General features: G+C 36.8%; 1 protein-coding gene across 6 annotated transcripts; it reads left to right on the top strand.

Annotated features, from left to right (window-relative positions):
* Positions 1-45,649: 45,649 nt before the first annotated feature.
* Positions 45,650-141,241, top strand: LRCH2 (leucine rich repeats and calponin homology domain containing 2; the record flags this gene model as incomplete). Of its 6 annotated transcripts, XM_079728240.1 has the most annotated exons (22): positions 45,650-46,079; positions 77,936-78,080; positions 81,923-82,049; positions 85,768-85,873; positions 85,957-86,093; positions 91,117-91,250; positions 95,354-95,441; positions 95,748-95,859; positions 96,063-96,160; positions 96,257-96,315; positions 98,289-98,396; positions 102,159-102,236; positions 104,297-104,362; positions 112,823-112,871; positions 112,950-113,066; positions 122,154-122,198; positions 125,243-125,293; positions 127,548-127,605; positions 128,369-128,481; positions 128,663-128,800; positions 128,955-129,032; positions 141,122-141,241. In XM_079728240.1, the coding sequence occupies 22 exons, from the start codon at positions 45,650-45,652 to the stop codon at positions 141,239-141,241; spliced, it is 2,457 nt and encodes an 818-aa protein (XP_079584366.1). The 6 variants fall into 6 exon arrangements, with proteins under 6 accessions (XP_079584366.1, XP_079584368.1, XP_079584367.1 ...); XM_079728242.1 differs by lacking the exon at positions 102,159-102,236 and having other exon boundaries at positions 45,725-46,079; XM_079728241.1 differs by lacking the exon at positions 125,243-125,293 and having other exon boundaries at positions 45,725-46,079.
* Positions 141,242-144,179: the final 2,938 nt, after the last annotated feature.

Raw genomic sequence — 144,179 nt, 5'->3', positions numbered from 1 at the left:
CCTGGCAGAGTATGATAACAAATTACCTTGATTTAAAGGTTAAATTCTTTAGGGAAAGAACTCTGTTATACTGTTCTTAGCAGGTACTTTTAGGAATACAGTCATTCTAATTCTAGGTTATATCTTTTTTAACATGAGCATAATTTATTGTTTGGTTGGTAATTAGTTGATCCTTGAGTAACCAAATATATGCCCCAGCAATATTTAAAGCAAGCTCCTATTTCTTCCTTTAAAAAAAAAAAAGTTATTTATTTATTTAATTTCTTTGGCTGCTCCAGGTCTTAGTTGCTGCACGCAGCATCTTCGTTGCAGCATGCAGGATCTTTAGTTGTGGCAAGTGGGATCTTTTTTTTTTTTCAGTTGGGGCATGCAGGCTCTTAGTTGCGGCATGCAGGATCTAGTTTTCTGACCAGGGATCAAACCTGGGCTCCCTGCACTGGGAGCGTGGAGTCTTTTTTTTTTTTAATATATTATTTTTTTAAATTAATTTATTTTATTTATTTTTGGCTGCGTTGGGTCTTTGTTGCAGCACGCAGGCTTTTCTAGTTGCTGCGAGAGGGGGCTACTCTTCGTTGTGGTGTGCAGGCTTCTACTTGTGGTGGCTTCTCTTGTTGTGGAGCACAGGCTCTAGGTGCATGGGCTCTAGGTGCACAGGCTTCAGTAGTTGTGGCACACAGGCTCAGTAGTTGTGGCACATGGGCTTAGTTGCTCCACGGCATGTGGGATCTTCCCGGGCCAGGGCTCAAACACATGTCCCCTGCACTGGCAGGCAGATTCTTAACCACTGCGCAACCAGGGAAGCCCAAACATGGAGTCTTAACCACTGGACCACCAGGGAAGTCCCTCTTATTTCTTCCTTTAAAAAAAAACAAACAAACAACTTTTAAAATTGTACATTTAAATTATTGATTTCATTCATATATGTGTAGGTAATTTGGAAAACAGAAAAAGTAAGTTGAAAAGAAAAGAAAAATAACTAAATATTCAAAGTTAACTCTAAACATTTTGTATATTTCCTTCTAGCTATACTTTCACATAAAAGATTTTTGTGTAGGTAAAACTTACATAGTAAAAGACCATATATATACACATGGCGGAGAGCAGTTCAGGGTAAGGGAGCCCAGGAGAACTGCTCTGCCACGTGGCTTGAATTCTCAGGTTTTATGGTAATGGAGTTAGTTTCCGGATTGTCTCTGGCCAATTATCTTGCTTGGCCCATATTTGGTCTAACTCAGGGTGCTTCCTGGTGGCACGTGCATCTCTCAGCCAAGATGGATTCCATCATGAGGGGCTCTGGGAGGTTGGCAGGACATATCATGTCTCTCCTCCTTTTGGTCCCTCCTGAATTCTCTGGGTAGTTTTTGGTTAGTTTTTGGCAGCAGCACCACATTCTTTATCGGGACCTCCTGTTGTGAGACAACTCAGTCAAGCAGTTTTCATTGTGCCTGGCCAAGGCAGGTAGTCAACAGTTCCCTAACACACACACGCACATATAAAGTTATTCCTTGCTTTCCCCCAAGGTTGATAAGGGTTTGCTTATGTAACTAAAAAAAATCTTTACATGCATAGTTTTAAATGCCTGCCTAATGTTGTTGCTACTTAACTTCAGGGACACAGACTTAATTTTGTGATTATCACTACAGCCCTAGTAGTTAATATTCTCTTGGGGTAATTTTACCCATATTTTTAAAAACCATTTTATGGGAGGTTTTTGCTGATCATCTACTGATATGATCATGTGATTTTTTTTCTGTAGCCTGTTTGATGTGGTGGATTACATTAATTAATTTTTATTTTATTTATTTATTTTTGGCCACGCCACGCAACATGTGGGATCTTAGTTTCCCGACCAGGGATTGAACTGGCACCCCCTGTAGTGGAAGCGCAGAGTCTTAACCACTGGACTGCCAGGGAAGTCCTTCATTAATTGATTTTTTTTTTTTTTTTGCGGTATGCGGGCCTCTCACTGTTGTGGCCTCTCCCGTTGCGGAGTACAGGCTCCGGCCGCGCAGGCTCAGCGGCCACGGCTCACGGGCCCAGCCGCTCCACGGCATGTGGGTTCCTCCCAGACCGGGGCACGAACCCGTGTCCCCTGCATCGGCAGGCGGACTCTCAACCACTGTGCCACCAGGGAAGCCCCATTAATTGATTTTTAAATCATGTGCTTTAATAGAACACAATTCAAATGTTACTGAACATAAGTTTGTGTGCCTGAGGTACAGTGAGGCCAAACAAACTGAAATGACAGAGTTTGGAGCAGAGAAAGGTTTATTGAAGGGCCATGCAAGGAGAATGTGTGGATCGTGCTCAAAAAATCCGAACTCCCTGATGGTTTTTGGGAAGTTTTTATAGGCAAAATTTGGAGTGAGGGCTTCAGGGTGTGTGACTTTCATCTCATTGGCTGGTGGTCAGGTAACAGGGTGGTGCTCCAGGAGTCTTACCCTCATCCTGCAGTTGCCATCCTCCACCTGTATGGGGGCCTTAGTTCCTGCAGAAGAACTTAAAGATATTGTTATGCATACTCCTTAGGAGGAACCAGGACTGTACCCTAAGGCTGCACTATTGTTTCCTGATTTCTCCTCCCTTGTTTCTGCATCCCCCTTCCTTCCCTGATTAGCAACTGTTTGAATCTGCCCTTCGGAACTCAGGGAAGGTCAAGGAGGCTGAATGAAGCTTATCTCCTACAAATAAGAAATGGGGGACATGGAAAGGATTTGTACCAGGGAGGGCTCCACAGGGTCCTGCTCAGTTTCACAAACATCTTGCTTTGTTGGAATGATTTCTTTGAACTTAGTTGCTGAATTTTCTGCAAGAAAAAATACAGGTTATAATCTTGTACAAATTATGTTTTGTACATGTTGCTAAAATCTTGGCTCTCTGTGTCCCAATGCCAAACAGAAATACAGAGACAGAGTTATGGAGGAGAAACAAAGAGTGGCTTTATTTCTTTGCTAGGCAAAGGGGGGACACAGTAGGCTAGCGCCTCAAGAACTGTGCCCCGCTCCCTGGAGAATAGGGAGAGGTCTTATAGTCAGGGCTATAAGGGGTATGCTATAAGGATCAAAGCAGTAACAGTCTTGCATTCTTCTTTCTTCTGCAACAGTTTCAAAACGGTAGGGTTACTGACAAGATTAGGGTGTGTGCAGGGTCTCAGGTAGTCTCTTAATCTTGATGAGCTTCTCTGGTCCCTTTAATCTTGCCTCAGGTGGTTTCGTGGCTGCTCCTCCCTTGAATAGCAACTGTTCGAATCTGCCTTTTGGAACTCAGGGAAGGTCATGGAGTTTGGAGCCTTGCCTACAAAAAATGGGGGACAAAAATGCCTCTGTGCCCAGGAGCCCCACAGGGCCTTGCTCGGCATCATAGATAGGTTTCAAACAGAAGGTTTCTGAGGAGACTTTCATTTAAAGGCTAATATTTCTAACAATTACTAATTATACAGTTAGATTTTTTAAAAAACGTTTTTTCATAACTACTCTTTTTTTGATACATATTAGGTAGCCTAGCAGGTTTTCAAATATTTAGGTATCTGAGTATACAATCGTAGAAGGAGAGGATTACTTAACTTTTTTTTTTTTTTTTTGCGGTACGCGGGCCTCTCACTGTGTGGCCTCTCCCGTTGAGGAGCACAGGCTCCGGACGCGCAGGCTCAGCGGCCATGGCTCACGGGCCCAGCCGCTCCACGGCATGTGGGATCTTCCCGGACCGGGGCATGAACCCGTGTCCCCTGCATCGGCAGGCGGACTCTCAACCACTGCGCCACCAGGGAAGCCCAATTACTTAACTTTTAAAGAAAATAATACAATTTTTACAGTAAACTCTTTGAACTTTTATCAAAGTTCATGTTCACAGTTTTCAAAATTGCACAATGAGTGTTTTCCTAGAAAGTAAATCATTTGTTATTTCCTGTTATGTTGCAATTCTAGGTTACAAGACTGGCTAACGATAGATAGCAAATAGAATAGAAATAAATCGGGCAAACATTTATTACTCTTATAGGGTTTTTTTTCTGTTCCAGTTTCTAACTTCTGACATTTCACTGGGGGCATTAGTGGTGGGGGAACTTAAACTCTGAAAAACAAGAGAAATGAAATAATTTATGTAAATATATACAAGTAGAAGTTACAAAAGAATAGAACTCAACATTTACAGTTATACTTTTTCCCACACAATTGAATTGCATATAACATATACTGAAATGTATAAAGAAATTTGAAGGGGGGAATTTTAGCCAAATTCAATTTGACATTTTCAAGTGTCAGTTGCACTTTTTGGAGTTGCATTTGAGAATGTTGAGTATCACTACCTTTAACTCAAAATGCTAAGCACAGCAAGAATATCTTTGAGGCTAAATACAAAACAAGGGGATTAGTTCATTCATTTATTCATTTAACATTTATTGACTGCTTATTATCTCTCTTGTACTTTACTAAATTCTACCATGCAGATAGTGGAGACACAGTACGGAGAGAGACGAGTATAAAAATCATAAAAATGACAGTGAATTGTGAAAAGTGATATAACACACCAATGAACAATGTGCTGTAGAATCACAGAGGTTGGAATAACAACTCTCTCTTAGGGTATGAAGGTGTAGAGAAACAATTACAAACACATATGCACCTAGCAACAGAGCCCCCAAATACATGAAACAAAAACTGACAGAACTGAAGTGAGAAATAGACAATTTGACAATAATAGTTGGAAATTTCAATACCACACTTTCAATAATCAATATAACATACACTTTAAGTGGGTGAATTTTATGGTATGTGAATTATGTCTCAACATATTCTTCTTTTAAGGTGTAGAAAGGCTTTGGTAGGGAAGACTTCATAGGGCAAATGTGCATCTAAAAATAACTCAGTTTTTCTGATTTTGTAAAGGAACATTATCACATACATTTTATTTTTAAGTTTTTTTAAATTTATTTTTTATTGAAGTATAGTTGAATTACCATGTTGTGTTAGTTTTAGGTGTACAGCAAAGTGATTCAGATATATATATATATATATATATATATATATATATATATATATTTCTTTTTCAGATTCTTTTCCCAATAGGTTATTACAAAATATTGAGTACAGTTCCCTGTGCTATACAGTTGGTCCTTGTTGTTTATCTACTTTATATATAGAAGTGTGTATGTGTTACTCCCAAATTCCTAATTTGTTCCCCCATCACGTACATTTAAAAAATGATAAAAGTAATAAGTAATATATATTTATATGAGAAAGTGTATTACATATAATTTTAAAAACCATCTGTTCTACCACCTAGTGGTATCTACTTTTTTAGACACTTGTTGACATTTAATATTCTTGTGTTTTTCGACGCATGTATTTTTGTTTTAAAATAGGTAGTATTGGGCTTCCCTGGTGGCGCAGTGTTGAGAGTCCGCCTGCCGATGCAGGGGACACGGGTTCGTGCCCTGGTCCAGGAAGATCCCACATGCCACGGAGTGGCTGGGCCCGTGAGCCATGGTCGCTGAGCCTGCGCGTCCGGAGCCTGTGCTCCGCAACGGGAGAGGCCACAGCAGTGAGAGGCCCACGTACCGCAAAAAAAAAAAAAAAGGTAGTATTTTAGGGACTTCCCTGGTGGCACAGTCATTGGGAATCTGCATGCCAATGCAGGGGACATGGGTTCGATCCCTGGTCGGGGAAGATCCCACATGCCACGAGCAACTAAGCTCATGCGCCACAACTACTGAACCTGTGCTCTAGAGGCCACAAGCCACAACTACTGAGCCCACATACCACAACTACTGAAGCCTGTGTGACTAGAGCCTGTGCTCTGCAACAAGAGAAGCCACTGCAATGAGAAGCCTACGTGCAGCAACGAAGACCCAATGCAGCCATAAATAAATAAATAAATAAAAATTAATTAAAAAATAAAATAGGTAGTAAAGTAGCATAAAATACAGTACAGTTTATCTCGTTTCTAAATCTAAACACCTTGATAATTTCTTAAGCCATTAAATATTCTTTTAAAGCTGTATAGTATTTCATTGCATATGTGTATCAGAATTTATTTAACCATTCCCCTTTGGTTGGTCACTTAGCTTCATTCCAATTTTATGCTGCACAAGGCATAATGCTTTGATAAACAGAGGCATACAAAATTTTTGTGCATGTCTCTATTTATTTCACTAAAATAAATCCCCCAACTAGGACAACTAGGTTGAAGGATATCCAATATTGTTAATGTCCTTCAGAATATTTTCACCAAAATATACTTAAAAGTATGAATTTTACAGGACTTCCCTGGTTGTCCAGTGGTTAAGACTTTGCCTTCCAATGCAGGGGGTGCAGGTTCGATCCTTGGTCAGGGAGCTGGGATCCCACATGCCTTGAAGCCAAAAAACCAAGACATAAAACAGAAGCAATATTGTAACAAATTCAATAAAGACTTTAAAAATGGTCCACATCAAAAAAAAATCTTTTAAAAAAAAGTATGAATTTTACAACAAATTTCTGTCAACATGACAAAGATAAGGCCATATTTGCATAAAAATTCTTTTTTTTTATTGCTCTTGAGGCTGACTTTTTTTTTTTTTTTTTTTTTGCGGTATGCGGGCCTCTCACTGTTGTGGCCACTTCCGCTGCAGAACACAGGCTCCAGACGCGCAGGCTCCGGACGCGCAGGCTCCGGGCACGCATGCTCCGGACGCGCAAGCTCAGCGGCCATGGCTTACGGGCCCAGCCGCTCCGCGGCATGTGGGATCTTCCCAGACCAAGGCACGAACCCATGTCCCCTACATCGGGAGGCGGATTCTCAACCACTGCACCACCAGGGAAGCCCGAGGCTGACTTTTTATTTCATGTCTATTGGCTATTTGGTACTTCTCCTTTTGCAAAGTATGTTTATGTACCATACCTGTTTTTCGACTGGGATATTTATATTTTTTTGACTTTAGGAGCTCTCTAAAGGTTATGGATATTAACATTTGATCTATCACATTACTGGGAGTCCTTTTATTTTCATTTAATTGTCTACAGAATGATGGAGACTAATACATTATGTTCTCCATTCCTTAATTGTCACTTTCTTACATGAACACCACTTATCTGAGAAGAGGTGAGAAGATTATGATGGGTAGTCCGTGATCTTTCCGATACACATTAGAAACTATTTGGATTTGAATTAATCTTCACCTTTATTACATAGACTTTATACAACATCCAAATTGAAAATCACAACTATCTTCCTATCAGATCACCAGAACTTTATCACTTTCAACTAGTTTGCTTCCTAAAAGGACAGCATTAGTTTGTTTCCATGTTTTTAGGAGGATATATTCATCAATTTAAATATGCAATGCTTTTTTATCTTAGCTAGGATAATTGTTTAAAGATTGACATAATGGCATATCCTTTTTTTTTTCTTAATTGAAGTACAGTTGATTTACTGACATATACTTTACATGGAAGAGCAAAAATAAGATTTTAGAGATTATTCTATGTTTCATTCTGTTTAATAAAACAGATTATAAAAACATTTAGAAATGTAAACTGTTTAATTAATTATTATTATTATAGTAAAAATATTTAACATAAAATTTACCATCTTAAGCATTTTTCAGTACATAGCTCAATAGTGTTAAATGTATTCACATTGTTATTTTTTTCATCCTGCAAATCCGAAACACTATGCCCATCAAACAACTCCCCTTTTCCCTTTCTCCCCATCCCTGGTTATCACCTTTCTACTTTCTGTCTCTATGAATTTGACTACTCTAGGTACCTCACATAAGTGGAGTCATACAGTACTTGTCTTTGTGTGACTGGTTTATTTCCCTTAGATAATGTCCTCAAGGGTCATCCACGTTGCAGCATGTGACAGGATTTCCTTCCTTTTTAAGACAGAATGATAAGCCATTTTATGTATATACCATGGTTGTATTTTGTTTATCCATTTATCTGTTGATAGACATTTGGGTTGCTCCCACCTCTTAGCTCTTAGGAAAAGTGCTGCGATGGATGGATGTGCAAATATTTCTTTGAAGCTCTGCTTTTAATTCTTTTAGATATATACCTAAAAGTAGGATTGCTGGATCATATGGTAGTTTTATTTTTAATTTTTTTGGGAAACTCTGTACAGTTTTCCATAGCAGATGCACCATTTTACAATCCTGCCAACAGTGCATAAGGGTTCCAATTTCTCCACAACCTCACCAACACTTGTTATTTTTTGCTCGTTTTTGATAGCAGCATCCTACTGAGTGTGAGGTGATATCTCACTGTAGTTTTGATTTGCATTCCCCTGATGATGAGTGATGCTGAGCACCTCCTGTGCCTTTTGGCCATTTGTAAATAAGCTCCTTTATTTTTTAACTCACCATTTTCCAACTCAATAGAATTATTTTAAATTAATGTCTTTGATAATACATTAATTAATGTCTTTGATGACATTGTTTTTCTCCTGGTATGCAGTAAAACCACAAAGTTTTTTTCTACTAGTATGCAGTAATGCAGATTTCTGTAGTTAATTTGCAGATGGAATGTTTTTTGCATACCTAGTTTTAAAATTTATTTTGTTTAAAATTTTTATTGTACATGATATAACCCCTTTGCAAGTAAACCATCTTTCACATTAGAAAATATATGTAAAATATACGGTGCAGTGCCTAGCATATAAAGAAATACAATAAATATTATTTTCCTATTAATTAGTACTTAACAATTTTATTTATTCTTGAGGATTTTTACAAAATATACCTAATTTTCCACATGAATATTTCCTATGCTTGAATGTTCAAAATAGGGTTAGAAAAAGAAAGACTCTTGTCACAAATAAATATATAGTAATTATATATTGAAGAAAATAAAGTTACGTAGGGCAGAAGAAAGTTTTCCATGGCCTTCTTAGGATCCGTGGCTGGGTCTGAAAGTTAAACTGACAAAGACAAAAACAGAAGTAAAAAATACCAATTTATTTAATATAAGTTTTACATGACACAGGAGCTTTCATAAGGAAATAAAGACCTAAATGCAGAGTTAGACCTGAGTATTTTATGCTAGGTTTAATGAAGAGTGGACAGTCATGGAGGAATATGATAGGTTAGGGAGTATGAGGTGTTAAAAGATAAACTGAGGTATATTAAACATTTTAAGAGTTTTCTGAGCATGTATCCATTCAAATCTGGCAACGCTGAACCTGAAGTGGTTAGGGGAACTCCACCAACAGGAGCTAGGGAAAAGATTTATAGAGAGAATCAAAAAACAGGAAATTATTTCATTTGCTATAGCTTAAAACCTGGTTGGCTATTTGTGATTTGTTGTTCTTAGCATTTTGATTTTGTAACCTTGAGGCATTTACAGGCTTAGATTTTGGTTTGCTTATGTAGGATGCCATGGCATTAGAGCCACCTCAATATAATGGCCTCTCTTTTTAATCAATTTAACAGTAGATAATTGTAGTAAAATGAGTAAATGATAAATGTAGTAAAACCCAATTGCATATTAACACATGTATGTGGATTCTAGAAAAATTGTCCTATTTGCAGGGCAGGAATAGAGATGCAGACATGGATGTGCTGACACGGGGGGGGAAGGGGAGGGTGGGACGAATTGGGAGATTAGGTTTGACATAAATACACTACCATTTTAAAAATAGATAGCTAGTGGGAACCTGCTGTATAGCACAGGGAGCTCAGCTCAGTGCTCTGTGATGACCTAGATGGGTGGGATGGGGTGGGGAGCGAGGTCCAACAAGGAGGGGATGTATGTATACATATGACTGATTCACTTCTTTGTACAGCAGAAACTAACACAAGATTGTAAAGCAATTATACTCCAATAAAAAAAAATTCAATATGCTAAGGTGCCATATTTAGGGTAGTGTGTCCTGAATCCCACTGGTTACAAATATTCAAACAAACTTACAAAATGGCCTCTTTGTAAATTAGTTCTAACATTGAGGTGTAACATATTTAAGACCTGTTTCTTGGCATTACCCATTTTCTTTTTTTTTTTTTTTTTTTTTTTTTTTTTTTTCCAGAGTCCCTGAAGCGGCTGCTCCTTTACCCCCGTCCCTACCCATTTTCATGATGGCAAAGAAGCATTTTTTTAAACCCTGGAATTCAAGTCACAAAAAGCATCAACTTTTCTTTAGATGTCATAATGCTTTTTATACCAAAATACCAGAAAAATATATCCCATGGTGATAACTAAATATCACAAGTGAAGAGTATGGAAGTTTCATCTCATGTGTGACTTTGAAAATGCCCTATTGCTAGGAACATGGGAAAGCAATTCTGCCTCAAATGGTGCTACTGATAAATATCATATTGGCCATTTAAGCGTTTTTAGCAATGCTTTGTACTTGTAAAAGAAGTGACCTTTTAGTAAAAGATTTAAAATTAATCTTCTTCAAAATGGAGGCATTTTGAATATTATTAATTGCATTACAAAATAATGTAATTATATGCTATGAAGTAAACAGAAGTTCAAGAAATTATATATCTCTTATGGGCATTTATGTGTATTTGGATAATTCAAGCCTACAGTTTTTTTTCCTTGCCTAAATTGATTTTGGTTATCTAACTCATTTTCTTCCAGTCTCTCTTTTGTTCTGTACCAAGTAGGCGCAGCTTAAAAATAGGAATAATAATTTTTATTTTTTTTAATTTTTTTTTAATATGTGGTCTTATTTATTTTTTATTTTATTTTATTTTTTTTTGGCTGTGTTGGGTCTTTGTTTCTGTGCGAGGGCTTTCTCTAGTTGTGGCAAGTGGGGGCCACTCTTCATCACGGTGCGCGGGCCTCACTATCGCGGCCTCTCTTGTTGCGGAGTACAGGCTCCAGACGCGCAGGCTCAGTAGTTGTGGCTCACAGGCCTAGTTGCTCTGCGGCATGTGGGGTCTTCCCAGACCAGGGCTCGAACCCGTGTCCCCTGCATTGGCAGGCAGATTCTCAACCACTGCACCACCAGGGAAGCCCAGGAATAATAATTTTTAAAAGGTAAAGAATTTTAAAATGGAAAAAGAGGGAATTCCCTGGAAGTCTAGTGGTTAGGACTTGGCACTTTCACTGCCGAAGGCCTGGGTTCAATCACTGGTTGGGGAACTAAGATCCCACAAGCTGCATGGTGTGGCCAACAACAGCAACAAAAAAAAAAAAAAAAAGGAAAAAGAGCCCTGCAGATGGTCCAGTCCAACCCTGTCGTTTTAAAGACAAACAAATCTAGCTCCAGAGAGGTTAGCTCTTTGTCTCACAACACACAGCTAGGAAGGAACTGGCAGAATAAGACTAGAGAACTAGTTTCCTGAGTCACATTACACTGCCTATCAAGGTAACCTTTTGAGAGTGTTACTGAGTCCAAGCTCTCTCTGCTCGTGGCACAACAGGCCAATAAATTGGAGACAAGGTGTTGAGGCAAGGAATAACGACTTTATTTGGAAACCTGGGCGTCTGAGAAGATGGCGGACTAGAGTCCTAAAATATCATCTTATCAGGGTCTGGATGCTAGTTTCTTTTATAGAACAGAGAGGGGGAGGAGGTGAGGAAGTAAAGTAAAAAGGCCATAAGTCTTGCAAAATATCTCCTGGTTTTGGCCAGCTTTGGGGAGGGGATGTGTTAATTTCTTCTTTTCTGAAGCCATTCACAGGTGGGCAAGGTCGAGGTGTTTCCCTGTGAGCTGAACAAAGGCACTTTAGTTTAACATTCAGGCAGAGGGGCAGGGTTCCCCGAGGCAGGCCCTTATGTATGTCTATAGCTATAGACAGAACAAAAGTAATGGAAAGCAAAGGTCAAAGTAAAAGAAACAGATCCAACATGGAGTCAGGTTTTGTTCTTCCCTGTTACAAGAGGAAGGTGATGGGATATTTTATTTTTCTTTTTTAATTGTCAAAACATACCTAGAGCATCTTAAAACTTAGAAAAGTTAGCCAAGTCGTTTAAATTTAGTTTGATAATTTTGCTACCATTTTGAAATACCTACCCTCAAATAAATGGGAGGTGAAAATAAATGCATCCAAAAAATGAAATTGGGTAAAGAATCAGTTAAGCTTATTCCTTTTCTTATCCCTTGTATTTTATTCTGTGGCATTAAAAATATCCATTTCAGGGCTTCCCTGGTGGTGCAGTGGTTAAGAATCCGCCTGCCAATTCAGGGGACACGGGTTTGAGCCCTGGTCCAGAAAGACCCCAGACGCTGTGGAGCAACTAAGCCTGTGTGCCACAACTACTGAGTGCGAGTGCCACAACTACTGAAGCCTGTGGGCCTAGAGCCCATGCTCTGCAACCAGAGAAGCCACCGCAATGAGAAACCCATGCATCGCAATAAGAGTAGCCCCTGCTCGCTGCAACTAGAGGAAGCCCACGTGCAGCAGTGAAGGCCCAACCCAGCCATAAATAAATAAATAAATAAAATTAAAAACAAAACCAAAAAAATATCCATTTCATAATTATATTTGCTAGATTAACTCACAAATCTTCACAAAGTAGTGGTAAGGTTTTTCATGAGCAACATGCTTCACATGTTCTCATCTGTTTAAAGCTATTGTCTTCACTTCTTTTCTCTTTCCACTACAGTGGACACGGTATCTCTTCCCCCACCCCTAGCCTTTTTTTCTCATTAAGATTGCAGGTTCATGAGTTCCATTATTTAAGCACAGACAAAGAAAAGATGTAATTGAGATCCTTCCTAAAGAGTAGAGCTCAGAAAAATATGCATTTCTTTTCTTTCTTTCTTTCTTTTTTTGTTTTGGTCTCTCATCTTTTCCATGTGATGAATAGGAATAGTTTGTGGCAGATCCCCCTGTGCTCACACTCTGATACACAGCTGGTGAATTGTTTAGCACTCGGCATGTGGCCTGACCTGCACCAACACCCAGAGCTGGGGCCAGGGCACATAGCTTCTGTCATAGCTGCATGCAGAAAAAACACAAAGCTGAATTTGGAAAGTGAGAGAAAGGATAAAAATATCTAAGTATCAAATATTCAAATTTCTTTCTATCAACCTGCTTTCTTTTTATATGGGAAATCTTACATTAACTATCTAACTACAATTTCCAATTGATTAAGCAGGTTATTTTGCATTTTCATAAAAAAATGAAACATCACAATAAATCTCCTGTCTGAGGGTTTTTTTTTCCTATTTTTTGAAAATAGGAAAACACAAGTAAACACAAATTCACCTTCTATATCTAGACTACTGGAGAGTGATTATTTTTCAAAATGACAATCTGAAAATGTACCACATGTTCAAGCATAGAAAAATAGCTTGTTTTGGTTTTCATTAATCTAATACAATTGAATTTGGTTTTATTAATATTCTTTAGAGTATTCTTTATTCAACAAAAATTTGAACAAAAATGAATTTAGCTACATTTCATAAGAAAATCAGTTTGGTGAAGACATCCTTATTCCCTGAGCATTTGGCTCAGGTTTCATAATTTACTATCTATCCCTGAAGCCATCTTTCAGACATGGCATTTTTAAAGTTTCATTCCTATAAAATTCAAAGAAACATTTTTTAAATAGGAAAACTATTTTTCAGTTCTGTCATATTTTCAACTGTGATATCAAATAGCTTATGTTTTGGGGGTAAAAGAATGTATTCAGTGAGAGATCTACACCCCTCATTAATGTGACTGTTTCATTTTCTGGACTGTATCCTGCCTGTTGCTCTCCTGCATTCAGATATTCAGATAAATTATCTATTTTCACAAGCTCAGTGAAGAATTATTAGTTGTATATTTAGGCATATTCAGCAACTCTGAAATATCCTTAGGCATATATGAGCTCTTTGTTAAGAACCTTCTGCAGATGAATAGGGGGGAACATTTTTTGGTTTCTCTACTATCGTACAAAATACCACATAATAATAATCACAATTATCAATTATCTCCTTTTTTCATTAAACATTTCACTGAAAATATATTCGTGATCAAGTACTTTTGTTAAGTAGCATTGACCATTTGTTCTGATTTTTAATTCAAAAAGGGTTTGCCATAATTGCTGCCTTATATACCAAACTGATGTTTTAAAATAGATGTAGCATCTTCCGGTTTTCATTTTTCAGAACACAGAAACAAGTAAGAAATAAAGGAACTGCAACACCTTCAAAGGATATTAAATTAGTACATTCACATTTAGCTTTTGAATTTAGCTATAAGGGCCCTTGGGCTTATTCTTTGGTTTCGATAAGAGCCAATGTTTGCTTTCCAGATGTTGCTATTGCTTTACTTTCATGACTCATAATTCTGCAGTAACATGTGTAATGCTATTTGTGCACATACTTTGGTGATAGTACTACCTAACTAGTAAATGGGGATACTGTCACTAGGACACAGCAAACTACTACTAACTCCTCTCACCTGCAAAGATTTCCTACAGGCTTCCCTTTCCCCTAAAAACTAGTGGTTTACAGCTACTGTAGGGGAGGAAAAAATAATTTTCCCTCTACCCTTCCAAGTTCTTAGATGAGACCGTCCCCCACGTAATAAAAGACAGATTAACAAAAGAAGAACAAATAGAACTTTATTAACATGTATACTTCATGTATACATGGGAGATACCCAGGAAAACTGAGTAACTCCCCAAGACGGCCAAGTCATCACCTTCAATAAATACCATCTTCAGTTAAAGACAAAAGAAGGATGTTGGGTGTGGGGTGAACCAGTTATGGGAGGTGACCAGGAAAAGCACAGTAAACAAGGGTAAGGTTTGTTATGCAGATTTAAGTAGGCACCTTTTCCATTGATAAGATCCTGTTGTGATTTAGTCTTTCTTCCCTTCTTGGTACAGAAAGGGAGACACTTACAAGTGATTTACTCTATAAATGTAAATTTCCCTTACAAAAGAGTAACTTCTCTGTTTTCAGAGAATCTCCTGTGTCTGCTGTTTGTCAAAATAATTAGCTCAAAATAATTTATATGCCAAAGAGGCATATTTTGGGGTGGCATGTTCTGCTACACTTCACTACCTTAGTTCCTGTGGGAGAATTCGGAGTCTATTTAACTCTACATGTAGAATTTGACTAGTCTCTGAACTGAATACTCAATTTAAAATATGTTACAAAAGGTTCAAATGAAAAGCCTGTGTACACATACGCAATCACTATATGTATACCAGGTTTTTCAGTGATAAAAGAAAAAGATTAGTGATAGAACTGCACCTCATGAACAGAAATTCAGCTCTCAGACCGCTCCATTGCTCCTTATTGGGAAGTAACAGAGAGCAGGTTCTCTGGGTGTATACACTTAGGAATAAGAACGAATCATTGGCACAGATTCCTCTCTATGGCACACTTGTAAAGCTACTGTTGACTTAAAAAAATGCACAGTGTGAGAGCTGTGAGTTAAGTTTTATTTGGGGCAAAGTGAGGACTGCAGCCCAGGACACAGCATCCGAGATAGCTCTGAGAAACGGATCCAAAGAAGCAGTGGGAAGGTCAGTATATATGTGATTTTGGTGAAGGGGGAGTACATGCAATTGAGCGGATATTTTTTTGCAGAAGATTTCTGCTAGTCACCAAGAGCAGTCATCACCATGAATGATTTTCGTGTTTTTCTGGATATGAGGAGATACAAGAATTGGGCTCCTAAAATCGGCTCCTAAAAACATCTAACTATCTGAAAACCTGTTCTGCCAGTTTTTCCCAGAGCACAGAGTGCCTCATTTCTGCTCTCCCCCCTGAACTCCTTTCAGGGGTTGTTGAAAATCAGCATCTGCAGCAGCACCTGATTTAATCCTTGTAGAGGTAGATGGCAAGTGCCAATGGCGAGTGCCAATTTGTAGTTGACACTACAATTGCACATTTATTTAATTTGTTACTATTAATATAGGAAGGCAAGATATAGGACCACGTAGTTCTGTAAAGACAGAAGTCAGCACTTTGGATTACCATCAGAAGCAAGTATGTGAACTGAGTTCATTATAGTTCAGTTGTTAGATGCTCCCATGGTTAATGCCTAAAAGCAATCAAGTTGCTGTGTCTGGTGTTATTGGAAACTTTTAGACACTTTTCAGGAATATGCTTAAGAATAACGCCTAGTGGTAGAGGGAAAGAACAACCCAGAGAATATTTCCATATTAACATATGTGGAAAGGAGTGCTCCTAGTCAGAAGCATCATCTCATGTGCTTCATTCATTCATTAATTTATTCAATAAACACATACTGAGCCAGATACTGTTCTAGGTTGTGTGAATACAGCAGTGAATAAAGAACACAAAAATCCCTGCCCTCATGGAGCTTACATTCTAGTGAGGGAAGATGGACCATAAACAAAATAAGTAAGTAAAATAAATAGTATAAGTGATAAGTGCTATGGAGAAAAAATATATGAAGGGGGATAAGAAGTTGTGTTTATGGAGGTTGTAATATTAAATAAGATGGTCAGGAAATGCCTTTATGAGAAGTGACATTTGAGCAAAGGCATGAAGGGGATGAGGGCATCAGCTATGGAGAAAGCTGGTGGAACAGTGTCATAGGGAGAGAAAACCAAATACAACGGCCTTGAGGTTGGGAGAGTGGCTGGTGCCTTAGTGAACAGGAGGCCAGAGTATTAAAGGTTGGGGGTGGGGAGGTGGGAAAATTGTGCATGGCTAGGAAGGAGCTATCATTAAATTTTTGGCTTTTTATGTGACTAAGATGGGAACCCATTTGTAGGGTTATGAACAGAGGAGTGAAGTGGTGATTTGACTTATTTTATTTTTTTGGCTGCGTCAGGTCTTAGTTGCAGCACGCAGGATCTTTCATTGAGGCATGAGGGATCTTTTATTCATTGCAGTGTGTGGGCTTTTTGTTGCAGCACTCGGGCTTCTTTCTAGTTGTGGTGTGCGGGTCTTCTCTCTCTAGTTGTGGCGCATGGGCTCCAGGGCGCTGGGCTCTGTAGTTTGCGGCTCGCAGGCTCTCTTGTTGAGGTGAGTGATCTCAGTAGTTGTGGTGCATGGGCTTAGTTGCCCCGCAGCATGTGGGATCTTAGTTCCTGGACCAGGGATTGAACCCGCGTCCCCTGCATTGGAAGGCAGATGCTTAACCAGTGGACCACCGGGGAAGACCCTGACTTATGTTTTAAATATGAATCACTCTGGTTGCTGTTTTCAGAAAAGACAGTAGAGGGCAAGAGTGGAAGCAGGAAATAGGGAGACCCGTTATGCTGGTGATAGATGATGGTTGTTTGGAACAGTATAGTGTAAAGTTGTAAAGTGGTTGGATTTGGAGTATATATTGAAGGAGCAAAACTGGAGGTGGAGTGTGAGAGAAATGGAAATATCAAAATCGTCAAATGTTCTACATAGTTCTTAAGTTATTCCTCACTTTAAGTGTTAGAAACATTTCTAAAAAGTTGCATATATAACTGATTCACATTTGAAATCTATCAGAGCAATTTATTATTTACAATAAACACATAATGAATATATAAGAAAAAGACTTTTAAAATAATTTATTGATTCCCTAATTTCTGTTTTTGGTGTCATTGTTTATATATATTATTGATTTTTCATACATAAAATGTAAGATCCATTTATTTAATTTTTCTAGCTTTATTGAAGTATGATTGACAAATAAAAATTGTATATATTTATTTTGTACAATGTGATTTTTTTAAAAGATGTACAACATGATGATTTAATATACATATACATTGTGAAACAATTACCAAAATGACATTAATTAACACATCCATCCCCTCACTTAAGATCTACTGTCTTAGCAAATTTCTGGTAATACAGTATAGTACTATTAACTATAACCATCATACTGTACATTAAATCTCTAGAAATTATTCATCTTATAACTGGAAGTTTGTACCCTTTGACCAACATCTACCCATATCCCGCACTCCCTAGCCTTTGGCAACCACTGTTCTACTCTCTTGTTCTATGAGTTCAACTTTTTTAGATTCTACATATAAGTGTCATCATACAGTATTTGTCTTTCTGTGTCTGGCTTATTCACTTAGCATAACGTCCTCCAGGTCCATCCATGTTGTCATAAGTGGCAGAATTTCCTTCTTTTTTATGAATAATGTTCCACTGTATATATATATATCACATTTTTTTAATCCATTCATCTGTTGACAGGCACTTAGGTTGTTTCCATATCTTGGCTATTGTGAATAATACTTCAGTGAACATGGGTGCGTAGATACCTTTTGGAGATAGATAGTGATTTCATTTCCTTTGGATATATACCCAGAAGGGGGGGTTGTTGCTGGATCATATGGTGTTTCTATTTTTAAATTTTTTTTTTTTTTTGAGGTATGCGGGCCTCTCACTGTTGTGGCCTCTCCCGTTGCAGAGCACAGGCTCCGGACGTGCAGGCTCAGCAGCCATGGCTCACAGGCCTAGCTCCGCGGCATGTGGGATCTTCCCGGATCGGGGCACGAACCCGTGTACCCTGCATTGGCAGGCGGACTCTCAACCACTGCGCCACCAGGGAAGCCCTATTTTTAAATTTTTGAGGAACTTCCTTATTGTTTTCATAATAGCTGTACCAATGTAAGATACTTTTAATTTCTTTAATACCTTTTGAAAATAAGGACTATCTTTCTTGAGTGGAGTTATAGAAGTCTATTCTCAATGGCAGAGCAACAATTCAAGTATATCTATGTTTTATGTAAGATGGCACAGAAAGAGGCTAGCTGGCTGCTAAGGCTATATCTTACAGGATGTCTATACATGGTATACATGGTAGGGGGTGGAGAGTCTTAGTGCATACAGAGTCTTCTTATCAGGGACTTGAGAGGCAATGTTCACAATGAAAAATATGCTAGACAAAAGTCTCCTTTGGGGGACTTCCCTGGTGGCACAGTGGTTAAGAATCCGCCTGCCACTGCAGGGGACACAGGTTCGAGCCCTGATCCAGGAAGATCTCACATGCCAAGGAGCAACTAAGCCCCTGTGCTGCAACTACTGAAGCCCATGTGCCTACAGCTGGTGCTCCATAACAAGAGAAGCCCGCGTACTGCAACGAAGAGTAGCCCCTGCTCGCCACAACTAGAGAAAGCCTGTGTGCAGCAGCCAAATAAGTAAGTAAATAAATTTATACATATTAAAAAAGTCTCCTTTCTTATAAAGGAAGCATGAAAGATTGAATTATCTTAATGGGCTAGTGTAATCCAATTATAATAATTAGACGCATCCATTGCTTCTACAGGGATGGAGCTGTCAAGAAGAATGGAATCCTCCTTCAATCCTCTCAATCGCATGGCACTGGGGAAATGGACAAATTGCTATACTCCAAGTACCTTACTTTAATATATCTCCTTATCAGTCATCAAGACTTTTCTTCCATTTCAAATTTCCTCATGAAAGAAAAGTTTAAATGGCCTTGATTATAGTTCATTGTTATATTTTAAATCGACAACTTGTTTTATTTATTTATTTTTTTAATTTTTGGCTGCGTTTGGTGTTCGTTGCAGTGTGCAGGCCTCTCATTGCAGTGGCTTCTCTTGTTGCGGAGCAGGGACTCTAGGCACGCGGGCCTCAGCAGTTGTGGCACATGGGCTCAGTAGTTGTGGCTCGCGGGCTCTAGAGCGCAGGCTCAGTAGTTGTGGCACACGGACCTAGTTGCTCTGCAGCATGTGGGATCTTCCCGGACCAGGGCTCGAACCCATGTCCCCTGCCTTGGCAGGTGATTCTTAACCACTTCACCACCGGGGAAGTCCTGACACCTTCTTTTAAAGGGGTTGCTTCTGACTTAGGGAACTCCTAGTCCAATGTCAACATGCTCAGAAGTCATTTCTTACATGGGCATTTTCCTGAGACTATTTTCCCAGGTGATTAATCTTATCCATTTGGTTTCAATTATTTTAATTTTCCCATCAGACCACAACATTCCTGACCTCATCTAAAAACGTTGGGGGTATATTGTATTTGGAGCCTATAGTTCTTTTGACTGAGTACAGTTCCCATGGAGACATTTATTTTTTTTTATGTATATAATGCATTTCAAACCACTAAAGGATTAAGACTTTCACATTCTTAGTTTTAGTTAAATACATCCTGAGTTTCTGCCAGGTCTTACCCACACTAAGGTATATTCAAAAGCTGTTCCTCTGGGATTAGTCACATCTCACTGACTTCACTTACTGATTAACAGGCTGAGTAAAGGTCAGTTGCTTTCGAGCAGGCCAATGAAGTATTTCCATGCAATTAACCAATTTCTCAAATTGTAATATGAAACCTGCCTAAGAAAGATTATATGTGGGAACCAAGACTGATTTCTTTAGTTTCAATTCGCTACATTAAATCCTGTCTTGTCTCAATTTAGTTAGCTTTTTAGTGCTGAAAGGATAACCAAAATGTTAGAAGTTTTGAAGTTAAAAATACAACCACTTTATATTCCTCTAAAATAAAGAACACAAAACAAAATGGCCATTTGAGGACATCAATAGAAGTACTTTCCCATATTTCTTTATTAACGTTTCTAAGATTACAGCTTATATATACCACTTATATTTTGTGAGACTATTTTAGATTTCCAAATGCTCTCATATTTTTATCTTTTCTGTACTATAACCACCAGCTATATTTTGTAGTACTTGAAAAATTATACTATTGTTGTGGATTTTAAAAACTGGGTAGTTTTTATATATAGATTCCTCTGATAATATGTTCCTAAAGGTATAGAATGATTTAAACTTGTTTTGAAGTTCAGAAACTGAACATTGCCTAAGTACTATGGCTGATCCATTGTATTTTAATGTGTAAGCCTTTTAATGATGAATTTCCAAACCACTCTATGGGAGTTACCATGGACACTAAGAGGCACTCCACTGCCAAATCAGATAGATAGAAAAACGGTTCTTTTAATATATTTCAGGTATCTGCAGCCTTCCAGAACTGGTTCTGTCACAAATAAATCGGACTTAGCCTTAATTTATCAGAGATTTTCTGACAGCATTTCAGCTACACATATTTGTTTCATTCTCTTCTGCATTCTGCCTCAGTTCGTATTTTATCTTTGTGAGAGGCATTACAGTAAAGACGCATGATAATTTCCTAAATGTTAGTTAGCTGAGACAATAAGGCCTGTTTTCAGCATTGGACTGGCAGATAAGGAAAGGAGAGATTTGTTTAGTGTGTCTCCTCCACAAGGAGATCTATTGAATCTTGGAGAGAAAGAATTATTTCTGCCTATACCCTTTCATTTGGTAAGTGTAATCCTGCATGTGTTCTTCTTGTTGTAATTTTGTGGTTGTTGCTATATATACTCCAAAATCATGAATTTAAAATCTATTCATATTCTTCACAGGGTCTTCTTTGATAGGGATTCATTATGTAATCCAGTTGATAGACTTATGAAGCCTATTCTTCCCTGAAGAAGTTTGATATATTGAGGGGATATCATTGTTATTATTTTTACCATAACATGTATTTTGCTTTCTAAAAATCTTTTAATTAAATGTAATGGAATAAATTAGGACAAAATAGGGTTGGCTCTCTACTTGTTATACAATAGTTAGATATTTTCATATATTATCAAATATTTCTCAAATATTTAAATAAATTTATATTCATGTATTACAATTTTGCTTCTATAATAGTGTTCTAAAGCTGATCTATGATGTTGAGTTAATCAAGGTACTGACAAAAATTTATGTCTTTTCCTCAGTCTAGTCATTTAATTATTTTTATCTTTAGACAAACTAAAATTTTTATTACTATTAGGCCTACACAAATTTAAATCCCATCTCTATGAACCACTCTATGTCTCTTTTAGAGATTAAGACCTTAAACATACATAATTCAGCAAAGTGTTATGTAGCATTATTCTTTGCCTTACCATATCAATTATCTTTATTTAGGCCACTTGTTCAGAATTTCACCTATATTGGCAAGACTATTGCTTGTTTTCATCTCTTCGGCATTACTGTACCAACAGATATGTTAGGAAGATAGGCAGACAGCTGGTGAACAGACTCATTCCCTGCCTTGGGGCTTACAAAGCAATTCACCAAATTTATCTTTCCCTAGTTCGTTTCACATCATCACTGTTTCCAAATTGCCTGCTTTTGCCTTCTAAGGATTTGAGGATGTCTAATATATAAAAGCAGCTGAAAGCAAACTTGTACTTCATCAGTTTTGATATTAGTTGACAGGGTTTTCTTTTACGAAATTCTGTACTATGCTTCCTTGTTTTTGATTGACTAATCTTCCTTTAGTTTTAATTATATCATACAACTCTAATTTCAAAGATTATTATTATGAAGGTTGTAAACAATATATTTCCTAATACTCTGAATTATACATTTTCAGCATTAATCTCAATACAACATTAGAATTTTTTAAATGGCCTTTTAATTAATCTTTTTGGTTTGTGTGAAATCAGAATCACAGTTACAGAAATAGAGAGAATGTTGAAATCATTACCAAGTGTTGAGGCAACTGGCAATGTCATGCAAAGGAGGAGAAAAGCCAGGGTCAGTGGTATCGAGCCACAATTGTAAATTACATTAGAGTAGGGAGATAAGGTGATGCTCTAGAGCCAAGAGCAACAAAGCCTCATGATAATAATGACAGCCACTATTTGTGGACCCTCACTATGTTCCAGGTATTATACTCATTATATAGTTATCCCTTTTAGCACTAACAGTGGGGTAGGTATGTGCCAGAGTCCCCATTTTGTGGATTCATTGTTCAGTCAACAAATATTCACTGAGTAATAAAGATGTGCCAGGTTCTAGTGAACGAGACTTTTGTCCTCATGGAGCTTATGATCTAGTGGTGATGAACCACTTACTGAGTCTTAGGTTGTATAACTAGCTTAAGATCAGTCTGTGTGGATCCACATCCACATATTGTATTTACCTTCTATCAATAGTTTATATTATGGTGGCTATGAGGTAGTAATCAGAAACCAGGTGGTAGTAACACGAAACTTTGTGCCAGAGATCAAAGCCAGTTGGACACTGGATAAGCAGGTAAGTTTCCAGAACATTGCTGTTGAAAGTCAGCAAAAGACCGTTCTGTGTACTAAGGAATGGTTTTTTGTATACTGAATATTTGATCATATTATTTCCTGTATTAGAACCCTTCAGTGGTTCCACGTTGCCTTTGGGGTAAAAGCCAACTTTTAATAATAATCTATGTGGCTCAGAGAGGTTGGAAACTGTATACCATTTCAGTCCATTTTGTATCTCCTGGCACTTCTGCTCTAGCCATTCTGAACTACCTTCATTTCCTTCAATGGGCGTGCTGTCTCTTGCCCCCTGCCATTTGCACAAGCTCTTCCCTCCCTTGCCTTGCTAACTCCTGCTAATTATTGAGTTCTCAGCTTAGAGAGTATCTCTTCCAGAAAGCTTTCCCTGACTCCCAAGTCCAATTAGGTACCCTTTCTCTATGTTCCCTTAGCATGTTATATTCCTCCACCACAGCACTTACCACTCTATAACTGTTGCAGGAAGGGGGACCCCTTCCAGGGCCCAAGAGTGGGCTTTTGTCTAACACTCGGAAATGAATTGCCTGAGGAGACACATGTGCTGACAAAGCAAGAGAATTTATTCAGAAGGGGCACCCAGGTGGAGAGCAGGAGGGTAAGGGAACCTAGGAGGACTGCTATGCCACGTGGCTCACAGTCTTGGGTTTTATGGTGATGGGATTAGTTTCTGGGTTGTCTCTGGCCAATTACTCTGACTCAGGGTCCTTCCTGGTGGTATGCGCATCACTCAGCAAAGATGGATTCCAGCAAGAAGGATTCTAGGATGTTGGTAGGACGTATGGACTCGTGTCTTCTCTGTCCTTTTTACCTTTCCTGAGTTCTTCTGGTTGTTGGTGGTTGTTAGTTCCACATTCCTTACCAGGACCTCCTGTTGCAAGGTAACTCATGCAAATGGTTACTGTGGTGCCTGGCCAGGGTGGGTGGTTTCAGTCAGTGGTTCCCCTAACAACTCCCCCCTGAGAGACTTCATACTCAAGATACTTCTTGGGAATTGGGGCAGAGGTCTCTTTCTTCTGTAACTACTTCCTGCTGAGAGTGGGTGTAGTCCTGCCTAGTAGAGTAGAAGTCTCTTTCCACCTGATCTAAATTGAGGTATTCTGTTCCTGAAACTGGCTTTCACCCTCATAGTAACAACAATTTAGCCTGAAAATGTTGGACTCTGTCAGAGATGAACCTTGTAAGCAGTTGAAACAGACAAAGGCCAAACAGGAGGCTAACAGGATGGTCATCACTGGGCCCAGAAAAGGAAGGCAAAATTTGGGGTGAGGGCTGCAGGGCGTGTGACTTTTTTCTGATTGGTTGGTAGTGAGGTAATAGGGTGGTGCTCCAGGAATCTTGCCCTCAGCCTGAAGTTACAATCCTCCACCTGGGTGGGGGCCTTAGTTCCTGCAAAAGAACTCAAAGATACTGTTATACATACTCCTTGAGGAGAAAGCAGCACCCTGCCTCAAGGCTGTACCCCCACTTGACTGCTCCTCCCCCGTTTCTGTATCTCCTCCCTTCGCTGATTAGCAACTATTTGAATCTGACCTTTGGAACTCAAGGAAGGTCAAGGAGGCTGAATGAAGTCTATATCCTACAAACAAGAAACAGGGGACACAGAAAGTATTTGAACTCCAGAGCCCCACAGACTCCTGTTCAGTTTCAATTCAGGGAACTGGGAAATGACGGCTCTGGCCACTTCCTGTTAAAATGGGGCATGATCCTCCCTCAAATTGGAAAATTGACACTGAATTGGAAATATTTCCAAGTTCCAAGTCCTGGATCTGAGTCTTGTATGATTAAAACCTCAGTCCCTTGGTCTGCCATTTTGGTGTAACAGACCCAATTAGAAGTAGTTGGAGGAGTGACAACTGGAATTTTAATAGGCAAAATAAACCTCATTTCTTTTCAGGAGAATAAGCCTGAAACCCAGTCCGGACCTGGCACTGTGGGGAGACTTTTACCTAGTTGTCTAGTTTTATCTAAGTAGGTTTTAACTTTTAATGTGGTATTAACACATAGATAACAGGTGCTATTGGTTATCATACATGTCTCTTCTTTTGGTTAATGTACGATTTAAACCAACTTCATCGTCTAAAAATGTAATAGTTACAAGAGGAGACATTTAAAAAGTAAGGTTGCAGTTACCAGCTGCCAGCAGGCATTGTTTTGAGAATGGCTGGTGGCATCCAAGTCTGACAGAGCTCAGAAAACTCAAGTTGTTAGCACTACAAGGACTTGTCCAAAATCTCACCCATAGTGTCACCTAGTTATTTCCTTGGATGTCTGAACCATAGCTACTCCATTTTGACTTTCAATTGCATTTCTCTTCTTAATGGCCAAAGCAGATATCACCAATAATGATTTTAGTGATTTTCTGGATATAAGAAGATACAAGAATTTGGGCACATAAAATCTTCTGAAAATATTTAACTATCTAAAGGCCTGTTCTGCCAGTTTTTCTCAGAGCACAGAGTACCTCATTCCTGATCTCCACCCTGAACTCCTTTCAGGGGGTGCTGAAGGTCAGTGGCCACAATGGTCATTGACTTAATCTTTGCAGAGGCAGATGACAAGTGCCAATTTTCGGTTCTCAGGGCCCATTCAGGGTCTTAAATTCAACCACAGTTTGGGAGGCATTTCATGACCATTTCATACCATGGTGCTAGGAATGTTCATTCCCGGGTCTGGAAAGGATTCTGCTGATAGGTCACTCAATGTGCTATTATTGGACTAGGCCTTTTTAACAGTGCCAAAAGTCTCTGGACCACCTGTCTTACTAGTCTCTTATGGTCCAGGAGAATTGTCCCTCTTGTTGCTTCTTCCCAAATCTAGAGTTAAACTATTACAATCATTGATCTCATATGGAACTATATATCATCATTTTATCAGAGGCTCAGTCACACATTTGGTAATGCAAAAAACAACAATTCTGTAAAACAGGCAATATAAAAATGTAATACAGCTAGCAGTATTAGTAAGGTCATGAGTAAGAATTTAAGTCAAGAATTTCCAGTAAGGGACTTCCCCAGTGGTGCAGTGGTTAAGAATCTGCCTGCCAATGCAGGAGACATGGGTTCGAGTCCTGGTCCAGGAAGATCCCACATGCTGCGGAGCAACTAAGCCCATGCGCCACAACTACTGAGCCTGCACTCTGGAGCCTGCGAACCACAACTACTGAGCCCATGTGCCACAACTACTGAAGCCCATGTGCCTACAGCCTGTGCTCCGCAACAAGAGAAGCCAGCACAATGAGAAGCCTGCACACCACATCAAAGAGTAGCCTCCACTCGCCACAACTAGAGAAAGCCCGCGCACAGCAATGAAGACCCAACACAGCCAAAAATAAATAAATTAAATAAATAAATATTAAAAAAAAGGAAGAAAGAAAACCAAAGCTTAGAAGCATAACATTTGAAAACAAAAAAACTTCCATTAGGTGCAGCCCAGTATATCCCAGGTCATCTCACTCCATCTATTTTGTACCAATCCTTATCTTTAAGGGAAATTATATATTGGCACTGTCCATAAGGCACCCAGCCTGGTTTCCTAGTGTTACTAGACTGATTATCTTTAGTATGATTTAATTGTTCCTAACATAGAGGAGCCTTTAAACTTAAATTACCATAGCCTGTTGCTATCTACATAAATCCATCCCATAATTTTGGGAGATTTTATTCCTTGGCTGAAACTTTGCTTGTTGCTCTGATTGGGCTTGAGTAATAGAAGAAAACTCATATTTATGGCCAGGGTCAGAGCAGGCATTATTAATTGGCCAGGTGAGGAGATTCCATCTAGTAATATCAATAGCGACCTAAACATGACTATAATTTTTCTTTCAAAGTAAATTTCTCAGGGCCAACCAATTAGAGCCTTGGCGTGGAGAAATTCCCCAAGGTAACCAAGAAGTACTGGTAACTAGTAGTTACCAATTCCCTTCAGTTTCAGTGTGCATAAACTAGTTAAGAGTACCTGATAAGGGTTCTTCCGTCCAGGTTGGAGATAGTCCTTTAAATTATGTCTTTTCCAGTATGCATAGTCCCCTGGTTGCAAGTCGTGGGGCATCTGATCTTCATCCAAAGATATATTACTGAGATAAGCTTCAGAAACAAACTTAGAGTGTCCTTTTAATAATTCGATTAAACTTTACAACAATATAACATAACATCAAGGAACTATCTGAGAAGTGAGTCTTAATGAATACAGACCTCAGTAAACAGAATTAGATTTTGACGTCCATTGAAACATCTCTTTCTCTCTAAAATTACCCTCATTTTTTTTGTTGTTGTTGTTTTTTTTTTTTTTTTTGCGGTACGCGGGCCTCTCACTGTTGTGGCCTCTCCCGTTGCGGAGCACAGGCTCCGGACGCCCAGGCTCAGCGGCCATGGCTCACGGGCCCAGCCGCTCCGCGGCATGTGGGGTCCTCCCAGACCGGGGCACGAACCCGTGTCCCCTGCATCAGCAGGCGGACTCTCAACCCCTGCGCCACCAGGGAAGCCCCTCATTTTTATCAAATATAGTCAAATCAAGATTAATTTTCCCACAAATTAAGTCTGATTAATTGATAAAAGGCCTCCCTGGGCCAGAAAAGCCAGGCCACAGGCTTGTCACAGATTTCAACTTATAAATTTAGGTGAATTCCTCCTTTTTCAAGGTCCTGAAAATACCTTGAGATTTCTGTACCTGTTAGTGAGGTAGCCCTCCTAATTTATCTGATAAAGCTGCTGGGAACCTAAGAGTTTCCAGTCTCTGGAGGGAGCAGATAGAGAGAAAAGATAAATGTTTCAATTCTGCTTACAACGGTATAATTTATCAAATTACTGTAAGTCATAATTAGTTTGAGGGGAAATTTTTCCTTGCACCTGGAAAACACAGATTTAAACCAGTAATATTTTAGATAGAAACCATAAAAATTATAACCATATTCACCAGTTCACTCAGTCCTATGTAACTAATACTTTTTGTTAACAGCTTTATGAAGCCATCAGTTTTCCCATTAGAATTCTTCAATTTCTTACCTAGTTCAGCACTATGGTCTGAAAGTCAGAAACCTGTATTTATTCAAAAGTCCTTTCTTTAAATCTTACAAAAGACTTAAGAAGGCATGTTTAAAATTGATTACAATGCAATTGACAAAGAAACTTGGTTACTGCTGTGACATACAACACTCGAAGATAATAACTAGAATTATGGCTGATAACATTTCAAAAAGGGTTTAGAACACTCAGTCAGATAGGATCATAGGTCACTGTGAAACAATAGCTATTCACTTACCCAAAGTAACAATAAAAGATTTCAAAGACAAATGCAGAACAGATCACTTAAAATGTAAAGAAACTTAAAATCTCTTATCAAAGGCAGTTCAACATTTTAAGAAAACTTGTCCTCTTAACAGAGAGAAAAGCCAAATTCAAGTTTTGTACCAGCTTACTTTTAAAATTCATTTACTCAAACTTATTTTAAACTTAGTCCTGACCATGCATGAAACTCTTTTCTCCGGGTCTACTTTCCACAAGCCTTCTATCACTTAACTTATTTTAGCACAATTCTAATTTTCAAGTTGTCAAATATCTGGGGAGATTATTTTTAGGTAGACATTCCTAAAATATAATTATTTTGAAAAGTTCAACCAAAGCTCTTATCTCATTTACATTCCTTTCCTTAAAAGTTTCTTCACTTCACGATGCTTTCCTTGCTGACAAATTTGTAACAGATATAACAAGGTTTTATTTAGCTTATATTAAACCTAGGCACAATATAGCTATTACACTTAATGTTGATGACTCTAATGACATGTCTATATTAATTAGATTAACAAACTTAAACTAAATTTAATACCAGATATTAATTTAATACTGAATATTTCCCAGTTCAAATGAAACTGAAATTAATTCTGGCCAGTTATATTCTATATTTTTCAGAATTTATATAAGCACTTAACTTCCTCTAAGCCAATTAAGTAGAGCTCATTGACAAATTTTGATAATACCATCCAAATGTAAGGACATATATATAATGCACACAGACATATAGACAAACACAACCAGAGATCTCATAGCTTAACAGAACCAGAATTTCCCATTTCACAAGGCAGAATGGCCATCACAAATCACAACACAGAACACAAAGTATAACACACAGGTCTGGCTGTCCTAATCAGACACTCCCTTAAATACAAGATTTCAGTCTCTCAGAAAGCCTTCTACAGAGACACAGAACTTCAGATCTGAGTACTAACAGAGTAACTGGAAATATCTTGGGTCTTCAAAGATTTCAAAGGGAGGAAAGGAGGCCAGGTTGAAGGAAGTGGGGAAGGAGGGGGGACAAAAGGGGTGGCGTTATGGACGTCTCCTGCCACTTGCAGATGCCCAGGTGTTATGGGACTTTTCCCTGGGCTTCCAGGAAGGGAGGACGGGAACTAGGCCCTACCAGAAACCAGAGACCAGATAACAGACCAGAACCAGAATTCAAGTTCTTTGCCCACTGGAGGTGATCAGGCTCCGACACTCAGATCAGGCTGAGGCCCTTCAACGAGACTCCTGCATTCAGGACCAGGACAGAAGAAAAAAGAGTAGGATAAGAGGGGTTGAAAAGAGGAAAGAGAGAGGGAAGGCGAAAGAGGTCAATAAAGTTCCCTACCCGGTTGGGGAACCCTGGCCAGTCGTCCACATCAGAAGGAGACCAGGGATAAAAGGGTCCCAGTTGTGGCCACTGGGTCTGGTCTGTAGGTGGGAGAGCTTGTCCCCGAGTACTCCGAGTGGTGAGAATGTCAGTCATAGTGAAGAAGAGGCCCCACCAGAGTTGCCATTTGTTGCAGGAAGGGGGACCCCTTTCAGAGCCCCAGAGTGGGCTCTTGTCTAACACTCGGAGATGAATTGTCCGAGGAGACACACGTGCTGACCAAGCAAGAGACTTTATTGTGGAGGGGCACCTGGGTGGAGAGCAGCAGGGTAAGGGAATCCAGGAGAACTGCTCTGCCACGTGACTCGCAGTCTCAGGTTTTATGGTAGTGGGGTTAGTTTCCAGGTTGTCTCTGGCCAATCACTCTGATTCAGGGTCCTTCCTGGTGGCATGCACGTCACTCAGCCAAGATGGATTCCAGCAAGAAGGATTCTGGGAGGTCAGTAGGACATATGGACTGGTGTCTCCTTTGTCCTTTTTACCTTTCCCGAATTCTTCTGGTTGGTGGTGGCTTGTTAGTTCCACGTTCCTTACCAGCACCTCCTGTCACAAGATAACTCATGCAAATGGTTACTGTGGTACCTGGCCAGGGTGGGCGGTTTCAGTCAGTGGTTCCCCTAACGTAACTGTACTTTTACCATTTACTCATGACACTATAAATTCCATGAAGACAGGGACACTGCTTCCTGTTGACCATTGGATCTCTACAACCTAGCACAGTGTTCAGCACATAGTAGTTGCTTATAAATGAATGCTAAATGAAGGAAATATCAAAGAGACCAGGAATATCAACTTTGGAGGCCATGACATAATTTTAATGATTTGAAGTGTTTTGTATAAATTCATCAAACATATGAGCTAGAAGAGACTCAAGAGGTCACTTTGCTCAACTTCCTACTCAATGTAAGAATTCCTACTACATCATCCCTTAAAGAGAACTCTCTATCCTCTATATATCAACACTTCCAGGGGTAAAAATTCACTATTTTGCAAGACAGTTACTACTTCTATTGATGGCTATATCTAATTGCTTTAAAAATAACTTCCTAAAAAAAAATAATAATAATAAAAATAACTTCCTTATATTTGGACTTTCCTACTATAGCTTTCATCCATAGTTTAAATTCTTCCTTCTTGAACATCACAAAACTAATCTTTTCCTTTCTTGAGCAACTCAAATTTAATCTTTTCCTTTTCCTAGAAGAACCCTTACAAATAGTTGAAAGCCATTATTATGTACTTTGTAAATCACTAGTTCTCAAGCTTTAATATGCAAAATAATTGCCTAGGGAGCATGTTAAAAATCTATATCACCTAGTCCTATCCCTAGAGACTCTGATTCAATAGGTCTGGGATGGATCTTAGGAATCTGAAAATTTAACAAGCATCCCATATAATTTTGATGCAGATAGTCTATAGACTACTTACTCATCAAGAAACACTGTCCAGGAAAATATATTTAAAACTTTTCCCAATAAATGGTGTTTGTAACAGTCGATTTTCAAACTCACTGGATATTTCTGTTTATTCTCTTCAAGTGTAGCTCTCATGCTGGAACCAAATATTCAGTTGTATTTTGATTAACAAGAAGTAAAGTGAAGATATTATCTCCTTTAACCTGATTCATGTACTTCTATTGAAATAGTACACAATTGTGTCACCACTTTTCAGTAGATGTGTCATATTATTGACTGTGACTCTGTTGTTAACTAAAACCTGCTAGGGCAGGAACGAATTACAAGGAAAGGATGACCCAAAGTCACAGAAAAGAAAGAAAGAGGGAATGGGATAAGATGACAGTAGACGAAGGCATATCCTGAAGAGGGGTAGCAATATATAGTATTTCCACCAAAGGTGGCACACTGACTCCTCAAAAACTCCAGTCTCCCTGTCCGACAGCACATGAGATTTCCTACTGCCAGCCATGTATAAGAGCTGGTGCTCACTGTCACCTACTGATACTCTCTCTGAAGTCAGCAGATAAGCAGTCTGTTTTGCTCCTTATTAGAAAGCTGGTAGACCTGCTTAGCCTACAATAAGAATCAGCATTCTGGGGGCTTCCCTGGTGGCGCAGTGGTTGAGAGTCTGCCTGCTGATGCAGGGGACATGGGTTTGTGCCCCCGTCCGGGAGGATCCCACATGCCGCCGAGTGGCTGGGCCCGTGAGCCATGGCCGCTGAGCCTGCGCATCCGGAGCCTGTGCTCTGCAATGGGAGAGGCCACGGCAGTGAGAGGCCCGTGTAGCGCAAAAAAAAAAAAAAAAAAAAAGAATCAGCATTCTGTAATCAGAAGGCGTTGGACCTTGGCACACTTCTTTGGAAACATTTTTGATCTCTAACAGACTACTGAGGGTACCTTGGCATATTTGTTGAAGATGATCTAAAATTCTAAAAATAGCTATGAGCACAAGTCTCCCACATGCATACAATTTGAATAGGTCTGGCAAGATGCTTTTAACCTCATAAAAGTGTCATATAATGTTATGAATTGGATTTACATGCTTCAGTACACCCGGTGTACAGATTAGCACTTTCTGTTATGACACCCAGGCTCTGTGCCCTCTACTCCAAACAGCAGGAAAAATTTATGAGCCAGAAAACCTTTCTGGGATTCGGCCTTAGGGCAGTAAGCAGTGGAATTTAGTTGCTCACAAGGCTGGAGTCTGAGAAGGTACCCAGGACTGAAAATAACAAATCGTTGAAACATGGCAACTTTGTGTTAAATGCAAGGAGAGCCGATCCCAACTATGATGTGGAAAGAGGCGAGTTTAGAACATGATTCTGAGAAAAAAAGGATCATTCTATTACAGATATTAAGATTAAATGATTTCAATTCTCATACACATATGTGTGTGCCTCAAAAGGGGTTGGGATCACACTCTTTTAAGTGGTACCCAGGAGCCAAATATAAGGCGTTTATCCTAAGACTTATATGGTAGTCATCTTTGCATTTCTCTATTCTGGAATAAATATTTTTGAGTATCTACTATGTGCCAGAACACACATATGAATTTGACACAGTCCCTGCCTTTTAGGAGTTCACATCTGAGTGAAAGGAAGCAAGACAAAAAGGTGATAATGTGTAATAATGAATATGATAGAGATAAGCACAGAGTGCTTTGAGAACACAGTGAACTGGAGGGAAGGCAACAGATGAGAAGTTGAAGAAGAGCTTTTTGGAAAAGTGATGCCTAAACTGAATCCTGAAGGATGAGAAGAGTTACTCGAAGGAAAGAGTTTGGGGAGGTCATTTATGTCAAGAGGAGCAGCATGGTGTGTGGCAGGAAATGTAAATGATTTAGAATGGCTAGACTAGAGCATAAAGTAGAAAGCAAGTGAGTGGTGAGAGATGAGACTGGAGAAATAGGCAGGAACCAAATCATGAACGGCCCTATATGCCATACTAAGGGAGCTGGACTTTCTTCTGTAGGCAGCAGGGAAGCTGGTGACCATTTTTTAAAAAATAAATTTATTTTATTTATTTATTTTTGGCTGCGTTGGGTCTTCGTTGCTGCGCATGGCCTTTCTCTAGTTGTGGCAATCGAGGGCTACTCATTGTGGTGCGCGGGCTTCTCATTGTGGTGGTGTTGCGGAGCTTGGGCTCTAGGTGCGTAGGCTTCAGTAGTTGTGGCACGTGGGCTCAGTAGTTGTGGCTCGTGGGCTCTAGAGCACAGGCTCAGTAGTTGTGGTGCATGGGCTTAGTTGCTCCGCAGCCTGTGGGATCTTCCTGGACCAGGGCTTGAACCCGTGTCCCCTGCATTGACAGGCGGATTCTTAACCACTGCGCCACCAGGGAAGCCCGTAAGTGACCATTTTTGATCAGTCACTCTGGCAGCAGTGTGGAAAATAGAAAGGACCAGAGGCAAGACCAGAAGCAGGGAGACTAGTTAGGAAGCTGTTGTAACAGTCCAAGAGAGAGATGACTAGGGTCTGAACAAAGGGGATGCATCGGGGATTGCAGGAAAGAGATGGGCTTGAGTTTGAGACTGTCGAAGAAGAGTTTTGTTGTTGTTCTTGTTTTGTTTTGATCCAAGACTGAGTTTGACCTTGAGGTCAAAGTGGTTGATGTGGTGGTAGTAGAAAGAGGGTAATGGGATGGTGTGATGCAGCATCATTAAAGTTTATTTCAGATATTTGTTGAAAATTTCTTCTGAAAGTGTTATTTTAAAAAAATACTCTTTTCTGCTCAACTTCCAAGGTACCTATTTGCTGGAGATTGGATGCTTAGCCTGTTGGGGGTTAATAACTCATATGGTTTATCCTGCTCTAGGCTAAATTGTGCAGTGGGAATAAAGAAAGTTAGGGTCAGAATGAGGGAGAGAGGCTCTGCCAGCTGTCTCTTTTTCCTCTCTCCCAAAGCACAAATACCCTCTAAGCAATCTCACCAAAAAAGAAGCTTTCTGTGCCAGAAATGTTTATTTTGCAAAGGAAGAGTCCAGAAGACCATATGGAATGCAACTGATGATAATATTCAGTTTGGAAATGTACAAGGACAGTAAGAAGAAATAACTAGAATAAATAGTAAATTATTAGTACATAATGCTGAATCACAGAGAATTAAGTTTAAAATACTAAACAAACCTTTTAAAGATAAGGATTGATATATCCATTTAAAAATGAATCTTGTGTACAAAGAAAATCAGAATAAACTGTGTATCAGATTATGAAACAAGGTTATGATAGAACACAATTATACATCAATGAAAGTGAACTCAGAATTATTAATACTGAATAAATTAATCCGGAAGAATTAGATGATATATTATGCTTGAATAAGAACAGAAAAGATCCCAGGCTTAGATTACATAAATGTGACTATGTAATTATTCTTGAATATAGATGTGAAAGGAGATTTAAATGTTAAAGTAACTCTAGATATCAATCAAATGTCAAGGAATAGAACTAGTGATGTGAGGGAATAAAGGTCTAATTTGTCTCCAAGTCCTGTTGAGTCCTCCTATAAAATCTCTCTTAAATTTGTCTCCTAAACATTTCTTTTTTTTTCCCTAAACATTTCTAATACCTCTACTTTAGTCTAACTTAACAGTTAATCTCCCTCACTCCAGTTGCCCTCTGCTTAAACTCATGGAATATAATGATGCCAGATCCTCTTTGAGAAATTTATCTAATGAATCCAATCTAATCACCTCTTTCTGACTTCAAGACCAACCATAACCCAGTTCCATCTTACCTATGCAAGCTTATTTTCTATTCTCCCCAACATGCCCCCTTTGCTCTGGTCAGACCATGCTGAATACTGTTCCTAAAACACCATGTGCTCATTTCTGTGTTTGTCCCTTCCTGAGATGTCTTATCCCTCTGCTCTGTCTAGGCCATCATTCTTCAAGTCTCAGATCAAGTTCCAACCCCTCCATAAAGATTTCCTTAACTCTATTCTCTGATTTCCCCGTACAAGTATAAATGGGATCATATGTTCTCTAATTTAATTATTATTTAACTATTTATTATATGCAAGTCTTTCTTCTACAACTACATTGCAAACTCATCGAGGGGATATAATTCACAATTACCTCAATTATCATTGGGGCTAGGCCATTTTTATTCTAACATTTTGGGCCATTTTGATACAGTAGATATTTGGACTCTAAGGACATGTTGATTTCCTAATTATGTACAAATTTTTTTTTATAAACTAGTTCTTCCACAAGATGGACTATAATGCAGCCTTTTATTAATTAATTTATTTATTTTTGCTGTGTTGGGTCTTCGCTTCTGTGCGAGAGCTCTCCCCAGTTGTGGCAAGCGGGGGCCACTCTTCATCGCGATGCGCGGACCTCTCACTATCGGGGCCTGTCTTGTTGCGGAGCACAGGCTCCAGACGTGCAGGCTCAGAAGCTGTGGCTCATGGGCCTAGTTGCTCTGCGGCATGTGGGATCCTCCCAGCCTAGGGCCCAAACCCGTGTCCCCTGCATTAGCAGGCAGATTCTCAACCACTGTGCCACCAGGGAAGCCCTGTACAAATATTTGATTCAGAATTACATTCCACTGTTTTTGTCAAGAAAGCATATTAAGAGTAAACTCAGCTCATCCAATTTACTTCTTTGATCAATTTATATTAACTGTTATCAAAACCTTTAAATATTTTTTGTATTAATTTTTATTTTACTGAAATTTTAATCTTAAAAAATCTTTTCCATGTTCATTTTACAATGAATAATTTGTCAATTTTAACATTTTTATAGAGGTATAATTGACATACAAAAAACTGCACATATGGAAAGTGTCAATTTGATAAATTTTGGCATATATATATACCCATGCAACCATCACCACGATTAAGATAGTGAATACACCTATCACCCCCAAGAGTTTTCTTGTGCCCCTTTGTGATTTCTCTCCCCATGCTCCCAACCTCTACATGCCCCCAGGAAACCACTAATCTGGTATCCATCCATATAGATTAGTTTGCATTTTTTGAGTTTTATTTAAATGGAATCATACATTATGTACTTTTTTTCTGGCTTTTTTCATTCAGCATATTTATTCTGAGATTCAACCACATTGTTAGGTTGTATCAATAGTTCATTCTGTTTATAACTAAAAGGTATTCCATTGTATGGACATAATCCAATTTGTTTGTCCATTCTCCTATTGACGGACATTTGGGTTGTTTTCAGTTTTTGGCTACTCCAAATTAATATTCTATTAATACTCATGTGTAAGTCTTTGTACGTATATGAGCTTTCTTTTCTCTTGAGTAAATACCTAGGAGTGGAATAGCTGAATCATACGGCAGGTGTATGTTGAACATTTTAAGAAATTGCCATAGTTTCCAAAGTGGTTTTACCATTTTACATTTCCAACAGCAGAGTATGAGGGTTCCAGGTTTTCCACATCCTTGTCAACACTTGGTATGGTTAATTTTTTTTTAATATTAACAATTCTAATAGATGTGTAGTAGTGTCTCATAGTTTTATTTTTCATTCAGTAATGACTAATGATGTTGAACATCTTTTCATGTGCTTGTCTGCCATCCAGATATTTTCTTTGGTGAAGTGTTCAAATCTTTCACTCATTTTTTTTTGGATGTTTGCTTTCTTTTTATTACTTATGACTCTTATTACTCTGGAGAGTTATATACATAGTGTAAATGCAAGTCTTTATCTTACATATGGTTTGCAAATATTTTCTCTCATTCTGTGGTTTGTCTTTTCATTCCATTAACAGTGTCTTTCAAAGAGCAGAGGTTTATAATTTTGATGAAGTCTAACTTATCAATTTTTTCTTTTATGGATTGTGCTATTGGTGTCATATTTGAGAAATCTTTGTCTAAATCAAAGCCAGAAATATCTCCTCCTATGTTTTAAGTTTCAGGCTTTGCATAAGTCTATGATGTACTACTGGTAAATTTTTATATGTGATGTGAGGTATGGATCCAACTTTGTATTTTTGCATATGGATATTCAATTGTGCTAGCAGTATTTGTTGAAGCTTTTTTCCACTGACTTGTCTTTACACCTTTGTCAAAAGTCATTTGTCCATAAGTAGGAGTTTATTTCTGGACTTTCTATTCTGTGCTATTGATCTATTTCTCTATCTTCACACCATTACCACACTGTCTTGATTAGTGTAGCTTTGTAGTAACTCTTGAGTTTTCATAGTCTTAGTCTTACAAATTTGTTTTCTTTTTTCCAACTTTTTTCCACTATTCTAGATTTTTTGCATTTTCATATGCAAAAAAAAAATTTAGCTTGTCAATTTCTCCAAACAAGGCCTGCTGAGGCTTTGGGGAAAACTGGCATCATAACGATATTGTCTTCCAGCCCATGAAGATGATGTATCTCTCCATTTATGTCTTATTTAATTTCTTTTAGCAATGGTCTGTAGTTTTCAGTGTACAGGCCTTCACATCTTTATCAGATTTTCTATCCTGCAACTTTGCCAAACTCACTTATTTGTTCTTGTAGTGTTATTATAGATTCCATTTATTTTCTACATAGATGATCATATCTGTGAATAAAGACTCCTTTCCAATCTGGATGCTTGCCTGCCTGCCTGCTTCCCTTCCTTCCTTCCTTCCCCACTTCCCTCTCACCCTCCTACCTCCCCCTTCCCTCTTTTCTCTCCTTTCTCTCTCTTTCTTCTTTCTTTTCTTCCTTCCTTCCTTCCTCCCTCCCTCCCTCCCTCTCTCTCTCTCTCTTTCTTTCTTTCTTTCTTTCCCTCTTGCCTTCTTATTTTGTCTGGAAACTTTAGTAAAATGTTCAATGAATTAGTGAGAGTGGACACCCTTGTCTTGTTCCTGATCTTAGAGAGAAAGCATTCAGTCCTCCACCATCAGGATTATTGTTAGCTGTAGGTGTTTCATAGATCCTCTTTTTTCCAGCTGAAGAAGTTTCTGGAAACTCTCTCAAAGCACTAAGATTGGGCATTTGCAGGTCTTACTTCTTTTGTGTCTCATACCCCAGTTATTACTGTTCTTATTGACTGATATTCAGTGTTTTGAAAGCCATAGTTCTATACACATTGTCCAAATTTTTGGTTGTTTCAGGTGGGAGGGTAAATCTGGTTCCTTCAGGCCATGTTGGCCTAAAGCAGAAGAACCAACATTCTCTTTTGTGTCATATATAATATAGTAATGATATTTAAAAACTGAACATTCTTAATACTGGCAAAAATATTCTTACTTAAGTAATTCCCTGGTGATCCAGTGATTAGGACTCTGTGCTTTCACTGCTGAGGGTGCGGGTTCAATCCCTGGTCTGGGAACTAAGATTCCACAAGCTTTGTGGTGCAGCCAAAAAAAAAATTCTTACTTATATTACTACTGACAATGTAAATGAGTACAAATGTTTTGGGAAGCAATTGGCAATGTTTATTAAGAGAATTAAGATATTTCTACCCTATGATTGAATACATGAACTTCTTGGAATTTAATATAAGGAAATAATAAATAAGAAAAATGCTTTATTAATAATAATATTAATAGAAAGCTTATGTATAATAAAGGAATATTGGTAAGAAACTAATTATCCCATAACAGATGTACATATCAAGTAGTATGTGGTTATATAATATAGAATACTATATAATATATAGTATACAGTTATAATATCTGTAAAGAGTATGTAATGATAAAAATGCTTATATGATTTTATGAAATAAATAAATGTTATAAATATTTATAAATGAAATAAATAATGAATAAAATAAAAATTTGTGCTAGTAGGAAAGCCTGGAAACAAATATGTAAAAATCTTATCACTAAATACATCCCTTTGGCTGTCTTTGTGAATTGGGACTATGGGTAGATTTTCATAATGAGAAAAAAACCTTTAAAAATGCCATTGTAATAATTTGGGTTTACAGTATTTTGAAAAAGAAGCCAGCAAGGGCTTCCCTGGTGGCGCAGTGGTTGAGAGTCCACCTGCCGATGCCGGGGACATGGGTTCGTGCCCTGGTCCGGGGGGATTCCACATGCCGTGGAGCGGCTGGGCCCATGAGCCATGGCCGCTGAGCCTGCACGTCCAGAGCCTGTGCTCCACAGTGGGAGAGGCCACAACAGTGAGAGGCCCACGTACCGCAAAAAAAAAAAGAAGCCAGTAAATATAAGTCCATATAAGAAAATAGGCCATCATCAAAAAGTCTACAAATAATAAATGCTGGAGAGGGTGTGGAGAAAAGGGAACCCTCCTACACTGTTGGTAGGAATGTAAATTGGTGCAGTCACTATAGAAAACAGTACGGATGTTCCTCAGGAAACCAAAAATAGAGTTACCATACGATAGACCAATCCCACTCCTGGGCATATATCTGGATAAAACTATAATTGGAAAAGATACATACACCCCAATGTTCACAGAAGCACTACTTACAATAGCCAAAACATGGAAGCAGTGTAAATGTCTATCGACAGATGAATAAAGAAGATGTGGTATATATATATATATATATATGATGGAATATTACTCCGCCCTAAAAAAGAATGAAATAATGACATTTGCACCAACATGGATGACCTTAGAAATTATCATACTAAGTGAAGTAAGTCAGAGAAAGACAAATATGATATATCACTTGTATGTGGAATCTAAAAAAATGATACAAATGAAGTTATTTACTAAACAGAAATAGACTCACAGGCATAGAAAACAACTTTATGGTTACCAAAGGGGAAAGGGAAGGGGGAGGGATAAATTAGGAGTTTGGAATTAACAGATACACACTAGTATATACAAAATAGTTAAACCGTAAGGACCTACTGTATAGCACAGGGAACTATATTCAATATCTTGTAAAATGGAAAAGAGTCTGAAAAAGAATATATATATACATATGTATGTATATGTATAAAACTCAATCACTTTGCTGTACACCTGAAACATTGTAAATCAACTATACTCCAATTAAAAAAAAAGTAGGTGACTTTTTGGTGACTGCCTCACCAAAGCAAAACACATCTAAAATATCCTGCAATATTTGATCACACTCTCTTGTTTAGGGAACAGAGTTTTGACCCTTCCTTCTGACAACTCACAAATAGGCTAACTGGGGTCATGATCATGACCATGGTTAAGAAGAAATAGTCTTGTTGCCACACAGAGAGAAGCATTGGATTTTAGGGTCACATGTGATCCAGTTATCACTTGAGAGCTTCAGGTTTACAGATTCAGTCTTTAAAAGAAATTTCATCATCAATCAAAAAAAAAAAAACCTTATAATCTGGGTACACTGCCACCAGGCTCAGAGTCATTTCAATCACAGTCCCACAGAGATTTATATCATACGTTTATTTGATTGAGAGAAACAAAAACCCATAAACCTGTTACAACCACACTTTGCCATATATAGTGATGAAGATTTGAAGCAAAATTTAAGCAAAAATTAAGGAAAACAAATATAGACTTTGGTAGATGTCCAACTTGATTCTTTATCATTTCATTCCAACCTTCGTTTTAGACACAGATTTTGGTCCAAATGTTTCTATTTCATTCTGTTTAAGGAAATACAGAATCTAAGCCGTTTTGGGATTTATCTTTTCTCCTGGGGTTTTAATCTATCTTGATACTGTAATTCCTTTAACAGGCTTTACTGAAATACCATTAACATTGTTTTTTTTTTTTTTTTCTCTCACAGGTATAGCCTGCTTAGAGGTAACGCAATAGTTGCCTAGGTTTTCCTTTTAGGAATTTGGCTTTTGCTTGAAAAGGCCCTATTTCATCATTTTCTCTCACATACTGCAAGAAGAGGAAAATAATTATTGTAAGACAAGCTTGCCCAAAAGGCATATGGCATGTTTCCATGTTTACCTATAAAGAGGAGACTTTCCAGTGTAATACTAAAGAAGACTAAAAACTCTTCCTCAACCTTATATTTTCTAACTGGATGTAACAGGTTTAATAATTTTATGTGATATTTTATTTACTTTCCTTTGGCCAAGGTAAACTAAGCAAAATTCAGCAATCTGTATCTTTTACATACTACTCTAATAAAAACTCTTCAGGACTTTTAACAGACCTGTGTTGCATACACAAAGCAAAACATCTAAGATATATTTTTTAAGAAGGATTTGGAATAGATATTTAAATGGATTTCATGATATCAGGTAAACATACTAGAAACACAGGTCAAAATCTCGGATTGCATTAGAGACAGTAAGCAAGAATTGGAATCAAGTTACTGGATCATATAGTGAAAACACAAGAGTTAGGAGAGGCAGAAACGTGGGGTGAGTCAATAAGGATGTAACTTCAAGAGCAGCACAGAGGAAAATGTCTATTAGTTCTGGTAGCACAATAGTACAGAGGAAGTTAAGAACTGCTATGCTGATAATTCATGGTTCACTCAGCTCAGTGTTCTATTGGTAAAGTGAACCTAGAAAAAACAAACTGTTGTAATATACTACATGTTTTATGTAAATATCTCACATAATCCTCACTACAATCTTATGAGATAGCTAATGATGTCATGATCCCTTGTTTATAGATGAGAAATCTGAGAGTTTGAGAGCTTAAACGACTTGTCTGTCTTGCATCTTGTAAGTATCATAGCAGGGATTCTAACCAAGATAGAACATAATAGTGCTTATTGTCATCAACATTGAAGATTAGGTATGTAATAGCTTCTTTTAAGTAATAGTTATCATTCATACATTTGTCCAAATCCCTCTTGAGTTAATAAATATTAACTTTGGGATTAATGAGTTTGTTAGGATTGGTTAAAGCAATGCAAAGGGGGAATTCCCTGGTGGTCCAATAGTTAGGACTCCATGCTTCCACTGCCAGGGCCTGGGTTTGATCACTGGGTGTGGCCTAAAAAAAGAAAAAAGAAAAAAAAGACAGGGGAAGGAGGATCAGGGATGTCATATATAGTGTGCTATAAATTATGCTAAAATAAGTTAATATATACTACTCTGAAGATTCCATGCCAGAACAGGGATTTTGGAAGGGACTGAAGATCAAGTTACCAGAGAGATGAAGGCCAAGTAAATTTCTCCTTCCATCATTTCTCTAATCATTTTAGGTGTACTTCTTAGGGCTTTCTCTAATTCAGGACTTGTGCTGAGAGTGGAGTGAGCAGAACTTCACATCACATTCCAGCAGCAGCTGTGGAATAGTTCAGTAAGATGTAAATTAATATTTTTCAGGGTTTCTGGTATATGTCTTGATGATACTCAACATTTCATTGTCCCCACCCCCCCACCCCCGAGGTTAGTATTTAACTGATGTGAAATACTGATGTTTTCAGGAAACAAACTGCAGAGACTCCCATGGCTTTTTTCCTGGATCCTGATCAGGATTTAAAAAAAATTCATATTATAGTTTGATCTAGTTAATCCCCAAGTTCGTTGCCTTGTTCTAGATCCTGAGATAAAACATATCTCACTTTTGATTTATTTATAGGCTGGCAAGAACATCCTGTAGTCTATCCCAATAATCTTGATCTCTAATAGAAGAATTTAGAGCTTTGGACTGTGACTTTTCTTCTCTATATTATTTAAAAATGTTGAGTAGGGGCTTCCCTCGTGGCGCAGTGGTTGAGAGTCTGCCTGCCGATGCAGGGGACACGGGTTCGTGCCCCGGTCCGGGAAGATCCCACATGCAGCGGAGCGGCTGGGCCCGTGAGCCATGGCCTCTGAGGCTGTGTGTCCAGAGCCTGTGCTCCTCAACGGGAGAGGCCACAACAGTGAGAGGCCTGCGTACCACACACACACACACAAAAAAAAAAAAAAAAAAAAGTTGAGTAACTACCAATTTGCTTGGGATAGCGCTGACTATAACCTGACCTGGAATTTCAGAAGTCCCTGAATACAAATCATGTTTGTAGTTGGCCAGTGCTTTATTTAATAGAGGCTGCATATTTTGTTCAAAACCCCTTGTTTTCCTTCTGTAATCTTTGATACATGTCATCTAGTCCTGGTGATTTGTCAACATTCAATTTGTAAGTTTGGCTTGGATAAATCTGAGTATTGCCTGTAATTTAACCAATTACCAACGTGTTCACATCGAGAATAACATCAAAGTGGTAATCACTGTAAAAATATCCTCTCGTATAGACTGAAACAAAAAATTTATGCAATATGTCAAATATCTTTTTGCCCACAATTATCAAGGAATTAACTGATTTCTTCCTTGGCTTTCTCCATTTTGTATATTTTTTATTATTTTATTTTCTTTCATGAGAGATTCACGGGTGTAGTAGAGAAATAAACATTAGTTGAGCACCTAATTCTATACTATTACTTGCACAGAGAATAGTTCCTTGCACAGAGTAATCACTCAATAAATGTTTACTAAATGAATGAATGAATGAATGCCAGGTATTGCAGTGTCACTTTATGTATGTGATCTTATTTATTCTTACAACAATCCTATGTGAGGTATATGCTATTTTTCTTCATCCATAAAATGGAAGAATAATAGTACCTATTTTACAGGATTGTTATGAAGATTGAATGACTTTATATATAAAGCAATTAGAACAGTTCCTGGTAAATAGTAAGCACTATTTATGTATTATTATTATTATTATAAGTATGATTGTCATTTTCTAGTGTTCCCTATGAGGAAACTGAAGTACAGAGATTTTAGGTCATTTTTCTGAGTATTACATTGGCAGTTAAAGGTTTGGAACAAATTTCTAAATTTCATGCTCTTTCTTCTAAACCTTTTACCTCCTGCTAAATTAGTTAAACAAGAAGACCATTAGACTGAGGTGGCTCTAATGCCACGGTGGCCTACATAAGCAAACCAGAATCTAAGCCTATAAAAGCCTCAAGGTTAGGAAATCAAAATTCTAAGGACAACCAATCACAAACAGCCAACTAGGCTTTAAGCTACAGCCAATCAAATAATTTCTTTTTTTTGCTTCCTCACTTTCTCTATGTAAGTCTTTCCCTTGGCTCCTGTTGGTGAGTACTCTTAATCGCTTCCTGTTTGGTACTGCCCAATTCCAATAGATAAATGCTCAAACTCTTAAAATTTTAATATGCCTCAGTTTATCTTCTAACACTCCTTATGGCCTTGGTGTTCTTGTCAAAGAGCTCTAGAATGTGTTATTTTGTCAGATTTTCATGTATATCTAGCCTATTTTGTAGGCTTCCTATTTTTCCTACTTAGTTTATCTTTTAAATTCTTTGAAAGATTACTTTCCTTCTTAAATTTGGTTGTACATGGCCTTTTTCACTTGACAGGTATCCTGATCCAGAGGACATACTTTTCCTGGAGTCCAATACGTTGTTTTAAATAATTGCTAAATTTTTTACTGGCTAGTTATTAAACATTCTTTTCCTAATCTTTTCTCTACCTAATGAATTAGTTTCCCTTTCCATCCCTCTTGATTCTGGAAGTTCTCAATTAATACCTGATTTGATTTGCGATGTAAGAAAGATGAGATATAAGGTACAACTTTCTCTTCTGACACCAGTGGGTTTAAATAATTTGATTTCACTTGCTAATTCATTGTGGAGGTCTGATTCTCAGTTCTGTTCCTTCTGTGGGTCATGCATCTGGCAAATGTAATTTCTTGCAACATAATTATCTTAGTTAACCTATATGGCCACAAAGCATTTTAGACAAGTTGTAATTCTTTCCCGTATTTTTTTTCCAAAGTAGAAATTTTTGTGGAGCTTTCTCCAAGAAAATGAGACTGTTGACAGATTGCTTAAACTGAAATGGATGTAAAAAGAGATGCGCAGGATATTCAAATTAATGATAACTGAATATGACCAAGTATTCTGATAGTTTTCTTGTGTAACTTTTCTCTTAGTGAAAAAGATTTGAATAACTCTGAGTGGGAGTGGAGGGATGGCAGTGGCCTGTGTGGTTGGGTTCATGTTCTAAGAATGAACTCCTAAAATCCAAGATTGATTAGCTTCATATCCACAGTGTTAAATCTCAGAATTCTCAGAAAACCAAAACCTGTATTTCAAAAATAAACTTTAAGGTTGTTTGATGATCAAAGAGTTTTCCATCAGCCATGCTGACATGATGAGAAGAAACTCGAGATATTTTGGAGATCTTGGCACAACTTCAAAGACTTAGAGGACAGAATGCCGAGAACTTTTCCAAGTTTTGGAAGGCAGCAGTTTGGCTGAGACCCACACGCACTGAAACGAGAGGCTTCCTTGAAAACATTTTAAAAGTCTTTTCCTATTTTGGAATCCCAAATTATGGCAAAATTCATATAGGCTTAAAACTCAATTCTGCACCCATTTTCCTCCCCAAAGTTTCTCTCCGTGTTAACACTGCTAAAGGATTCCTGAGGCATTTGCCGTAAGTATTTCAGTCAGGTCCCTGATAGTCCTTCTAAACGCTGTTTCAAAATATTCTGAAACGAATCCCTTTCATCTCTATCTAATATATTTGCCTTTGTTTTGCAGACGCAAAAGGTGAAGCAACACGGAGATTTGGGGGCATATCGCCAAATGACTTACAGTCAAGCTGGTGTCGCTTCGCAAGATTTTGGTACCCAAAGCAGCGGAACCGGGATTCAGCATCCTTCCTCTGATCACACGTTTCTTAAAGCAAGCATTCTGCGCGTTTGAACATCGCCTCTTCATCCCCAACACCTCCTCCCAGCCCGCCCCCTAGTTCCTTCCCACCCTCTACCTCGCCCCCCCGCCCCCCAGCCTGCGCATGCGTTCTAAGAACCCCCTACACTCGCGGCACAAGCTGAGAGTATTGTCGGGGGCTATTCTCTCTCCCAGGAACATGGCGGCGAGTCAGGGAGGTGGTGGTAACAGTGGGGGCGGCGGTTGTGGTGGAGGTGGAAGTAGCGGTGGCTGTGGCGCGGCCGGAGGGGGAGGTGGCGGAGCCGGAGTGGGAGGCGGCGGCGGCGGCGGCGGCGGGACCCTGGTGGTGCCCATCCCGGTACCGACTCTTTTCGGTCAGCCGTTCCCCAACGGGCCGCAGTGGAACCCGGGGAGCCTACAGCCTCAACACACCGTGAGGAGCCTGGACCGGGCCCTGGAGGAGGCGGGCAACTCCGGCATCCTGAGCCTCAGTGGTAGGAAACTCCGAGACTTCCCGGGCAGCGGCTACGACCTGACGGACACCACCCAAGCAGGTGACAGGACGGGGAGGGGGAGGGGAAGCTGGGCTGAGAGGAGGAGGTGGGGGGAGTGGGTGGCTGCGTGGCTGCGTTGTTGGACTCTGCTGGTCTGGGCGGGTGCGCGGGGGCGGCGAGACTGACAAAGTCAGAGCAGCCAGTTCTGAATGTGAGGGGAAGAGCAGGGAAAGGTGGGGGGGCGGGAATGCTGACTGAAGGGTGTATGGAAATCGGGTGGGATGTGAGGGGTGAAAGAGCATTATTGTTAAAGCGAGTTTCCCCAGTAAGGGGTGGGGAGGGAGGTATTGACACCTTCCTGAATGCACTGCTAACTCTCGTGGATGTTCCCATCTTTCCCGGAGGAAAAAAAGGCAATACATAACATCATAATCTATACATATTCTTTAAAGCCATACGTGCCTGCAAGAATGGTGTATCCCTTTTCCTAGTACAGCAGCAGTATTGCCACGGTTTTTCTGTGTTTTTATTTTGTGTGTGTTTTAATCATCCTGGAATATTCTTGCCTTCTTGTCACATATGCCTTTAAAGACTGAGATTTGTCATTTTCCTGGTGTTGAGATAGTGGTGGTTAAATTAGTATTTGCTGCAGTGGAAAATTAAATCATCAATCACTTATGTGTCTGGTTTACTAGGGGAAAGAGTCCTTGTTTTGAGTTATGTTGGAGTCTTAATTTTTATTGCAGATTTAACCAGAAATTTTAAGGGCATTTTTGAGAAACAAAATTAACTCCATTCTTCTTGAGTTGTGGGTTAATGGTTTATCATTTTGAACAAGAAATTGGCTATTGTAATGTTCTTCATATACTCTCTGGTACTCTTTGTTGTGGATGGCATTTTTTGTTATGAACACACTCTCTTTCCCCTCTGCCTTATAAGCCAATGCCGATTATTTTAGGTGTGTTTTGGTTTGATGAAGGATTTTTTACTTTTCATAATCTTTAAATTTGTTATCTATGTGTCTGTTTTTATTTGCTTTGCTGAAAGAAGTCATGGACAGATTTATTTTAATAGATTTAGGGATTTTGAAGCAATATAGTAAGTAAATTTACTCATAATGAGAAGTAATAAAATACCTCTTATTTTCAGAATAACACTGTTTCATTGTATTACGTTTCTAGATACTAAATCAAGGTGTGTGTTTGGATGAGGGTGGGGAGAGGAGGAAAACCTAAAATTGAAGCCTTCTACCCAATTATTCTCTTAGGAATTATCCTAAGAACTGTGAAATGTGTAATTGATCAGTGATTTTGTATTTTGGAAAGCATGTTTGAGTATTTACTCCTTCACTCTGAACAGACTTCCTAAACAATATGTTCACATATTCATGATACATTGGCAAGATATTATACTACTTGGTATGTTCTTCAAAGGCATGAAGAAAAATGGTTTCAGACTGCATCATTATAGAGATATGTTGTTTTGCTTGTTACCTATAAAAGATTTCTTTATCTATAGGACAAAGTTGAAGAAGCATCCTCTCTTGGCATTCAGGGCTTTCACTTCCTGGCTCCAATTTATTATTGCAACCATAACTCTTCAAATGCTCCTACATAGAACCCTCTGTTCCAACTAGGTCAGCTCCCTGTCCCTCAAATATAGTTTATGAATTTTTGCCTCATCTTTGTAGAAGGTCATCCACATGCATGAGATTTCCTTCTTTTCTCCACCTATTTAATTTTGTTCAAGCTTCAGCTTTTCCAAGATGCTGCCTCCAACTCCCTTAGTCTACAGCAGTCTCCTGTTTCTTTGAATTCCTGTGGTACTTATTGTCTTTACCACTTACCTGCTAGTGCTGGCTTTATTTTCTTTTTATGTTTTGTTTTCCCTGAGAAGATGGAGAGCTCCTTAAAGGCAGGGAAAAAGTCATATACTTGTTCAGTTTTCTCATTATATATTGCTTATATTGTACTTAATAATATTTTTCATAAATCTGAATATCATCTTATGTGGTTATAACCACTGGCTTTTAAGGCTTCAGTTTGTTTTCTGAGGCAAGTTTTAACACAAACCAGAACCGTATTTGTTCTTGGTAAAATTCATTCATCATAAACTTTATCAGTGCCTACAGTAACAGAGGACTTTTTGAGATAATTCCACCTCATTTTACTTTTTTAAAAATTGTGGGAACACTTGAAAATTTAAATGAAAAATCTGTGGGTGACTCATTTGCCATTCATTTTTGACCAAATTCAGCCATGAACTAGTTAGGGACAATAATCTTATATGTAAAGAGACTAGTATCCATTATATATAAATGGAACTGAAGACAAACAGAGCATGTTTGAGATTATACATACAAACCGTACATACATACACATATACATACAGACATACAAATATGTATATACAGTATATTTTCTGCTTGATGAAAACAGTTCTGTTTGTTGATATTGTTATACTTAAAATGACTCAGTGGGATACTGTTTCAGTACCAAATTGATTAGACAGCAGTGGTTTATTGGGTTGGGAAGAGATTGGAAGAAGGGAAAATAGGTAGAAAGCTATTTGTTAATCTAGGTGTGAGGTGGTGAGAACCTAGGTTGAAACAAAATTGGATTAGAAGGGGAAATTGATAAATTTCAAAGGAAGGGAGAGGGCTTTTCACATTATTTTGCTTGATAAATTTCAAAGGCAGGGAGAGGGCTTTTCACATTATTTTGCTTGATAAATTTCAAAGGATGGGAGAGGGCTTTTCACATTATTTTGCTTGATAAATTTCACAGGCAGGGAGAGGGCTTTCTCATTATTTTGCTTGATAAATTTCAAAGGAAGGGAGAGGGCTTTTCACATTATTTTGCTTGATAAATTTCACAGGGAGGGAGAGGGCTTTTCACATTATTTTGCTTGATAAATTTCACAGGGAGGGAGAGGGCTTTTCACATTATTTTGCGGTTCCCTAGTGTACATAAGATGAAATAGACCTGTGGTTTACCAACTTGCTTGCATGTTAAAATCACAAGGGAGTGTTTTTTTTTTTAAACCTATGCCTGGGCCCCACCTAGACCAATTTAGTCAGTCTCAGGGGCAAAGAGAGGGTTTTTTTTGTTGGTTTTTTTTTTTTTTTTTTTTTAAGAATTCCCAGGCGATTCTAATGTGCAGTCAGGGTTGGGAAACTCTAAAATAGCTCATTTTAAGGCACTCAAGATATATTTATTGTTTGAGTGAATAAAAACATTGATAAAAGTTTGGTGACTAACCTAAAGCTACTTGTCAAGAGGGTCAAAACCAAAGCTAGGAACCAAGTGTTCAAGTTCTAGTTCAGTATTCTTTTTGATAGACTTGAGTGAAGCAGACCCATTTTTTTCATCATATTATGTCTGTAGTGACTAGAAACTTACCAGGAAGCTATAATTTCTCCAGTTCCCTACTGTTGGATAAATTTGCGTTAAGAAAATAATGCCCCTAGAATATGTAGCAGCAAAATCTTGTTTTGTCTATTAATAGTCTTCCTGTGAGGGAAAGTGGATAATAGGTTGCTGATGGCAAAATTTATCTTTGGTACCTTTTTATTTCTCTTTGCATTTCTGGTGTCTGTTCTTCTTCACCTGTCCCCTTCCTCCTGCCGCCTTCCTTATTTCTTTTTCCCTCTTCAGCCTCACTCCTCTTCCTTTGCTGGGATGGAGCTCAACGCTAAATAATTATGGCAGCCTTTCCAGGCGATTAACATTTAAAAGGGAGAGTTTGCCAATTTACTTGAATCTCCATTTGGTGGTTTGTGCTCGCGACCTTTTTTGAATTGATATGCTTTGCAGATACTTTTTTTTTTTTTTTTTTTGGCCACGTGGCATGTGGGATCTTAGTTCCCGTGGAGTCTTAACCACTGGATGGCCAGGGAAGTCCCTCCAGATACTTCTTGATTAAAATCCTCACCCATATGAAAACATAAAAATAGGGATCAGAAAGTTGGTTACCCATTTCAGCAAAGTAGCTAACGCTGGTTGTAATGTCTTATCTTTGCTGGTCTGTGGGTAGATTTGGCAAGACAAAGGGAAATTGCCTAGAACTTTAAAAAGTCTGTCTGGATACTGTGATAATTTGTTGACTTTAAGAGAGCTTGGAAATGATTTTAATGGCTACCCAAACAAATCCTGAAACTTTTCATATTTGACTTTGTCACCAGTGCTACAAATAAGTCTCAGTCTACTTTCAGCTGCTCCCTCTGCTTCTTCATACTTCTTTATGTCCATAAACAATAGGTCTGTGAAACAGATTTAGGAATTCTTTACATACATCAGATTGTGCTGTGTCCTGGTTAATCACGTGTTTTCCTGTAAACCTGGAGTCAACTCTAGTATTTCCTACATGTGCTGGTTCACCTCTTCAACTGTGGGGCATGGTTCATTGTATCGGCTTGTAAAATGGAGCCAGTCAAACTGTGCAGCATCTGATTTTGTAACATAGGTGAAGGCCATCTTAGTGCATTCAGTGGAATAAGCTTGTGATTTTGCGGCCTGATTCAAATATCTGCCTTGCTTTATGTAATAAATATCTTACTGAAAAATTGAATGTGAAGGACACTTTTGACGGTTGACTCATTTTAATTGCTTCAGATTGAATTTGAATTGCTGAACCTTGCAGTGATTTATTTTATTCAGTGATGAATTCTTCTATAGCATAAATAGTTGCCCCTTAATTTCTTTGTTTTGCAAGTTCACACTTTAAAATAAAATGTTATCTTAAATTGGAGGGTACGTTTATCATTAAAATGATACCATTTATACAGCTCTTTATAAATTCTGAGCACTTTAATATATATTACCCTATTGTATCCTAATAATAACCCTTTGAGTTTTGTAGAGTGCATAGTAATTACTCTTTGTTGTTGAGAGAGGTTAAGTGATTTGCCAGAAGTTAAATGGCTAGTGTATGGCAGAGTGTGGGTCAGAGGCTAGGTTTTCTAACTCTAGCACTATTCCAGTGTTATCTCCATTGCAACACTTCCTCTTCTTATAACAAAACTACTATTAAAATAAACACTGTGCTAATAAATAGGTTATTTAATCTGAAAGATGAATGCTTATTTAGTTTCATAGATTATATATAGTTTTTGTTTGTGGTGCAGTGTGTTTTGTTTTGTGCATGGTATTTGCGTAGCTTGTCTTCATGCCCCTCTGTTGGTTTTAGAATACATTCATTAAGCAAGCTTTTGTTGAACTCTAACTTTGGAAACATGATCCTCGAAGGGTTTACAAACTAGGTGAATGTGTACAGTAATATATGTAACAATTAGAAAAGAGTTATAATATATAATGTTCAAAACTGTATGTTTTAATAAACTGTACAATTAAGTGATATGGAACTGGGGCATAAGGCTTAATTTTATTGGGGGTTAAGTTAGTTTGAGAAAGTTTCCTGTAGAGTTAGGTATAGCTGAATCTTGAGGTAAATGATCAGTGTGGGATCAAGTTATGATTAAGCAGGAGGGACAGTTGCAGACTGTCAGGGGAGAAATTGCACTGATACGGAGTTGAGAATGGCATTGCCTGTTAAGGGCAGATGTTAACAGCAGGTTCACTCTATATTTTCTCAAACATACTTGGAGGCTGAAAGGAGGGAACTAGTCGAGTGTTCAGTGTTAAAAATGCAAGAGGGGGAGGGAGGATCTTCATGGAGTGGGTGGAGAGTTGTTAACAATGGAAGGGAGGAGTTACCTGGCTTTTGCTAAGGTGAAGGGGAAGGTAGATGTCTGGGGACATGATTGTCTTAAATTTTAATCTTAGGTGAGGCAGTGTCATCTGGGAGAACAAAGTTACAAGCATAGGAACAAGTACTCAATAGAGCAAAATGCTTTAAGGAGTCATTATGGAGAGTAAGCCATAGTTTAGAATTAGGACTGTGTTAAGCAGCTAAATTAGTTGCTTTTGAACAACATGAGCTTACCATGTTTTCTGAAAAAAATTATATATACTGCATGACAGGTAAAAGAACAGAGGTGGTTGATTGGGATATTTTTGAATTGGGGTTATAGTGACACTTGCTTAAGTTTAAAATTTAATATTTTGATTTAGATTATTTGTAACATAAACTCTGAAGCATTTATTTATCATCAAGAGCATAAAGATGTACAAGATCCAGAACCTCATTGACAGCATGAGAGATGATGTTAAGGACACTTCACAAATAAAAGTAATTGAATACTTAGAGCATATTGATTTCCTGGGAGGTGATATTTAAGTTCCAAGGCATACAGTGAAACTTTGCAAAAGGGCATATCACTCTCCTAGCCTATCCCAGCAGTACACTCTAAGGGATACTTAAAATGTATGATGCCCACCCCCATCGTACAGAGGCTGTTCATCATCATGATGTAGAAGGGGAAACCTTTTTCTTTTCTCTACACTTTGTGTGTATTTAGGTAGTTCTTGAAGCATTGTTAACACTCTTATAATCAGTTTTCTGAAAAGTTTCAGAAAGTTTTCTCTGCTTCCCTTTTATAGGAAAAAATACCTTATACTCCAGGGAACCATTTAATGTAATAAAAGAAAACTGTACAAGTGAGTTTTATAACAATAATTTAAATTTGTGTTTAGTCTCACTTTAAACTAGTGTATTCAGTCTGCTAAAGGTCTAACTTTTAATCTTTACATTTCTCCTGTTTCAAATAAATTATAAATTGATAGCATTCCACTTACAGAATACCAGTCAATGGACTGTAATTGATAATTAAACAATGGATATTGTCTCATATTTTTTGACCCCCAAATTTTTTTAAAGTTTTTTTTCCCAAGTAAGAAAGTAAGTTCTTCCCTATTTGTGGACGTTGTTAATCTGTGTACTCTTATAATTTGTGACAGAGATTGTTGTCACTTTTAAATTAATTGTTTAAGTTCCTTTCAGTGGAATTTTATGTATAACATTAGGGATTCAAGGTGACAAGAGACAGAAATAAAATAACTGTGCCATAAAATTTTATATGAACTCTATTGAGACTAACCAATTCTAGAGCATTTGTGAATCTGGATTTCATTCAAAAATGACTTCTCTAAATTATTATGTCCCTGAGAGACTCTAGAATGTGCAGCATAGAAATTTTCCCCTCTTAAAAAAGTAATTACAATATATAAATCCTTAATACTTTGAGCTAATTGGTTGGGGATGTCTGTGTCAATGAGAAATCAATTACTTTTAAAGATATTTATACATTAAAAATAGTAAATTGAACATAGCTATCTCCTTAATTTACCTTGATTAGTATGTAAGAATGGATTTGTTATATCTATTTTATGTAAATGGACAGGGTGATAAAGTTGCTGCCTTTAAGGAACTTATGATTTCCTAGTGGTATAAAATAAGTACTCATGTATCTATTATATAGGCTAGATCAAGGTTTCAAGGAATGGGGGAACTTGCCCCCAGGAGATATTTGGTAATGTCCGGGGACATTTTTGACCATCACAACTTGGGGATGCTACTGATACCTAGTGGGTAGAAACCAGGGATGCTGCTAAGCATCCTACAATGAACAAGACTGCCCACACAACAAAGAGTTACCTGGTCCAAAATGTCAGTGGTGATTGAGATTGAGCAGTGCTGGGCTAGAGTAAGATAAATGTCTTAAGTGAAAACAGAGTGATGTGCAAGTTTGAAGAGGGAGCGGTGACATGACTGTTGGTAGAACATCAGAGGGGGCTTTATAATGGAGATGGAGGATGGGCTTTGAAGGGGGAAGGATCAGATTTTATACTTAATCATAAAAAGAGGATACTATATGAATATTGACGTCCTAGAATCTCTTCAAACTCAAAATGTCAAAAAAAGATCAACTTTTGTTATTGACCCTAGGCCCCCTGATCTCCCAGACCAGAAACTTGGGAATTATTCTTGACTCTTCACTGTTCCTCACCCTCTATATCTGGTTAGGACCTAAGGCCTCTTGATCATAACTCTTTGAATAGCTTTCAGATCTGTTTCCTTCCTGTCTGTTCTCACTGCCACTGTTGTTGTTCAGGTCCTCCTCTCCTCACCTTTAACTGGACCTATCAACAGTTTTCCCAGATGATCTCTCTGCCTCATGTTCAGTTTGCTTCAAGTCCAATTAGTCCTTCACACTGTAGCTGGAGCACTCTAATATGCAGATCTGATTGTCACTTGTTGCTACTAAAACACCTTCGATCCAGTAAGCCAGCTCTTTAATAATACATTGCTTATTCCTTGTTTTGAACTTTAAAAAAATGTGAAAAAGCTAATACATAACTCTGCTTTATATAACTGGTAATTTTTATATTATATTACTTAATATTAAGTTGTTCAGATTCATCCAAATTGTTGTATGAAGCTGTAGTTCATTCTTTTTTTGTTTTTTAAATTATATATTTATTTATTTTATTTATGGCTGCGTTGGGTCTTCGTTGCCGCACACAGGCTTTTCCCTGGTTTTGGCGAGTGGGGGCTACTCTTCGTTGCGGTGTGTGGGCTTCTCACTGCGGTGGCTTCTCTTGTTGTGGAGCACGGTCTCTAGGCGTGCAGGCTTCAGTAGTTGTGGCTCGCGGGCTCTAGAGCACAGGCTCAGTAGTTGTGGCGCACGGGCTTAAGTTGCTCTGCGGCATGTGGGATCTTCCTGGACCAGGGCTTGAACCTGTGTCCCCTGCATTGGCAGGTGGATTCTTAACCACTGCGCCACCAGGGAAGTCCCTGTAGTTCATTCTTTTTGGTGGCTCCATTATCTTTCATTGTGTGACTGTAGCATAGTTTATTTATCCACTGTCTCACTGGTGGCCATTTGGGTTGTTAACATTTTTGCTCTTGTGAACAGTGCTGCTATAAGCGTTATTATACATGTCTTCTGTTGTGCATGTGCAAGAATTTCTCTTGTGTTTATTCTTGGGAGTGGAATAGCTGGATTGTATGGTATGTTAATGTTCAAATTAAGGAGATAATGCCAACTGGTTTACAGTTTACCTTTCCATCAATCTCTGTAAGAGATACCATGAATTCATATCTCCTCCAGCACATAGTGTTGTCAGATTTAAACATTTTGGCCAAACGAGTTTATTATTTTTAATTTTTTTGGCTGCACTGAGGCATGCGGGATCTTAGTTGCCCGACCAGGAATCGAACCCGCACCCCCTGCAGTGGAAGCGCGGAATCCTAACCACTGGACTGCTAGGGAATTCCCCCAAACGAGTTTAAAATGGTAGTTCAATGAAGTCTTTTTTTTATAGTATGAAACTATTTTTTTTATTGAAGTGTAGTTGACTTACAATGCTGTGTTAGGTTCAGGTGTACAGCAAAGTGACTCAGTTATTTATATATATGTGTGTATGTGTGTATATATATATTTTTTTCAGATTCTTTTCCATTATAGGTTATTACAAGATATTGAATGTAGTTCCCAGTGCTATACAGTAAGTCCTTGTTGTTTATCTATTTTGTATATAGTATCTGTTAATCCCAAACTCCTAATTTATCCCTCCCCCCTCCTTTCTCCTTTGGTAACCGTAAGTTTGTCTTCTGTATCTGTGAGTCTGTTTCTGTTTTGTAAATAAGGTCATTTGTGTCATTTTTTAAAGATTCCACATATAAGTGATATCACATAACATTTGTCTTTCTCTGTCTAATTTACTTCATTTAGTATGATAATCGAGGTCCATCCATGTGGCTGCAAATGGCGTTATTTCATTCTTTTTTATGGCTGAGTAATATTCCATTGTATATACATCTTTATCCATTCATCTGTTGATGGACACTTAGGTTGCTTCCATGTTCTGGCTACTGTAAATAGAGCTGCAGTGAACATTGTGGTACATGATTCTTTTTGAATTATGGTTTTCTTAGGGTATATGCCCAGTAGCAGGATTGCTGGGTCATATGGTAGTTCTGTTTTGAGTTTCTTAAGGAACCTCCATACTGTTCGCCATAGTGGCTGTATCAATTTACATTCCCACCAACAGTGCAAGAGGGCTCCATTTTCTCCACACCCTCTCCAGCATTTATTGCTTGTAGACTTTTTGATGATGGCCATTCTGTCAGGTTCGAGGTGATACCTTTCTTGATTTATATTTCCCTGATCACCAGTTTCGTTAACATATCTTCAAATGTCTTACCTACTTGGCCATATGTGTTTCCTGTACTGTGAAATTATTTATTTGGCCCCAAATGCTAATACTATACTAATCATTTGTCAGTTTTGTATATTGTATTTTCTCCTAGTTTATAACTTGTCTTTTTTGCATTTTAAGGAGTCATTTGCTGAACAAATGTTCTACATTTTAATACAGTCAAATTTATCAGTCTTTTATAGTCACTATTTTTTGTGTCTTGTTTAATAATGTGTAAAATATATTCATGTATGTTTTTTACTAAAGGTTTTAGAGGTTTGTTTTGGATGTTTCAGTTCCTCATCAATGTGGAATTGATTTTTATGTATAGTGTGAGGTAGAGGTCCAATTTTGTGTTTTAGTACATGGATCATCTTTTTCCAGATATATCCCTGCCTACTTCTTTTCTTTTTAACATTTTACTGAGATATAATTCACATGCCAAAATTTCACTCATTTAAAGTATATAGTTTATTGGTTGTTAGTTGTACACTCATCACTGCAGTCTAATTTTGGGATATTTTATCACTTCAAAAAGAAACCCCATACCCATTAGCATATCCCCTCACCCCGCCACCAATCTAGACCTAGGCAACCTCTAACTTGCTTTTTGTGTTTATAGATTTGTTGATTCTGAACATTTTATATAAATAGATTCGTACAATATGTGGCCCTTTGTGATAGTCTTCTTTCATTTATCATGTTTTAAAGTTCATTTATGTTGTAGCATATATCAGTACTTCATTCCTTTTTATATCTGAATAATATTCTACTGTACATTTTGTTTGTCCATTCATCAGTTGATGGACAGTTGGGTTGTTTCCATTCTTTGGCTATTATAAATAATATTGCTATGAACATTATGTAAAAGTTGTGTAGATGTATGTTTTCATTTCTCTTATATATGTAGGAGTAGAATTGCTGGATCATATGTTAATTCTATGTTTAACATTTTGAGGAAATGCTAAATTGTTTTCCAAAGTGGCTGCACCATATTACATTTCCAGTAGCAGTGTGTGAGGATTCCAGTTTCTTCATATCTTCAACAACACTTGTTGCTATCTGTATTTTTGTTTATAGTCATCCTAGTAAGTGTGAAGTATAATCTCATTATGGTTTTGATTTGCATTTTTGCGAATGACTAATGATGTTGACCTCCTTTCATGTGTTTATTGTCCATTTGTATATCTTCCTAAGGAAATGTCTGTTTAGATTCTGTCCATTTTCTAATTGGGTTGTCTTTTCATTATTACTGAGTTATAAGAGTTTTTTTTTTCTTTTTCTTCTGTACATAAAACCCTTACCCAAGTATGTAGCTTGCACATGTTTCTTTCCTAGTCTGTGGGTCGTCTTCTTTGAAACACAAAATTTGAAAATTTTGATGAAGCCCATTTTATCTGTTTTTTTCTTATGTTGCTTGTGCTTTCTGTGTCATATCTAAGGAGCCATTGCCTAACCCAGGGTTATGAAGATTTACTCTTTTGTTTTCTTTTGGTTTTATAGTTTTAGCACTTACATTAGACATATTATGCATCTTGAGTTCTTTTGTTTGTTTGTTTTTCAATTATAACTTGTTTTTTTACCAGTAAATACTGTATTTTACCCCTCAGGTGTGTTGGTACTTTTTTTTTTTTTTTTTTTTTGCGGTATGCGGGCCTCTCACTGTTGTGGCCTCTCCCATTGTGGAACACAGGCTCCGGACGCGCAGGCTCAGCAGCCATGGCTCACGGGCCTAGCTGCTCCGTGGCATGTGGTATCTTCCTGGACCGGGGCACAAACCCGTGTCCCTTGCATCGGCAGGCGGACTCTCAACCACTGCGCCACCAGGGAAGCCCTGTATATCTGTTCTTATCCTGGTACCACTCTATCTTGATTTCTGTAGCTCTGTATTAAGTTTTGTAATCAGGAGGTGTGAGTCTTCTTCCAACATTGTTCTTTTTCAAGATTGCTTTGGCTATTTTGGGACCAATATGAATTTTAAGATCAGCTTGTCAATTTCTTCAGAAAATGCAGTTTGGGATTTTGATAGGGGTCGTGTTGAATCTGTAGGTCAATTTGGGGAAATTTTACCATCTTAACAATATTAAGTTTTCCAGTCCATGAATATGGGATGTCTTTTGATTTATTTGTATCTTTAGTTTCTTTCAATAATAGTTTGTAGTTTTCCTCAGTCTTTATCTTCTGACATACTATCATATATAGAAAAAAATAGAATTTTTTCTTAATTTCATTTTTGGAATATTCATTGCTAGTTTATTTTTTGTGGCTGCACCACGTGGCTTGTGGGATCTTAGTTCCCCAACCAGGGATTGAACCTGGGCCCTAGGCAGTGAAAGCACGGAGTCCTAACCACTGGACCCAAATGTAATTGACTTTTTTTAGTAGACTTTATTATTATTATTATTTTTAGTATATATTTATTTATCTATTTATTTAGTTGGCTGCGTCAAGTGTTCGTTGTGGCATGTGGGATCTTCATTGTGGCATGTGGTATCTTTCATTGCAGTGCTCGTTGCGGTGCACGGGCTCTTTGTTGCGGCACATGGGCTTCTCTCTAGTTGTGGCGTGTGGGTTTCCTCTTCTCTAGTTGTGTCGTGGGCTCCAGAATGCATGGGCTCTGTACTTTGCAGCATGCAGTCTCTCTAGTTGAGGCACGCAAGCTCAGTAGTTGTGGCACGCAGGCTTAGTTGCCCCACAGCATGTGGGATCTTAGTTCCCCGACCAGGGACTGAACCTGCGTCCCCTGCATTGGAAGGAGGATTCTTTACCACTGGACCACCAGGGAAGTCCCTATAATTGACTTTTACATAGTGGTCTTTTATCTTGCAACCTTTCTGAACTTGTTTCTTCATTCTAATAGTTTTTTAATGGATTCATTAGGATTTTCTGTATATACGATCATGTCACCTGCAAATAGAGATAGTTATACTTCTTCCTTTCGAATCTGGATGCCTTTTATTTCAGTTTCTTGCCTAATCATCCTGGCTAGAACTTCTAGTACAGTGTTGAGTGGATATGGTGAGAGTGGACATTCTTGTCTTATTCCTGAATTTAGGAGGAATGCATTCAGTCTTTCACCATTAAATATGATATTAGCTCTGGTTTTTTTCATAGATGCCCTTTTTCAAGTTGAAGAAATTCCTTTTTATATCTAGTTTTTTGTCTTTTATTGCATTAATATGGTATATTACATTGATAGGCTTTTAGATGTTATATCCTTCTTGCATTCCTGGCCTACCTGCTTTTCAGTTTAGACTCATAGTGTCCCAAAACTCTACATTCCAGCCTGCCAAATTCCATGCTGTTCCTTGAAAGTATCATGCTATTCCATGTTTTCATGTTATTTTTGCCCTTACTGTTGATGTCCTTCTTCTCCCTCTTTTCTGCCTTGTGAACTCCTGTTGATCTTTTGTATCCAAGGTCAGGCCTTTCTTTATTACCTTTTACCTTTCCCCCATCCTCTACATATAGAGATTACTCTATCCCTCTAATGTAGCTGCTGTGATCCTTTATTGCAATTAATATATTTCCCCTATTGTAACATTCATCATCAATTTAATAACTTTTCCAGAAAAAAAGAAACACTACCACAGTAAGCACATACATGGATTTTAGAAATGTTAACATTAGACGAAAATGTGCATTGTAAAATCAAAGAAATATGGTATTTGTTTACATTTCTCTTTTTATTGATTTTGGAGGTTTTTGAGTGTAGCTGCTTTGTTGCCACTCCAACATTTAGTATAGTGTGTGGTACACAGTAGATGTTTAGCACATTTGTTCAATTTAGCCTGCTTCTTACCCTGGGTGCCTTTTCAGGTCCCTCCACAGTTTGTCTCTTTTCCGCTATGTTTTCCAAATACTTCTCATGTATGTGCCTGTTCTTCAGTCAGATTGGACTTCTTACTGTCTCTCTGATTTTTGTTTTTATTGTTTTGTTATATTATTTAAAAAAAGAAAAGCTATCAGAAAGCAAAAAGAAATAACAACTTATTAATTGCTTCATAAGCAGAGATATGATTATTAAACTTTAACAGTTGCAAATTAGCTATAGTTTTTATATATTGTTATATTGTATCACTGAATATGTTTTTATTTTAGAATAGTTGACTGCTTTTAAATATTTAGGTTAGCTAATAAAATTGATTTGTAAGTAATGTTTATGACATTAAATAACATGTTTGGCATTAAAATTATTATAAAATGTTTTGAGGATTAATCTGTTGTTTTAACCAGTCCTATCTTGAAAATCATATTTGTAGATGAAGTCCAGGAAAAATTGTGAGATGAATGCCTATTTTGTGCTTGGCTTTAGCAGTTTTTCCAGTAGTATAGCTCTAAATTGTTTAAAATTATTTGCATGTGTCTTGGTCTAGTTTTCTCTTCTTACATTGGTCTGCTGTCCTCCATTTGCCATAAGCTCTCAGAAATAATTGCTGTATATATGTTCACTGCTTCTCTTGTAAAAAACCTCATCAACTCATGACTGAATGTTTTCTCAACATTAATTTATGTAATGTTGTTGCCTTAAAAGTCTTTCCATTATAGTCTGTTGTATACTTTTCTTCCAAATTGTTCTTTCTGAGAGTTTTGTTTATGCCACTGTTCCACTGAAGAAAAATGTTTTATAACATGATTTTTAATGACTGCCTAATAGTCCATTGCATGTATGCACCATATTTTATTTAATCATTCCTCTATTGTTAGTTGTTTAAGTTACTACTTAATATCAGTACATAGCCAGGTGCGGTTGTGCTCTTAGCTTTACATTGTTTCCCTCAAGAGGAGTTTAAACTCTTTGAGGGCAGATAACACTTTCTATACAAAAATACCGTATAGTGTTTGGTTGACTGCGGTGTCTCTCTGCAACAGTTGATAGTAAATGCTTGTCAAATTTCTAAACTTAAAATTATGGGAAGGAGCATGATAATTTTATGTACTGACTTCTTATTCTATTTGTGTGACTATAAACTAGAGGAATGGCTTTGCCATGGTATCTTGGTGATCTTGCACATCTCCACATAGGCAAGGCTGAACCACAATCTGACTCAAATCTTGGGGAAAGACTCTGATCTTCCCTGGTACATGGCAAGATAGATGACATAAGGTCATTTTGTGTCCACCTCCCTATCTTGTGGGAGGCTGCCTCAAGGCACTTTATTATCTCCTTCCCTCATTCTGGTGAGACATGGGACATTCGTTCAGATACAGTTGTGAGTATAAAATTGCAAAGCTGCAGTCTAGAGTTGGCTCCTCCATGACAGAGCAACCCTCTGTGCATGTTGTCTGTTATTTGGTCCTTCCCTCCAGTTTGGTTTTGTCCTGTGGGACTAGGGACATGGGGAACTGACACCATACAGATCATGGTTTCTCTGTCTTGTGTTAGTAATAAACTGTCTGAATCCATTTGGTCTTATTGGTAGCTGCCAGTGTGCTGCTGTGTAGGAGCCACTTGAACATTTAAGATATACTAATGGGGTTTTTTTTGGCCTGTTTTGTGGAATTTGTCATTTCTTTGTAATTAGTTTACTGTAACTTGCTTTTAATTTCAGGATCCAATATTTAGTGCCTTGTTAAATAGCTCAAGTAAGGATGATCCTTGCTCTGTAAATACAGTATTTTTTTAAGGGGCACAGTACACCGGCTGTAAAATTTGTCTTAATCTGGATACATCAAAGATGAAGTAGTTAGTTTTGTTTAGCATAGTAGCTTGCACTTGGGGTTTTTGTTTTGTTTTGTTTTTTTGTTTTTTTTTTAACCCTCCTCCAGGACTGCTTTTGTTTTGGAATCCAAAGCCTACTAGAGTTATCTTGGGAAGTCAGTTTGACATAGACTGTTCTTATGTTACATTAGACTTTCCTTTCTCATGCAGTAGAAATGTACTAAGGTATCATAATTAATGCAAATAAAAAGTATACTGTGTGCTTGTCCCTCAGTATCCATGGGGGATTGGTTCTAGGACCCCAGCGAATACCAAAATCCACAGATGCTCAAGTCCCTTATGTAAAATGGCCTAGTACAATTGGCCCTCCATATCTGTGGGTTCCCCATCTGTAGATAAGGAGGGCCTACTGTATAAACATATCCATTTGATTTTCAGTGACTAGTTGACATTGATCTAGGCAGAAAGTACATCAACGTTAGATTAATCATGCATGAGTTCAGATATCTTAGAGATGGTCAAGGTGACATGTTTTGTTATTGTTCACTTCATTTTCAGACTAATTATAACATTTATAATTATAAATTGTATAGTTTTGGGGGTTTGCTTTATGAAAATAGTTTACATGAAAGCATGATTTTTGACATTAAAACTTGCATACTTTCATAGTAATTTGCATTTTAAAAATTATGACATATAATATTGGATTAGCAATAAAACATGACAGCACAGTGATAGATGTTTGGTAGCAGACCAAGTTGTGCCCCATAAAAACAAAATAATTGTATATAATACCAACTTATAATTAGCCTATAGCTGTCTGGATACATCATTCTTATGAATGAAATATATATGGTTAGAATTCAGTTTACATTCTGAAATGTAATACTTTTAAAGTAGTATAATATTAATAGTGTTTTCTTATAACAGAAGCATGCTTGCTTATTGTAGAAAATTTAGAATATTAAAAGCATAAAGAAGAGAATACAAAACACTCAAAACACTCCTTATTCTACCAACCTTGAGTAAACATTAACATTTTGGTGTATTTCCTTCATACCCCCACACTCATCACCTTGTACATACCTGTAGGTCTTTGTATGTGTATATACTGAGTGTATAAAATGTACATTTTAAAAGGAAACAATTGGCTCATACTGTGTATATAGTTTAATATTTTGAGTGTTCTAGTTTTTACCCTCTGAGCATTCTTATTTCCATATTAAGGAATCAAGTCTATAATATCATTTTTAAAGGTTGCGGGATATTTCACTTCGAGGGTATACTGTATTTTATTTAGCCTTTACCTATTGTTGGACATTGAAGTTGTTTCTAATTTTCTACTCTATTAAATAACTGAAATGTACATCATTTTTTAAGCATCTTTATTTGGTTTTAAAAATTGCTAGAGATTGAATTCTTGGATCAATGGGTATGAACATTTTTAAGGCTCTTGATTCATATTGCCAAATTTCCTTCTAGACAGGTTACCTCATTTTGAATTTCCATCAGCGGTATATGGGGCAGTGCCCAATTCAAACTAGCCTTGCCAACATTGAGTAATATCTTTGAAAACTTTTAAATTTGATGGGTGAATTACAGTGTCTTATTCTTTACATTTCTTTTGATTAACAGTGAGGTTGAATATATTTTCATATACATCTTGGTCATTGATAATTTTCATTTTTGAATCTGTTTATGTCCTTGGGCCAGGCTTTATCAGTTGTTATCATTTTGCTTTTTGATAGACTGCAGTTTTCCTTTTTATGTAGCTAAATCTAGAAATCTTTTCATTTGTGAATTATTTCTTTATTTGATGCTTTGAAAGTCCATCCCTCATTCTAGAATTGAGTGACTATTCACTAGAATGTTTTGCTAGTTTTTTATGATTCATTTTTCATGTTTATCTTTTTCTTCCATCTGGAATTTATTTTAGTGAAAGTTATGCGATGAGGCTCTAACATTTGTCTTTTGAAAATAAAAGTTTTTCAAGAACCACTTAATAAATAATACTACATGAATTCAAAATGCCAAATTTATAGTCTAATAAATTTTATAGGGGTTGAAGTATAGTGTCATTCTCAAATATCACTTTGATGTTTGAATGTCATTATACTGCATTATTTCTTGGTGAAACTGAAACACTTTGTAGAATTTCCTACAGACAACTGTGCATAGAGCTGCCCCTCCCCCTTTAAAAAAAATTAAGTCTTGTCCTTCCACGTGGCTTAATAGTTGTATGACTCACAGTCCTTTTCTCACTGAGCATGCATATAACCTACCCTCTGGTTAGCAGCTGTGGTTTCTCCTTGCAGCATCTGTTTTTGTTTGCCCCCTTGCTTCTCAAAGTGCCTGTGCTCAAAAGGAGCCTTCCATTATTGGTTGCTGCAGGTCACTAAGGTCTGCTTGTTATTGTTTCTCATAACTGTTGGCTTTAAAGCATTTTTTTCTTCACTTTTTCTAATATCTACTTCATACTTTTTTTCCTCTCCACTGTACTTATGGTTGATATTTTAACATCATGGAGTAGCTTAGAAATTCTTGAGCTGTACATTTTACTCATTCAACAAGGCTTTAATGTTATAGACTGACTTTTCATTATCTTTTCCTGAATGACAGCACAATACCCTTATAGGGAATACTGAATCAAGAAATCACCTGTCTTTGCTGACAGCATCTGTTGAAAGCAGATGCCAGAGCCATGGGGTTGTCATTTCCCATCAGGTTCCAACATCAGAGTCTAATACTTCAAAGACACTCTCCATTCGTGCATTGACAGACAGCTGTGGTGCCTCCTGTTTTCTTGTTGCTTTTGTTTCTAGTCCTAACACTTCCTTTAGATGGAAAAGTAGATAAGGAAGCGTTAGTATTTGAGAGTGTATTAATCAGATTTTATGTGCTGTAACTGCTCACATTCGAGTAATATCAATTACTGAAAAGCACAGAAAATTTTTTTCGTTTTCATGTTAGGAAATAAGTATTTTAGTTAGTTGATTTTATGCACTCTCCTAAAGACATAATTCTAGCATATATTTTCCATGTAATAAGAACTGAATATAATTGTCAATTTCCATCATTTTATTTTATATCTTTATGAACATTGTATATCATTAGGTACAAATTGATAATTTTCCTGTCATTTCTTTTGCTTACTTCCTCTAAGGATTTTAGGTTGTTACAGAATGTTTACTATTTTTCAGTAGCTCTGAGATAATGAGGAGTAGTAATTAAGGGATTTTGGCAATCTTTTATAGGTAATCATCAGTAGAATTAGAATATAGTTCAGATACAGTCTAGTGCTCATCTACTAAATAACAGTTATACCTCATTTTTCAGTCTGTAGGACTTCTGTAAACTGTGAGATACACCCCAAGGATTATGAAGTATTGGTCCCATCACAACAGCTTTGTAAAAAATCACACTTTTAGTTGAACTAAGTGGGGGTGATTTTTTTTTTTTTGCATAGTTCCTTTCACTGAAGTGTTATTATCTGAGCTGATAATATTTGGTGCTAGGGTGGAACAATAATTGGGATCGCTTAGACTTGGTGTCTGACTGGCTTTTAAGCTACCCTAACACGTAGTACCTAATTGATGGTGCTTAATGGAATTTTGAATGAGCGGCACAGCCTATGAGTCAAGTCAGAATGCTGCCTGGGAAATAAGAATGAGACTTGGAAGGTGAGAATCAGGATTTGCCTGCCTCTGTCCCAGACTCTAAGGGTAGAACCACAGAGAATTTGATGCTTATGATATTTAATTATTTTACCTTGTGTATTTTCTGTGGTGAGGCTGCAACTTCTGATCCTTGGTCAATAAGGAATGTACACCTTGGGAGATAATTTTCCATGGGTCTCATGTTTCTGCATATCTTGGGAGTGAGGCACTAACTGCCCTTTGTTCAGGACTATCTTTTGGAAGAAAGGACACTCATGCTTATTATCCAGTAAAATAATGTCTCCCTTTGAACAAAGTGCAGGCATGTGTACTGTCTATTATAAAAGATTTGGGTTCCCTCAGCTTAGACTTCCTCTCTTTTAATGTGATGTATTGTATGTGCAGGTATCCATCTATACCCATATATGTTGCCCCTGTGAGATTTGGGGGGCAAGAGGAACTGATACAGACTTGCTGCTCATTCCACCTGCCGTGCTGTGAGTAATAAAGTCCTCTGACACACAGGAGTCTCATGCCTTCTGCCAGCCTCCATTCAACTGTGGTAGGCTAGCTTGTTGGCTGACAAGTAGGCTAAAGTCTCAGATCCTTTAGAGTTCTTGACAGGTACTCAGCCTATAAAATGTTACAAATCTTTTGAAGAAACTCCTTTACTTTTTAATTTTCTTTAATCTTTGTTTATTGAGTTGGTTAAAATATTGAAAAATTAATAAAAGTCCATTCTTTAAGGAGCCAAGAAAGCTATGTTTCGGCTCAGACTAAACAGTCCTGAAATGGTAAATTAGGAACAGCTGAGAGCTTTATAATGGTGTTCATTATTTTCTTAACTAAAAATTGGGACTTGAAGTAAGATATATGTTCTGCTTCTTATTGCAAGAAGAAATCTAGGATATGAATGTAGTTAAGAGATTTAGAATTTCTCTGACCCTGCTTTGTGGTTCCAGTGGAACAGAATATTTGAAATCTGGGACAGGAAGTCACGATAGTGTGTTGGAGGAGTGGAAAAGCACACATAGAACATGGACTTTGAAGTCATATCTGAGTTTGGAACCCCTCTGCTGTCAGTTATTACTAGTTTTTTAACATTAGTCATGCCATTCAATATGTCTTTGATTCATATGTATAATGAGGAATAGTGGCTACCTCTTAAGGTTGTTATGAGGATTAGAAATGATTATGCAAAGCCCATAGCCTTCTGACCTAGCATATGTGGAGGGTGCGTGTGTGCGCGCACATGCACACACATGAGACAGTTGCTTCAGTTCCACTTAGGTTATTGTTGATGTGAATTTAAAGTTCTGACTTCAAATTATTTCTCTACTTAACTGTCATGCTTCTTTTTTTTTTTTTTTTTTTTTTTTTTTTTTTTTTTGTGGTACGCGGGCCTCTCACCGTTGTGGCCTCTCCCGTTGCGGAGCACAGGCTCCGGACGCACAGGCTCAGCAGCCATGGCTCACGGGCCCAGCCGCTCCGCGGCATATGGGATCCCCCCAGACCGGGGCACGAACCCGTATCCCCTGCATCGGCAGGCGGACTCTCAACCACTGCGCCACCAGGGAGGCCCTGTCATGCTTCTTTAAGCAGAAAATTCTCTATCTCTGTTAATGATGAGTGTTTTCTAAAACACACATCATTGTTAGAAGTTTTTCCATAGGTGAAAATGTGACAGATTTTCAAACATAATCTGGCATTTTTTTAAAATGAGAGGGACTATAGCAATCTATATTATTAATTATCACCCAGGGAAGACTCATGTATCTTAGTTCATTTTAACAATGTGTGACAAAAGTCATACAGCCTTTTGAACACTGAGTAAAATAAAACTATAATTAGTACAGTATAATAGTATACTTTCTGGAAGTCATTTTCTATATCTTGGCAGAAATGCTAGCCAGTGGGCCAAGAAATGCACTGGGTGACAGATGGACCCGTCTGTGGCTCTTGTGGCTGCAGCTTGGGAGGCAGCAAACAGATTTCCATTCCATCTGACTCCTCTCTTCCCTTCTCTAGCTTCTTTGACCTCTGAAGCTCAAGAGTGATACAGAACATAATTTAGATCAGATTATTTAAAATGATCTATTAACGTCTAACAGGCTCCCAGCAGTTTTACAAGGAGCGATTTGAAGGAGCCAGGAAACAGTACACAGCAGTCTGTCTACTGTTGAGTTATTGCCAATACTGCTTGATATGATTTTATAATAAAAACCAAGACAGGGCTTCCCTGGTGGCGCAGTGGTTGAGAGTCCACCTGCCAATGCAGGGGACACGGGTTCGTGCCCCGGTCCGGGAAGATCCCACATGCTGCGGAGCGGCTGGGCCCGTGAGCCATGGCCGCTGAGCCTGCGCGTCCAGAGCCTGTGCTCTGCAATGGGAGAGGCCACAGCAGTGAGAGGCCCACGTACAGCAAAAAAAAAAAAAAAGAAAGAAAAAAAAAAAAAAACCAAGACAAAAGAAAAATAGTTCAGTGGTTATAAAGGCACTTATCCTCAAGGATACTGAGATATCACCTTACTGTTTTTTTTAATATAATTTTAAGAGCTGGGTTTTCTTTTTTTTAAATTTATTTAGATGTTGGGGGTAGGAGTTTATTAATTAATTAATTTATTTTTGCTGTGTTGGGTCTTCGTTTCTGTGCGAGGGCTTTCTCTAGTTGTGGCAAGCGGGGGCCACTCTTCATCACGGTTCGCAGGCCTCTCACTATCGCGGCCTCTCTTGTTGCGGAGCACAGGCTCCAGACGAGCAGGCTCAGTACTTGTGGCTCACGGGTCTAGTTGCTCTGCGGCATGTGGGATCCTCCCAGACCAGGGCTCGAACCCGTGTCCCCTGCATTAGCAGGCAGATTCTCAACCACTGCGCCACCAGGGAAGCCCCACCTTACTGTTTAAGAAAAAAAATGTACAACTATTTAATTAAATATTTTTTTGCAGGCATTCTCTCATTAATTCTGATTTTTGAGAAATCTGTTTATTTTCTGTGGCTGCTGTAACTAGTGACTACAAACTTGGTGGTTTGAAACAACAGAAATTTGTTCTCTTATAGTTCTTGAGACCAGAAGTCCAAAATAAGTCTTTTGAAGCTAAAATCAAGGTTTCAGCAGGACTGTAAATCCTCTGGAGGCTCTAGCAGAGGATCCATTCCTTGCCTCTTCCAGCTTCTGGTGACTGCTGGCAGTCCTAAGCCATATCACTACAATGTCTGCCTCCATCTTCACATGGCCTTTTCCTCAATGTGTCTGTCTCATTTCCCTCTGTCTTCCTCCTATAGAGATACATGTGATGGCATTTAGGGCCCAGCTGGGTGATGCAGGATAATCTCCATTGCAGGGTACTTAATTATATGTGCAAAAATTTTTACCCTATAAGCCAACATTCACAGGTTCCAGGAATTAGGACCTGATATCTTTGAGGGCCACCATTCAGCTTACTGCAGGAAGATAATGAGCAAATTTTTTTTTTTTTTTTTTTTTTTTGCGGTACGCGGGCTTCTCACTGCTGTGGCCTCTCCCATTGCAGAGCACAGGCTCCGGATGCACAGGCCCAGCGGCCATGGCTCACGGGCCCAGCCGCTCCACGGCATGTGGGTTCCTCCCAGACCGGGGCACGAACCCGTGTCCCCTGCATCGGCAGGCGGACTCTCAACCACTGAGCCACCAGGGAAGCCCAGGAGCAAATTTTAATTTCCTTTTTTTTGTGTGTGGGAAAGGTGAAACATCTTTTTAATTGTCTTTTCCCAAGTCCTACTTGTCCCCTAAGAAGGCAGACTTTAAAGCTGTTGTGAAATGAATCTCCCCATAAGGAGTAAATTAAGTTTGTTTTCCATCTTTAGATGGAACCATATTAAATAAAATACCAATTTTGCATATACTTCTTGAGTATGAATATGTTCTTTTTTAGTCATGTTATTCTAGTTGCCCCAGTGCATGTGTTCATTAAATGATTTTTAATGTTATAAAAACTTCCTTATGGTTTAATTGTACATCAGAAGATAAAAAAATTTAAATCAGAGTTTAAATTTTATCCATTATATCTATGTAAAAGTTAATTTTCACTTTTTTGAAGGAAAATATGAGATGCTGTTAGTGTGAGATCAAGAAATTAAAATACAGTTTTGTGTTATTGCCTATCTTTGCCTCTGTGGTTGTATTTTTCTTTTGGCACTCTTTTTCTGTTTAACCAATTCTTGGAAAAGATGTTTATACATATTTAAAACCTGAAAAAGCTTAGAACAAGATTTCCTTTATTAGAGGCTTTGTAATGGCTTCAGTTTTAATTTTAACTTTATTATGCTTTACTCAATTAAATTAGATAATAAACTGTAATTTTAAGTGGTATTTACTAAATAAATATATTAACTCATTCAGAAAATAGTTTATGAATTTAATTAAATTCCCTAAGGGAACTCATAATATTATTATTTTTTTAAATTTTTTATGCAGTAGGTTCTTATTAGTTATCTATTTTATACACATCAGTGTATACATGTCAATCCCAATCTCCCAATTCATCACACCACCCCACCCCACCCCCCGCCACTTGCCCCCCTTAGTGTCCATACATTTGTTCTCTACATCTGTGTCTCTATTTCTGGCTTGCAAACCGGTTCATCTGTACCATTTTCTAGGTTCCACATATATGCGTTAATATATGATACTTGTTTTTCTGTTTCAGACTTACTTTGCTCTGTATGATAGTCTCCAGATTCATCCACGTCTCTACAAATGACCCAATTTCTATCCTTTTTATGGCTGAGAATTTATTCCATTGTATATATGTACCACATGTTCTTTATCCATTCGTCTGTCGATGGGCATTTAGATTGCTTCCATGTCCTGGCTATTGTAAATAGTGTGATGCAATGAATATTGGGGTGCACGTGTCTTTTTGAATCATGGTTTTCCCTGGGTATATGCCCAGTAGTGGGATTGCTGGGTCATATGATAATTCTATTTTTAGTTTTTTAAGGAACCTCCATACTGTTCTCCATAGTGGCTGTATCAATTTACATTCCCACCAACAGTGCAAGAGGGTTCCCTTTTCTCCACACCCTCTCTAGCATTTGTTGTTTGTAGATTTTCTGATGATACCCATTCTAACTGGTGTGAGGTGATATCTCATTGTAGTTTTGATTTGCATTTCTCTAATGATTAGTTATGTTGAGCAGCTTTTCATGTGCTTCTTGGCCATCTGTATGTCTTCTTTGGAGAAATGTCTATTTAGGTCTTCTGCCCATTTTTGGATTGGGTTGTTTGTTTTTTTAATACCGAGCTGCATGTGCTGTTTATGTATTTTGGAGATTAATCCTTTGTCCGTTGATTCGTTTGCAAATATTTTCTCCCATTCTGAGGGTTGTCTTTTTGTCTGGTTTGTAGTTTCCTTTGCTCTGCAAAAGCTTTGAAGTTTCATTAGGTCCCATTTGTTTATTTTTGTTTTTATTTCCATTACTCTAGGAGGTGGATCAAAAAAGGTCTTGCTGTGATTTATGTCAAAGAGTGTTCTTCCTATGTTTTCCTCTAAGAGTTTTCTAGTGTCCGGTCTTACATTTAGGTCTCTAATCCATTTTGAGTTTATTTTTGTGTATGGTGTTAGGGAGTGTTCTATTTTCATTTTTTTACATGTAGCTGTCCAGTTTTCCCAGCACCACTTATTGAAGAGACTGTCTTTTCTCCTTTGTATATCCTTGCCTCCTTTGTCATAGATTAGTTGACCATAGGTGTGTGGGTTTATCTCTGGGCTTTCTATCCTGTTCCATTGATCTATGTTTCTGTTTTTGTGCCAGTACCATATTATCTTGATTACTATAGCTTTGTAGTGTAGTCTGATGTCAGGGAGCCTGATTCCTCCAGCTCCGTTTTTTTGCCTCAAGACTGCTTTGGCTATTCGGGGTCTTTTCTGTCTCCATACAGATTTTAAGATTTTTTGTTCTAGTTCTATAAAAAATGCTATTGGTAATTTGATAGGAATTGCATTGAATCTGTAGATTGCTTTAGGTAGTATAGTCATTTTTACAATATTGATTCTTCCAATCCAAGAACATGGTATATCTGTCCATTTGTTTGTATCATCTTTAATTTCTTTCATCAGTGTCTTATAGTTTTCTGCATACAGATCTTTTGTCTCCCTAGGTAGGTTTATTCCTAGGTATTTTATTCTTTTTGTTGCAGTGGTAAATGGGACTGTTTCCTTAATTTCTGTTTCAGATTTTTCATCGTTAGTGTACAGGACTGCAAGAGATTTCTGTGCATTAATTTTGTATCCTGCAACTTTACCAAATTCATTGGTTAGCTCTAGTAGTGTTCTGGGGACATCTTTAGGATTCCCTATGTATAGTATCATGTCATCTGCAAACAGTGACAGTTCTACTTCTTCTTTTCCAATTTGTATTCCTTTTATTTCTTTTTCTTCTCTGATTGCCTTGGCTAGGACTTCCAAAACTATGTTGAATAATAGTGGTGAGAGTGGACATCCTTGCCTTGTTCCTGATCTTAGTATGCTTTCAGTTTTTCACCATTGAGAATGATGTTTGCTGTGGGTTTGTTGTATATGGCCTTTATTATGTTGAGGTAGGTTCCCTCTGTGCCTACTTTCTGAAGAGTTTTTATCATAAATGGGTGTTGAATTTTGTCAAAAGCCTTTTCTGCATCTATTGAGATGATCATATGGTTTTTCTTCTTCAATTTGTTAATATGGTGTATCACATTGATTGATTTGCGTATATTGAAGAATCCTTGCATCCCTGGGATAAATCCCACTTGATCATGGTGTATGATCCTGTTAATGTGCTGTTGGATTCTGTTTGCTAGTATTTTATAGGGGATTTTTGCATCTATATTAATGAGTGGTACTGGTCTATAATTTTCTTTTTTTGTAATATCTTTGTCTGGTTTTGGTATCAGGGTGATGGTGGCCTCGTAAAATGAGTTTGGGAGTGTTCCTTCCTCTGCAGTTTTTTGGAAGAGTTTGAGAAGGATGGGTGTTAGCTCTTCTCTAAATGTTTGATAGAATTCACCTGTGATGCCATCTGGTCCTGGGCTTTTGTTTGTTGGAAGATTTTTAATCACAGTTTCAATTTCATTACTTGTGATTGGTCTGTTCATATTTTCTATTTCTTCCTGGTTCAGTCTGGGAAGGCTATACCTTTCTAAGAATTTGTCCATTTCTTCCAGGTTGTCCATTTTATTGGCATAGAGTTGCTTGTAGTAGTCTCTTAGGATGCTTTGTATTTCTGCATTGTCTGTTGTAACTTCTCCTTTTTCAGCTCTACTTTTATTGATTTGCATCCTCTCCTTTTTCTTGATGAGTCTGGCTAATGGTTTATCAATTTTGTTTATCTTCTCAATGGACCAGCTTTTAGTTTTATTGATCTTTGGTATTGTTTTCTTCGTTTCTATTTCATTTATTTCTGCTCTGATCTTTATGATTTCTTTCCTTCTACTAACTTTGGGTTTTGTTTGTTTTTCTTTCTCTAGTTCCTTTAGATGTAAGGTTAGATTGTTTATTTGAGATTTTTCTTGTTTCTTGAGGTAGGATTGTATTGCTATAAACTTCCCTCTTAGAACTGCTTTTGCTGCATCCCATAGGTTTTGGATCGTCGTCTTTTCATTGTCATTTGTCTCTAGATATTCTTTGATTTCCTCTTTGATTTCTTCAGTGATCTCTTGGTTATTTAGTAATGTATTGTTTAGCCTGCATGTGTTTGTGTTTTTTACGTTTTTTTCCCTGTAACTGATTTCTAATCTCATAACACTGTGGTCAGAAAAGATGCTTGATATGATTTCAATTTTCTTAAATTTACTGAGGCTTGATTTGGGACCCAAGGTGTGATCTATCCTGGAGAATGTTCCGTGTGCACTTCAGAAGAAAGTGTAATCTGCTGTTTTTGGATGGAATGTCCTATAAATATTAATTAAATCTGTCTGGTCTATTGTGTCATTTAAAGCTTGTGTTTCCTTATTAATTTTCTGTTTGGATGATCTGTCCTTTGGTGTAAGTGAGGTGTTAAAGTCCCCCACTACTGTTGTGTTACTGTCGACTTCCTCTTTTATAGCTGTTAGCAGTTGCCTTATGTATTGAGATGCTCCTATGTTGGGTGCCTATATATTTATAATTGTTATATCTTCTTCTTGGATTGATCCTTTGATTGTTATATAGTGTCCTTCCTTGTCTCTTGTAACATTCTTTAGTTTTAAGTATTTTATCTGATACGAGTATTGCTACTCCAGCTTTGTTTTGATTCCCATTTGCATGGAATATCTTTTTCCATTCCCCTCACTTTCACTCTTTATGTGTCCTTATGTCTGAAGTGGGTCTCTTGTAGACAGCATATATATGGGTCTTTTTTTGTATCCATTCAGCAAGCCTGTGTGTTTTGGTTGGAGCACTTAATCCATTCATGTTTAAGGTAATTATCCATATGTATGTTCCTATTACCATTTTCTTAATTGTTTTGGGTTTGTTTCTGTAGGTCCCTTTCTTCTCTTGTGTTTCCCACTTAGAGAAGTTCCTTTAGCATTTGTCGTAGAGCTGGTTTGGTGGTGTTGAATTCTCTTAGCTTTTGCTTATCTGTAAAGCTTTTGATTTCTCTATCGAATCTGAATGAGATCCTTGCCTGGTAGAGTAATCTTGGTTATAGGTTCTTCCCTTTCATCACTTTAAGTATATCATGCCACTCCCTTTTGGCTTGTAGAGTTTCTGCTGAGAAATCCGCTGTTAACCCTATGGGAGTTCCCTTGTATGTTATTTGTCATTTTTCCCTTGCTGCTTTCAATAATTTTTCTTTGTCTTTAATTTTTGCCAATTTGATTACTGTGTGTCTTGGTGTGTTTCTCCTTGGGTTTATCCTGTACGGCTCTCTCTGCACTTCCTGGAATTGGGTGGCTATTTCCTTTCCCATGTTAGGGAAGTTGTCGACTATAATCTCTTCAAATATTTTCTTGGGTGCTTTCTCTCTCTCTTCTCCTTCTGGGACCCCTGTAGTGCAAATGTTGTGCGTTTAATGTTGTCCCAGAGGTCTCTTAGGCTGTCTTCATTTCTTTTCATTCTTTTTTCTTTATTCTATTCCACAGCAGTGAATTCCACCATTGTGTCTTCTAGGTCACTTATCCGTTCTTCTGCCTCAGTTATTCTGCTATTGATTCCTTCTAGTGTATTTTTCATTTCAGTTATTTTATTGTTCATCTCTGTTTGTTTGTTCTTTAATTCTTGTAGGTCTTTGTTAAACATTTCTTGCATCTTCTTGATCTTTGCCTTCATTCTTTTTCCGAGGTCCTGGGTCATCTTCACTATCATTATTCTGAATTCTTTTTCTGGAAGGTTGCCTATCTCTTCTTCATTTAGTTGTTTTCCTGGGATTTTATCTTGTTCCTTCATCTGGTACATAGCCCTCTGCCTTTTCATCTTGTCTATCTTTCTGTGAATGTGGTTTTTGTTCCACAGGCTTCAGGATTGTAGCTATGTTGTAATTTAACTAAATAGTCTTGCTTTTGGAGGGGAAAGAACATGAAGCATCATACAATAATATATAAATTATTAAAATAATATCCTGATATTATTTAAATTATTAATACTGATATTTTGGCTTTTTCTCTGGTTACTTCTTTGAACACTCTTTATTGTGGTTTTTGTTTTTTTCTCTTGATTATTATTTTCAGTCTTCTCTGCTTGTTGTTTTTTTTCTGCTCAGCTTGTAAATCTTGGTCTTCTGGATGGCCCAGTCTTGAACTTTCTTTCTGACTCAATACTCTGATTTTAGGTGATGTCTTCCATTTCTATGATTTTAGAGTACTAACCATATTCCCACAACTTTCAGTTTAATATATCCATCCCAGACCTCACGTCTGAGATCCAGAATGATCTGATTATCTGTCCATTTCACCGTCCCCTGTGGGATATCTTTCAGTTATCTCAGTTTGTACAAATATAAAATTGAACCCTTGATTCTAACCTCTGTTTCAAAAAACAAAACAAAACCCTACCAGCAAAAACAAGAACAAAAATCCTGTTCCACTTCTCACTCTTCTATTAAGTAGCATCATTTAGTTGCCTAGGCCAGAATTCTGGGTGCCATCCTCGATTACTACCTCTTATTTATCCCACATAAACAATCACTTGCCCAATTCTTGGAAGTACTAATATCAAATATATTTCAAATTCTATCTACTTTTTTTTATCCCTATTCTTGCAGTCTCAATGCAAGCTACCATCATCTGTTTCTAGGACCAGTGTATTATTTAAGAGTACTTACTAGATATACAGAATAACAAACTGGGCATAATTTTGTTTTTAGTGTTTCACATTCACTGTAATCAGTAATTTTCAACTCCCAACTCCCAGGATTCTTTTTTTGGCTGTGTTTGGTCTTCATTGCTACACATGGGCTTTCTCTTGTTGTGGTGAGTGGGTGCTACTCTTTGTTGCAGTGCACAGGCTTATTGCAGTGGTTTCTCTCATTGTGGAGCACGGGCTCTAGGTGCGCGGGCTTCAGTAGTTGTGGGGAGTGGGCTCAGTAGTTGTGGCTTGCAGGCTCTAGAGCGCAGGCTCAGTAGTTGTGGCACACGGGCTTAGTTGCTCCGCAGCATGTGGGATCTTCCCGGACCAGGGCTCGAACCTGTGTCCCCTGCATTGGCAGGCGGATTCTTAACCACTGCACCACCAGGGAAGCCCAACTCCCAGTATTCTGAAGTTACAAGAATAAGAGGTAAAAGTCAAATGTAAAAGAAACATTCTAAACTAAAAAAAAAAAAAAAGACTTAATTTTTCCCCCTAAATAGAACTGCACGATGCTTGGGTGCTCAGAGGAGGTGAGCCAGGAAAATGAAAGTTCAGAATTTGTTTCTAATAATTCTGTCTATCCTTTTATTTAGTTATTCGGAATCTTATGGTGGGAGGAAGAAGAATCCAAATTAATCTTTATATTATATAATCATAACTAAAGTTTTCTTTAGCCAATTATGAAATTTTGCATTAGGTGTGTGTGTGTATGCACACATACATAAAAACATTAATAATGTATATTAATATTCTGAATAGGGAATTTATTATACTGCTAAATACGTAGGTCTTGTCCCTCAGAGTGAGGAAGTTGAGTGTTAGTAGGAAGCTGTTCTTATGAGGGCATACCAGATGCTAAGTGAGGTACAGTGGGCTAAAATACACTATAGGTGTTCTTCTTGACAGAGGTGAATGATAGTCTTATGTTTTTAACCAAATAAGTATAATGAAGTTGTGTAAGCAAAGTATATTCCTACTGTAAGATAGCTAATTTGATAGTTGTTCAGGCAGTGGTTCTCAACAGGGGTAGGAGGGTTTGTACTCCAGGGGACATTTTTTGGCTTTCATGACTAGAGGGTGTTACTAGCATCTAGTAGGTAGTTGTCAGGGACACTGCTAAATATCCTACCATGCCCAGGATAGCCTCACACAACAAATAGTTATACAGCCCAAAAGGTGAATAGTACTTTGGTTGAGAAACCAAAACTTTTAGGGTATTTTTTTTCAACCTGCCACATGATATCCTAAAAATTTTTCAAAATTTCATTTAACAGACTGTCAATAGAGGTATAATAGTTATAATAATTCCATGATTTTATTTTTATGAAAACTTAAATGAATAGAAGTATATTTGTGTGTACCTGGAATAATTTAGGAGAGGAAGGAATCAAGGGCGAACAAGTTTCTGGTTTGAGCAGCTCGTGAGCAGGATGTTGATGAGAGATGAGAGAAACAGATATGTGGAAGAAGATCTTCAGTTCTGATTTTACACTTGGAGAGTTTGAGGTACCTGAGAGATATCCAGAGGAAGTCCTAAAGATTAGAACATAGGTGTTCAAACATATATTTAATTTGAAATTTGTCAGTATATGAATAGTAACCCCGGTTTTGGATAAAATCACCTGATAGAGTATATATCTTAAGGAAAGAGTACCTTATGTCACAGCCCTTAGGAACACTAACATTCACAGTACGGGTAGAGAAGAATCTAGCAAGAGACTAAAAAGTAGCCAGGGAGATAATAGGAAATGATCCAGAAATGTAGTCTTCCAAGCCAAGGGAAGAGAAATATTTCCAGATGGTTGACTGGTGGTTGATAATGGAGGCTGTTGGTGACCTTGGTGGGCATGAGAATGAATAGAAAGCAAATGAGAGTGGGTTGACAAGTCCATGGTAAGTAAGACAGTTATGTTGTAGATTTATGTAAGTTTGGCTGTAAAGGAGGCAGAGGTGGATGGAGGCTGATGTGGGATCAGGGAGGTTTTTTTTGTGTTTTTAAATATCAGAGAGAATTCCTCACTGATACTTTAAAAGATAATGTTTAAAGATAGTGAAGTATATAAAGTACGGTTTGTTAATGAACAGACTTTCCATGAGGTCAATATTTAAAATAGTTGCTTGGATTCTAAGTGATTCAGCAAGTGTGAAAATAGTTCTGTTAATTCCATAAATACAGGTGTATGTTTGACACTCAAACATTACTTTTATTTTTCAGATCTTTCAAGAAATCGTTTTACAGAAATTCCTTCTGATGTCTGGTTATTTGCACCTCTTGAAACGTTAAATTTATATCATAATTGCATCAAAACCATTCCTGAAGCCATTAAAAACCTACAGATGTTAACATACCTTAATATTAGGTAAGGAAACAATTTTGGGGGGGTAGATTTTGTTTTTTATTACAGTTCTGATTCTTTTTAGTTGAAAAGGAATGTATTTGGTTTGGCTATGTAGCCTATATCTCAGGAGTATCTTATTTGTATTTTTTATATATCCACATTATAGGTTTTTGGTCTTGTTCTTGACAGCAGTGCTTCTCAAACTTTACTGTGCCCAGCAATCAGATGCAGATTCTGATTCCATAGGTCTGCAGTGGGGCCAGCATTTCTAACAGCTCCCTGGTAATGCCCATGCCTGCTGGTTCTTAGATCACTTTGAGTAGCAAGGCTTTAGATCAGAAATATTTTACTGAAACCATAGCACCACAACACAGATTTATTTATATGCATCCTCGGTTAAAGTGGAACATTATAAAGAAACAGTTCTTGATTTATATTTTTCACTCTCGTGACTTCTGGTTGCTACTTCAAAGATGGATAGATTGGCATGGGAGTATTGGAAGGTTAGGAAGCGGGTAATTGATGTTAATAATAAGTGCTTACTGTGTGCCAAGCAGTGTTACAAATACTTTACCCATATTACCTCATCACATCTTCACAACAGCATTTTGAGATACGTGGTTATTATCCCTGTACTGCAGATGAGGAAACTGAAGCACAGAGAGAGGTTAACTATTTGCCCAAAATTACATATATTGCAAGTGGTAGAGCCAAGATTCAAATCAAAGCAGCAGTATGGCTATAGAACTCTCATTCTTAGCTATTACCCTATATTTATAATAGAGTGAACATTGAATAAGTATAAGAAAAAATTGCCCTATCAAATGAGTGACATTGAATGGAAACTGGTATATTGTGACTTGACTTTAGAATCTTTTTCTTATTTTTCTTTTATGTTTCTAGTTATAAGGAATAATTTCTTCCCCCCTCCTTAACAAAGTTACTTGTCTAAATTCTCATATAGGGAAATAGTAAATATAATTAATATACATAAATAATAGCATTTCTTTCTCTCTGTGATATATTATTTGTGTCTCCCCCAGTGGTGTAACCTGTCAGTACATACTATAACTGAATATAATACTTCAACTGAAACCATTTTACACCTTAAAATGTGTGAGAGGAATTTCCTTTCATAAGAGGTTGGTCATTTGGGTTGTTCCTTTCTCTAATTGGGTACATAATCTCCTTGGCCTCGCTTGGGAAAGGTTTGAGGAAAGTGAGGTATTTTTAAGTTTTTTGTCTTTGTTTTATTTTGTTCTTTTATGGAAAAAGTGATTTGTCAAAATTGAATTGCATTTCTATATTAACACGTATGGTATATCTTAGAATAGTTCTGCTAAAACTTTCTGTGATTCTTTCCCGTTTTGATCTCTAAAAGTTGACTCCTGGTTTTTGTTTACAGTCGGAGTAATTTTTGAATACACTGTATTAAAATAACATTTGTTCTAGTGACTGACTTCTTTTGACTATCTCTAAAACGTGTGGCAGAAAAGTGAAGATTGATGACTTATTAGCTGTGTATAAAGAAATGGAAAGCTGACTGCTAACTCGATAAACCTGCTTCTTAAGGGAAGAAAGGAAGCCAATTTTTAAACTTTCTTGGTCTGAGGGAGATTAGAATGAGTTTGTATGTGCCATTCTTTTTCCTGTTTAGTTTTTATTTTGGTGAGAAGATCTTGAGAAAGTTGTAAGATAATTTTTTAGCTCTTTCTTTCTTCCTGGATTCTACTCTCCTTTTCAGTGGAATCCTCAGGAAGATCCCTGTGTGCTCTAGACAGACCACTTTCCCAAGGATCCTACCTGATCCTTAAAGTGCAAGGGTTGTGACAAGCACCTGGCATATTTGACATTCCACCAGTCTGGCTAGGATTGCTGGTCTTGGGGCATTATCCTTTTTTATTAAAGTCTGTGCCATGTGATTAAAGCTAGTCTAGTGTTTCTGGACATCTTCTGCAGGCATAAAATGAGGTGAAAGGTCTTTAAGTCCCCCCAGTGGGGTAACATTGGGCTTTTGTTGCTCTGCATGTTACACAAAATGCTAGGTACAAGTCTATAAATATCACTTTGAAAAGCAGGAAAAATAATAGCAAATTGCTAATGAATGCTTGGTAGTATGTAAATATAATGATGCACTTTATATATTTTGGTAGTAGGATTGTCTTAGTCCGTTCTCGTGGTGCTGTAACAGAATACCATAGACTGGGTGGCTTATAAACAACAGAAATTTATTTTTCACAGTTCTGGGGGCTGGGAAGTTCAAGTTCAAAGTGCCAGCAGATTCGTGTCTAGAGAAGACTTGCTTCCTGGTTCATATAGATGGCTGGCTTCTAGCTGAGTCCTCACATGGCGTAAACAGCAAGGGAGCTCTCTGGGATTTCTTTTTTTTTCTTTTTTTTTTTGCGGTACGCGGGCCTCTCACTGCTGTGGCCTCTCCCGTTGCGGAGCACAGGCTCCGGACGCTCAGGCCCAGCGGCCATGGCTCACGGGCCCGGCCGCTCCACGGCATGTGGGATCCTCCCGGACCGGGGCATGAACCCGTGTCCCCTGCATCGGCAGGTGGACCCTCAACCACTACGCCACCAGGGAAGCCCCTGGGATTTCTTTTTAAGGCCACTGATCCACCTCCCTAAGGCCCCACCTCCAAATACCATCACATTGGGGATTAGGTTTCAACATTATAGTTTTGAATGGGGAGGACACAAACAGTTAGTCTACAGCAGGGATTGTTTGGGTCAGTCTGCATTGGCATGTAAATTTTTTTTTTTTTTTTTTTTTTTTTTTTTTTTGTGGTACGCGGGCCTCTCGCTGTTGTGGCCTCTCCCTTTGGGGAGCACAGGCTCCGGACACGCAGGCCCAGCAGCCATGGCTCATGGGCCCAGCCGCTCCGCGGCATGTGGGATCCTCCCGGACCGGGGCACGAACCCGCGTTCCCTGCATCGGCAGGCGGACTCTCAACCACTGCGCCACCAGGGAAGCCCTGGCATGTAAATTTGACCAAAATTAGTTTGAGGGTAAGGGACCCAGAGCCAAATTGCCTGGATTTGAATCCTGACTCTTCCACTTACCAGCTCTGTGACTTTGAGCAGTTTACTTAATCTCTTTTAGACTTTTTCTTCATCTGTAAAATGGGCATCATGATAGTGTCTGTCTTCCTAAAGTAGGTTGTTTTGAGGGTTAGTCAAGTTAATTCATGTGAGGTGCTCTGAACATGGCCTGCCGCATATAGTAAGCACTCAATAAATGTTAGTTGTCCTTATATTTAAATGTATGCACAGAGACAGGAATGTTGTATCAACTTTGAGCTGAGATAAAGGTGCTAGTAGACTGTTCTACCATAAACCCATAACAAAAGCAAATGGGTTAGGGTTACTACATGTTTTTAAAGATATAATTCTATTCATTCTTTCATAAATTTGAACACAGCACATGCAAATTTATCCTTGGAGCCTTTCCCTAGAGGTGTAGAGGTATTGAATATAGTGAAATTATGCCAGAGAGCAAGGTTCTAGCAATTTCTAGCTCAGAAGAATGATTCTAGGTTTTGAGGGCTGGTGGTGTGTAGGACAGTATCATAGGTAACAGCACAGGCTTTGCAGTCGGTTGTGCCTGGGCAAGTCACTTAAGCAAAAAACCTTTATTTTTACTTGTATAATGGAGATAATAGTCTTGTGGGGTTACTATGAGGATTAAGTGAGATAGTGCATGTAAAGACTTTAGCCTGTTACAAAGTAAGCACTCATTAAATGATAGTTACTATTTAGTGAAAATTTATTTACTTTTGAGGTGATTTGTTCTTTTTCAACATAACATGTCAAGTTTCAGACATATTTCTCATAATGAGACTTTCTTATTCTTTTCAGTCGAAATCTTTTATCAACATTGCCAAAATACCTATTTGATCTTCCCCTTAAAGTTTTGGTCCTCAGTAATAATAAACTGGTATCCATTCCAGAAGAAATCGGGAAGTTAAAAGATTTAATGGAATTGGTGAGTAAAATAGTTGCATCGATTGTATATAATATGCATAATACATACCTTTATATTTCCGAAGATTAATTCCTTTATGGAATTTCACTGTAATTAAAAAAAATAACTTGGTATATGCCTAAGTTCACTTTAGTGAAATTTTGAGATACCATTGCTTATGTCTGATTTTAGCTCACAGCTACAATAAAAGCCTGGTTGTTCCTCAGTCCTAGTGAGGTTAGAAGGCTTGATTACAAGTCTTAAATGCTTTCAAACAAATAAGCATTTGTCTATCCATCTTGTGGACGGTAAAGGTCTTAGACCAGGAAGAGATAAGGTGGGTTTTTTTTTAAGGTTTTACAGGGCTTCTATGAAAGCGTCGGAGAGAGGAGAGTACAATGCCTACAAACAGTAGAATTAATAAAATGACCTTCCTCTCCTATATCCTTGTGTGATTTTATGACACCAAGATAAATGGAACCAAGATAAAATGGAAAGAGGCCATTTATATAATTGATTATAGAAATTGATATAATTGATTATAGAAATATAGGAATAATTTAAAGTAATTACTTTGAACGTACCATTGTAGGTATTAAAGGACATTGAACTCTGAGAGAAACATAATCAAATCTTCAAAGCACTGAGCTGTTTTCACATTTTTCTGTTACTTCTACCTCATACAATATACCATGCTGTTTATTTTTATTTTCTGTTTTATCTTGAGTAATGCTTTCCCAATACATAGATTCTTTTAAAAAGTGTTCATAAATATGACTTTTTAATGTGTGGAGGGCCAAAAGTTTTCTTGAGGAATTTATGTACAGTTTTATAATGGGAAATTAATGTGCAAATAGAATGTAAGGAACAGAAATTTCAGGAATGTCTTTTTTTTTTATTCATTAGAGAATACCTACATGTGCAATTGTAATGCTAAGAAACTTCCTTGAACTTAGTCTTGTTATGTTGTAGAACCACAGAATTTTAATATTGTAAGAGGTCTTATAAGTGATCAGATATAACCACTTCTTAACGCAGGAATCCCTGACACATCTAGTTGTATATTTTCAATGGTGGACAAATCTTCACGTGTGTGTATCTGAGGCAGCCCTAATTCTCTTTCGCAGAACTTTGTTATCTTTCTTATTTTGAATTAAGATACATGCCCCTATCACTTTTATCCATTGGTCCTGGGACTACCATGTGAAGAAGTATAGATAATGACAACTTTTCTTCCCTTCGGATATTTGTAATCTGTTGTATGTCTGCTGTCCATTTTACCAAACTCTAAGACCTGTTTTTCTGTAGCTTAAACATCTTTATTTTATTCCTTTTCATATTTTCTGTATTTCTATTCTTTATTACTTTTTATTTTTAACTATGTCTATACTGAAAATGCTCCCTTTTATTAAGGTCTCTTTTAATGTTACACTCACAAATGAACAGAAGATGCCAGATGTGATCTAACAAATTCATATTACAAGGGACCCATTACTTTGCCCTGCACACTGTTAACGTTTTTAAAGATTTTATATATATATTCTACTTTAAGATTCTGTGGCTCTGTAATTTCTTTTTCATTCAGTTTTTGGCCCTATGTTCTAAATTGTATTACATGAGATAGTTTTTGGATAAATGAAATTTCAAAAATATTTAGGATTTTTAGATTTAGTGTAGTATTTTTATTTAAATAGAATGTGAAAAAAATATTAACCGTTATTTTAGTAGGCACTATAAAATTATTGTGCTTTAAACTCTCAAAATTAGTAATGGTGGGTAGGTTGCATTAGGCTGGCTAATTGACCATTTTAAATCACACAATGAATTTGTGGGTATTCCCTGTCATTGGAATGTTTTCCCAGGACACTATTCCATAAGAGTGTGGTAGCTAGCTATAGTGAAGTTCTGTCATTAGATCTAGGAAATACTCTCAGGCCTTCAATCCCCAGCAGAGTATTTTGTAGAGTACCCATTGGGGAGTGGGTCAGTATCCTGTGCCTGGGTTTATTTCTTCTGCGAAGTGGCAGCTACCTGTCAAATTTTTATGGATTTTTTGTATGGAAATCTTCAGTATTAGGCACCTTCGGGAGGAAGCCATAGTATTTGCTTTAATGGGCATTTTTCCAAAATTTTATTATCCATCATTTGGACAATAGCCTATCTTCAACACAACGGCTAAGGTGATCCTGTCAAAACATAAGTCAGATCATGTCATACCTCTGTTTAAAAGTTTCTGGTACCTGCCCATGTCTCTGAGTAAAAGCCGAAGTCTTACGCCTCCATCCATCCTAGCCTTCCCCTTGCCCACTTCCCTCTAGCTACATGGGATTCCTTGCTGTTCTTAGTACATGTCACACATGCTTTGCCTAAGAGCCTTTACATTTATTGTTCCTTCTGTCTGGAATATTCCTTTCTTATGTTTTGGCATGGCTCATACTCTCACCTCTGATAATATTGGTCAAATATCAACTTCTTCATGAAACAATCTAAATTGCTAATATCCCTCCCCACTATTACTAGTACTGCCATTTTCCTTTACCCTGCTCTGTTTTTTTCTTCCATAGCACTTATCACCTTCTAGCATATTGTATAATCTACTCCCCCTGTTAGAATGCAAGTTCCATAAGGAGCTATGAAGGCGGGAATTTTTGTTTGTTTTATTCATTGATGTGTCCCCAGCACCTACAACAGTGCCTAACAAATAGTTTGTATTTGATAAATATTTGTTGTTGAATGAAGATGCCTTAGATATAGTTTGAAAGAAGTATATAGGATACATTTTTAAAATCATCTGTGGGTTAGATGATTAGATATTATTTAATATTCTTTATCTTCTTTTGAATTTACCCTCCTGCCTTTTTTACTTTTGATAAAACAATATATGTATGTGCCACTCCTCTCCCTCCAAGCTAATGTCAGTTCCAGAAAGTTGGAAATTGGGGGCAGTTGCAGTACAACATGAATTTCATTTGCAGTGTGTCTGGAATGACTGCTGCCTGAGATCTTGTTGCAGGTTTTTCTTCCCTTTTTTTTGATGTGATAGTAAGAAAGGGGAGGGAGAGGGACCACAGGTGAATAACTTAAGCTGTGCCTTTATCCTCTTATTATGGAAAGGTGGTATTGTTTACCTTTAAATTGGGGTTTGCGTTTTAACTTAACCCTGAGACATTTCTGATTAGATCTCCTAGAATGCTTTTTGGTTATGACGTGAGCCACAAAATTTTGAGCTTGTAATCCCTCATGTTTTGTATCCCTTTGAGAAATAGTTTAGTTAAATCGATTCTGACCATGGTCTTTGGTTCTTCAGCTCACATCTGTAAATCCTTGACTTTCTCAGCTTCTGCCCAACCAAGTATCTCAAAACAACTACTATAATTGACAAATTATCACAATGATTGATAGTTGTCTTTCATTTTACCTATGAATGAAGAGCACCTGGATCATCCTTACTTCTGTTTTTAGTTGGTAAGAGTGGTCTTTAGTTGAGATTTTCAAAAGGCTGACTTATGTAGTACTAAGTTGTAATCTGACATTTTTGCACAGAAAAATTTATGTTAACTGTGCTGGGTTGATTTTGCGATGTAATATAAATGGAAATCTGCCTGATAATCAGTGTTTAGAGAAATGACATTAGAGGTGACTTTTACTAGCTATTAGCCATGTGCTTTAATTTAAAAGTTGAAATACCTCTCTAGTTCTCTGTTAGTTTGTTATAATTTTATTTTCTTGTTTTCCTTAGGATATTAGCTGCAATGAGATTCAGGTTCTTCCCCAACAAATGGGAAAATTACAATCACTTAGAGAGCTAAATATAAGAAGAAATAATCTTCATGTATTGCCAGATGGTAAGATGCTCAATGTTCTTACTCACGTGAATAAGAGAGTACCTATGTAGAATTTAATTTAATTATTTTTTATTCCTGAACAGAATTAGGAGATCTTCCCTTAGTCAAGCTGGATTTCTCTTGTAATAAAGTGACCGAAATTCCAGTTTGTTACAGGAAGCTGCATCATTTACAAGTAATAATTTTGGATAACAATCCATTGCAAGTACCACCAGCGCAGGTTTGTAATTTTAAAAAATGATACTTGTTTCTTCTATTTTTATTAAGAATTATATCTGTTACTGGTAAATCAAAAAGCATCAGAATTAAGTCAATTTGTTTTTGAGGTATTGTCTCACAGAGTTTTTCTGAGAAGTGACTTTTTCACTTTGGCAGGAGGTTTAGCGTACTTTCTAGAGAATAGGATTTGGATCACCCAGATATCAGCTTTCTGCTTGTGAACTGATAATTCTGGTTGTCTGTGTTATTTTAAAAGGATAGACTATGGAGTCTCTACCTCTGTCCTACTCAGGTATATATCTACTTGAGATTTGTTGTGTGATTGATTGGAATACATTTTTAGCACTGACAGGTGGAATCATAACAGAAAGAAAAATATACAAGTGGAAAAGTTTTAATTCATACTTTTAGTTTGAGAATTAAATCCACATGGAATCCACTAAAATGATAGCATAGGAATACACTAAGCTGTAAACCGACGAGGACAAAGAATGAGACAGAAGAGGACAGCAGGGGAGAGATGGCAACAGAATTTTGGAAAATGGAAAATAAGTGAAATAGTGGTAACTAGGATCTCTACTTACACGGCACAAGAGTATCAGGCTGAGGAGGCACATGGCAGTGAAATGCCAGCCTGCACTCTATTTCTAAGCCACGTGCCCTGGCACTGGGTTTGTATACATCCAGAAGACAGGTTGCCTTTTTCTTCCTACAAAGGTGCATTCCACTCATTGCAAAGGAGGTACCTTTCTAGGCTGGCTGGGGTCCTGGTAGTAGCTGCCCTAGCAGGATGGGGAAAGCTGAAACTGTGTCTGCTGTGGGAGAAGGCAACAAGAAGCAAGTTGATTTTACTGTGTTAAACCTGGGAATGGCTTGAGTGTTTCTTTCGTGATTATTGAAGGAATCATGTAACTACAAATATAGGTATGAAAGACTGAAAACATGAAGGTCTGTAGAATATCTAAGGCTTTGATATCCAGTAAACTTTCTGAATGATTGGAGTGTTCTATAACATGTGATGTCTAATACCATAGCCACTTGCTATTGAGTACTTGAAATATGGCTAGTGTGACTAAGGAACCAAATTTTCAATTTAATTTCATTTTGATTAATTGAAATTTAAATAGGTTTACATGACTAGTGGTTAACATATTTGATATTACAGGTCTAAGTTGACACTCTGATTCTTGTCCTTAGCTCCACAGCTACATGACTTCCCCTCCCTTGCCTTAGCAGAAGCCTAGGGTTTACTCTGAGGAGTAGGTGGATTCTCTCAGATTCTCCTCCTCAGCTCAGCAGCCAAATGAGTATCATTCTTTGCCTCAATATAAGCCTGGAGTTTACTCTTTAGAGCAGCACTGTCTATTAGAACTTCCTGTGATTATGGAAATGTTCTAAACCTGCAGTTTGGTAGCCACAAGTGGCTAATGAGCACTTGAAAGTACATAGTGTGACTGAAGAATTGCATTTTTAGTTTTATTTAGATTAAATTTAAATTTAAATAGCCACATGTAGCTAGTGACTACTGTATTAGACCGCACAGCTATAGAGAGACTCAACCAGAGTCAGGGGCTCCAGGTACAGCTGTGGGTAGGGGTGAGACCCCATACTGGAAACAGTGAATGCTTACATACTGAATGCTGAGACTCTCCAGTAGATGTCTCTTGCTTGGCTCCCAGAATACTTGCAGCCTCTCTTATATATCTCAGGCAGAGTTGGTGGATTTCTCTCTTGGTAAACTGACTGAACTAGGAGAAAAGACCTATAGATATACTGATCGCTGGCAGGCCCCTGAAGAAGTGTGCAGTCACTAACTGAAATCTTGACAGTGAGGCTCACCATTGATAAACTTCTCCCTCATACATAGAGCTTCCATTTGGCTTCTTATTGTTTCACTTTTGAAAGTGAACAGACAGCAGTGGATCACTAGATATTGCAGAAATAATTTCTAACATGAAAGACAGACCAAAAACACTGAAAGGCTTCCATTGAAACAAAATGGGTCACATTCATAGCGGTGGTAATCAGAATGACTTCTCAGCAGCAGCATGGGAAGCTAGAAGATGTTAGAATGATGCCTTCAAAGACTGAGGAACTATTTCCAACTTTATAAAGTCAAACTATCAGTTAAATGTAAGATAGAAAAAAGTTTCAAACATGAAAGATCTCAGAAATTTTAGCTCTCCTGCACCCTTTACTAGGAAGCTAGCGGAGGGTATACTATATCAAAATGAGGGAGTAAATTAAGAAAGAATTCATGTCCAAGATAAGCAGGTATGCATAGACCTAGAGAGCAACAAGTCAGTTTGGAATAGGGGGGTTGTCTCCAAAAAGAAAATAGAAAAAGAACAAAGAAATTGATACCTGACTTGATGCGTTTGTCAATATGGAGCGATGTTTTACAGTTCTGTCAGAGTCAGGAATGAATTAGTAATAGGCATATATAAAATTATGCGAAGGAAAAAAATGGGACAAGTAGTCATTTTAGGAAAAACAAAAACAGGAGAAAGGAAGTATAATCTAACTAATCTATGTAGTTCATCTGTGAATATTTTCTTGGTCATAATATTGTACATACTGGATTTTGATTTAATGAAAAATTGTGACATAGTTACAATAATAGCAGAGATTTATATGGCACTTACCATGCTCCAGGCACTGTTGAAAATGCTTTACATGCATTAATTCATTTCTTATAACAACCCTATAAAACAGGTACTGTCATTATACCTCATTTTATATAGGTGGAAACAGAGGCATAGATGTTTAGTGACTTGTTCAAGGTCACATGGCTAGCATATGGTGGAGCCTGGTTTCAGACCAAGGTAGTCTGACTCCAGAATCCATGCTCTAACCACTATGTTATGCTTCTGAAGAGGGAGGAAGTATGTTTATATGAGTTGGTAAGGATTGGGGATGGGAGGAAGGTGGTTTGATGATATGTGATAGTGGTGGTGATCTCGTGGAGACGGCAGTGAGTGATGGCTTGAAGCGAGATCTTAATTCCCTGCCCCAGGAATTGAACCTGGGTAGCCTGGGTGAAAACCAGGAATCCTAGCCACTAGACCACCAGGGGCTAGAGGCTAGAAACAAAGTTTCCCTGGCTCTTGCCACGTTTGAAAGCAAGAATGTTTCAAGGAGGCAAAAACTGTAAAAACAGGTACAAAGTTTAGAGACACAACACAAGTGGGAGAGCACACAGAGAAACTGTTAAGACAGAAGCAAAGCTGAGATACACACCTGGAGAGAAAGGGTGTGGGCGTCCTCCCTAATGAGCAGGAGCGCACCAGAGAGGTGATTCAAATCACTTATATAGGGCAGTTCTTCCGGGTTTCCTCTGGCCAATCATCTCGCTTTGCCTGGCTCTGAGTCCACATTTGGTTTAACTCAGGGTCCTCTCCTGTGTGCACATGCCTCTTTCAGCCAGATGGATTCCAGTGCAAGGATTTCTGGGAAGTTGACCAAACATATTATGGTCTGGCGCCCCATCCCTTCTCTGACCTCTGAGGAACCTTTCTGCGCGTGTGTAGTTGGGGAGGTCTCCTTGACCTCAAGAATGAGAAATACATGGTCTCTTTATCTTTCATCCAAGCAGGACTCAGCTCCTCCTTGCTCCTGCCATTATCTTTATCTTGGAGTATCTGTCCACAGGGGACAGGTTCCAGCTGCTCAGCCAGGGGCTCATCTATCTCATGCCTCAGTGGTAGTGGTAACATAAGGAATCTAAGTCCTCATCTTCCTTAGTAAGACCTCAATAAATAAAATATATAATTGAAAAATAAAAAAATAACATTAGACCCATGTTATTTATAAATATGAAGGTAAAAAGCAGAAACCAACTGAAAGAGTTGAATGTGGGGACTGGGTCTTAGAGATTGAAAGGGGTGGAATGGGGGATTAAGTTTTTGTTATCAGTTTTGTAATTCACTTTGATTTTTAAAACTATGTACATGAATTATTATGATATAAATTAAATTTACAAAAGAAAGTAATTTGCCATCATTTAATTTGGAAATAGATAATTTTTAAAAATAGTTTGGACAGATAATAGGATACATTTTAATTGGTAATGTATTTATATTCTAATAGCTCAGATGTTTTAAATTTTCCTTTTAAATGAAGTTTTTCAGTGGTCAGGTCAGATCTGGTATCTATTAGGTTTATCCTTTCTACGTGGAATGATAATTACATTTTAATGTACTTTTCTTACTGTTTTCTTTGTTCATTGTTTTTGTGTGTTGCTAGGTTATGTGTGCCCATAAAACAAAACATTTTTATTCTAATTTTTGAGAAATATTTATTCGATAACACTTATGGTGACTGTAGTTAACCTTTGTAAAGCTGACTTACTGTTTTCCTACTGTGCATTGTCTATCTTTTTTATATAGAATATCTTCTTTCACATAGTATTTTTCCCTTCGTTATTCCTTTTCTTTATCACCAATGAAAATAACTTTTCAGGATATTGTCTTAGTTGAATTGACCATTTAAAGCTTTATTTTATTCTAACTGGCCTACCGTCACACCTTTCAACAAATTCATTTTTCCTATATTTACATTCTTTTGATGAGCTTTCTTCCAGTGTTTAGCCCAAATGACTTAGTGATTCTGATGAGATTACTTTAAAGAATTACATGGATTATTATTGTTTTCTGTTCTCACCACTACAGTGAATATATTTCTTTTCATTTTTTTTCAAATAAAGGCAACTTTCATGAATTATAAATTTTATATTGTTTACTGGTTTGTACATTGTGCTTTTAACAAAAAAACCCAGTGAAATACAGAAAAATTAACTTATTTTTTCTAATAAGAACAGAGACTGCAATAGAATTTTAGTTGGTATCAGTGTTGTCAGATTTTTTTCACCTAGTGTCAGAAGTACAAATTATTTAAATATGCAAAGTATCTCTCATGATTGTTATGTCTCCAAATAATTTGAGATTATTAAAATTTATCAATAAATTGGTAGATGACATTTATATTTGGACCTATATAATTAAATCTTTATTATTTACTGACAGATATGTTTAAAAGGTAAAGTACACATATTTAAATACTTAAATATCCAAGCATGTTGCAGAATGGATAAGAAACCAGATTCTCTGGATCTTCCATCACTGAGTAAAAGAATGCCCTCCCAACCTCTCACAGACAGGTAATGTAATATTCTGACAGTCTCATTTCATGATGATTGTGTCTTCTTTCTATATAAAAGATACTTATTAATCTCAAGTGTACTGAATATACTTAGACTGATTGGCCCAGTGTTAAATAATTGGCTGAAGTGAAATATCACCGTCATAGAATGAACTTTTGGTATACTAGAATACATTTGGAATTTTCTCAAAAATTTATTATTAAAGCTTTTAGTAGTAAAAGGTAAAGATTTGACACTATAGTACAGAAACACTAATATCTCAGCACTTGACAACTGTTAATTTACTCCTGTGATCACTCTGTTGTATGTTTCAAATAACAAGTAGAATTTGACTTTGAGCTGAGGTTAGCGGAAGAGCAAGACATTTTGGGATACCTTTCACCTTCATATTCTTTATGTCAGGATCAAAGTTGAGTTACCATTGATGTTCTCTATGATATTGGTGTTTTTCTACTCATGAGATTTTGAAATGTTAGATTTGATATTTTGTTTTTAATTCATCCTTTCGAGATGTAGATTGGTTTGAACAATTTTATGAAAACATAATTCCGTCTAGTAGCATAGAAAATAATTTGGAGTTGGATGAGAGTATACTGTTGTTAACAGTGCAAGTTCTTGAATTCACAAATAGGACTTTTTCTTGAATATTTTTGTTGCCTCAGTAGAATTAAATATCAGAACATTAAATTTAGTTCCCAAAGATTATTTTGTTTAATATTATAAATGATAGTAGACCAAACAATTCTATAAAAATTAGAATTAATTTGTATACTAATCTCTATTAGTATGCTTTATATTTATTTAAAAATTACTTTAGTAACAGCATTCATTGTATTAGTCATTTATTTATTTTAAAAATATCAGTTGGGGCTTCCCTGGTGGCGCAGTGGTTGAGAGTCCGCCTGCCGATGCAGGGGACACGGGTTCGTGCCCCGGTCCGGGAAGATCCCACATGGCGCGGAGCGGGTAGGCCTGTGAGCCGTGGCTGCTGAGCCTGCGTGTCCAGAGCCTGTGCTCCGCAATGGGAGAGGCCACAACAGTGAGAGGCCTGTGTACCGCTAAATAAATAAATAGATAGATAGATAGATAGTAAATAAGTAATAAAATAATAAAATAAAATAAAAATTAGTTGAATGCTTACTGGCAGGTTCAGGGTATGTTTTGTTGAATTATATACACATTGGCCTTGGCCCTCATGAAGCTCACATTCTAGTGGAGGATGTCAGTCAGTAAATAAAGCAAGAACACACACACACACACACGTATAATTTCAAATTGTGGTGACTGCTTTGAAAGAAAGGAACAGGTTTCAGGAGTGTGGTCAGGGAATGTCTCTTTGAGAAGGTGAGGTTTTAAGTCAAGACGTGGAAGGAGAAAAGCTAGCTGTGGCAAGAGTGAGGGGAAGAGCATTTCAGGCAGAAATAATGCCATGTGCAAAGGCGTTAAGTTAGGAAGAAACTTGGTGTGTTAAAAAAACTGAAAGGAGGCCAACATTGTGGTACAAGTTGATTTTGGAGAGGTAGTCAGGGCTGAAGTCATGTGGGGGCTTTGGAGGCTGTGGTAAGGAGTTTGAATTTTATTTAAAGTACAGTGGGAAGTCATTGGACAGTTATAAACAGGAGAATAACATGATCTGAATTATGTTTTAAAAAAACTATTTTGGCTCTTACAGAGAGAATACATTGGAAGTATACAAGAGTAGAAGTACAGGGACTAGTTAGGTTGCTGTGGTACTGCCAAGAGATCAAGGGGTCTTGAATAGGGTTATTGCAGTAGAGATTAAAAGGAGTGGACAGAATTGAGATATATTTTGGAGATGTTCTCTAGCAGTGCCGTCCAATAGAAAGGCAATGTGAGCCATGTAAGTAATATTAAATTTTCTTGTAGCCCACTTAAAAAAAGTAATAAGCAGGTGAAATTAATTTTAATAATGTATGTTACTTAACCCAGTATATCATATGTCATTTCAACATATAATTAAATGTAAAAAATTAGTAAGTTATTTCACATTCTTTTTCTTCCTTTTAAATCTTTGAAATCTAGTATGTATTTTACATTTATAGCATGTCTCAATTTGGACTAGTCACATTTCAGATGCTCAATAGCCATATATGACTGGTGGCTACTGTATTGGGTAGTGCAGGTCAATAGAGTTTATTTATGAGTTGGCTTTTGGGTGTGCTTATCTCTCACTCACAGCTGGTACTGAATTACTTAGAAAGTTCTCGTACTTTGAGTTTCACACTCATGTTCTTGGCTATATGGTTCTTACTACTTTCCGTGCCTTGACTATTTTGTGAACTCTTTATTTTACATAGGCATTACAGTAGCTATACTTATCATCAGCTTTTGGAGTCAGACATAATATGCCTGTGAAGCTCTTCTCCGACCCTTAATAACTGTATGTCCTTGTGTCATGATATCTCTGGTTCTCAGCTTTATTATATGTGAAAAGGGAAATAACCATATGGATGCTGTCAGGATTAAATGAAATAATGTATATAGAGTACTTAACACAATGTCTTACCCATAATAATTCCTCAACAAATAGCTTATTATTATCGTCTATTACAAATACACCAGTGTATTTTAGTATAGTACATGGATGTATTATTGTGCAGTGGAGTCAGATGGATTTCAGTTCTAATCATGGTTTAACCTCTCTCTTAATTCCTCTATGGGCTGTGTAAATTATTTAATCACTCTGAGCCTGTTTCTTTATTTAAAATGTTAGTAATACACACTTCATAAGCTTGTTGTGAGAATTAAATGTGTGCTTGGCAACTAGTTCAATGAATAATATTCAGTAAATGTCATAATTTTTCCCCTTGGGAAGTTAACTTTTATAAGCTGTATTATCTTCATTTGTAAAAAGAAATAATGCGTAAATTGTATAATATAAGGATTATAAATAAAATATTATGTGTACCTGGCATAGTATCTAACACAATGTAGACACTCAACAAATGCTAGCAATTTTTGCCTCTTTTCATCCTTCAAGGTTCATCTCAAATGCCACTTTGTTGGATGAGGCCTTTCCTAACCTTACCAAGGAGAATTAGTTAATCTCTCTTTTCTCACAGCACTTTATATTTACCTTTGTCATATTCTTCAAAACATATAAACATACTCCCTTCCCCTCTGGGCTGAGAGCCCTTTGAAGCCAAACATTTTAAAATTCATCTCATCTCAGGTGTTCAGCATAGTGCCTTGACACTTGGTAATTGCTTCCCCAAGTTTGTTGAATACTTTTGAAAAGTATAAAATCAGTATTTGGGGAGGAAGTATAGCATAGTGATTAAGATCGGGGACTTCAGTGCTAGATAATCTTGGGAACAAATTTAGACTGCCATTTGCAAGTTGCATGTCATTGGGCAATTTTTTCAACCCCTCCTGGCCTCACTTTCCTCTTCTGTAAAATGAGAAAGCACCAATAACCTGCTAGAGTTTTCACAAGGAATGTATAAGGTATTACCTTTAAAGCACCTAGCCCAATTCTTGGCACATAATCAGTGGTCAGTGTAGAGTGTATAGTAAATTTGCAAATTAAAGTGAAAAATATTTTGCAACCCGGGTGGCATACTGTAATTCAGAAATTTGCAAGGACAGCTCTATCCTCACACCAAAACAATTGCTTATTCAATGCATCACAGACTTTTTTTTGCTTTTTTCTCTTTTCTTAATTACTAAATGGGCCTTATTTACAAAGCTAAAATATATTTTTAAAGATAATGAAGAAAAAACTCTATGAATTAAAGTTAAAAAACATTTCAGCATTCTGTGGTGAAATTTGTCAAACTGATAAAAATAGGTCTTTATCAAGATGATTTTCTAGCAGGGCTGTCTGCTTTTCTGAATCTCTCAGGAGAAATAATAAGCTATTGTTAAGTTTTTACAACAGAGCACATGAAAGAAAAATATTACATGAGGGACATGAATAAAGTGTTTTGTATGATCTGATATTTTTCTCCTCATGTCTTTAAGGATCCTACATATCAAAAATGTGTAAGACTGTATTATCTAGGGAAATTTTAGGTCAATTATGTATTATCTATTTAAGAAGAAAACCCTAACTGCCCTTAGAATTTGTATTTCCATAGTATGGAAGATTTTTATCCAAATAAAAATCATGGCCCTGACTCTGGAATTGGAAGTGATAATGGAGAGAAACGATTGTCTACAACGGAAGTGAGTCTTCTCTATTGCTGAACTGTTTTATTTTAAAATTTTATTAGAGCTTTGAAATAGATAGACACTTGCACACACTTGATTTCTTTTGCTTAAAAATATGATCATCATGCATTTTATGACTTCAAATGAAAAAAAAGACATGCACGTTTTAAAAAGCAGAACAGTAAACCTCATATTAATTTTTGGTTTGAAAACTGGAGATTTAAATCAGATGTTCTATACTTAAGATGTGATATTAAAGCAACTTAATCCTTATCATATGTTTAAAACGCCTCATTTTTACTTTTTGCTTATTCTGTTCAGCCATCAGATGACGACACAATCAGCCTTCATTCTCAAGTCTCAGAATCAAATAGAGAGCAGACATCAAGAAATGACAGTCACTCAGTAGGAAGTAAACCTGATTCTCAGAAAGGTAATTCATATGGTGTCTGCTATTTTTATATCATGTACATAGCTCTTATTAAAATGAATATTTTATTAAAAATGGCCTTTAAAAAATTATAGTATCTTTGGCCAACTCTTTTATTGGGAAAATATACTTTTTTCTAAGCACTGCAGTGTCAGAGAATACTGTTTACTCTTCATATTTTCTAATAAATATTAATCTCCACTTAGACCAGGAGGTGTATGATTTTACTGACCCCAACACAGATGATGTAGCAGTTCCTGAACAGGGAGATGCACCTATTGGATCATTTGTCGCTTTCCTTAAGGTAAAGAAAACTTTGAACAAGTATCAATAACATGTTCTCCTTAATCTCACAAAAGTGAATAATACATTTGAAAATGATAACTTTCTTTTATATAAGGGAAAAGAAAAAGGCCCTGAAAAATCTCAGAAAAATGAAGAATTGGGAGATGAAAAAAGGTAAGCTCACACTAATTCTCAAATTGAAATGTTACTTACTAATACTTGAAATATTCTTTAGATATTTCTACTTGAACGAATATTTTTTTCGTTCATTTACCTGTTAAGTTCAGATAGTTAATTTGTGAATATTTCATCTGTCTGTATTCCTCAATTAAACTGAAAATTATACTGAACGTACAAGTTGAGTGTAGTATATACACTGTTTTCCCCTATAAGTGTAATTATAATATCACCTATTTTTATTACTGAAGAATACTGTACCTTCCCATACATTGCCTCATTTGAGCTATCTAACAACTCTTTAAAACAGATGGTATTGGCATAATTTGACCAATAAGGATACTGAGGCTTGGAGTTTCAAATGTCTGGAACTCAGGTGTTCTGACTCTTGGTCTAATACACTTTCCGTTTCATCAGACTGGTTATGGTAATTTTAAGGGTATTTACTTCTCTATTTTATTAAAATAATTGTACTTTGGATCTTTTCTGTATCATTTATCTTATGAAATGATGGAATATGACCTACCACATTTTTCAGTCACTCCTTCAAGTTACTTCATAGCTGCAGGAAGGAAGGAACATTTGTTGAATACCTACCATTTACCAGGATCTGTGCTATGTGCTTTGCCATGTTCCTTACTTAATCTTCACTAAATCCTGTGGGGTGTATATTGTCCACATTTTTACAGGTGAGGAAGGTGAAGCTCAGAGGCTAAAGTTTCTTGTCTAGAACTACTTAGCTAGTGTCCACTAGAACCTTGGGTGTGAACCTAGCTCTCTCTCTCTGATCCCCAAGTTTTTCTCTTTTCTCTGCATTGTGCTTTCCCTAAATGACCTCATTGGTAACTTTTTAACAGTCATTAATTAATCATCTCTGGTACCCCATAAGGAGATACAGTGCTTTGTCTTGTACCCTATATTTCATTCGTCTCTTACTTTCTCACCTTGTCTCATGAGGACAGTTGCCTATACTTGAGAGTCTCCAGTGGCATGCAAGATATGGTAAAGATACAGAGTCTTAGGCTTGGTACCATTTTTTATTTTTTTTTTATTTTTTATTTTATTTTTTTTAGCATTATTTATTGTATAACCCTCTTTTTCTTTTACTGTATTATGCATCATGGCTAAGAATATTAATTTAATAGGGTTCATCACGGTGTGCGGGACTCTCACTGTCACGGCCTCTCCTGTTGCAGAACACAGTCTCCAGACGCGCAGGCTCAGTAGTTGTGGCTCACAGGCTCAGCCGCTCCACGACATGTGGGATCTTCCCAGACTGGGGCACGAACCCTTGTCCCCTGCATTGGCAGGCAGATTCTTAACCACTGCGCCACCAGGGAAGCCCTTGGTACCATTTTTTAAATGAAATACCTTTGGGGTAAAATTACTAGAGTTTGGAGGACAATTTTAAAATTTCTTTGTTCTTTTTGAATGATAAAACTATATATTTTAATGAGTATTTTTTGGCAAATTGCCAATCTGTCTGAATCTATTTTGCATTTCCACTACTTAAACATCTTACATAGAGATTTTGAAAATCAAAATGAATGAACTGATAAGAGTAGAGTAGCTTGATAAAATGAGAGATTTTCATAACATTTTCTATCTCTAAAGATAGGCCAAATAGAGCTCTGTGGTCCTTATTACACTCAAGATGGAGAATATGCATTGTTAAATTACTATGGCCATTACACATTTCAGAAATTACAAAATGGTGGTGCAGTTTACCTTTTAGCCATTAATTATATTAATATAACCACTATGCCACGTTTCCTATTGAGAGGATAGATATGTTTTTATATTCCTTAAATATTCTTTATTTCTTATTTTAACATTTTAAATACAAGGACGTTATAGGGTTTTAGCTTTCACATGCTATTAAAAATAAAAAATCGTTTCTACGTTTGAAAACTGGCATAAAATATCATCTGCCTTACTTTTTGGATAACCATGTTTGTGTCACCTTTCAGACTTGGGAAAGAGCAATTACTTGCTGAGGAAGAAGATGATGGTTTGAAAGAAGTAACTGATTTGAGGAAAATAGCCGCTCAGTTATTGCAGCAAGAGCAGAAGAACAGGTATCTTTTTCAGTAATGAGATTTAAGTGGGCAACTTTTATAATCATTAAATCTGAGTATTTAAAGATTATCAAAAAAACAGTAAACAATAGGACCATTTTAAGATCTATTTCAAGGGACTAACTACTAAAAGACAATAGGAAATACTTAGAGAAATATAAAGTTACATATACAATTAACATAATACTTTATACTCATCTAGTCATTATATTTAATTATTGCTTTAGTATCTCTTTTTTATTCCTGGTGCTAAAGAATAATAATTGTTGATACTCACCTTAGCTCACAGTAGCATTAGATATGTTATGAGCATTTTTTTCCAAGTACGTGTCACAAGTATATAATGTGCTTTTTATCAGATTTTGAGTTTTTTGGGATATGTGTAAACTCCTTAAAATTGAACTGAATTATATAATCGTTGATTAAATCAGTGTGACGATTTGAGAGTCACAGGTTCACTTTAGTCTATTTCTTGGTTAAGGAGCATTTCTCCCTCTGGCTGGGCTTTCTCCAAATGAGTGTTATTGGCAATGAGGAGGACATTGCGTTAATGAGTGTAAAATCAGTGCAGGTCCATTTTTAATACAGAAAAAGTTCTATGTGCTGCTGAGGGTCAGCTTTATTGCTATCTTCATGTACTGAGAGTTCTGCATTTATAGTTTTGAAATAATAAAGCATATCTGAGATTTTTTTGTTTTGAGAAAATTAAAAGAATAATTTTGGTGCACTTAACATGGATAACTATTAAGCATTTTACTTATTCAAAGCAATAAATGTTTATGGATCACATGACCATGTTTTGGGAAGCTTAAAAAAGTATACTGGCATTTCAAAGATGCTTTGAAAAATAATTACTATTAAAATTTATTCAATGACAGATGTGTGGTTTTAGGGGCCACTATTTTTTAAAAATAATCACTCAGTATCTTTTTTTGCACTGCTACTACATTTATAGAATTGAAAACCATACTAGAAAATATCACTCATCTTTATCCCTTCTATATCTAATGTATCCTCACTCTCAATTGACATTTTTCTTCTGCCATAACTTTCTGTCACCCTTTTCTGTGAATCTTATCTTCTAATCTTTTCCTATGATTCATTTTTAACTGGGCTTTTAAAAAATTGGCTACTTATGAGGTTGTGTGTGTTTTCCCCCTTCAGTATAATTAAAGTATTGATCTCCCCATTGGTTTAAGAGGTTTGATGAAGCAAGCCACCACCTGCTCTGTGTAGCTTAAAAAATAGTTGAGTTTCTACCTCTCTACTTGGCAGGTGAAAAAATTGCATTTATCTTTATGGACAGAGAATACTGATTTTATAAGAACCCACAACAATATCCATTTCTCTCATTGTGTTAAGAATAGCATTTGAGTGCATAATGTTAGATTTTAACATTGCCATATATAACATTTCTATATTTTCAATTTTCTCCTATTGTTGTATTAGTTTTTCATCTATCCCTCTGACAAATTATTCTTTCTAGCCTAGATACAACATCAGATGATGTTTCATAGGTCTTGTTTTTGTCATAGTTTTGTAATCAGTACAAAGCAGCGCCTAGCACTGCCTTGTACATAGTAGGTACTCAGTAATACTGTTACTGGTTAATTAATTGCTTGAAAATGAAATCAACAAATTTAAAGCTAATAGGAACCATTAATTTAGTTAATTGGTTCTCTCTACATAATTTCTGTTATTTTTTGAGATTTATACAAAATTAATTCCTCTCTCTCTGAACTGTTTCTCTACTTCATCCTCCTTTTCAGATGTTAGTGCATACAAATATAAGAGCTTTTTGGATTAAATATTAATATGCAGTGACATTAATGTTATAACTATGTCTAATTTTTGAAGGCATTAAAATTTTATAATATCTGTTCATAAAGTAAGGAGTACATTTTACTTTTAAAATTTGTAATCTGTAGACGATTTAAATTAGATCCCAGAATTTTCTTATGCTGAATCTAGTGTTTTCTCCATTAAATGATCTCATCCTTCCTTCTAAAATATGTTGCTATTGCTTATATGTCTTAGATGTAGATAATTAAAATTTTTTGTTTACTGTTACAATACTAAAATTTGAATGAGTCCAAAAAGTCAAAAGTAATCTTGTATAAGAATATATGCCTTAGAGGATTTGAGTTTGTATACCTTCTCTGGTTGTAGTTTTTCCCTTTCACACTGTATTGTTTTAGATTCCAACTTTATTAATGAAGAATCTGAAATGCTATTTAAAATTGCAAGTCAACCAGGAGTTGTAAAATCTCTTTTTAAGTTTTAACATAATAATTGTAATGTTTTTGTTTGTTTATTGTTAGTCTTGATTTAAAATAATTTATCTGGGGTAAGATTATCTTTGTATATCAGGAAGTACCACTTAAGACTCCTACTTTGACTGTATGCTTACTATTTAACTGCTCTTTAGCTAGCTACTAGTCAAAGGTAAATGCAGTGTTAGCTCTCAGCTAAAAGAAGCCATGCATGTACTCCAAAATTAGAGGCAATTTAAAAATTGCTTATGTTGAGTTTAGTGATGATTTTCTTAGAGCAGCTTTGACTTGTTTAGTTCGTACTGTTTTTTAAAATATCTGTGATTCTTAAAGAAGGTTTATACTAGTACTTGGTGGATGAAACTATCCTAGGAAAGTAACAAGAAGATATCACACAGAATTAATAATCAAAAAGGGTGGGGAAAAGGATCACCAAATAAACCATCAAGTAGATAACTCATAAGTGTTCAAGGTCTGAAGCCTAGTTATTTAGAAGACTGCCCCTTCTTTGTCTGAGATGCATAGATTAAACTACTTTGTATTGACAGTTTATTGTTAAATTTTTAAAAGCTAATCTTTATCCCCTTTGTCAAACTATTGGATTATTTCTACTTTATTTGAGTGTATTGAAGTCCCCCTGAATCAATGACTTGTCTATATTAAAATAGCTATTCCACAAATCATAATTTTGTCTCCACAAATCATAATTTTATCTTCACTATAATTTGGGAAGCTAAATAAAAAACTATTGTCTTAAAAAATCATTATTTTAAAATAATGTTGCTCTGTAAATTACTTAGCCAATTCTTCAAATTTCCACCAACTCTACTTATGTATGTTAACATTAGAGAAGTGGTTACTGCTCTTCTTATACTGATTTTCTTATTACATGTCTGATTAAGTAGACGTTTAACTGGCTTCTTAAAATTTGTTTGATTATCATCCTAAAGAAAGGATTATAATACATGCAAGCAATGAATAGCTTCAGTTGACTGGTTCCCATTGCATGTTCATTCCTACAAACTTATTCTATAGTATTTTCTATTATGTCTTTACTTTTAATAATTATTTTATTTGCTTTTAGGTGTGTCCTGAGAATTTTTACTTACTGTGCAAACATGTGCTTCTGAGTACTATGAGATATAGCTAAATTTTAAAAAGTAATTATGAAAAGTTATATTGAAATAATTAAGGATCATGGAAAACAAAATCAGATTTTGAGCAGTTTATTATTTTGGTTTAGAATTATAGAAATTATGTACATTACCTTTTCATGTGATTTTTTTTTTCTGATCATGTGAACTCTAATTTGAGGAGCATCATGTTAATCTCTAGCTTGTTATAACTAATCAGGTAGTTCTCTCAACCCTTAAAATCTATCCATTCTTCCTTTTCTGCTTGCTTTACTAATGACTTCCCTATCCTCTCCCAAAACATCTTACTTCTTCCATCTTTTGGTTTGGTTGATGTACGTGAAATGTGAATACAGACGGAGACCTTTATGTTATAGAGCATCATTCAGTGAAAAACTCTTCCAGAGGACCAGAGCAGCAGGACGTGCATCAAGGTATCTAGAGTTTGTGGACGCCTTAAGTATTAAGGGGCCAGGTTGATGCAGCTGAATTATATAGAATTATATAGTCTTTTACTTAAAACTCAGTACTGGTACCTGGATTGGGGAAGTGTCTTAATAATCTAGAAGAGGTATTTAGATAAAACAGACATTTATTTTAACTTTGAGTATCACAGAGTAAAATATTAAGTATCAATTGTACACAAAATTTTTCATAGGAGAATTTTCAAGTACATAAAAAATATTTTATAGGTAAGTAGATCTCAACTTTTTTTCTTTCTGCTCCAATATGACTTATACACATAAATAATCACAACACTAGTGAGTATGGTATGGGGAGAATTAAGAATTTACTGCAGTGAAGGGCACTGTAGTTTGACCTCCCCTTCCCAGGGAATAATTCTGACATTGCCCCCCAGGATACTTCACACTGCTATATCTCCTTTTTAAATTAAGATATTTTTCTCTTTCAGTTTTATTGAGATACAGTTGACATACAGCATTGTATAAGTTTAAGGTGTTCGGTATAATGATTTGACTAACATACATCATGAAGTGATTATCACAAGCAGTTTAGTGAACATCCATCATCTCATATAGATACAGATCTAAAGAGATAGAAAAACATTTTTTCCTTGTGAAGAGAACTCTTAGGATTTACTTACTTTTTTAAAAATCACTCTTTAATGATATAATTTTTCCTCACAGTCTGAGATAATTTATTATCTAAATTCTTCTGCATTTGGGGATTCAGTACAATTTTAGTGCCTGCCCACACAAAGGTGTCAGTAATCTCGAAATTGTTTGGTGCAAAGCTACACTGCTTTGCTTGTGATAGTTGACCTTTGCCCCTCACTGGGACTTCTTCCTGGTGAGGCTCTACTAGATCTAAGCTAGTGAGGAAACTGGGGTAATGGAAATTGGTTTCTTTATGTTATCCATCTTTCTGGAATTACCCACTTATATTTATTTCATTATGTGTTTTAATAGTTAATATGTAGCTTTAATTTGGAATTTCTTTTCTCCTGTGTACTCTTTTGATAGTTGACATCTGATGATATTATTTTGAATAAAAGGTAGATATTCTACTCCTTATAAAACTAAACTTAAAATTGAAAATTAAGATAACATTTATATCTATACTAAATGGATAAATATTAAGAACTTTTAAATATGTTACTTATATTAAAGAAAGGTAGTTAATAATTCATTACTTTTGACTTTGAGATTAACACTTAGAATTACATAAAATTATGGACAAATAGTTCCCTCATACAGTGGTTTATCATTCTTTCTTTTTTTTTTTTTTGGTTTTCTTCGAATACTGTTTCATTTGGTTATTAAAAGTTTAATAAACTTGTGGAGTTTTTTTTTAAAGAATTGAACTTTAGCGCTGGCTTTGCATTTTGAATTAAGTTTTATTGGCATTTGGGGCTTCCATGGTGGCGCAGTGGTTAAGAATCCGCCTGCCGATGCAGGGGACACGGGTTCGTGCCCCGGTCTGGGAAGATCCCACATGCCGCAGAGTGGCTGGGCCCGTGAGCCGTGGCCGCTGAGCCTGCGCGTCCGGAGCCTGTGCTCCACAACGGGAGAGGCCACAACAGTGAGAGGCCCGTGTACCGCAAAAAAAAAAAAAAAAAAAAAAAAAAAAAGTTTTATTGGCATTTGGCAAAATGATTATTACATCAGCATGATCCTGTCATTTGCTATCCTGGGAAAACTAAATCAGTTATGATGGTACCTAAACAATCTGCATCTCTTTATCTTCTGTCTGAGCCAAAAGTTAGATATGCACAGGGAAATAGCATGGCTAGAAGATATCCAAGCCTTGAGAAAGGGTTTATAAGAGAAGATGCATGGAAGAGTTGGTGAACTTCATTCCGTCATAATAGCCAGTGGGCTTATGAGCATCTGATCTAAATAACATTTAAATATTGTTTTCTAGCAAAGATCTTCATGGACCAGATGCAGTTATTTATGGACATCTTTTATATCATGTATATACACTATTCTCTTTAATATACTATGGAATTAATGTGTTGATTTACTTCTAGGATTCTTAATCATTCAACTTCTGTCACAAGAAACAAGCCAAAACAAACTGTGGAATGCGAAAAGAGGTATAAAAATATCTTAGTTCTTATAGTTAATATTTTATAATGAAAGTTGATCCTTTAACAGTAATGATCCTATATGTGGGCTTTAATTGAATAATTGATATCAATTTAATATAACTAGATAATTTAGAGAAGAAATGTGCTTTTTTTTTTTAAAAGAAATGTGTTATACAGCACAGGTTTAATTGACTTTTGATGTAAACAAATCCAAAAATGCTGCTTTTATCTTTTTGTACTCATACCTGCATTTTTTCTTGATGACAGATTCATTTATCCCTTTAGCAAACATATATCGTATTACTGTTACTGTCAAGAATAATGTGTTTCATCATTGATTGCGTTTATTCTCTATGTATTGTTTACTTTTTTCTTTTTTTAAATTAATTTTATTGGAGTATGGTTGCTTTACACTGTTGTTTTAGCCTCCACTGCACAACAAAATGAATCAACCATACACATACAGATATCCCCTCCCTTTTGGACTTCCCTTCCATTTAGGTTACCTCAGTGCATTAGGTAGAGTTCCCTGTGCTATACAGTATGTTCCCATCAGTTGTCTATTTTATACATAGTATCAATAACGTATATTTGTCAATCCCAGTCTCCCAATTCCTCCCACCCCACCCCTTTCCCCCGTGTATCCATACATTTGTTCTCTACATCTGTGTCTCTGTTTCTCCTTTGCAGATACGATCATCTATACCATATTTCTAGATTCCACATATATGTGTTGCTATACTATATTTGCTTTTCTCTTTCTAGCTTCACTCTGTATGACACTCTCTAGGTCCATCCATGTCTCTACAAATGACCCAATTTTATTCCTTTTTATGGCTGAGTAATATTCCATTGTATATACGTACGACATCTTTATTCATTCATCTGTTGATGGGCATTTAAGTTGCATCCATGACCTGGCTATTGTAAATAGTGTTTCAGTGAACATTGGGGTGCATGTGTCTTTTTGAATTATGGTTTTCTCTGGGTATGCCCAGGAGTGGGATTGCTGGATCATATGGTAGTTCTATTTTTAGTCTTTTAAGGAACATCCATACTGTTCTCCATAGTGGCTGTAACAATTTACATTCCCACCAACAGTGCAAGAGGATTCCCTTTTCTCCACACCCTCTCCAGCATTTACTGTTTGTAGATTTTTTTGATCATGGCCATTCTGACTGGTGTGAGGTGATACCTCATTGTAGTTTTGATTTACATTTCTCTAATGATTAGTGATGTTGAGCATCCTTTCATGTGTTTGTTGGCAATCTGTATATCTTCTTTGGAGCAATGTCTATTTAGGTCTTCTGCCCATTTTGGGATTGGGTTGTTTGTTTTTTTGATATTGAGCTGCATGAGCTGCTTATGTATTTTGGAGATTAATCCTTTGTCAGTTGCTTCATTTGCAAATATTTTCTCCCATTCTGAGGGTTGTCTTTTCGTCTTGTTTATGGTTTCCTTTGCTGTGCAAAAGGTTTTAAGTTTCATTAGGTCCCATTTGTTTATTTTTGTTCTTATTTCCATTTCTCTAGGAGGTGGGTCAAAAAGGATCTTGCCGTACTGTGATTTATGTTATAGAGTGTTCTGCCTAGGTTTTCCTCTAAGAGTTTTATAGTGTCTGGCCTTACATTGAGGACTTTAATCCATTTTGAATTTATTTTTGTGTATGGTGTTAGGGAGTGTTCTAACTTCATTCTTTTACATGTAGCTGTCCAGTTTTCCCAGCACCATTTATTGAAGAGGCTGTCTTTTCTCCATTGTATATTCTTGCCTCCTTTATCAAAAATAAGGTGACCTTATGTGCATGGGTTTATCTGTGGGCTTTCTATCCTGTTCCATTGATCTATATTTCCATTTTTGTGCCAGTACCATACTATCTTGATTACCGTAGCTTTGTAGGATAGTCTGAAGTCCGGGAGCCTGATTCCTGCAGCTCCGTTTTTCTTTCTCGATATTGCTATGGCTGTTCGGGGTCTTTTGTGTTTCCATACAAATTGTAAAATTTTTTGTTCCAGTCCTGTGAAAAATGCCATTGGTAATTTGATAGGGATTGTATTGAATCTGTAGATTGATTTGGGCAGTATAGTCATTTTCACAATGTTGATTCTTCCAATCCAAGAACATGGTATATCTCTCCACCTGTTTGTGTCATCTTTGATTTCTTTCTGTCTTATAGTTTTCTGCATACATGTCTTTTGTCTCCTTAGGTAGGTTTATTCCTAGGTATTTTATTCTTTTTGTTGCAGTGGTAAATGGGATTGTTTCCTTAATTTCTCTTTCTGTCCTTTGTTGTTAGTGTATAGGAATGCAAGAGATTGCTGTGTATTAATTTTGTATCCTGCAACTTTACCAAATTCATTGATTAACTCTAGTAGTTTTCTTGTGGCATCTTTAGGATTTTCTATGTATGGTATCATGTCATCTGCAGTGACAGTTTTACTTCTTCTTTTCCGATTTGGATTCCTTTTATTTCTTTTTCTCTGATTGCCATGGCTAGGACTTCCAAAACTATGTTGAATAATAGTGGGAAGAGTGGACATCCTTGCCTTGTTCCTGATCTTAGAGGAAATGCTTTCAGTTTTTCACCATTGAGAATGATGTTTGCTGTGGGTTTGTCATATATGGCCTTTATTATGTTGAGGTAGGTTCCCTCTATGCCCACTTTCTGGAGAGTTTATCATAAATGGGTGTTGAATTTTGTCAAAAGCTTTTTCTGCATCTATTGAGATGATCATATGGTTTTTTTTTTTTGTTTTCTTCTTTCGGTACGTGGGCCTCTCACTGTTGTGGCCTCTCCCGTTGCGAAGCACAGGCTCCAGACACACAGGCTCAGCGGCCATGGCTTATGGGCCCAGCCGCTCCACGGCATGTGGGATCTTCCCAGACTGGGGCACGAACCCGTGTCCCCTGCATCGGCAGGTGGACTCTCAACCACTGCGCCACGGGGGAAGCCCTGGTTTTATTCTTTAATTTTTTAATATGGTGTATCACATTGATTGATTTGCTTATATTGAAGAATCCTTGCATCCCTGGAATAAATCCCACTTGATCATGGCGTATGATCCTTTTAATGTGTTGTTGGATTCTGTTTGGTAGTGTTTCGTGGAGGATTTTTGCGCCTGTGTTCATCAGTGATATTGGCCTGTAGTTTTCTTTTTTGTGTGATATATTTGTCTGGTTTTGGTATCAGGGTGATGGTAGCCTTGTAGAATGAGTTTGGGAGTGTTCCACCCTCTGCAATTTTTTGGAAGAGTTCGAGAAGGATAGGTGTTAACTCTTCTCTAGATGTTTAATAGAATTCACCTGTGAAACCATGGTCCTGGGCTTTTGTTTGTTGGAAGATTTTTAACCACAGTTTCAATTTCATTACTTGTGATTGGTCTGTTCATATTTTCTATTTCTTCTTGGTTCAGTCTTGGAAGGTTGTACTTTTCTAAGAATTTTTCCATTTCCTTCAGGTTTTCCATTTTGTTGGCATATAGTTGCTTGTAGTACTCTCTTACGATCATTTGTATTTCTGTGGTGTCAGTTGTAACTTCTCCGTTTTCATTTCCACTTTTACTGATTTGAGTCCTCTCCCTTTTTTTCTTGATGAATCTGGCTAAAGATTTATCAATTTTGTTTAAAGAAGAACCAGCTCAAAGAACCAGCTTTTAGTTTTTTTGATCTTTGCTATTATTTTCTTCATTTCTGTTTCATTTTTTTCTCCTCTGATGTTTATGATTTCTCTCCTTCTACTAACTTTGGATTTTGTTTGTTCTTTCTATAGTTGCTTTTGGTGTAAGGTTAGGTTGTTTATTTGAGATTTTTCTCGTTTCTTGAGGTAGGATTGTATTGCTCTAAACTACCCTCTTAGAACTGCTTTTGTTGCATTCCATAGGTTTTGGGTCATTTTTATTTCCTTTCAATCGGGTTTTATTAAATTCTTCTATATGAATATGTAGTCTAATCCACATATATGAATTCCAGAGAACTAGAAGACCTCGAAAGTTTCTATTTATTCTTTTTGGTGGTTTGAAAATTTGCATCAGACTCAATTCCTGAGTCATTCCTCTGGGAGTAAAAAAGTCCAAGGCTAGGGCGTAGGTACAGAAGAACACACAGAGAGAATTAACATTTGTTGCATGCTTGTTGTATGTATACTGTTTTTAATGCTTCAGATGTATGATGTAATTTAATCCTCATAATAACTCTATGAAAAAAAATAACTCTGAGTTATTGTTACTATTGTCATCCCCATTTTATAGGTGAGAAACTGAGGCTCAGAAATTACCTTAGCTTGTTCAAGGTCACACAGCTAGTAAATGGTACAGTGAGGATTTAAAACCAGGTTGTCTGTCTCCAGAACCCCAAGTCTTAATATATGGCAACAAGAGCACTTTGCTTGCTCCAGATGCATACATTTCACTGATATGTATTCCTAACTACCTCACAGTCTAAACTGAACTTACTTTTCCCAAATCTGTTTCTTCTCTTGCATAGTTTGCCTGAGTGAATGTGCCACTATTTATATAGTCAACTTTGGAATAATTGGAAATTCCTTTCTCTTATGCACCCTTCCCAATCCATTCAGTCACACAAAACTATAACATCTTAACATTATTTGCGTCTGTCCCAATCTCTCCATTCCTATTACAGTTGTGTTGGTTCAGGCCCCGTCTTTTCCACCTGGACCACTGCAACAGGCCCCAGACATATCTCCTTTCTTGAGTTTGGCCTACCTTTAAATCTGTTTTCTGTACTGGTGGTGTAAGAGTGATGGTCTAAAACACAAGCCTGACTATGTGACTCCCATTTATTACCTTCTAATAGTTCTTTCTAACTTTTAGGATAAAGCTTAAAATGTTTGGCTTAACCCACAAGATTGAAGTGAATTTCTGCCTAGCTTGAGAGCCTCATCCAATGTACTGTTCCACTGGCACTTTTTCTGGCTAGGAACAGTAGTACTCTTTTCTTTATTACAAAATAGTTTCACATCTCTGTGTTCTATATCCTGGTATCTCTGCTGAGATTACCCTTTCTTCTTCCATTTTTCACTTAGGCTTTTAGAATTCAGTTCAGGCATAAGATAATTTTTCATACCCAAGTCTAGAAACATTCATCTGTGTCAGATTTCATTTAACTGGATTTAACCCACTCTCTCCCTTTTTGAATACTGATTCTTTATCTTACATATTTTCTTGTCCTTGAACTTTCTGTTATTACCTTCTTTCTCAGTTCCTTTCATTTCTGTCTTAAGCTTTCTCACCAGGTTTATAACATTCTCTTGAGAAAGCCCCAGCTACCCAAACTTCAAAACTGTGATATTCAATCCTGGCCTTTTTTTTTTTTTACAGAATTATTACTTCCACTTTTCTCATTTTCAGAACAATCACCAATTTCTTCTTTAAAAAAAATGAAAAATCTTTTAGTTTTTTCCTGATTATAAGAATAATGTAGCTTTATTGTTAAAAAAATAGGAAAATTTTATCACAGAGAAAAAATAAATATCATCTATTATCCTACTCCCCAGAGATGAGAAGTCTTAATATTTTGGTATTTTCCCCTTTAAACCAATTTTCTATATATGTGCATGAACATTTGCATGTACATGTGTGTATGTATGTACATACACACTGCAGAGTTGTATTACCTGTTACCTACTCAGCACCTCCACTTGGATGTATAATAGGCATATGAAACTTAACTTTCCAAAATAACACTCTTAATCTTTCTCTTTGTACCTCTAAACTTGCTCTTCCTGCCTTTTTCCCCATTTCAGAAAATGTCAACTCCATCTTTCTAGTTGCTCAACTCAAAAACCTCAGAGTCATCCTTAACTTGTAATTTTCTTTCACACCCCATAACTAATCCTTTACCAAATCTTGTTGACTCTGCCTTCAAAATATGCCCAGAATCTGATCATGTCTTACCACCTCCATGCCTACCACCCTAGCCCTAGCAATCTCTTACTTCAGTTATAACAGCCTGGTAACAGGTCTCCTTTCTGCCCTTGCTTTCCTTTAGTCTGTTTTCAAAATATCAGATTGGTATTTTTAAAATGTAAGTCAGATCATGTCATTCTTCAGAATTCTCTAATGACCTCCCATTTCATTCAGAGTAAAAACTAGAGTCCTTTAAGGACTTGTGAACCTCTACATTATTTGGCTCCCTACTGTATTCCTCTTGCCACGCTCTTCCTGCTGTTTAGTTCTTCTCTAGTTATACTGGCCTCCTTGCTGACTCCCAATACTCCAAGCATTTCCCACCCCTTCAAAGCTTTTGCCTCTGCCTGGAATGATTTCCTCTCAGATAACCATATGGCTTATTCCCCTGTCTTCACATTTCTGCTCAGATTTCACTTCATCAGCAAGGGATTACCTGAACAACTTATATAAAAGAGCATGTGTCCTCCACTCCTTTGTCCCTTTTCCCAGACCTTGCTTTATTTTTCTCCACAGAACTTAATTCCGTCTGACATTGTAAATATATACTTTTTTACCATCTGACATTCTCAATATATACTTCTTTATTTGTTCATTTCTTGTCTTTACCACCCCACCACCACCTGGGCGCACTACAATGTTGGTTTTATCAGTTATTAAGAGAAGACTATTTGAAATCTCCAACACTAATTGTAGATTTGTCTTTCTCTTTAAAGTTCTTTCATTTTTCCTTCATATATTCTGAAGCTGTTATTAGATGCATAAATGTTTAGGATTGTAATGTCCTTTTGGTGAATTTATACCTTTGTCATTATAAAATGACTTTTTAAATATTCTTGGTTATATTCTTTGCTCTGAAGTGTACTTTTCTGATATTATACAGTCACCTCAGCTTTCTTTTGATTAGTGTTAACATGATATATCTTTCTTCTTCCTTTTATTTTTAACCTATCTGTGTCTTTATGGAGAAAGTGAGTTTCTTGTTGTTAGCATATGGTAGTATCTTCCTTTTCTATCAAATCTGACAATCAGACTTTTAATTGTGGTGTTAAGATTGTTAATATTTAATTGGAACTATTGGTATTCATGGATTTAAATCTACTGTATTATTGTGTGTTTAATTTTTATCTTATCCATTCTTTGTAGCCATCTTTCCTCTTTTTCTCCTGTCTTTAGAATTGTATTTTTCAATTCCTATTTATCTCCTTTGCGGGCTTATTTAGCTACAACTTGTTGTTATGTTAGTGATTGTTTTAGGGTTTAAAGTATAGTATTTAGCTTATTACAGTCTACCTTCAAGTGCTATTATGTCATTTTATATGTCCTATAAGAACCTTCCAAGAGTATACTTCTGTTTCTTCCCTCCTGGCCTTTGTGGTATCGTTGCCATACATTTTACTTCTGTGTTACATATTACGTTGTTATTATTCTGGCTCTAAATAGTCAATTGTTTCTTTAAAGAGATTTAAATAATCCGAATAATGTCTTTTATCTTTACCCCTTTACCCCTTTAGTTACCATCTCCTTTGTTCCTTTGTATAGCTCTGTATTTCCATGTATATCATTTTCCTTCTACCTGAAAGAGATATTTTAACATTACTTTTACTGCTGGTCTGATGTTGAATCCTTTCAGTTTCTGTAATGTTTAAAAAAGTCTTGGGCTTCCCTGGTGGCGCAGTGGTTGAGAGTCCACCTGCCGATGCAGGGGACACGGGTTCATGCCCCCGGTCCGGGAAGATCCCACATGCTGCGGAGCGGCTGGGCCCGTGAGCCATGGCCACTGAGCCTGCACGTCCGGAGCCTATGCTCCGCAACGGGAGAGGCCACAACAGTGAGAGGCCCGTGTACCACACACAAAAAAAAAAGTCTTGGGGGTTTTCTGGCGATCCAGTGGTTAGGACTTGGCGCTCTCACTGCTGTGGCCCTGGGTTCAATCCCTGGTCAGAGAGCTCAGATCCCACAAGCTGTGCAGCACAGCCAAAATTAAAAAAAAAAGTCTTTATTTCACCTTTATTTTTGAAAGATATCTTTGCTAATATAAAATTCTAGGTTGATACTTCTGTTTTCTTTTGGTACCTTAAAGAGGTTTTTCTACTCTCTTCTGGATTGCATTGTTTCCTGTGAGAACTCTGTTGTCAGTATTCGTTTCACTGGACCTATTGTGTCTTTTTTCTCTGGCTGCTTTTTACATTTTCTCTTTATCATTTGCTTTTAATTTGATTATGATGTATATTGTTGTAGTTTTCTTCATATTTCTTTTGCTTGGAGTTCATTGAGCTCAAGTTTATGGGTTTATTGTTTTCATGAAATTTGAAAATTTGTGGTCTTTATTTATCTTTAACTATCTTTTCTGTCACCTGAGTTATATTATTCTGGAACCCCAATTATATGTATATTAGGCCACTTGAAGTTTCATACAGATCATCTAAAGAAATTATTTTTTTTTTTTAGTTTTTGGTAATGATTTTAATATAATAAATATCCTATCTGTGTTCTGACTATGTCTTAAGATATACATATTAAGGCATCTTTAATTTTTTAGTGTCTCAGCAGATGAAGTTAATTCACCATTATCACCCCTCACATGGCAGGTAAGAAGAAATTAAATTACTGTTGTATCTAATATTTTGTTCTCATTTATTTAGTTAAAAGAAATTATTTTATTACAGCCCTTAGAAAGTCAAAAGGATCAAATAGATGAACAACAGTGGCCAGAATCTCAGCCTATAATCTGGCAGAGTGAAGAAAGGAGGCGGAGCAAACAGATTAGAAAAGAATATTTCAAGGTACTTTATTAAGTTTTAAAATTTACTCTGTAATTATTAGTTTTGATTTTATCCATTTTGTTTTACATTAATATGACAGAATATAACTCTCTAGTTAGATATAGTAGATGTGTTATTTAATCTTGATTTCCTACATGTATGTGGTATACATATATGAGCCAGTTATTTCCATAAAATTTCAGTAATTCAAAATAATTAAGAGTAGATCAGTGTGAATTGTGATTTGCCAGATACTTTACAAGAAACATGAATGTTTGCTACACTGCTAGTTGTAGCAATATGTAACAGTATTTTAAAAGAATTGCCCAAAAAAGGTCTTTCATTGGATCTGTTTCAGTAAAGAGTTGACACATTTTTACAGTTAGCATTTAACTGTTTCTATGTAAATAAATGCTATTTACATGATTCTAAAAATGCCTGAAAGCATTTCCTCCCATTTCTTTTCTTATTATCTTAATATATTTCTTAGGATGGCATTTTATCTTAGATAAATTAAAAGCTCAGACCATCTGAATTATCTCAAATTTCTAGTTAGAAGGGTTTTAATGAAATTTCATTGTGTACACCTTTGTAAATATTGTAATATTGTCTAATTTGTGATTAAGGTCTGCTGTATTTGTAGTGGCCAGTCATTAGAACTGGAGTAATCTTCAATACTAGTTAGAATTTGTTATTGGAATTTCTGACTCAGTGCAACCAAGCTCCTGCTCTATGCATAGCAAATTTTACTGTTTTTGTGGACCTTTTCTATTTCCCAAAACCTAATTTTTACCTAATAATAAATACATATCTAAATACATAGTTCTGGGTTAAATTATAGGTAATTTGAAGTTTATATCACTAATAAATAGGATTATATTTCATGCTTTTCTCAGTTTGGTAAAAGTGGGTCTCTGCGCATTGATCAGTTTCCTTATTATGGGAGTGTAACATACATTTGGAAGTAGTATATGACCAAAACAAAAATGTTATATGTCTTAGTCTGTGATACGTTTACTCCTTCAACAAATAATTAATCCTTTTAATGAGCCTTATGTTACCTGGTCAATATGAGGGATAATGAAGAAATAAAAGACATAGGGAAAAAAGGAAAGACATTCTTAGCAGAACCCTGGTCAGTACCCTTTACAAATCTTCAGTTATATTTGCATTCTGGCATTTATTAATTTGTAAGTCCCTTCTTTTAGTTTATGGCACTTGAACAAACTCACTAAAGAAAATTTGTTAACAGATAAAACTTGATGAATAACTGATGATGTGGTAGAAATTTTAGTATTTCTAACTAATAAAAGAGATTTGATATTTATTTGATCTATTAGTATAGTAAAAGCATACAAATTCTGACTGTTTTTCAAAATAATTACATGGCACTTAGTAAGAAGTAAGTGCATTTATTGTCATTCCTATTTTATAGATGGGGAAATTAAGGCACAGAGAGGCTAAGTAAAATGCTTCAAGCCACTTAGCTAATAAACAGCTGAGTCAAGACTTGAACCGAGAACCTATGCTATGCTGCCTGTTGATCTGCTGTGGATAGCCTAATATCAAATGAACACACTTTCAGATAAATACAGTTTTATTGTCTTTTAAATATTTTATTGTAACTCAAGTAAACTTCTCAGTAAAGGCTTAATAGAAGCTTCAGTGAACCTTTAAAAAATAGTTATTTGATTTAATAGTATCATTTGTTGATATTTTATTTTTTATGGCTTAGTATACCTTCCATAATATTGCTGTTTTATAAGTTGCTAAGAGATCAAAGGAGATAATATTTGAAGAGTCCATAATCATCATTCAACAAATGTTAATTTCTACTATAGTTAATTAAGTAGGTGCAAAGATAAGCTTCAGTAACTGGGAAATGTTTTAAGGAGACATGTAGTTCTCCTCAATAGTCAGAAGATGTCAGTGTTAGGACACTGTAAAAATATAGTCAACAATTTTTTCAAAGGTGTTAAAAAAAATTATAAAACTGAGATACTACTCTCTTAAGTGAAGTCAAAATGGTTATTCAGATTTGACAGTATTTTCATGATTAAAATATTATCTATGAAGTATCTTTCTTTCAAAAAGAAAATTTCTCTTAATCACTTATCTCAAGAATAAAAAGGCTTATTCATAAGATAATAGTATTGAACTTAATTTGGATTTATAGTTAAAGCATACTACTCTAGAGATATATATCGGATTATCACTAAGCTCACTCAGTGATGGCTCCTTTAGCTTTGCTTTGTTATGAAACATACAGACCTTTTGTGCAACTTTATCCTAACATATATAAATGACTGAACCACAGGATTACCTTGTTTGTGTCCCATGGTAAATTATTCATGATGCTGTTATTTAGAAGATTTATTGAAAGTGTGTTTGTGTGTGTGTGTGTGAAATCTAGCTCTCCAGTTTCATAGTTGCTAGGACTGATTTTGGGAGGTATATTTTTCAGGTAAGCCCCTGAAACTAAATTTTAAAAAGTTTCAACATAATTGGCCAGAGTATGTGAGTAAGAAGATAATTTAGGTCAGATTATATAAGTAAATCATTGTAGGAGAGTTATATTAACTCTTTTAGACTCCCGGCCGCTCTTGTGTAGATTACTATTCTAGTAAATAAAATTTAATGTCATTGTTGCTGAAGTAAAATCACTGCATTTCTCAAAGTAAAGGTATTCCAGAAAATATATTACTTTATTAAAAATCTTTTACAGAAATTTATTAATATCATTTGAATAAGATATACAACAAAGTATGAAAATCTAACCTTTTTTTGGATAATGTTCAATGTAAATAAGTAGCTTTAATTTCTTGTAAGAATGACAACACAAATTTCTAAATGCATTTGATGATTCATTTCTAAATAAAGTTAAAAAACATCAGAATAACTATACCAAATTAGTTTTAAGGATTATTTGATTTATTTAAATGCCATATATATTTGTCATCAAATGTATCTCACTACCTTTGTGATAAAACATTATAATGACTCTTAAAATACATATCTGATTTCATAAATATAGTACAATATTTTAATTTAATGGCTAACCCCAAGGAAAATATTTTTGTGTATTTTCTCCGACCATGGTTAATTTTATACTGGAATAGGGAAGCCAACTGGGCTTGTGAAATAACCTGATTTGTTCTGAGTCAGAGTTTGTGCACAAGTACTGTCCCTTCTGTGAAATTAATATAAGCTTCAGAGATGAACTGATCTTTGTGTTTCTGAACAGGCCTTTATTGTAGTATTTGAATTTAGATATAATAAAACTTCAGTTATTCCAACTAATGTTAACTGAGGACAGCTGAGTTGAATTAGTAAGAAGTTGGACTTATAGAATATTTAAAAATCTATGTATATATTCAGATTTGGATTTTAGGACCTTTAAATATGTGCAGTAATGCAAAACTAAGTATCTTCCTAAGTTTTCATGTATAATGGATATTTTATTTTTTTATTTTTTATTTTTTTTGCGGTACGCGGGCCTCTCACTGTTGTGGCCTCTCCTACTGCGGAGCACAGGCTCTGGATGCGCAGGCTCAGCGGCCATGGCTCAGGGGCCTAGCCGCTCCACGGCATGTGGGATCCTCCCGGACCGGGGCACGAACCCGTGTCCCCTGCATCGGCAGGCGGACTCCCAACCACTGCGCCACCAGGGAAGCCATATAATGGATATTTTAAATTAGAACAGCTGTTGAGTAACAATAATACAAGTCTCATTATCTAAGTTCTCGACTGTATCATCCTCTGTTTCTTTCCTTTATCAATTATCCGTTCACTCTTCTATGTCCTTTCTGTTTACCTTCCATCTTATAAATGTGCTCAGACCTCTACCATTATCCCTGATTCCCCTTTCAGCTGTTGCCTTATCTCTTTGTTTTCTTCTAGGGCCAAACTTGCCATTTCTAGATCTGCAATTTCCGATCACTCCTTAACCCACTGCAGTCTGTCTTTTACCTCCATTTCTCCATTGAAATAGCCCCTCACTAGAGCCTAACATGTACCTACTAATGGCAAAATCTAGTGTAGCATTTGACAGTGATGACCACATCTTTCTTCTCAAAACTCCTTGCTTGGTTTCTGCCTGATTTTCCTTCCCTGAGTCTTCTTTTTTCTTTTTTTTTAATTTTTTTTGGGGTACGCGGGCCTCTCGCTGTTGTGGCCTCTCCCGTTGCGGAGCACAGGCTCCGGACGCGCAGGCTCAGCGGCCATGGCTCACGGGCCCAGCCGCTCCGAGGCACGTGGGATCCTCCCGGACCGGGGCACAAACCCGTGTCCCCTGCATCCGCAGGTGGACTCTCAACCACTGCGCCACCAGGGAAGCCCTTCTTTTTTCTTTTTGATGCTCCTGGCTAACTTTTCTTCTGATTTTCTTCTGCTTGTTTTTAGGGGTCTCATCTTTTGTTACTCTCTCTGAAGCTTTTATGAGTCCAGATGTCTCATATTCTCCTGGGTCTAAAGTTACATCTCATAACTTTTTTTTCCTGTTCTCTGTACCTGTGTTTTTAATTGTCTGGATGCCATGTATTTCAAATCAATATGTCTCCCCCTCCTGCCCCACCACCATGGAACTTGCTCCTCCTCTCTGTTCTTTATTTTAGTTAGTAGTGGTATTACCCACCCAGTTCTCTAAGCTCTATACCTCAGTCCTCCTTGATCTTGCTCTCTTTCTTTCTTCTTACCTTATTGGTCACCAGGATGCTAATTATGCATCTTTCTCCAATTCATTACCTCTTCTCCATATTTACTGCCCTTGCTTTTGTTGGAACCCTCATTCTTTCTTGTCTGGGCAATTGTAATAACTTCTTTTTTTTTTTTTTTTTTTTTTTTTTTTTTTTTTTTTTTTTTTTTTGCGGTACGCGGGCCTCTCACTGCTGTGGCCTCTCCCGTCGCGGAGCACAGGCTCCGGACGCACAGGCTCAGCGGCCATGGCCCACGGGCCCAGCCGCTCCACGGCACGTGGGATCCTCCCGGCCCAGGGAACGAACCCGCGTCCCCTGCATCGGCAGGCGGACTCCCAACCACTGCGCCACCAGGGAAGCCCAATAACTTCTTAATGGTCCCCCTTTCTCTAGTTTCACAGTCCTTAGAGAAATCCCTGGCTTAAAATTCTTTATTGGCTCCCCATTATCAATTACATAAAATTCGGACTTTTAAAAAACGTCACGGCCATCCTTACCTACTTCTCTAAGTTTTATTACCTGCCACAATTCACTCGTTACTAGCTACCCATTCTTTTATTCCTGAAAAATCCCTACTAATCATTTAGGATTTAGGGATGAGAGTATAGCATAGTGGTTAAGAGCTTTGACCTCAGAAATCAAACCACTTTGGTTCCAGTCCTTACTTAGATATCTACTAACTGAGTGACTTTGGCAAATTATCTAATCTTGCTGAGCTTATTGTTTTTTTTTTATCTCAGATGACTCTAATAGTATCTTCCTTCATAGGATTATTATAACTACTGAATTATTTAATAATATAAAGTGCTTAGAACAGCACTTGCCACAGAGTATACACTAATAAATATTAGCTTATTATTCACTAAAATGTCATTCTTTTGTTTTTTGTTTTTCTACCAGTCATCTATTTTTAAAATAAATTTATTTATTTTATTTATTTATTTTTGGCTGTGTTGGGTCTTCGTTGCTGTGCACGGGCTTTCTCTAGTTGCGGCGAGTGGGGGCTACTCACTGAGGTGGCTTCTCATTGTGGAACATGGGCTATTGGTGCCTGGGCTTCAGTAGTTGTGGCACACGGGCTCAGTAGTTGTGGCTTGCGGGCTCTAGAGTGCAGGCTCAGTAGTTGTGGCACACGGGCTTAGTTGCTCCGTGGCATGTGGGATCTTCCCGGACCAGGGCTCGAACCCGTGTCCTCTGCACTGGCAGGCGAATTCTTAACCACTGCACCAGCAGGGAAGTCCCTACTAGTCATCTTTTTTCAGATGTTAATTCTCAATTAGGATATGAAAGGATTCGGCAAAGATCAGGGCTGCTGGGCCTTAAAGAAGGTCATGGTCAGGAATGCAGACTGCGTCCTCCTTTTCAGTGGTACTTGCATAACTGCTCATGTTTGAGTTCCTTGTAGGAAAGGCAGGAGTTGAAAAGCACATAAGCATGGAAACTCCAGTGACATACTTGTAATACTCGTAGTAACCTCTTTGAAGCTCTCCAGCAGTGCCTTTAGGGGTGAAATCCTGCATCAGTATCAAGCTTGGGCAGCTCTCCTGTTTTGACATCCATGAGTTTCTTCGCCTTCACTAGTATGCCTGATGCCATCTTGGGGTCCTGGTGTCCAACTGTCTAAATGTCACTCTTGTTGAAGTAGAACAAGAACAAGTGTCGTCAGTGACATCATGCCTACGGATGGCAAATAGGTTTATTCACACATGCCATCTCTATTCAGTGGCTATCTGGAACATTGGATTGAAAGTATATTGAGGCTATGTCTGGAATCAGCTGGAAAGAGCACCTTGGTAGATTAGTGATAGTTGTCATAAGTCATAGGAGAGACAGTGGAGGAATTTAGGTCTTGTATTTGTCATCCCTAATGCTGCTCATCCTCCAGTTTGTGGTTGAGCTATCAGGTAGGTTGTCTATTTTTCCAAGAGTTACGGAAGATAATGCTGCATAAGTAAAGGGGGCCATTAACTAGAACCTTGAATGCCAGGCAGAGAAATTTGGTCATAATCTGAAAGTTAGGTTTTTTCAACAGAAGAGTCATGAGTTGCACATAGTATTTTGAAAAGGTCAATCTGCCACTGATTTGCAGGATAATTACTGGCAAGGAGGAATCAGAAGAACTTTAGTGGTTGTCATAACTGTATTTCCTTGATTCCTGCTCCTAAAAACAAGCACTGTTTTACATTCTAGCATTTGTGATATTAAGCATATTACCTCTGTGCCTTAGTATAAAATGGAGATAATATGGGTTGGCCAAAAAGTGCCTTCGGTTTTTAATTAAAAATAAAAGACACATTTTTCATTTTCACCAAGAACTTTATTGAACAACATATTCACTCTTTTGTTCCACTACTTTTTGCCATTTTTCAGGCAACTTCATAATTCCATCTTCCCAAAACTTTTTATCTTTTTGAGCAAAGAACTGTTCCAGGTGCCTTTTACAGTTTTCCAGGGAATTGAAATTTTTTCCGTTAAGAGAATTTTGTAAAGACATAAATAAATGGAAACCCAAAGGCGCAATGTCTGAATATGGTGGATGAATCAGAACTTCCCAGCCAAGCTGTAACAGTTTTCACCTGGTCATCAAAGAAACATGTGGTCTTGCGTTATCCTGATGGAAGATTATGCGTTTTCTGTTGACTAATTCTGGACGCTTTTCGTCAAGTGCTGCTTTCAGTTGGTCTAATTGGGAGCAGTAGTTGTTGGAATTAATCGTTTGGTTTTCCGGAAGGAGCTCATAATAGAGGACTCCCTTCCAATCCCACCATATACACAACATCACCTTCTTTGGTTGAAGACCAGCCTTTGGCATGGTTGGTGGTGTTTCATTTTGCTTGCCCCACGATCTCTTCCATTCCACGTTACTGTACAGTATCCACTTTTTATCTCCTGTCACAATTTGTTTTAAAAACGAAACGTTTTTGTTACGTTTAAGTAGAGAATCGCATGCAGAAATACGGTCAAGAAGGTTTTTTTCACTTAACTTACGTGGAACCCAAACATCAAAGCGATTAACATAACCAACTTGGTGCAAATGATTTTCAACACTTGATTTGGATATTTTGAGTATGTCAGCTATCTCCTGCGTGGTATAATGTTGAGTGTTCTTAATTAATGTCTCAATTTGATCGCTATCAACTCCGATTGGTCTGCCCGACCGTGGAGCATCGTCCAGCGAGAAATCTCCAGCACAAAACTTCGCAAACCACTTTTGACACATTCGATCAGTCACAGCACCTTGTCCATACACTGCACAAACCTTTTTTTGCATTTTGGTTGCGTTTTTACCTTTCTTGAAATAATAAAGCATAATATGCTGAAAATGTTGCTCTTTTGTTCCATCTTTTTTTTTTTTTTTTGCGGTGCGCGGGCCTCTCACTGTTGTGGCCTCTCCCGTTTCGGAGCACAGGCTCCGAACGCACAGGCTCAGCGGCCGTGGCTCACGGGCCCAGCCGCTCTGCGGCATGTGGGATCTTCCCGGACCGGGGCACGAACCCGTGTCCTCTGCATCGGCAGGCGGACTCTCAACCACTGCGCCACCAGGGAAGCCCTGTTCCATCTTTAATATTAAAATGGCTATACAAAAATTTACCAATTTTGATAAGTCTTTTGTAAAATGCAAGCTGATATGACAGCTGTCACATACATCTAACAAAATTGTTTTGAATGAAGTTAAAGACAACTAAGTGCTGCTAGAGCCATCTTACGGAAAAAACTGAATGAACCTTTTGTCCAACCCAATACTATTTACCTCAGGATTGTTAAGAATATTAAATGGGTTCATATATGTAACACGCTTCAATCAGTGCCCGGCGTAGTAAGCACTAGTATAAGTGTTATTATCACTGTTACTGTTATTGTATAGTCAATATATACATTTAATGTAGTATTTTTTTAACCTAAAATCAGTAGGTTTCTTAAAAATGGATGACATTTTTGAATGGTGAGATTACAGGCTAGGCGTGAGATAGTGGGGCCTAGAATAGAATAATATTTGAGAGAATTCAGAAGAAGTAAGTCTGAGAGAGATTATAGAAAGAACTGACTTCTTGATGTTTTGTAAATAGTGGATTAAGAAAAAGGAGGGTTTAAGACAGCACTCAGATAGCAAACCTGAATGAATGGGAAATGGATTGGTTTAGGAAGGAAATGTTACTTGATGTATGTACTTAGAACAATGCCTTGTACATAGAAAGTACTGTTTTGTGTTAGCTATTAGTAAGTAGTAGAACTGTTTAAACTGGTTATGTAACTAAACAGTTTATTTATCTTTACATATAATTTACATTTTATATATAATTTCGATAATTTAATAAAAGTACCAAAATGTGAATAAACCTCATATATAATTTACTAGTTAGAGAATTTATTTGTTCAAGGAAAAATAAAATAATGTGATTTAAATATTTTTCAGTATAAATCATCAAGGAAGAGTTCAAGTGGCAATGAAAACGATGAGGTGAGAAAAGAGGGTAATATTAGCAATTGTTTAAAATATTTACTTTCACATGTAGTTGGCTCAATCAGAGTAAAATGTAATTCATCTTTCAGCTTGTTATTGATTTAATGTGCAAGTTTTCTCCAATAATAAAAACTGAGCATCGTTAGACAGTTATTAATTTAATCATGTAATTTCCATCTGTCCTTTGTAGTTCAGCTTTAGAATTTTATTAACATTCATCTTGAAACTAATTAATTTAAAATTTTTACATTTTCCTATACTTTATCTTCTTAAATCAACCTGGTGGTCAATTGAGATTTTTCCTTTGGAATTTATTAATCTCTTTTCACAGCTCTGTATACTATTTCAACACTTAAAATTAGATTTCTACAGTTTGTGCATTACTATAAATTTTTCTACCTCATCATTTTAAGCTGTACAGCAGTCTGGCATTTTTGAAATGATACACTCTCATCACCATGAATACTTAAGCTTTGTGTATTTTTGTTTGGAAGGATTGGTAATTCATTTGATGTTGGATACTTGGCAGGGCTTCTGAAAACTCCTTTAATTTTAGGAAGTGGAATCACCAAAAAAAGTTTGTTGTACCTGAGCTAGAAGTTCAGCTTGGATATTTTCCCTGTCCCTTTATATATTATATCCACTTTGATCCTGCCTGCTTCAATATCTAATCAGTTACCAAAACCTTTTTTTTTTGATACAGAAATTTTTTTTTTTTTTTTCGGTACGCGGGCCTCTTACTGTTGTGGCCTGTCCCGTTGCAGAGCACAGGCTCCGGACACGCAGGCTCAGCGGCCATGGCTCACGGGCCCAGCCGCTCCGCGGCATGTGGGGTCTTCCCGGACCGGGGCACGAACCCGTGTCCCCTGCATCGGCAGGTGGAGTCTCAACCACAGCACCACCAGGGAAGCCCGATACAGAAATATTTTGAATACATTCCCCACCTGCATTTATGCTATTTCTGCTCTGACACAGGCCCTCCTCATTTCTTGCCTGTATTGCTGCAATAGCATCCTTGATCTTCTCCCTTTCTCCAGTCCATTCACCTCTCTGCTGCAAATGATTGTTTCAAAGAACACAAATATGATCAGGCCATTCCCTTGCTTAGAAACCTTCACTGTCTCCTCATCACTTAGAAGGTAAATTCAAGGTCCTTCTTCATTAAGCTCCTGCTTACCACATCAGCCTCAACTCACGATTTGCCTTCCTTTCACCATACCGTCCAAAAATGTGGAATTACAAGGTTTTCTGCACTCATCCTTACATTTATTGCTTTTTTTTTTTTTTTTTTCGGTACGCGGGCCTCTCACTGTTGTGGCCTCTCCCGTTGCGGAGCACAGGCTCCGGACGCGCAGGCTCAGCGGCCATGGCTCACGGGCCCAGCCGCTCCGCGGCATGTGGGATCTTCCCGGACCGGGGCACGAACCCGTATCCCCTGCATCGGCAGGCGGACTCTCAACCACTGCGCCACCAGGGAAGCCCTATTGCTTTTTTTTTAAACATCTTTATTGGAGTATAATTGCTTTACAGTGTTGTGTTAATTTCTGCTGTACAACAAAGTGAATCAGCTATATGTATACATCTATCCGTATATCCCCTCCCTCTTGAGCCTCCCACCCACCCTCCCTATCCCACCCCTCTAGGTCATCAGAAAGCACCGAGCTGGTCTCCCTGTGCTATACAGCAGCTTCTCACTAGCCATCCATTTTACATTTGGTAGTATATATATGTCAACGCTACTCTCTCACTTCATCCCAGCCTCCCCTTCCCCCTCCCTATGTCCTCAAGTCCATTCTCTATGTCTGCGTCTTTATTCCTGTCCTGCCTCTAGGTTCTTCAGAAACATTTTTTTTATTCCATATATATGTGTTAGCATATGGCATTTGTTTTTCTCTTTCTGACTTACTTCACTCTGTATGACAGACTCTAGGTCCATCCACCTCACTACAAATAACTCAGTTTCATTTCTTTTTATGGCTGAGTAATATTCCATTGTATATATGTGCCACATCTTCTTTATCCATTCATCTGTCAGTGGACATTTAGGTTGCTTCCATGTCCTGGCTGTTATTACTTCTGTGCCTTTGTCCTTGTTGTCCTCTCATCTTGGAATATTGTTAAACATCTACTCAGTTTTTTAGTTTCTCAGGAAACTTGATTTTATCCACCACCCCAACTGTTTCCCCAAGTGCCCCTATCTGTGCCTCATAATATATCATGCATAGCTCTATCTTTATACTGAGAAGGTTGTACTACCCATGTAAATGAATCTATTTTCCCCCTAGACTGAGAGATCCTTGAGTGGATGATATTTTACTAAATTTCAGTGTTCCCAGTGTCTAGCACCAGTGTCTGACATATAGTAGATAGTAATCATTTGTTGATGATGAATACATGTCCTCTGTGTTATGCATATTCAAGATTAAATGTTAAGAATTTTGTATTTGTTTAGTAGTAGTCATTGAAAAAACATGGACCATTTAGTAGTATTTTATGCAATTCAATTAATTCTTTGTCATTATTTCTAAGCCTGTGTTAGATACACATAATTTTCCAGGCAAATGTTATTATTTGGCGTGATGGAATTTTTGCATGCTTCCATGTACCTGTCTCAGATTGTAACATATTGTTGCCATTTCCCATCAGGAATTAATCTTAACACATGGCTATTTTCTAAGAAATATAGAAAGGTTTTTCATTTGTGATATTTAAAGGAAATACATTTATAAGAAAATATTTGATGTAAGTAGATACTACTTCTAAAACTTTAAAGGGCTTATGAATCACCTGGGGATGTTACTGAAATACAGATTCTGATTCAGTAGGTCTTGGGTGGGGCCTGGGATTCTGCATTTCTAACAAGCTCCCAGAGGATGCTGATGCTACTGGTCCACAGACCACACTTTGGCAAGGTGGTAGATGGCATTTTCCAGATTCTTCCTTTAGTAGTTAATCAAAAAATTTTCAGTTTTCCTTTTATATGTCTAAATCATCATTCATGTTTTAATTTCATCTTTCATCTTCTTGTTTTTATATTTTAGCAAGACAGTGATAATGCTAATATGTCACCACAATCTCCAGTATCATCTGAGGTACAAGTTCTGTTTTTAAATGTGTTTACATAGGTTTCTTTGTCTCTTCTCTCTAACCTCATCTTTCTTTTTTTTAAATGTAATTTATTCACCCATATTTAAAACTCCATAGTAGGTTAATTTATACAAACCTAGCCTATAAAAAATTCTAAGAACACCATATTTTTGAACAAATATTCATAATCAATATCACTTAAATTAGTCATTGAAAAATGCCTATAGATCACAGAAAATAATTCACTTTATAAATTTTTTGTTTTATAATTTATCCATATTTTGAAATCAATGATAAGAACAGCTTTCAGATTTTAAATTTGAAAAAAGTACTTCAGCATTGTGCAAAATGGCCTTTGGTTTTTCTCATAACCAATTAGGTCTGAAAGCAATGCAAGAAAAACTTCCTTTTTCCACGAGAAACATCCCTGTAGTGGGTTGTTCCTATCGACAGGAGGGTACACCTTTCCTAGCGTCTTAGACCTAAGGAGGAGCATGGGGAGAAGGGGTAGATGAAAGTTGGAGTTTCTGAGATCTCAACCAAATACTCTGGTGGTTTGAATGATTAACTCTTCTAATTTAGTTAAACCTATTGCTTCACAATAAGAGATAAATTTAAAAAATTCTAAACAGTATCTCTTCTACTTCAGATTACTTTAGTATTCTAAAAGTGTATTGGCATTAGTAAATAGATGATTATGCGTTCATTTGGTGAATTCAGAACTTTGTCTAAACGTTTGGATGATCCAAATTCACCATATAACTTTGCTTAATTAGCCAGTATTTCATTTTATATAGGTGGTGTTAATTTTTTAAAAAGCCAGGATTCTTTGTCTATTGTTTTGGGTGAGTTGCATTATAAAACTTTTAAATGGACATGGACATTAATTTTATAAACATGTTTCTAAATTATTTATATGGCAGGAAAATGGTTTGCATGCTTTTAGAAAATAATTTAAATTAGGATATCCTAAAGTTAGTCTTTGTCACATGCTTTTGTAAATCCTTTTTTTACTTTCAGTTATAACAAATGTAAGTGCTGCCTTATTTAACTAGGTACTTTATGATTTTATGATCTATGCTCATGGGGAGAGTATCAGTGCCAGTTTTTCTCAAATAAATTATATTGCTTTTATAATACATTTTTCCTTACATTTGGATAAGTGAAAATTTTGTCTGGAAATTCATAACACTTTAACCGAAGTAATCAAGACAAACTGAGGCTTGTCGAGGGATAGGGTGGTGAGCATGTATTTTAGTAGCTCAACTGACTTTCAACTTGAACTGCTTATCATATGTTAATCAGAAAATTAAGAGAGTCAACAGAATTCTGATTGTTTTAGTTTCACCTGTGAAAGGAAAATGATAGAAACAATTAGTATAGTGCTTTACTATTAACAAAGTGCTTGCTTGCCTATACATTTAAACCTAAGAGCAGTCCCATGAGCTGGGTAGTATCCTCATCATTTTACAGCTGCAGAGACGGATAACTTTTCCTAAAGACTCCAGTCAATAAATGGTAGAGAAGTGACTGAAGCCCAAACTCTAGCTACTTCAGTTGTTGTACATATTAAATAAGATGGTGCTAAAATTACATTATCTTTCCATCTTATAATTTACAAAGTGCTTTCTTTTAGTTATCTCACTTAATCTTTACAACATCCCATTTTAAAGATGAAGGAACAGTTACAGAGAAATTAAATGTTTTGCTCAAGGCTTAGCCTAAACTTTCTGACTCTAAGTTCAGATTTTTAAAATATACCACAGTTCTTTCCAAAGCACACTACTGTGTGAAAGCACTTTGAAACAATGTGCATTCAGATAGAAGAAATAATACTTTATTATCTATCACTCTGCAGCCCCTATTAGTATGAATGTGTATATTTGCCTCAGATTATCCACTAAGGGTCAAGTCCATAGTAGGTACTGAGTAAGTTTTACTAATTTCACTTATCTTTTCATTGAAGCTTTTTTTTCATTTTGGGGGAGACTTTAGTCTGGTTCTTCATTCAAAAACTATCTATTTTATATGCTTCAATAATTTTCTTTTTCATTTTCCTTATACTATGAGGGAGAAGTCAATTAGCAAATATTTATAGACCTATTAAAAGTGAAATATATCAATTTGAATTGAAATGCAGTTTACCTTTCTCTACTACACTAATCCTGGAAAAAAATACTTCTCAAAATTGGAATGGATATGAATAACTACCTTGATTATTTTGAAAGAAAAGAGGTTTTATTTGTTTTTTGTTTTTAGGAGTATGATAGAACTGATGCTTTTTCACATGGTCCCTTTGGCTTGAAGCCTAGATCAGGTAAATATATATTCTGCAAATAAAATTTATTGGCTATATATGAAACTAGAGTTTCTCAGCTTAAATGGGATTGATTCCATAGTTTTAAGTACACATAGATTCTTTCCCCTCTCCTAAAAGTAATTTTCTCTTAACCTTATTTGTCTTTCCAATTCCCATTCCCCATTTCTTTCTTCCTCTTTACTTTCAAGCTCCTGAAACCTCAGCTTTTTGCCTTAGATATACTGCAGTCTTATTTCTACTCTACTGTGACTGCTATTAGAATGACCACTCTGCCAGCAGACCAAACACTGTTTGAAATTATAGCACTCCATTATATTGTGGTTTTAAAAAGGGATCTTTTCGCATTTGGCAAGCCCAAAAGAAAATGGATCCATGTTACTTGGCAAGGTATTGAATTATAGTTTTTATTCGTGAATAACTGTATTGACCTTCAAGAATAATTTCCTTTTTCTTTAAAGATAATAAAGGCTGATTTGTGTTCAGTAATAATTCTTAACCTGGATCATAAGTTTCTAATAATATATGTTTAAGTAAGAACATGTATAGGTGGTAGAAATTGTTACACTTGTCTTCCCTGTTGCTTTCAGTTATGCAGATAAGCAGATTTCAGTTATATTCTGTAAAAAATATTTAGAATTTATTAATAATAATAGTGTTTTATGTCATTTTGTTCTGGTTCTTTTTATCATGTCTCTTTCCCCACCGATGGTTGATCCTTCCTGTTAGCTTTGTAATAAGCTAGGAAATTTCTGTTTTATAGCTTTTAGCCGCTCATCTCGTCAGGAATATGGGGCAGCAGATCCAGGTTTTACAATGAGAAGAAAGATGGAACATCTACGGGAAGAACGAGAGCAAATACGACAACTTCGCAATGTAAGTCATATTGACCTTTCAGGTCTGCTTTATAGAAATGGGTTTAACGTGGAAAATTAACAAGGTATATTTTATTTTCAGTACTCTTTAAAATTTTAGAGTACATAATGATTAGTTGTATAAATATATAACATATATGTTTAGATAGAATATCTGTGGTTTATACCCGTTTCTTTTGTAGAATCTCGAATCCAGGTTAAAAGTAATTTTGCCTGATGACATTGGAGCTGCACTGATGGATGGGGTTGTTCTTTGCCATTTAGCCAATCACATAAGGCCACGCTCTGTAGCTAGTATTCATGTGCCATCACCAGCAGTGGTAAGTTTTGTCTGTAATTTGTTAGTTCTCTAAAGGAAGATAGAGCTTCTTGAAACAATCTTTAAATAATGTACTTCAATAAATTTAATTTTCAGTTTTTATTAATTTTGTATAAATATACCTGAAAATATACCTTTTTTTTCTTACTTTACAGCCTAAACTTAGCATGGCAAAATGTCGAAGAAACGTAGAAAATTTTCTTGATGCTTGTAAAAAGTTGGGTGTCTCACAGGTAATTATTTTTCTAAAAACATGATCATTTAAATATTAATTTATTGCATGCAAACTGGATTCTTCACAGTAGGAATGAGTAATGCTTTCTGAACATGAAAATGAATACCTTCCCTTGGTACCTTCTACTGAGTCCCAGCTTCAACTGTAACAGCTATCTAATGAATGAATTTAAGCTGCTTTTAAAGTAACTGTAGATATGGTTTCAGTTTTTCACCACTGACGGCGATGTTGGCTGTGGGTTTGTCATATATGGCCTTTATTATGTTGAGGAAAGTTCCCCCTATGTCTACTTTCTGCAGGGTTTTTATCATAAATGGGTGTTGAATTTTGTCGAAAGCTTTCTCTGCATCTATTGAGATGATCATATGCTTTTTATCCTTCAATTTATTAATATGGTGTATCACATTGATTGATTTGCATATATTGAAGAATCCTTGCATTCCTGGAATAAACCCCACTTGATCATGGTTTATGATCGTTTTAATGTGTTGTTGGATTCTGTTGGCTAGTATTTTGTTGAGGATTTTTGCATCTATGTTCATCAGTGATACTGGCCTGTAGTTTTCTTCCTTTGTGACATCTTTGTCTGGTTTTGGTATCAGGGTGATGGTGGCCTCATAGAATGAGTTTGGGGGTGTTCCTCCCTCTGCTATATTTTGGAAGAGTTTGAGAAGGATAGGTGTTAGCTCTTCTCTAAATGTTTGATAGAATTCGCCTGTGAAGCCATCTGGTCCTGGGCTTTTGTTTGTTGGAAGATTTTTAATCACAGTTTCAATTTCAGTGCTTGTGATTGGTCTATTCATATTTTCTATTTCTTCCTGGTTCAGTCTTGGCAGGTTGTGCATTTCTAAGAATTTGTCCATTTCTTCCAGGTTGTCCATTTAATTGGCATAGAGTTGCTTGTAGTAATCTCTCATGATCCTTTGTATTTCTGCAGTGTCAGTTTTTACTTCTCCTTTTTCATTTCTACTTCTATTGATTTGAGTCTTCGCCTTGTTTTTCTTGATGAGTCTGCTTAATGGTTTATCAATTTTGTTCGTCTTCTCAAAGAACCAGCTTTTAGCTTTATTGATCTTTGCTATCATTTCCTTCATTTCTTTTTCATTTATTTCTGATCTGATCTTTTTTTTTATTAGTTTCTGCTTTATAACAAAGTGAATCAGTCATACATATACACCTGTTCCCACATCCCTTCCCTCTTGTGTCTCCCTCCCTCCCACCCTCCCTATCCCACCCCTCCAGGCTGTCACCAAGCACCGAGCTGATCTCCCTGTGCTATGCGGCTGCTTCCCACTATCTATCTACCTTACGTTTGGTACTGTATATATGTCCATGCCACTCTCTCACTTTGTCACAGCTTCCCCTTCCCCCTCCCCATATCCTCAAGTCCATTCTCAAGTAGGTCTGTGTCTTTATTCCTGTTTTACCCCTAGGTTCTTCATGACATTTTTTTTCTTAAATTCCATATATATGTGTTAGCATATGGTATTTGTCTTTCTCTTTCTGAGTTACTTCACTCTGTATGACAGACTGTAGGTCTATCCACCTCATTACAAATAGCTCAGTTTCGTTTCTTTTTATGGCTGAGTAATACTCCATTGTATATATGTGCCACATCTTCTTTATCCATTCATCCGATGATGGACACTTAGGTTGTTTCCATCTCCGGGCTATTGTGAATAGAGCTGCAGTGAACATTTTGGTACATGTCTCTTTTTGAATTATGGTTTTCTGAGGGTATATGCCTAGTAGTGGGATTGCTGGGTCATATGGTAGTTCTATTTTTAGTTTTTTAAGGAACCTCCATACTGTTCTCCATAGTGGCTGTACCAATTCACATTCCCACCAGCAGTGCAAGAGTGTTCCCTTTTCTCCACACCCTCTCCAGCATTTATTGTTTCTAGATTTTTTGATGATGGCCACTCTGACTGGTGTGAGATGATATCTCATTGTAGTTTTGATTTGCATTTCTCTAATGATTAATGATGTTGAGCATTCTTTCATGTGTTTGTTGGCAGTCTGTATATCTTCTTTGGAGAAATGCCTATTGAAGTCTTCTGCCCATTTTTGGATTGGGTTGTTTGTTTTTTTGCTATTGAGCTGCATGAGCTGCTTATAAATTTTGGAGATTAATCCTTTGTCAGTTGCTTCATTTGCAAATATTTTCTCCCATTCTGAGGGTTGTCTTTTGGTCTTGTTTATGGTTTCCTTTGCTGTGCAAAAGCTTTGAAGTTTCATTAGGTCCCATTTGTTTATCTTTGTTTTTATTTCCATTTCTCTAGGATGCGGGTCCAAAAGGATCTTGCTGTGATTTATGTCATAGAGTGTTCTGCCTATGTTTTCCTCTCAGAGTTTGATAGTTTCTGGCCTTACATTTAGGTCTTTAATCCATTTTGAGCTTATTTTTGTGTATGGTATTAGGGAATGATCTAATCTCATACTTTTACATGTCCCTGTCCAGTTTTCCCAGCACCACTTATTGAAGAGGCTGTCCTTTCTCCACTGTACATTCCTGCCTCCTTTATCAAAGATAAGTTGACCATATATGTGTGGGTTTATCTCTGGGCTTTCTGTCCTGTTCCATTGATCTGTCTTTCTGTTTTTGTGCCAGTACCACACTGTCTTGATTACTGTAGCTTTGTAGTATAGTCTGAAGTCTGGGACCCTGATTCCTCCAGCTCCGTTTTTCGTTCTCAAGTTTGCTTTGGCTATTCGGGGTCTTTTGTTTTTCCAAACAAATTTTGAAATTTTTTGTTCTAGTTGTGTGAAAAATGCGAGTGGTAGTTTGATAGGGATTGCATTGAATCTGTAGATTGCTTTGGGTAGTAGAGTCATTTTCACAATATTGATTCTTCCAATCCCGGAACATGGTATATCTCTCCATCTATTTGTATCATCTTTAATTTCTTTCATCAGTGTCTTATAATTTTCTGCATACAGGTCTTTTGTCTCCTTAGGTAGGTTTATTCCTAGATATTTTATTCTTTTTGTTGCAATGGTAAATGGGAGTGTTCTCTTGATTTCACTTTCAGATTTTTCATCATTAGTGTACAGGAATGCCAGAGATTTCTGTGCATTAGTTTTGTATCCTGCTACTTTACCAAATTCATTGATTAGCTCTAGTAGTTTTCTGGTAGCATCTTTAGGATTCTCTATGTATAGTATCATGTCATCTGCAAACAGTGGCAGCTTTACTTCTTCTTTTCCAATTTGGATTCCTTTTATTTCCTTTTCTTCTCTGATTGCTGTGGCTAAAACTTCCAAAAGTAAGTTGAATAAGAGTGGTGAGAGTGGGCAGCCTTGTCTTGTTCCTGATCTTAGTGGAAATGGTTTCAGTTTTTCACCATTGAGGATGATGTTGGCTGTGGGTTTGTCATATATGGCCTTTATTATGTTGAGGAAAGTTCCCTCTATGCCTACTTTCTGCTGGGTTTTTATCATAAATGGGGGTAGAATTTTGTCGAAAGCTTTCTCTGCATCTATTGAGATGATCATATGGTTTTTCTCCTTCAATTTGTTAATATGGTGTATCACATTGATTGATTTGCATATATTGAAGAATCCTTGCATTCCTGGAATAAACCCCACTTGATCATGGTGTATGATCCTTTTAATGTGCTGTTGGATTCTGTTTCCTAGTATTTTGTTGAGGATTTTTGCATCTATGTTCATCAGTGATACTGGCCTGTAGTTTTCTTTCTTTGTGACATCCTTGTCTGGTTTTGGTATCAAGGTGATGGTGGCCTCGTAGAATGAGTTTGGGAGTGCTCCTCCCTCTGCTATATTTTGGAAGAGTTTGAGAAGGATAGGTGTTAGCTCTTCTCTAAATGCTTGATAGAATTCGCCTGTGAAGCCATCTGGTCCTGGGCTTTTGTTTGTTGGAAGATTTTTTATCACAGTTTCAATTTCAGTGCTTGTGATTGGTCCATTCATATTTTCTATTTCTTCCTGGTTCAGTCTTGGCAGGTTGTGCATTTCTAAGAATTTGTCCATTTCTTCCAGGTTGTCCATTTTATTGGCATAGAGTTGCTTGTAGTAATCTCTCATGATCTTTTGTATTTCTGCAGTGCCAGTTGTTACTTCTCCTTTTTCATTTTTAATTCTATTGATTTGAGTCTTCTCCCTTTTTTTCTTGATGAGTCTGGCTAATGGTTTATCAATTTTGTTTATCTTCTCAAAGAACCAGCTTTTAGTTTTATTGATCTTTGCTCTCGTTTCCTTCATTTCTTTTTCATTTATTTCTGATCTGATCTTTATGATTTCTTTCCTTCTGCTGACTTTGGGGGTTTTTTGTTCTTCTTTCTCTAATTGCTTTAGGTGCAGGGTCAGGTTGTTTACTCGAGATGTTTCCTGTTTCTTAAGGTGGGATTGTATTGCTATAAACTTCCCCCTTAGAACTGCTTTTGCTGCGTCCCATAGGTTTTGGGTCGTCGTGTCTCCATTGTCATTTGTTTCTAGGTATTTTTTGATTTCCTCTTTGATTTCTTCAGTGATCACTTCGTTATTGAGTAGTGTATTGTTTAGCCTCCATGTGTTTGTATTTTTTACAGCTCTTTTCCTGTAATTGATGTCTAGTCTCATAGCATTGTGGTCGGAAAAGATACTTGGTACAATTTCAATTTTCTTAAATTTACCAAGGCTTGATTTGTGACCCAAGATATGCTCTGTCCTGGAGAATGTTCCATGAGCACTTGAGAAGAATGTGTATTTTGTTGTTTTTGGATGGAATGTCCTATAAATATCAGTTAAGTCCATCTTGTTTAATGTACCAAATGAAGCTTCTGTTTCCTTATCTATTTTCATTTTGGATGATCTGTCCATTGGTGAAAGTGAGATGTTAAAGTCCCCCACTATGATTGTGTTACTGTCGATTTCCCCTTTTATGGCTGTTAGTATTTGCCTTATGTATTGAGGTGCTCCTATGTTGGGTGCATAAATATTTACAATTGTTATATCTTCTTCTTGGATTGATCCCTTGATCATTATGTAGTGTCCTTCTTTGTCTCTTGTAATAGTCTTTGTTTTAAAGTCTATTTTGTCTGATATGAGAATTACTACTCCAGCTTTCTTTGATTTCCATTTGCATGGAATATCTTTTTCCATCCCCTCACTTGCAGTCTGTATGTGTCCCTAGGTCTGAAGTGGGTCTCTTGTAGACAGCATATATACGGTCTTGTTTTTGTATCCATTCAGCCAGTCTGTGTCTTTTTTTTTTTTTTTTTTTTTGTGGTACGCGGGCCTCTCACTGTTGTGGCCTCTCCCGTTGTGGAGCACAGGCTCCGGACGCGCAGGCTCAGCGGCCATGGCTCACGGGCCCAGCCGCTCCGCGGCATGTGGGATCTTCCCAGACTGGGGCACGAACCCGTGTCCCCTGCATCGGCAGGCGGACTCTCAACCACTGCGCCACCAGGGAAGCCCCAGTCTGTGTCTTTTGATGGGAGCATTTAATCCATTTACATTTAAGGTAATTATTGATATGTATGTTTCTATTCCCATTTTCTTAATTATTTTGGGTTTGTTATTGTAGGTCTTTTCCTTCTCTTGTGTTTCCTGCCTAGAGAAGTTCCTCTAGCATTTGTTGTAAAGGTGGTTTGGTGGTGCTGAGTTCTCTTAGCTTTTGCTTGTCTGTAAAGGTTTTAATTTCTCCATCAAATCTGAATGAGACCCTTGCTGTGTAGAGTAATCTTGGTTGTAGGTGTTTCTCCTTCATCACTTTAAATATGTCCTGCCACTCCCTTCTGGCTTGCAGAGTTTCTGCTGAAAGATCAGCTGTTAACCTTATGGGGATTCCCTTGTGTGGTATTTGTTGTTTTTCCCTTGCTGCTTTTAATATTTTTTCTTTGTATTTAATTTTTGATAGTTTGATTAATATGTGTCTTGGTGTGTTTCTCCTTGGATTTATCCTGTATGGGACTCTCTGCACTTCCTGGACTTGATTAACTATTTCCTTTCCCATATTAGGGAAGTTTTCAACTATAATCTCTTCAAATATTTTCTCAGTACCTTTCTTTTTCTCTCCTTCTTCTGGGACCCCTGTAATTCGAATGTTGGTGCCTTTAATGTTGTCCCAGAGGTCTCTGAGACTGTCCTCAATTCTTTTCATTCTTTTTTCTTTATTCTGCTCTGTAGTAGTTATTTGTACTGTTTTATCTTCCAGGTCACTTATCCGTTCTTTTGCCTCAGTTATTCTGGTGTTGATCCCTTCTAGAGAATTTTTAATTTCGTTTATTGTGTTGGTCATCACTGTTTGTTTGCTCTTTAGTTCTTCTAGGTCCTTGTTAACCGTTTCTTGTATTTTCTCCATTCTGTTTCCAAGATTTTGGATCGTCTCAGGTAGACTGCCTATTTCCTCTTCATTTGTTAGGTCTAGTGGGTTTTTGCCTTGCTCCTTCATCTGCTGTGTGTTTCTCTGTCTTCTCATTTTGCTTAACTTACTGTGTTTGGGGTCTCCTTTTTTCAGGCTGCAGGTTTGTAGTTCCCGTTGTTTTTGGTGTCTGTCCCCAGTGGCTAAGGTTGGTTCAGTGGGTTGTGTAGGCTTCCTGGTGGAGGGGACTAGTGCCTGTGTTCTGGTGGATGAGGCTGGCTCTTGTCTTTCTGGTGGGCAGGTCCACGTCTGGTGGTGTGTTTTGGGGTGTCTTTGTCCTTATTATGATTTTAGGCAACCTCTCTGCTAATGGATGGGGTTGTCTTCCTGTCTTGCTAGTTGTTTGGCATAGGGTGTCTAGCACTGTAGCTTGCTGGTCATTGAGTGGCGCTGGGTCTTGGTATTGAGATGGAGATCTCTGGGAGATTTTCGCTGTTTGATATTACGTGGAATTTGGAGGTCTCTTGTGGACCAGTGTCCTAAACTTGGCTCTCCCACCTCAGAGGCACAGCCCTGATGCCTGGCTGGGGCGCTAAGAGCCTGTCATCCACACGGCACGAAACTCCAGAACTCCACACTCCTGAGGCCCCTGTCTGGATATGCCACCTCTACCCTTCCGTGCAGGTCCAGTTAATTTTTATATATGTTGAAAAGTATGGATTGAAGTTATCTTCTTTTAGGCCTGGGATTAGGTACACACATTGTGTTTTTTTTTAAACATTATTATTGAGATATAATTAACATACCATAAAATTCACCCATTTAAAGTATATAATTCAATGGTTTTTAGTATAATCACAGAGTTGGGCAGCAGTCTAAGTGTAGAATATTTTTTTTTGCATTTCTGAGTGTTTTATTTATATCAAACTGGATCAAATGTGTATTTCTCAGACAGAAAAGACATGTCGAGGTAGAAGTGTACCTTTCAACTATTCATGGGTACACAGGTACACTGGGGAGATTGTAAAAGTGCAGATTGTGATTCAGTAGGTCTGGTGGGCCTGAGTTCTAGTTTTTTCACAAGCTCATTTTTTTTTTTAACATCTTTATTGGAGTATAATTGCTTTACAATGGTATGTTAGTTTCTGCTTTATAACAAAGCGAATCAGTTATACATATGCATATGTTCCCATATCTCTTCCCTCTTGCATCTCCCTCCCTCCCACCCTCCCTATCCCACCCCTCTAGGTGGTCACAAAGCACTGAGCTGATCTCCCTGTGCTATGCAGCTGCTTCCCAGTAGCTATCTATTTTACGTTTGGTAGCATATATATGTCCATGCCACTCTCTCACTTTGTCACAGATTACCCTTCCCCCTCCCCATATCCTCAAGTCCATTCTCTAGTAGGTCTGTGTCTTTATTCCCGTTTTACCCCTAGGTTCTTCATGACATTTTTTTTCCTTAGGTTCCATATATATGTGTTAGCATATGGTATTTGTCTTTCTCTTTCTGACTTACTTCTATCTGTATGACAGATTCTAGGTCCCTCCACCTCACTACAAATAACTCAATTTCGTTTCTTTTTATGGCTGAGTAATATTCCATTGTATATATGTGCCACATCTTCTTTATCCATTCATCCAATGATGGACACTTAGGTTGTTTCCATGTCCTGGCTATTGTAAATAGAGCTGCAATGAACATTTTGGTACATGACTCTTTCTGAATTATGGTTTTCTCAGGGTATATGCCCAGTAGTGGGATTGCTGGGTCATATGGTAGTTCTATTTGTAGTTTTTTAAGGAACCTCCATAGTGTTCTCCATAGTGGCTATACCAATTCACATTCCCTAAGTGTAGAATATTTTTATCATCCCAGAAAGAAACCTCTTATCTGTTAACAGTCCCTCTCCTGTTCTATCTCTATGAATTTTCCTATTCTGGACATCACATATTAATCACATCATATGTTATGGGGTCTTTTGTGTCTGGCTTCTTTCATTTAGCATAATACTCTCAAGGTTCATCCATGTTGTAGCATAAAGCAGTACAGACATACCCAGTTTTATTGCACTTCACTTTATTGTGCTTCACAGATACTGCATTTTTTACGAATTGAAGGTTTGTGGCAACCCTGCATTGTCAGATGATGATTAGCATTTTTTAGCAAGAAAGTATTTTAATTAAGGTTGTTTTTAAGACATAATATTATTGCACACTAATAGACTACAGTATAATGTAAACATAACTTTTATATTCACTAGGAAACAAAAGTTCGTGTGACTTGCTTTATTGTAATATTTGCTTTATTTTGGTGATCTAGAACTGGAGTCACTATCTCTGAAATATGGCTCTACTTCATTTTTTAGGGCTCTATGTATATACCACAGTTTGTTTACCATTCATCAGTTGATGGGTATTAGGGCTGTTTCCACTCATTGTTTATTATGAATAATGCTGCTATGCACATTCATAAACATGTTTTTGTTTGAAAACGTTTTAATTCTCTTAGTTAACTAGGTTGTATGGTAGTTCATATGGTTGCTCTATGCTGGATTATATGGTAGCTCTATGTTTATCTTTTTGAGGAACTGCTAAGTTATTTTCTGATTTACATTACCACCAGCAATGTACGAGGGTTCTAATTTCTCTGCATCCTCACCAACAATTATTATTGTCTACCTTTTTGATTCTAGTCATCCTAGTGGGTCTGAAGTGGTCTCATTGTAGGTTTGTTTGTTTTTTTTAAAAAAATATTTATTTATTTATTTGGCTGCTCCCGGTCTTAGCTGCAGCATGCAGGATCTAGTTCCCTGACCAGGGATCGAACCCGGGCCCCCTGCATTGGGAGCACGGAGTCTTAACCGCTGGACCACCAGGGAAGTCCCATTGTGGTTTTGATTAGCATTTCCTTAATGATTAATGATGTTGGGCATCTTTTTGTGTGCCTATTGACTATTTGTATATATTCTTTGGAGAAATGTCTTTTCAAATCCTGTGCTCATTTGTTAATTGAATTAGTCATCTTTTTATTATTAAGTTATTTATATATTCCAGATACAGGTTCCTTATGCGATATATGATTCTAGTTTGCTGAGAGTTCTTACCACAGATAGATGTTGAATTTGTCAACTGCTTTTTCTACATCTACTGAGTTAACATATTTTTTCTTTCACAGCATTGTGAATTACATTGGTTGATTTTCAGATATTAACTCAAACCTGGACTTCTGGGATAAACCCCACTTGGTCATGATGGATTTTGTTGTTGTTATTTTTATATTGTTGGATTCAATTTGCTAAAATTTTGTTTAGCCCTTTTGCATCTATGTTAGTGGGGTTATTAGTCTTCTGTTTTCTTTCTTTTTTGCCTGGTTTTGGTGTCCAGTAATGCTGACCTTATGGAACATGTTAGGAAGTATTCCCTGCTCTTCACTTTTCTTGAAGATTTTGGGTAGAATTGCTATTATTTCTTTACTAAATATTTAGTCAAATTCATTATTGAACCTTGAAGCCATCTAGGCAAGGGTTTTTCTTTGTGGGAAAGTTTTTAACTACAATTCAATTTCTTTAATAGATATAGGGCTATTCTAGTTTTCTATTTCTTCATGTATGAGCTTTGGTATACTGTGTCTTTCAAAGAATTTGTCCATTTCATGTAGTTTGTCAAACTTATTGTTATAATGTTGTTTATAATGTCCCCCTTATTATCATTTTAGTATTTGTAGACTCTCTTGTGGTGTCACTTCTTTTATTCCTGATATTGGTAATTCTTGTATTTTCTCTCTTTTTTTTGATTAATCTAGCTAGGGATTTATGAATTTTAAAAAATTTTCTCAATGAACTAATGCTTGGTTTCATTGATTTTTTTTTTGCTATTATTTTCTGTTTTTTAATTTTATTGTTTTCCTCTCTCATCTTCATTATTTCCTTCTTTATGCTTACCATTGGTTTAATTTGCTTTTCTTTTTCTAGTTTCTAAGATGAGAGCTGAGGTCATTGATTTGAAACCTGTTTTTCTTTTCTAATATATATTTTAGTGGTTTTTTGAATAAATAAGCAAAATATTAGGAGGGCAACAAATGTTGCAGTGAAAATGGAGTGAGAAGATAGTTTTTGAGAACTCTTGATAAATGGGATATTATCAGTAGTATTTGGTGATTGACTTATGGGAGTAAGGAAGAAAGAGACTACTGTGATTCCCAGGTTTATATTGAGAGAGATTGAATAGTGTATTACTCACTGAGGTATAGAATACAGAGGAGAAGTTAATTTAGTAAGAAGTAGTTCTGTTGTGGACATATTGATTTTGATATGTCTGTTGGATATCCATTTGGCTGTATCAAGTTGACATTTGTATCTGGAGCTCAATAGAGAGATCTTGGCAGGAAATAAAGATTTGAATGTCATCAGGATGGAAAATATAGTTGTTACTATTTGGGAATAAGGGCCCTGTCTTGCCAAGGCTTCCAATGTTTCTAGAAACACTGAATTAAAAAAAAAAAAGTGGGCTTCCCTGGTGGTGCAGTGGTTGAGAGTCCGCCTGCCGATGCAGGGGACACGGGTTCGTGCCCCTGTCCAGGAAGATCCCAAATGCCGTGGAGCGGCTAGGCCTGTGAGCCATGGCCGCTGAGCCTGCATGTCTGGAGCCTGTGCTCTGCAACAGGAGAGGCCACAACAATGAGAGGCCCACATACCGCAAAAAAAAAAAAAAAAAAAAAAAAAAAGTAATGTTTCTAGATTTGTAAAACACTGTGGTAGCTAACTAAAACAAATTATGGACCAGATGGGACCTGTAGATGGTCTGTTTGCCACCCAGTGTATCCATTCTTATTTTCCTGAGATGAGCGAGTGTCCCAACTGAAGCAGTAGACTTCATTGTTTCTTCAAAAATGCTACCAAATTTATTTGATGTTGTGCACATGCATGCAGACCTTCAGTTAAAACCCTTGTAGTTTTGATGAGGCTTTGAGAATACCAAGGAGAGGATATAGTTTGAAAAGAGAAGAGGGTGAAGACAGAACCCTTGGAAACATTAAGATTGTTAGAAGAGGATCAGTGAAGGCTAATGAAACCTAATGCAAAGTTGTCTCTGAACCCTCTTTCTCACAGAGTTGTGAAGATCAAATGACACACGTGATGACTTAGAAGAGAAGGCAGTTGTTATTTATTAAATTCTAGACTATTGGAACTAAGAAGCAACACATCACTAGAAGCTGGAGGGAAGTAACCTTAAGACAAAAAAAAGTACTGACATAATGTATACATCACAGACCATGGAACCTCAGAACTGATAGAAAGAACCAGAGTGGCTAGTTTTGTATAGGACTGAACAGTTTACAAAGTGGTTCCATATATAGACTGCTCTGTTTGTTTCTCACACAGTTCCATTTTCACGATGAAAAAACAGTGTCTCAGGGAATTTTAGTACCTTTAGTACTTCATATGGCCCTTAGATCCCTTGGCTGGAAATGTAGTGCTCTTTCTGCTGTAGCACAAAAGCTTAGGGAACATTTAGCACCACCATCTCCCTTTAAAATATTTGTGTATTGTGTGCATCAGATCAACTTCAGGTCAAAATACAACCTGTAAAATAGAATTCCATACCATAAAAATATATTGAAACAGACATTTTAAAATTAGATTTTAATTTAATTAGAATTGTGTACTTTTTACTTGAAGTTTCATAAAAAGCATGTTTTAAAAACCCAGTTCTGACTTTTTCAGGTTTTGCTACACTATTAAAAAACAAATGTTCAGATATCATTTGTTTTGTTTTTTCAGGAAAGACTCTGTTTGCCTCATCATATTTTGGAAGAAAGAGGTCTTGTGAAAGTTGGTGTCACAGTTCAGGCTCTTCTTGAATTACCTACAACCAAGTCATCTCAGCTTTCTACGGCTTGATATAACATTGAAAAATCATAAGTGTCTAGTTTCATTTGAAGTGATTTCAAATATCTCAAATTTATGAATAAGGATGTCTAATCAAAAATAATTTTATTACATCAAGCCTTAGGTTTAAGAAATATTATGTTAAAACATTAAAATTCAATTTTGCATTGCCCAAACTTCTTTTGGGGGAAAACTGGATCAACTTAATAAGAGTTTTTGATAAATTCAAATTCTCTTTTTACTAAGTCAGCTGATAACCTTGATTATTTTTCAATAATCAGATTAATACTAAATTTAAAATGTGGTTTCAATTCAATAATCACATTAGGTTTAATTTTTTTATCATAGCATACTGGTGAACATGTGGATAAGGTAATCATTTTTTACCAATTTAAAACAATTCTATATTTGAGTTATTTAATATGCTTGTAATTCTAGTTTATACATAATTTCTTCAATCTTTGGTCTTAGTTTTCTAGAAAAAAAGTGAGTAGAAATTATAGAACTCTGGCTTTATATTAAATTCTTTTAGTATTATAGGTTGGTGCCAAAATATTTTCAGTTGTACTGTAGATTGTTTACATGTGAAGTGCCTGTGTAATTGATGACTCTTATATAGTCTTAAGCATTTTTGCAGTTCCTTTTTATGTATTAATGGAATCAATGGAATTTTAAAATATTTTAGTAGATTTTGTAAGTTCAGTAATATGTGAGGATAAATGTGCCTCACGTTGTGACATTTGTGTTTTTTTATTTAGTCCATTGCAGTTTTCATAAATTGGTTATTTCATGTGTCAGAAAAACAATGTTAATATGCTTAATTTATGCTATTTAATTTTGCAAAACTTAATCATCTTTTAAAATGTATTATTTGAAGAGTATTTTATTTCTGTATTGAAAATGTTACACAAAGCAGTAAGGTTTTTGCAAATTAGCAGAGTAATTAATTGTCAAGGACATTTTGATAAAACTGCCAAAGTTTGGATTTATATCTTGACTTTCAGGAACGTTATTACATCAGTGTGCTGCCTTTGGTTACATTCAGATTCAGAGAGCAGCAATTGAGGAATAGGTTTTTATTAGAAAATATGTCCATTTGTGGATCCTGTAAATCTTAATTGATCCTGAACATGATGTTGAAATAAATACAAACCATTCTATAAATCTTTTCATAAGTATACTGTTACATAAAGTCCTTGTTTAATTTAGAGATGGATAAATTTACGTTGGTAGTAGTGCAGGAATTTTTCAAAACCATTACTGTGATGAATAACTCAGTTTGCTGTAGAAAAACCTTAGTATAATTATAATTACTTTTGTAGTAGTCAAGCAAGTATCATATCTTAAATATGTGATTATTTGCACTTGTTACCTCTTAATATGGATGCAACTTACTAAAAATGTTGGCCTGGGTATTTCAAAGGTATATATAAAAGGTAAAAACTATTGTGCCAAATGGTATAGTAAGGGTTGGTTTAGGAACAACTCTACTTTTTTTGATCAGTTGGCATGAAGCCATATAATTAAGTTTTGGCTTTAGGATACAGATGTGTTCTTTACATTCCCCAAGGGTCAAATTGAAGCTTTTAAAGAATTAAAGCTTCTTATGACTAAAAGGTTTAAAAGTTAAATTATTAGTAATTTATTACTTTAGATATTTGAGCTAATTAGTTATTATTTTTCAGTTGGATCTTAAAAAAACGGCATTGACATAATCAATCTCTCTAGTGAAAACTTGGGTAATAAAGGTAAGAAATGACAAATACCTTAGTTGTTAGTTTTTAATGTAAAATTTTGACAATGTTACAAATAAAGTGATCATTAAAAGCTACAGCAATCATTCATACTGCTTTCATAGTTATCATGCTGTAGGATTCCTCTTGTTAATCAATCTAGATGTTAATTATTTTACAAGTATCTTCATGTTTCATATCATTGAAATATTAGTGAAATTATAGGCCATTTCCTTATTGCATTTCACTTACTTGTCAATTAATTATTACTTTAAAGAGAAAATACACCAGAACCTTTGTAGCATTCTTTACTGCAAAGCAAAATTGCATTTAAGATGGGTCTGTCTGAGGTCCATACCATGGCAGTTTATTTACTGTAGTGGCAAAAGGCAACATCACCTCTATGGCAGTTTCACAGCATAGTCCCCAAGCACACATTATACCAAGGCTCTGATGTATTTCTTTTAGTATTTTTGAGTAAGTGTAAAATTATTCTAAATGGTCTTTATGGTTATTATATATTTACTTCATCAGTTATTGAATTAAGAATAATTATCATTATTTGAATTGGATTTGTGATTTGAAGGAGGTTAAATAATCAAACTAAAATATTTTATTAGGACCTAAAACATGCAGTAGATAGCTGCTTCTGCTAAATTTTATTCCTGTATCGCACAAGAAAGAGGTGATGTCAGATATGTTAGAACTGAAATAAGGAGTAAAAATACATTACCATTTGTTTCATAATTATCTTTACAGAATGCTAGTTTATTGACTTTTCTAACTGAATTTTTTGAAGAATTCAGAAATGTTTGTATTGGTCACAGATCTATCATGATTGATTTTCTGATGCATTTAAAAATAAATGGAACACTAAATGTATATTACTGATGCAAACTGTGGATAAAGTTGAATGAAAAAATTAAAGTCTGAGATTTCTTTTCTCCCTTTGTACCTCTTCTCTTAACATCACAGCATTCATTTTTTGTAGGTATTTGATAGCTTGTGTCTATGTTCTCTAGTATGGAAAAATAGACTTCGAGAGGATATTCAAAGTAAGTTGAGTCTAGATTTTCTTTACATCATGATATTTTTAGTAGACAATGTTTTCTTTAAAAAAAACAATGATTTCCTCAGATATCTTCACAAAATGATGTCACCTTAATTTAAGATAGACTGGATATAACATAAATGTCAGATAAACCTTTACATAAAAT

Source organism: Hyperoodon ampullatus (assembly GCF_949752795.1).
Source record: "Hyperoodon ampullatus genome assembly, chromosome: X".
Lineage (NCBI taxonomy): Eukaryota > Metazoa > Chordata > Mammalia > Artiodactyla > Ziphiidae > Hyperoodon > Hyperoodon ampullatus.
Note: the sequence above shows the minus strand (reverse complement) of the source record. Positions and strands in the feature narration are given on the sequence as shown.